This window comes from Natrix helvetica, assembly GCF_964273705.1.
Source record: "Natrix helvetica genome assembly, chromosome: 4".
NCBI classification, from domain to species: Eukaryota; Metazoa; Chordata; class Lepidosauria; order Squamata; family Natricidae; genus Natrix; species Natrix helvetica.
In genome coordinates, this window is record NC_138550.1 from 71,149,218 (window position 1) to 71,287,559 (window position 138,342).

General features: G+C 41.5%; 2 protein-coding genes across 4 annotated transcripts; one reads left to right on the top strand and one right to left on the bottom strand.

Annotated features, from left to right (window-relative positions):
• Positions 1–51,877: 51,877 nt before the first annotated feature.
• Positions 51,878–54,773, bottom strand: LOC309390958 (SLC35A4 upstream microprotein; the record flags this gene model as incomplete). 2 transcript variants are annotated; one of them, XM_081950908.1, is made up of 4 exons in its annotated part: positions 54,737–54,773; positions 53,869–53,943; positions 53,119–53,217; positions 51,878–52,075 (listed from the first exon to the last, which is right to left on the bottom strand). In XM_081950908.1, the coding sequence occupies exons 1-4, from the start codon at positions 54,749–54,751 to the stop codon at positions 51,878–51,880; spliced, it is 387 nt and encodes a 128-aa protein (XP_081807034.1). In that variant the 5' UTR covers positions 54,752–54,773. The 2 variants fall into 2 exon arrangements, with proteins under 2 accessions (XP_081807034.1, XP_081807035.1); XM_081950909.1 differs by lacking the exon at positions 53,869–53,943 and having other exon boundaries at positions 54,737–54,759.
• A 587-nt stretch (positions 54,774–55,360) lies between these two features.
• APBB3 (amyloid beta precursor protein binding family B member 3) lies at positions 55,361–121,300 on the top strand. 2 transcript variants are annotated; one of them, XM_081950067.1, is made up of 12 exons: positions 55,377–55,994; positions 85,091–85,269; positions 88,265–88,341; positions 91,655–91,715; positions 98,608–98,754; positions 102,053–102,180; positions 102,561–102,675; positions 109,932–110,019; positions 110,834–110,917; positions 115,860–115,975; positions 118,587–118,775; positions 119,713–121,300. In XM_081950067.1, the coding sequence occupies exons 1-12, from the start codon at positions 55,724–55,726 to the stop codon at positions 119,938–119,940; spliced, it is 1,683 nt and encodes a 560-aa protein (XP_081806193.1). In that variant the 5' UTR covers positions 55,377–55,723; the 3' UTR covers positions 119,941–121,300. The 2 variants fall into 2 exon arrangements, with proteins under 2 accessions (XP_081806194.1, XP_081806193.1); XM_081950068.1 differs by lacking the exon at positions 98,608–98,754 and having other exon boundaries at positions 55,361–55,994.
• The last annotated feature ends 17,042 nt before the right edge of the window (positions 121,301–138,342 follow it).

Consider the following 138,342-nt stretch of genomic DNA (forward strand, 5'->3'; position numbering starts at 1 on the left):
TTAACAAATTAGATTTAGATTCAGCTCCTCGGACAGTTCAGAGAGTAGAAGAACATAGCCTCTAGCCTTCACTCAGCATATTACTCTTGCCGCTGTAATGGAGGGGGGGTAGGCAGCCTCCCCACTTCCTTTTGGAGCCCTTAGTCTCTTGAGCTGTTTTGGAATAAAAAAAATATCTTCCACCAAGATCAGGAATCTGTTAGATCACTTGCAACTCCGGCAGCTTCTCTGTAATAAATCCTCGCTTGCTTTGAACTTTTGTCAGCCCTCTGGGATGGCCATTAATTGTCACCCTCTCCCACGCCCGGGGTTATGAAGGAGATTTCAAGCACAGACCATGAATTGCCGTCCTATGGTCGTGCCAAACCAACCTTCTCTCTTCAGTCTTCCCTCCAGGAAGGCTTGGTTTATCAAAATCTTTTCAGCAAACCCCTCCAGACATTAGATCTGGCTGCTGTTAACGGAGTTCTCCGTCCAAGCAGCCCTTCGTGCTGGCAGCAAGCCCCGCCTCCAATAACAACCTCTTCTTCACCGTCTGGAGGACAAAGATCAATACAGACAATGTTGCAACAGGGAAAAGACAAGGGAGTAACATTAGATATGTTCATGCAAGGAATACAGAAAATACAAGTAAGAACAGAGAATAGAGAAAAGAGAATAGAGAAAATAGAACAACGAACAGAGAATATGGAACAAAAAGCAGGGAAGACAGATGAAAAAATTGATAGCATTCAATAAATGATGATGAAATACGAGGATAGACTGCAAAAGATTGAAGAAAAAGATGATCAAAGAGATAAGAAAATTGGAGATATTGACAGCAGATTGTGTTTGGTGGAATAAGATAGCAGTGGAATACTGGGATGGGAGATTGAAAGAACAGAATTTTTTCTCAGATTCCAAAACATAAAAGAAGAAAGGGGAGAGAACTTGGCACAAATAATGATAGAAATGTTGGCAAATGTTCTGGAGATAACCAATGAGAAGATGATGGATGGTATAGACGAGGTGTTTTGAGTCTATACAAGATATGCAGCCAGAAACAGTCTCCCAAGAGAAGTTCACATAAAATTTACTAAGAAAGCAATTAAGGCACAAATATTACAGAAGGCAAGAGATAAAAAACTGGAATATAAAGGCAAGAAGATTGTAGTTTTGAAACAAGTACCAAGAAGAGTGAGAGAGATGAGAAGATAATACCAATTTTTGATTAAAATCCTACTTTAAAAAGGTGTTAATTATAGATAGCTGATACTAGAAGGTCTCATGTTTGTAGGGCAAGGACAAAGATACAAAATAGATACGACTGATAAAGCAGAATTATTCTTTGCAGAACATTTGAGAGGGAAAGCTGATGAGGCAGGAAAAGAAGAATCACTGATTTAACTCCTAGAGAAGTGTACAGTTGGGACTGGGAAAGAAGAAGATGCTGTAGGCGGCATTGACATCAGAGAATAACGAAAACAGAGATCCACTAGAGCAATAAATCCTACTTATAAAACATAAATATGGAAGAGAAAAAGTTGATTACAATTAATATATATTGACTTAACTCTGCAATTAAATGAAGGAAAATATTTCATAAATTAGAGAAACTAAAATTGGATATAATCTGCCTACAAGAAGTTCATATTCAAAAGCAACATGAGAAAATATTGGTGCAGCCAAAGTTGGGGAAAATATTTATTACATTGACAAGATGTAAGAAAAGAGGAGTGGTCTTCTATATTAAAGACACAATCCCAGCAGAACAAATTTATACAGATTATGATGGAAGAATTTTGATGGTGGAAATTATGGACAATAATAAGAAAACACTTTTAGTAGCAATTTATACTCCTAATGATAATTAAGATGAATTTTATAGAAAATTACACATGAAATGATGGGGGATTTCAGTGGGATTGTAGATCAAAATATGGATTACAAAACATCAAAGACAAAATTAAATAGAAAGGCTCTTCCAAAATCCTTTTTTAAAATGACTGATGAAATAGACTTAAAAGATATATGGAGAGAATGAAATCCCACAAGAAAACAATACACTTTTGACTCAAATAGACATTCATCATGCTCAAGAATAGATATGATTTGGGTTACAACGGAATTGATTTGTAACATACAGGAAGCTGAGATAGGAGCAAGTACCTGGGCAGATCACAACCCAATGACAATTAAATGGAAAGGACAAAGGAGAAGATCTAGATGGACATTAAACAATATGATATTAAAAGAGAAGGACATTGTACAGAAAATGGAGAAAGTACTGGCTTTCTTCTTCAAAGAAAACAGAAAAGAGGATACATCAATGCAGAATCTTTGGGACACAATGAAGGCCTATGTCAGAGGTTTGATAATAGACTATACAAGGAAAAAATACAAAGAAAAGACAAGCCTTCAAAGTACTAGACGATGACTACAAGAGACTTGAAAAAGAGTTACAGAAATCTCCTCAAAAAAAAGGACATTAAAACAAAAATGGACACGATCAAACACAAAATGGGATTAATGGAAAAGGAGGAATTCGCACAAAAAAATAGAGGTGCTAAACAGAACTACTTTGAAAATGCAAACAAACCAGGCAGATGGTTAGCGTATAAATTGAAAAAAGAAGAGAATCAAGAAAAATACTACAATTAATAGATGACCAAGGGCAAATGTATTATGGAAATTAAGAGAAGAAAAAATTATAAGAGATTACTATTGCAAACTATATGAACAAGAGATTATAGAAGAGGGAGGAGTTAAACAATACAGAAAGTCAATTTACCCCAAATACCTAAAGAAACTTAAATGATGCTAGAAGGCAATATAACGATGATGGAGCTAACTGAAGCATTTAAGAAACAAAATAATGGAAAGACTTCAGGCCCGGATAGTTTACCAGTAGAATTTTACAAGACATTGCAGGAATCGCTGTGCCTCCCATTGTTAGAAGTTATGAATGAGGTGATGTTAAAAAGGAGAATACCCAAATCATGGTTAGAAGTATATATTACATTTGTCCCAAAGGAGGAGGCTGACCTACTTCAAATTAAGAACTATAGACCTATTTCTCTATTAAACTCAGACTATAAGCTTTTTGCTTCAATATTGGTGGAAGCTTTGAAGATTCAAATCACGAATAAGGTCAAGTATTTGGGGATATACTTGACAGCAAGATGCAGCACACTTAAAGAGAATAACTACCATAAACTTAAACAGCAGATTGCAATTGACTTGGCAAAATGGGGAAATCTACATTTATCAATAATAGGGAGAATATCTACAATTAAGATGAATATATTACCGGGGGCGGGGCTGATGTTGCAGCGAGAAGATGTCTGTTCCAATCTCTCTGGAATAGCTGTCTAATTCGGATCATCTGGACGACTCAATCTGAGTCTAAGCCATCCCGAAGAGACGGTGAAAGGTAGGGGGAGATCCAGGGGTCCCAGAGTAATTCGCAAAGTCTCTGGTGATCCGGAAAAAGCCCCCTTTGCCAGCGATTGCAAATCAGCCACCAGGCTGCTGAAGCTGTTGACAGCCCCTACACATAAGTGCAGGAGAGAAGCATGTCGTGTTGGTGAGAGTTTTTAAACCCTTTTTTCTATGGGAAAGAGAACACCCTGAATTTGGAAACTTAACTTAAAATAAGGCTGACTAGAGAGAAAGCGGCGGATATCAGTTTACCAATTAAAGGTCCTTTTTTTCCCCTTTTTACTTTCGGAAGCCAGGCTGGACTCTCATCGTAACTCAATGTGGATTGGCTCATTGCGTTTTTTGAGGTTTTTAATTTTGGACCTTGTGGGGGGCTTTGAACATACTTAAATCTTAATTGCCATGAAGATTCTTTTTTTTTATTTGGCTACTCTTGTTATATTGACGTTATTTGGCTTATAAGAAAAGGATTTTTAAGACGGAAGAAGCAAGCATTGAGACTTGATACAATTAACACTGCCATCTAGTGGACTTGAAACATTGTTACTTGATAGAGTCGTTTCCCTTAAAAATTCAGAACTGTGAGAGGCAGAAATACATTTGTTTGAACAGCTGTTTTCTGTGGAATCTTTCAGTATCTGGAAACTTACTTTAGCCTAAACAGAAGCCTTAAGGGAAAGCTCAGAGTGACCTTGGAAAGACTCTTACCTTAAAAAAATAATAATAAAGAGACTGAATCTATTCTTTTTTTTAGCTTGGTGGCAGTTCTCATACTATTTTCATATTATCTTGTTGGGAAGGTGGTGATTTGGGGGGGGGGGCTCTTTGAAATATTGATTTTTGATTTTTTTTCTTCCTTATTGCTCTTTTTATTTTATTCTTACTTTTTGAAGATATTAGACATAAATGGATGGTTTGCCTTAAATATGAGTAAATTGGATTGAAGATTCTTTTTTTTACTATCCTCTTTCTTACTTTTTTATTATATCCTACTTTTTTTTACTCTCCTTTTCCCCCTTTCTCTTTCTCACTTTTCTTTTTAAGTAAAAGAGCTTAATTTTTTCTTCTCCCCCACCCTTTTTTTTCTCCCCCTCTACTTTACCTATAAACTTTTATCCCCATAAGTTGATGTTTAAATTTTAAATTTTTGTGATATTACTGAATTAGATTGTAGAAGAAAAAAAATTAGAAGATGAATAGAAAAACAACACCTGTTGGTTCCACAACAACAACCCCTGCCTCCTCACCAGCAGGAGGTCAAAGATCAATACAGTCGATGCTTCAACAAGAAAAGGAGAAGAGAATAACTTTAGATTCAATTATGCAAGCGATACAGAAATTACAAGCAGGAGCTGATAGTAAGGATGAAAAGTTAGATACCATTGTAAAGAAGACTGAGAACATAGAGCAGCAAACCCAAAAAATAGAACAAAAAGTTGCTAAAATGAAAGATATGCAAAACTGGATGATGAAATATGAAAATAGAGTTCAAAAAATTGAAGAAAACGTTCAACAAGAAGAGAAGAAAGTTGAGGAGTTAGATAGCAGAGTGAGCGATGTGGAAAGGGAGAGCAGTGGAATATTAGCATGGGAGATGGATAGGTCTGAATTTTTTTTAAGATTTCAAAACATAGAAGAAGAAAGAGGAGAGAACTTAGTACAGATTTGTTTTTGTTTGTTTGTTTTTTATTGGATTTATATACCGCCCTTCTCCCAAAGGACTCAGGGCGGCGTACAACATTAAAAAACACACATCCCGAGTTCCGGTTCCGGCGGCAGCGGCGACGGGCAGCTCTTTGCCCGCTCCGGCTCTCCGGTGGGCTTCCCCACTCCTTGGGGGGCACAGGACACCCCACAGAGGGGTCCTGCCGGAGGGGCGGCATCGCGGGGAGCTCCTGCAGCGGCGGCAGCCGGCGGGAGGTCTCTCGCGCGCCCAAGGCACCGGGGAGCTAGCTCGGAGGGCGCCTCGCGTTTCTGCGCCTCGCGCCTCGCTAAAGCCGTCTGGAGAATGAAGCAATTGAAGGAAGCAGCTGCGGTGCGGTGAGGTTGCTTCTCTCTTCATGCCCTATTTTGCACGAAGAATTAGTTATAAAATAACTTTAAAATAACTTTCGGAGTATTCTGGAGGCGCGGCTGGAGGGAGGGGGGTTTCCCCCCCCCTTGGACAAGCGGCTAGGAATAATTTTGCTCTCAGCCCCCGGGGAAGGAGGAGGGGGGAGAGCCAACGAATGAAGCCTCACCCAGGCTGAGATGATTTTCTTTTCAACTTAATTTTACTTTCTACTGTGATTTGTGGACTTTTGGAACTTTTTTAAAACTTTGTTATGCCTCTGTGCCCAAAACTGGCAGGGCAAGATGGCACACTTCCGTTGTCTTTATGAATTGTGAAACCTGACTCCACCTTTAAAATTCAGGCTTCCGGTCTTTGTCTCCGTGTCTCCCAGAGGAATCTCTTGTGGATTGGTATTTTTTGAACTTTCTAGGGGAAACCTTTCATCTATTGCCAGACTTATTAGAGAGATTCTCTTCTGCCTGGTTCTTCTGCTCCCGGACCTCACCTGGCTACCCTTCTTTTCTAACTGTTTATCTTATATATGGACTGAACTTCTAATGTTATAAAGGATGGCATCTAAAAGACCACCTCCTGGGAAACCTGGCTTTGCCACATCTGCTCCAACATCTGTAACATCCAGTCCAGCCACACAGTCAAAGATAACAGAACTGATGCAACCTAAGACTATAGAGATGGACTTTCAACAAATGCTTCAACAAATTTTACAGGGCCAGGAGGAAATCAAGAAACAGCTAAGGGAAATGAAAGATGAAATTAAAGAAAATCAAGCCCAAATTTATAAGAACTCACAGAGACTGGATCTTGTGGAAGGGGGGGTGGAGGAGGTGAGGGGGGGGTGGAAGCTGTGCAGAAAGGGAACAAAGATCTTGACATCCAACAGATGAAATTAGAATTTGAGAGAATGTCCTATTATCTTAGATTTCAAAATGTTATAGAAGAAGATGGGGAAAATATAAGGGACATCATGACAAACATTCTGGCTGACTACACACACAAAGAAAAACAACAGATGGGGTGGGATATAGACCTGGTTTATAGAGTGAACTCAGCTTATGCTAGAACACACAATGTACCCAGGGAGGTTCACATTAAATTCCTTAGAAAAAGCACAAGAGATGAAATTCTGGGTGTACAAAGGGGGCAAGCATTGACATATCATGATATGGAGATAACCATTCTGAAGCAGATCCCTAAGAAGATTAGAGAAAAAAGAAAAAATTATTCGCAATTAGCGAATAAATTATACCAGAAAGGGGTGTGGTTTAGATGGTTGATGCCTGAAGGTATGCTGATATTCTGGGAGGAGACAAGAATTAGAATTAATTCACCCATAGAGGCGCAGGCCTTTATGGAAAAAAATAAAACACTCCTAGAGAAACCACCAGACACTACAACGGACACGCAGGACACGGGAGGGGCCAGAGCTCTGCCAGTGGAGGGAGATGGGGCAATAGCAAGAAGACTCAGATCACAAAAATAAACAAGAAAATCATATTATTATAAATTGACCGAAAGTGAAAATGGAATTATATTTGGATTTTATACTGTAATGTTTAATTTGATTGAATTTAATAATAGAACTAATATGCTGATTGTAATCAATTATATACTAATGCATTATATATAAATGTATACTATGGGTATGGAGGGAGGGGGGCCTCACACATTTTGCAACTGCCAAAATTTGTATACCTGTCCATTTACCCTTTTCCCTATAAATCTTGAAAAACCAATAAAATTTTATTACGAAAAAAAAACAAAAACACACATCCCGAAAGTTAAAAAGAAATTAAATACATATAAAAAAAACCCAATTTATAGGACAATACATTTAAAAATGAGTTAAAATTAACAGGCCACACCGGCTTGCTGGAAAAGCCAACTTTTTAGGGTACGTCGGAAGGACTGGAGGTCAGGGATTATGCGAAGCTCCGGGGGCAGCTCATTCCAGAGGGAAGGCGCTCCCACAGAGAAGGCTCTCCCCCTGGGGGTCACCAGCCGACACTCTCTGGCCGACGGCACCCTGAGGAGGCCAACTCAGTGGGATCGTACTGGACGGTGGGAGGCTACTGGTGGCAGTAGGTGGTCTTGCAGGTACCCTGGGCCTAAGCCATGGAGCGCTTTAAAGATCATAATTAATACCTTGAATCACACCCAGAAAACAACCGGCAACCAGTGCAGGCTGCCTAAAAGGGGTGTAACATGGGAGCACCTAGGTACCCCCATGACAACCCGCGCGGCCGCATTCTGGACCAGCTGAAGCCTCCGGGTCTCTTCAAGGGCAGCCCCATGTAGTAGTCCAGGCGAGAAAGGATGAGGGCATGAGTGACTGTGCACAGAGCATCCCGATCCAGGAAGGGGCGCAACTGACATACCAGGCAAACCTGGTAAAAGCCCCCCCTGGTCACGGCCGTCAGGTGTTCTTCTAAACTAAGCCGCATATCCAGGAGGACTCCCAGATTGCGAGCCTTCTCTGTGGGGGCTAAAATTTCTCCCCCTATCATCAAAAATGGAACAAGATGTACAAATCGGGATGACAGAAACCACAGCCACTCAGTCTTGGAGGGATTGAGCTTGAGCCTGTTCCTCCCCATCCAGATCCGCACAGCCTCCAGGCATCGGGACATCACGTCGAGGGCATCGTTTGGATGATTTGGGGTAGAGATGAAAAGTTGGGTATCATCAGCATATTGATGATACCGTACCCCAAAACCACAGATGATCTCGCCCAGCGGTTTCATATATATGTTGAACAGGAGGGGTGAGAGAACCGACCCCTGGGGCACCCCACAAGTGACGTACCTGGGGGTCGATCTCTGCCCTCCAGTCAACATAAACTGCAACCGATCCGACAGGTAGGAGAAGAACCACTGTAAAACGGTGCCCCCCACTCCCAACCCCCCGAGTCGTCGCAGTAGGATACCATGGTTGATGGTATTGAAAGCCGCCGAGAGGTCTAATAGGACCAGGACAGAGGAGCAGCCCCTGTCCTGGGCCCGCCAGAGATCATCGACCAACGCGACAAATGCCGACTCCGTGCTGTACCCGGGCCTGAAACGGATCCAGGTAGACAGCTTCATCCAGGTACTGGGGAAGCTGATGTGCTACCACACTCTCGACAACCTTTGCTACAAAGCGAAGGTTGGAGACCAGACGATAGTTGGCTAAAGAAGCTGGGTCCAGGGAAGGCTTCTTAAGGAGGGGCCTCACCACCGCCTCCTTCAAGACGGTGGGAAAGAACCCCTCTCTCAATGAAGCATTGGTAATCGCCTGGAGCCAGCCTCGTGTCACCTCCTGGGAAGCTGAAACTAACCAAGAGGGACACGGGTCCAGCACACAAGTGGCAGCAGAGTCTCCTCATAATCCTGTCCATGCCTTCGGGGGTCACAGGGTCAAACCCATCCCAGATTGTCTCCTCAAGATTCATCCCTGTCAGCTCGTCCAAATCTACCCAGTCAGAGTCCAAGCCTGTCCGGATCTGAGCTATTTTATCCTGCAGATACTGAACAAATTCTTCAGCCCTACTCTGCAAGGGGTCTTCCCCAGTTCCTTGGTTAAGTAAGGAGCGGGTCACCCTAAACAGGGCAGCTAGGCAGTTATCTGCGGACGCAATAAGAGTGGAAAAATGTTGCCGTTTTGCCGCTTCTATTGCCACTAAGTAGGATTTAATAGGAATTCTTACTAGTGTTCGATCAGATTCAGACCAGCTGGCCGTCCAGCCACTCTCTAGGCATATTTTCTGGCATTTCATCTCCTGGAGCTCCTCGGTAAACCAGGGAGCCACCCGGGATCGACACCGTGTCAGAGGCCGTAAATGCACAACGCGATCCAAGGCCCCAGCGGCCGCCCTATCCCAGGCTTCCACGAGGGCTTCGGTCGAGTTGTGAGCAAGGGATTCAGGAAAAGTCCCAAGCTCCATCAGGAACCTTTCGGGGTCCATCAGGTGCCTGGGGCGGAACCATCTAGTCAGTTCCGCCTCCCTGAGACGACGGGTAACGGTATGGAAGTCAAGCCTGATGAGGAAATGATCAGACCATGACAAGGGTTGAATAGAAATATCCCCTAAATCTAGATCATTCATCCACTGCCCAGAGACAAAAACCAGGTCGAGCGTGTGTCCCCCATTATGGGTGGGGTCTTAAATTAACTGAGTTAGGTCCATAGCTGTCATGGAAGCCATGAACTCCCGAGCTGACTCGGATGTCTCGCCAATGGAAGGCAGATTGAAATCCCCCAAGACCATGAGCCTGGAGACATCAATCGACAATCCAGCTAACACATTGAGCAGCTCCAGCAGGGCTGATGAAACGTAGCAGGGAGACAGGTACGTAACAAAAAGGCCCACTTGAGCTCCAAGGCCCCACTTCACAAAGAGGGACTCACACCCGCCTATCTGAGGCACAGTGACCTCCTGAGGTCTGAGACTTTCCCTAATAACCACCGCCACCGCCCCCCGCCCCTGCCCTGGGCTCTCTGCTGGTGAAACGCCCAGAAGCCTGGTGGGCATAGTTCGCTAAGGGGCACACCTCCCTCATGGCCCAACCAGGTCTCCGTAATGCATGCCAGGTCCGCTCTACCCTCTTGTATGAAGTCGTAAATGAGGGGAGCCTTATGTACCACGGACCTGGCATTAAGCGACACCAGCTGGAGACCAGGGTCCTGTAATCCTGAGCACCCGGGGGTGCGAGAAGGGCGATGAGGGTCTGAACGCACGATCGCTCTTAAACAGCAAACCCGCATCCTCTGAACATCATTTGGCCCTTGGCCCCCACCATATCTGCCTCTCCCACAAACAGTAGAGATGGTGAACCCCCAATGGAATGGCTTAATGTCTCCCCCGGAATCCCAACCCTTCCTAACCCTTCCTAGCCCTCCCAACCCTCTGGCCTGTGCCCTGGCAGACTCCTTCCCAAGCCTGTCTGAGCCATCCAAATCAACCCACCCCTCCCCCCTTAAAATTTGGTTTAAAAGCCCCTGTAAAAAACCCTTAAGAAGTCTCTTCTTCGCATGCCACCTCTCGGGATCCCAAGATCCGTCATTAAGGAAGCGTCTTGATAGGTCAGAAGGCCATCCCCAGGAAAGGGGGAGTTCCCAGAGGGAATAAAGTTCTGTCACAGTATAACGTAGAGGAGAGTGTGGCATCAACCAAACGGGATGACATCATGGGGAGATGGAACGAGGAGATGACATGTCCACGGGAGGGGGGGGCAGCCAGCAGTGTTCAAGGGGGTAGCGGGAAGCTTATGTCCATCATAAAAATAGTCAGTGTTGGGGACAATATTTAAGGGTAATGGACAGCTGTCCAAAATCGCAGCAGATGCTAGCTTGCGAGGTGGTGAAGCGGCCAGTGATGGCGGCAACGAGGACAGCGGCGGCATCGGTGGCTGCTCCAACTCCGACTCCAACAGCTAAGCTCTGCCCACACTAGACACAATCACATCCATCGCCAGGTCCGCACTCCGTCGACCCAGTCCATAATATCACAGGAGGGGGGGCAAATGGCCAAATGGCACAGTACGGTGGCCCAGGCAACAGCGTTAATACTGGGGGGCACAACGAAGGACCCCCCCTACTCCAACCGCGCCCATGCCAACTCCCGAAGCCATCTTCCGCTGGTGTTAGTATCCATGCCAGCTGCCTTAGCCCCTCCCCGCTGATCTAATTTATCATGTTCATAAGCAAGGAGGACGGGGGAGCAACCGGGATAACACCACGGCGCGGGGAGCGGCAGCTGTAGAGACCCCAGACCGGGCATCCCGCCGCCACCACCGACCATACCCACGCCAGCTGCAGAGACCCCAGGCCGGGCGTCCCGCTCCAGCTGCTGACCACACCCACGCCAGCAGCCACCGACGCTCTCCATTCTCCTTTCACCGCTAACTGCCCCATTTCACTCATGATGTTCCGGCTATTAGGCAGGACATCGCAGCTCAAGGGTATCCCCAAGGGCCCAGGAAGTTCTCATAGCTGGACCTGGAACCAACGATGGAATAGGGTACCCCTGCAAGCCCCAAGTGTCAGGCCTGTAATTCTGTTCCTTTTAGGATCTTTGGCCTGCCACATATTTTAAATATATATCTATATCTATATCTATATCTATATCTATATATCTATATCTATATCTATATCTATATCTATATCTATATCTATATCTATCTATCTATCTATCTATATCTATATCTATATCTATATCTATATCTATATCTATATCTATATCTATCTATCGACCATGGTATCCTGTTGCACCGACTGGAGGGGTTGGGTGTCCGGGGCACCGTTTTGCGGTGGTTCGGCTCCTACCTCTCTGGCCGGACGCAACGTGTGTTGGCAGGGGAGCAGAGGTCGACCCTAAGCCCCCTTACTTGTGGGGTGCCACAGGGGTCGGTCCTCTCGCCACTCCTGTTCAACACATACATGAAGCCGCTGGGTGAGATCATCCGTGGTTTCGGGGTGGGATATCATCTGTACGCTGATGATACTCAGCTGTACATTTCCACCCCGAACCACCCCAACGAGGCCGTCGAAGTGATGTCCTGGTGTGTGGAAGCCGTACGGGTCTGGATGGATGACAACCGACTCAAGCTCAACCCTTCCAAGACGGAGTGGCTGTGGGTTCCGGCCCCCCGGTTCAACCAGTTAATCCCATCTCTGGCCATTGGGGGCATTCAACTCGCCCCTGTGGAGCGGGCGCGCAATTTGGGCGTCCTCCTGGATGCCAGGCTGTCCATGGATGACCATGTGACAGCCGTGGCCAGGGGGGCGTTCCACCAGGTTCGCCTGGTGCGCCAATTGCGCCCCCTATTGGACCGGGACGCCCTACGCACAGTCACCCATGCGCTGGTGACGTCTCGCCTGGACTACTGTAACGCTCTCTACATGGGGCTTCCCTTGAAATGCACTCGGAGACTGCAGTTGGTCCAGAATGCGGCCGCGCGGGTGATTATGGGGAGTACTAAGTACTCCCATGTGACACCTCTCCTGCGCGAGCTGCACTGGCTTCCTGTGGTCTATCGGGTGCGTTTCAAGGTCTTGATTACGATCTTTAAAGCGCTCCATGGCTCAGGACCTAGTTACCTGCGGGATCGTATTCTGCCCCATACATCCCTACGACCCATCCGCTCGCACAGAGAGGGACTTCTCCAGGTGCCGTCCACCAGACAGTGCCATGGGGCGGCGCCTAGGAGCAGAGCCTTCTCTGTGGCGGGCCCAGCCCTGTGGAATGACCTCCCCCCGGATATTAGGACCACTACTGACCTCCGCTCCTTCCGTGTAAAGCTCAAGACCCACCTATTCCAAATAGCCGGCCTGCCTCAATCATAACTTCATAACGCTCCTGATGGGTTTTTTAATTCAGTAATTTTATTTAATGGGATTTTAAATTGTGTTTTTAAATTGTCTTTCACTTATGAGTCTACCTCCTCCATGCACATGCATATGTCTTTGTTCTTTATGTATGTATGTGTGTCTTTATCTGTATTTTATCTGTTTTGATTGTACGCCGCCCCGAGTCCTTCGGGAGAGGGTTGCGGCTAATCAAATAAAAATTATTAATTATTATTATTATTATTATTATTATTATTATTATTATTATTATCTCTCTCTATATATATTCTTATGCTGTTTCATTGATATAGTAGTTGGGAGGGGGGAACAGAAAGGAGTAGGATTGTGGAATGTATTGTTATGGATTTTCTTAGAAGCTCAAGGTCGTCTTTTGTCTCTGCACCTTGACACCTGGCCGGAAGAAGAGGGGTGTACATGCCAGCGTGGAAGATGAAGATTGGACCATGTGATGAATTATGGGGTGTGGGGATAGATGATGAACTTTTAACTGGGTGAACCCACAGGATGTACGTTAGAGTTGAAATTTCACAGCATAATGCCAAAATGTCTGTCTTATTAAATTGGAGTTTTAAGGATAACTTTGCCTTGGACAATGATTTAATTCTGCATGATATTTGGAACGCTGACATTATTTCAACTCTCACATAAATTTTTTTTCTTTCATTGGGGTACTGAATCCCAGTTCTGACCCAATCCTGGGCAGGATGAAATTTCTGTGAAAATGGAGGAAGGAAAGAATGCAGCAGAGAAGGCTAAGGATGATGGATCGCTTATTTTTGTCGAAACTATCTATGCACCTTCTAAAGAAATAGTTCAACATGCAGAGGTGAGGGAAAGGGAACTTCAGCTGGGCGCCCGGCGAAAGGAACCGAAACCAAGATTTTCCTCACAGACAGAATTAGACCTGCGAGATGAAGCTTCGGGATTTATTGCTTCTCAGGAATGCCTGCTAGAAGGAGAGGCCCCCCCCCAAGGGAACTCCGACAGACGACTGGAGGATAGGGAGAAGAGCAAATGAATGGAGGTCTCAGTCGCTCTCACACAGCCAGTCTTTGATGGGCCTTCAGGACCAATTCCGACGCCTAAATGTGAGTGAACAAAAACGGAGTTCTGGAGAGAATTCCTAAAATCGATTGGGTCCACGCAGGGACTCAGCTCAGCATTTCATCCCAGCACAAATGGGGCAGCAGAGAGGGCCAATGCGATGGTGGAACAGTACATCCGGTGTTATGTGGACTATCAGCAAGACAATTGGTCGGACTTGCTACCCTACGCTGAAGTAGCATATAATAATGCGGTTCACAGCAGTACAGGATTAACTCCTTTCCAGATTACCAGTGGCATGGAATTCGTTCCCATGCCTGAACTACCTAAGGAACCTCCCTCCTCCATGTCCCTGAATGAATGGCTGGAGGCACTAAAGAAGGGATGGGAGAATACGAAAAAGGCGCTAACAGATGCGGCAGAAGCCTACAAGAAGCAAGCTGATAAACATTGTTCCCTACAATCCCCCTTTTGAGTGGGGGACAAAGTTTTTTTGTCTACTAAATACATAAGATTAAAGATGCCTAGTAAGAAATTAGGTCCAAAATTTCTAGGTCCTTTCCCAATAGAAAAGATAATTAACCCAGTTACAGTTCGACTCAGCCTACCCAGACTCTTAGGGAAAATTTACCCGGTATTCCATTGTAGGTTATTGAAGCCGGTAAGGGGGTCTAGCATGAGACCATCCACCCAAACTCCACCTCCTCCCGTAGTGGTAGAAGGGGAAACACATTATGAGGTGAAAAAAATATTAGATTCCAGGCTGTATATGGGTTGCTTACAATATTTAGTGCATTGGAAGGGATACCCTTTGTCCGAAGCTACGTGGGTGAAAAGTTGGGATCTGAAAGCAGATAAATTAGTGAAACAATTCCATGAGAAGTCCCTGATAAGCCCAAGGGTCCCCCTGGGGGAGGAAAAGGTGGTTAAATTTTAATGATTTAATTCTGACACCAAGAAGGACAATCATCTCCCCGAAGCTCTCCTCAAACGCAACAGGACACCATCTTGGACATGCGGATTCTTAACTGAGATATTGACAAATGTTTTAGAGATATCCCAAGAGAGGATGATGGATGGTATAGATGAAGCATTTCGAGTATATACAAGATATGCAATTAGAAATGCTCTTCCAAGGGAAGTCCATGTAAGATTTACCAAGAAAGCAATTAAACTACAAATATTACAGAAAATGAGAGATAGAAAACTAGAATACAAAGGGAAAGAGGTAGTAGTGATGAAACAAATTCCGAGAAGAGTGAGAGAGAAGAGAAGAGAATATCAATTCTTGACTAAGGTTCTGATCAAAAAAGGTGTTAATTATGGATGGCTCATACCGGAAGGTTTATTATTTACATGGCAAGGACAAAGATACAGAATAGATACAATTGACAAGGCAGAAGCTTTCTATGCAGAACATTTTAGAGAAATGGCTGAGAAAACTGGAAAAGAAGAATTATTAGTGCAATTACTGGAGACACCTATAATTGAGACTGAAAAAGTAGAAGGAGCCATAGGCGGAATTGATAAGGAAGAAGGCGCGGTGGGCGGTGTAATCCTCAGAGAACAACGAGAACCCAGATCAACTAGAGCTATAAATCCTGTATATAAAGTATAAACATGGACGAAAAAAAATGATTACAATTAATATAAATGGACTTAACTCAGCAATTAAAAGAAAGAAAATATTTCACAAACTAGAAAAATTAAAATGCGACTTAATTTGTCTACAAGAAGTGCATATTCAAAAGCGACATGAACCCTAATACAACCAAAGCTTGGGAAACATTTACTACACTGACGAACTGCAAAAAAGAGGAGTGATCTTCTATATTAAAAATAATATTCCAGCGAAATTAATTTATGCAGATGAAGAGGGAAGAATTTTGATGGTGGAAATTATGGATAATATTAAAAAAATACTTTTAATTGGAATTTATGCTCCTAATGAAAAGCAAGATGAATTTTTTAAAACTGCACAAATTTTTTTGGGACTTGGACTATGTTGATATTTGCATGATGGGAGACTTTAATGGCATTGTAAACCAGAACATGGACTATAAAACACACAAAACAACAAAGTTAAATAGAAAACTCCTTCCGAAATCCTTCTTTAGGATGATAGATGAGATAAACTTAAAAGACATATGGAGAGAAAGAAATACTACAAAAGAACAATATACTTTTTATTCAAATAGACATTCATCATTTTCCAGAATTGATATGATATGGGCCTCAACAGAATTGATTTGTAATGTACAAGAAATTGAGATTGAAGCAAGCACATGGGCGGATCATAATCCAATCACAATTAAATGGAAAGGCCAAAGGATAAGATCTAGATGGACATTAAATAATATCATACTGAAAGAAAAAGATTTTACACAGAAAATGGAAAAAGAATTGGCTTTCTTCTTTAAAGAAAATAGAAAAGAAGACACATCAATGCAGAACCTTTGGGATACAATGAAGGCTGTTATTAGAGGCCTGATAATAGACTATACAAGGAAGAGAAACCTAAAGAAAAGACAAACGCATAAAGCTCTAGACAATGACTATAAAAAACTTGAAAAAGAGTTACAGAGATCGCCACAAAAAAAAGATGTTAAAATAAAAATGGATACAATCAAACATAAAATAGTTCTACTGGAAAAGGAAGAACTGGCACAAAAAATTAGAGGCACTAAACAGAATTACTTTGAAAATGCAAATAAACCAGGCAGATGGTTGGCATATAAACTGAAAAAAGAGAGAGAGGCAAAGAAAATATTCCAATTAAGAGACGAGCAAGGACAAATTCATTATGGAAATGCTGAGAAAAAGAAAATTATACAAGACTACAATGCTAAGCTGTATCAACAAGACAAAATGGAAGAGGGGGGGGGGGTTAAAAATATTTACAGGATGCTAATCTTCCCCAGATACCAGATGAAACTAGAATAATGCTGGAAAGTAAAATAACAATGATGGAGCTAACAGACGCACTCCAAAAACAAAATAATGAAAAGCCCCATGTCCAGATGGATTTCCAGTGGAATTCTACAAAACATTTGAAGAAATCTTGTCTCTCCCTCTTTTGGAAGTCATGAATGAAGTGATATCAGAGAGCAGAATACCTAAATCATGGTCAGAAGCATATATTGTATTGCTACCCAAAAAGGAGACAGATCTAATGCAAACCAAGAATTATAGACCAATATCTTTATTAAATTCAGATTACAAGTTATTTGCATCTATATTAGCAGACAGACTCAAGAAGTATTTAAATGGCTTTATCCACTCTGATCAAAATGGTTTTTTATGAAAGAGACAAATTAAAGATAATATGAGAATGATTTTTGAACACTTTGGAATACTACGAGGCCCATCCTGAAAAACAAATGGCTTTGATGTTTCTTGACGCACAGAAGGCTTTTGACAATGTGAATTGGCAATTCATGTTTTCACAATTGGAACAGATGAATTTTGGTAAGAAATTTATCCAAACTATACAAACGGTATATCACAAACAAACTGCAAAGATAATGGTAAATGGAGAATTGACAGATTCTATTGAAATAAAGAAAGGCACGAGGCAAAGTTGCCCATTATCACCGTTACTTTTTGTCTTAACATTAGAAGTCTTAAATAGAATGATTAGAGAAGAAGAAGAAATAAAAGGAATGAAAATTTAAAAAAGAAGAATACAAGCTACAAGCATTTGCAGATGATTTGGTATTTATTCTTGAAGAATCATTTGAGACAGCACCCAAACTGTTGGAAAGAATAGAGGAGTATGGAAAAGTAGCAGGCTTGAAAATAAATAAAGACAAAACAAAGATTTTGACAAAGAACATACCATTAAGATGAAAGAAAGAGTTGGAAGAAGCTTTGCAGATTCAAACTACAAATAAAGTTAAATATTTGGGGATATACCTATCAACTAGATGTAGCACTCTTAAGGAGGATAATTGTATTAGATTAAAACAACAAATTGCGACTGATTTGATGAAATGGCAAAATCTGCAACTATCAATGTTAGGAAGAATCTCTACAATTAAAATGAACATTTTACCTAGAATTTTATATATGTTCCAGACAATTCCAATTAGATTAGGCAAGAACTTTTTTGAAGACCTAAATAAAATAGTCTTGAAGTTTATTTGGCAAGGGAAAAAAGCAAGAATAAAACTTAAACTGCTACAAGATGCTAGAATAAGAGGAGGACTGGGCCTACCTGACTGGGAGTTATATTATCAAGCAGCAAACCTGATGTGGATTAAGGAGTGAGTAACACTAAAAAACTCCAGATTATTGAATGTAGAGGGTCATGATTTATTGTTGGGATGGCATGCTTTTTTATGGTATAAGGGAACTAAAGCACATGGTTATTTTAGAAGACATTATATAAGGGAGGCCTTGTTATTAAACTGGGAAAAGGTTAAAAGATTACACTACTTAAAAACTCCAGCCTGGATATCAACATTGAAGCATTTTCATATCCAATAATATATAAAAAGAAACAAACAGTAAGATATGTTGAAATATTGAATACAGAGGGTGAACTCAAATCTATTCAAGAGTTGAAACAAGAAAGAATAGAAATGAATTGGTATTCATACTTACAGATACAATCTAGATATAATGAAGATAGAAAATTAATAGGTCTTTACAATGAAATGACTGAAAATTTTAATTGGTACTAATGAAAAAGTAATTAAAAACTATATGAATATTTATTAGAGACTAAATTACAAGAGGAACAAGTTAAAGAAACTATGATAGCTTGGGGAAAAAACTTTGGGTATGGGATAGATTTAGAAAAATGGCAGAAACTGTGGTCTCAAAATTATAAAATGACAATGTCAACTGCATATAGAGAAAATTTGTATAAGATGTTTTACAGACGGCATCTATCCCCAACAAGAATTGCAAGAATGTCCAAGAATAAATTGGAAAAGTGTTGGAAATGTCATCAGATACCAGGTTCATACTACCACATGTGGTGGACTTGTATTGAAGCTTTACTTTACTTTACTTTTATTTAATTTATAAACCGCACCCTCTCTCCAAAGAGACTCGGGGCGGTGTACAGTCATTTTATAAAAACACAATATAGATACATATAAATATAGATGGAGACGGCGGCATACAAACTGTACAATAACAATTAAGATTAAAAATTAGAAATACATTAAAAACTACCCCTAGAAAACTACCCCAGAATAAAATAATTGCCAGGAGGATAAAGATGGGACTATAAATGGGCTAGGCCAGCCAATTGGAACAGGTGGGTCTTGAGTTTCTTACGGAAGGAGCGGAGGTCAGTAGTGGTTCTGATATCGGGGGGAGGTCATTCCAGAGGGTTGGGCCCATCACAGAGAAGGCTCTACTCCTGGGTGCCGCCCGTTGGCATTGCTTGGTGGACGGTACCCGGAGGAGCTAAAAGATATTGAACTAAAATCCACATGTGGTTGGAGAAAATGATACATAAACACATAGACCTCAAACCAGAGATCTTTTTACTGGGAATCATACCAGAAATTTACAACAAAGACTTAAAATATCTGATTCTAAACATTTTAACAGCAGCTAGAATCATATTTGCAAAAAACTGGAAAAACGAAATGATACCAAAACAGGAAGAAGTTATTCGAAAGATAATGGAGTGCGCTGAAGTGAGCAAATTGACATTTGAAATTAGAGAACAAAAAGACTTTTGATCTTATTTTATAAGATATGGGATTTGTTTTATCAGTGGCTGGAAAAAAGAACCTGGACATGAAAAATGATTTACTTATGTTTTAATTGAAGGAGAAAAATGAGAATACAATAATGTTGTTAAATAGACTAATAACGATACAATGTTTTAATTGAAGGAGAAAAGCAAAAACATAATAATCTTGTTAGACTAACAATAATACAATGAAACACTGACATATATATATGAATAATTTAGAATTTTTTGTTATAAAATGAAGGATAAAGATAATAAATGAACCAATGTACATTTGATAGAAGATTGGTAATATAATATATAACTCTAAGTGCATACCATAAAGATAGCCTGTTGAAAGCAGTGAAAGATATACAAACATAAACACTAGGTAAATTCTTTTATGTTGGAAAAATATTTAAAATGAGACAATGATTGCATAAAGGTACGTTGTTGTTAAGCAGACAATCAATGTAAGAGAATTAAGCTTATTGAAAAGAAAGAAATATTAATCGTAATTGAACATATACTGTACAATGAAAGTGAGCTTTTTGGTTATATTGGATGGAAAAACTGTGATTGTATATGTAATCGAAAATACGGATGCAAAAACACTTGTAACCAAACGACATGCTGTATTTAATGGATGAAAAAAATTTAATGTTGTCTTTTATCTTTAAAAATAAAAAAATGAAAAAAAGATGAATATATTACCCAGGATTCTATATTTGTTCCAGACAATTCCAGTTAGACTAGGTAAAGCCTACTTTGACGACCTAAACAAAATAGTGTTGAAGTATATTGGGCAGGGAAAGAAAGTGAGAATAAAACTAAAATTGTTACAAGATGCTAGAATAAGAGGAGGATTTGGTCTACCTAACTGGGAGTTATACCATCAGGCAACAAGCTTGATGTGTGTTAAGGAGTGGATAACATTAAGAAATTCTAGATTATTGACTGTACAAGTAAAGTAGAATAAAATATGGATTAAAATATAAGAATGAAGATGTGGCATAAAAGGGACAGTTAGAAGCTTGCTTAAAGGGACAGGGAAATGTCATCAGCCTTCAACCACAACATGTTCCAGCAAATGTCCCTATGTCAAAAGTCCAAAACCACAAGGTTCAATTAAAGTTCATTAATGGCACGTAGTCCATACCTGTAACAAAAGGAGAAGTAAGACCCCCTTCTCCTTATAAGGTTTTTTCCTCAAGGTAACCAATAAGAAATGAGTTAAGTGTTTCCATGTTACACTGTCTTTGAGAATGTATAAGAATGCGTGCTTCGATAATGAAGGTTGTTCAGAAATTCACAAGGTTAGCCATGGGCTAACTTTTCTGAACCTGGCTGCCAAATAAACTTTTCCTGTATCCTGAGAAGTCTAAAGCCTGTCAATTTCTGCAACAATTCTGGTGACCGTGGGGCAGGACTTAGAGCGATATTTCGCTGAGGACAGAACGGACCGACCGGTGCCCCATCGAGGCCATCTCGCCCCTCTTCAGGCACCACGGAGATCTTTCTTTGGAAGGGGGCCGATGACCCCTCTTGGGCATCCGGAGGACACCACCGATCCAAGAATCTGACCAGGATCAGGACAAGTTAATAAAAATTACGCCGGCTGAGAAAGAAGACGCCTGCAGGCAAGTATCAAAAGAATTGTAGACCCACTTGGTTAGGAGTGGAAGAGGGGGCCTGATCATCCCCCTGAGCCTGGGATAGCGTCCCTTCCAAATGGAACCGGCATATCCTAATGAGGCTCTAGGTTTGTGTGGGTGGTTAAGTCATCGCAGTTCCTGAAGGCGACCGTGGTATTCCGGCACCCCAAGTCAGTGAGAGTGTCTTAGAAATAGATCATGGGAAGGTGGGGAGCGTTCCTCGAACACCTCTCCAATGCATATTGAGGAGAAAAAAGCTTTGAGAGAGTTTTAGTAAAGTCTCTGGCAGAGAAATTATCCTCACCCCTATTGTACAAGCCTCAAGGAGGAAAGAAAAAGAAAAAGAGAGTCTCAATGAAACATTTAGTTCCTGTCTGTTTTAACTTGCATGGTTGTCCTTGATTATGTGTTTTAAGTGTTTTTTTTGTCTTGTTAAAAAGAAAGAACAAATGGTCCCATTAAGTGGGGCCAGGAGAAAGAAAACCAAAAAAGGTTATTGAAGGGACAGATCAAGTGGACCACAAACCTGGTCCAAGGGAGCAGTTGAGATAAAAACTCAAATTGCCCCTAAGGGAATTTTATTGCCAGAAGCTGAGGGGGAGCTATGTAAGGTGTGGATATATGCTCCATTCTCAATGGCTGCTTTATATAATTGGAAAAATCAAATTCCTGCTTACAGAGAAAATCCAGATGAGATGCATGTCCTTTTTGCATCCATTTTTCTGAACTCACCAGTCTGCTTGGGCTGACATAAAAAGTCTGATGGAAATTTTATTAACCACAGAGAAAAGAAGGCTGGTGAAGGTAACCATGAATAAGCTTTTGCAGACCGATCATGTAAAAAAAAAAAATCCAGACTAGACATGGTTACTCAAGGACAGTGGTGGGTTCCTGCCGGATCGCACTGGATCGCGCGCTCCCTTTCGGCGCTGAACCCGGAAGTATGTTCTGGCCCCGCCCCTGGCGACGGGACGACACTTGCCTGCGCTCCACCAGCTCGGCTGGGACCGGAGACGTTTCCTCAGCGGAGCGGAGCGCCTGAAAGGGACGCAGGCTCAGCCTGCCAGGCTGCCACCGCTCCACTGAAGACATTGCTGAGCAGAGAAACGTCTCCGGTCCCAGCCGAGCTGGTGGAGCGCAGGCAACCGTCGTCCTATCGCCAGGGGCGGGGCCAGAACGTACTTCCGGGTTCAGCGCCAAAAGGGAGCGCGCGATCCGGTGCGATCCGGCAGGAACCCACCACTGCTGAAGGAACCAGATTAGGAACCTAGTACATTCAGCTGCAAAACTATTGGACCTTAGTTTTGTTAGGATTCAAACAAAAGTTAAGAATTTAGGGAAGGTCTATTAAATTCAACAGAAACAGGATGAAAATCCAGGGGAATTCCTAGAATCCATTTATCAAACCTTTAGGCAAAATACCACATTAGATCCTGAGGTTGAAGAAAATAAGAGAATGGTCAATATGATCGCCAGAAGATAGGCTAAAGATACAGAAGGATCTTGACAAACTTGAACATTGGGCACTATCTAATAAAATGAAATTCAGTGGTGAAAAGAATAAGGTTCTACATTTAGGCAACAAAAACGAAATGCACAGGTACAGTATAGGGGGTACCTTGCTCAACAGTAGTAACTGTGAAAGGAATCTTGGAGTTCTAGTGGACAACCATTTAAATATGAGCCCGCAGTGTGCAGCAGCTGCCAAACAAAGCCAACACAGTTCTAGGCTGCATAAACAGAGGGATAGAATCAAGATCACGTGAAGTGTTAATACCACTTTATAATGCCTTGGTAAGGCCACACTTGGAATACTGCATTCAGTTTTGGTCACCACGATGTAGAAAAGATGTGGAGATTCTAGAAAGAGTGCAGAGAAGAGCAACAAAGAAGAGGGAGTCAAACACTATTTTCCAAGGCACCTGAGGGTAGAACAAGAAGCAATGGGTGGAAACTAATCAAAGAGAGAAGCAACTTAGAACTGAGGAGAAACTTCCTGACAGTTAGAACAAATAATCAGTGGAACAGCTTGCCTCCAGAAGTTGTGAATGCCCCAACACTGGAAGTCCTTAAGAAGATGTTGGATAGCCATTTGTCTGAAACGGTATAGGGTTTCCTACCTAGGCAGGGGGTTGGACTAGAAGACCTCCAAGGTCCCTTCCAACTCTGCTATTGTATTTTATTGTATCTTCATAAGTCACTCTGCAGATGACATTAGGGAAAAAAGGGGGGTCAGGAAAGGCATCTTTGAACTTGTGGAATGAGCATACAAAGAGTAGATTAATTAAGGCTCAAAACCTCAGAGAAGAAGGAACTTCAAAAGGCAGGAGGAAACACATTTTTTTCTCACCAAGACTCTTAGATAGAGTGGGAGACAAGGGGACCTGCCAGAAGAATTGTCGAGGAGGTTGTTTGCAGGGATTGGTAGTTAGAGGCACACAAGCTGTTGTTAATCAGGTTGCTGCAGCCTGTCTCTGTTGTGACAAAACAACCCAAAGACAGGATGGAAACTTCCTTTGGAAGTCCTTCTACAGGGCTCCCAGGTGCTGTGTGACAAATAGATGTCCCCACAATTTTCCAGAAAGTGAGATTTAGAGATCTCTTGGTTTTATGTGTACTAAAAGACATTGTGCCAAGGTTTGGGGTGCCTTTGAATAGGGCCTCAGATTCTGGCCACCATCAGATGAATCAAGAGCCCCACCCAGATGCAAACGATGTCTTAATGAAAGTCTCCATACATCTGGATCTTTAAAAATATGCCAGCGCTGCTGGGAGATCCAACCTAGAACCCTGGCCGAATGCAAACAGTGTGTGGACAAACATCTCTATACATTGTCTCTATACATCTTGATCTTTAAAAATATGCCAGCGCGGGAGGTTAAGAAAGGTTTGGATCTTTAAAAATTAGAGATCCAAATTAGAAACGGAACACCCAGGGCAGAGACAGGTATTAACCATCTAGTGCTTAAGGAGATAGAACAACAGGCATAACTTCGAGCAAAAGAAAGAAATTTAGTAGGTAATTAAAAAAAATTGAAGACTTAAGGGGACAGACCCTCCCCCAGGTCTGAAAGTGTTGTTTCAGGGTATTTGTGCATGTAGGTCTGTGTGAATTGAATAAAATGGAAATTGCATGAAAGGTCTTTGTGAAAAGTAGAAGAAAGGAAGAGAGATGACAGGATGCAAAGTAAAGCTAAATTGCTGACAGTTGCATTGTCAAATAATTCCAAAGCCCAAAGCAGAGGTCAATGCAATTGGTGTAAGGAAAAAAAAGGCCACTGGCTACAAGAATGTCCCAAGACATGCTTGAATGCCCAGTCCCTCTTTTGGGTCATGATATCCTATGCAAAATGGGAGCTACACTGTCCTTTGAGGAAGATAAAATGGCTCTAATGATGAGGCACTCCCCCAGATGAGATATGGCAAGTAATGGTGGTTCAAGAATCCACCAGGCCATGCGTGTCATCATGCACCTATAATTATACAAGTAAAGCCTCTAGCCATGCCTGTTTGCCTATGCCTTCTTCACCATCTCAAATACATAGAGACAACTAAAAACTGTTTGCTTTGAGTAGGAAAGACCCAGTAACAGGTCAAAAGAGGCAGTTTGCTTGGACTAGGTTTCCCCAAGGATTTAAAAATTCACCTACCTTTTTGGTGAAGCCTTGGCCTCAGACCTAGAAAATTTCCAGCCTTGCAAAGACGGAGATGTGCTACTCCAATATGTAGATAATATCTCAGTAACAGAACAAAGAGATATGTTGGGGGAAAAAAACCAATCAATCAATTGCTTCATCTGTTAATGGACAAGGGAAATCATGCCCCAAGGCAAAAAAGTTCAGCTGGAAAAGTCCCAAGTTAAATACTTAAGGTACACCATAAGTCAGGGACAAAGAGTAATAGGACATGAGCAAAAAGAAGCTGTATGTCAAATTGCGGAACCTCCTTACACATATGACCAGGAAAGAGTTGCGAGAATTCTTAGGTGCAGCAGGATATTGAAGAATGAGGATTTCAAATTTTGCGCTTCTAGCCAAACCTCCTTACACATCTACAAAGGGGGGTAAAAAAGAACTTTTGTTTGGGGTTTAAAGCAGAAAAGTGTACAAAGCCCCTAAAGTCAGAATTATCTCAGGCTCTGATAAGAAAAAGGAAGCAACAACCTGTGGCTTATCTATCTAAACAACTGGACTGTGTTGCAAAAGGCTGGCCACATTGCCTAAAATTCTAGCCGCCACGGCTCTCCTAATGGAGGAAGCTAATAAATTAACTTTCAGACAGCCTACCAATATCTACACTAGCCATGCAATTCGAGGAATTTGAGAAAACAAAGGGACATTTTTGGTTAACAATCCCTAGAATTTACAAATATCAGGCACTCCTGACTCAAAATCCACAAGTGACCTTGAAGCAAACATATGCCCTAAACCCTGCCACCATTTTGCCAATACCAGGACCCGAAATTGAGCATAATTGTATGAAAACCATTGAGAGTCAGTTTTCATGCAGACCAGACTTAACGGACGTGCTGTTGAAATCTGCAGACTATAACTTGTTCACTGATGGATCAAGCTTCATTACTATGGGAGAACATTATGCAGGCTATGCAGTAGTCTCTCTTGCTCAAGTCTTTGAGAGTGGACCTCTCCCAAAAGGCACTAGTGCCCAAGTAGCAGAATTATGGGCTTTAATCCGTGCATTAGAGAGGACAAAAAATGAAAGGGTGAACATCTGAACTGACTCTGTATGCCTTCCTTATTTTGCATATCAATACTGCTGATTATAGGGAAAGAGGTCTTTTAACGGCCTCAGGAAAGAAATTAAGCAAATGTATGAATCGCACTGTTAAGGAAAAGATAAGGTGTGTTTTGAAACCCACCTTAAATGGGTAGATGCCTTACCCTTAGCTCTCTGGTCTGTGAGATGTACTCCATGTAAAGAACTTAAATTATCTCCTTTTGAAATGATGTTTGGACGGCCACCGGTTATAAGCCGTAATTTGAAAAATCACATAAGAGACCTAGGACAGCTGGGGTCCTCATGGGTGAATCAAATGGTGGGAGAATTGAATAAGTAAATACAAGAAATCCAACAGTATTATGTCCCCCCTACCCCCACCATTTTTAACAACTTCCAGTCATAATATTCAGATGGGGAACAGAGTGTGGTAAAACATTGGAAAGGGAAGAATTTGAAACCTAGATGGAAGGGCCCATATATTGTGGTCATGTGTTCTCCACTTGCAGTAAAAGTGTTGGAATCCAAGTTTTGGATTCACTGGACTCGAGTTAAGCCAGCTGCTGATGAGTATTGGGAGGCAGACCAGGAAGAAGCCCGTCCTCTAGTGATATGCTTAAAGAAACGCCTCCTAAAAACTGCCCTACCGGCAATGGGCAGAATTACAGGGCAGAAGAGGCCCTACTGAAGTCACCCCTGGAAGCTGACTTCTCTACGTATGGCTGAAGATTTGGAGGAGGAAGACAACGTTCCATTTATTAGATATAAGATGTATTAGAAAGTGTGAGTACCTGTCAGGAAATGGCAAGCCAAGTATTCATAGTCATAATTGGACTATCTCTTGCTTTAGTGAATGTACTTCTTTGTTGTATTGCATATTCATCCCTCAGGAACTGCCCCCTCCAGAGGAAGACAGGTGCTGAAGCTAAAATCATTGACTGTGACAAAGAGGACTGCGAATCTTCTGATGACACTTATGTTTGGAGAACCGTGGGAATGGGTTCTTTGCAGTATAATAGGAGTTTTTGGATTGTGGGTGATATGTTTAGCAAGTAAGATTTGGTTTTGTGGATTGCCCAAAGCTCATATTGCCCTTCCTCAAACTATATATAACCCCTGCCTTCTCCCTGACGTGGTGATTCAGTAGGCTAAAAGAATTGTGTTAGGAGAAGTTTTGCGTGAGAGATGATTATGAGCTTTTTGTGGCTCTGGCTGTTATTGGCAAAGGACTTGCTAAGTGATAACATCTTGAATAGTAGTTCCCAATTTTGCAAAAATGCCCAAGCAACCGCCCTTACTCTTGAAGAAAGATCCAAGGATGTTAAACATCCCGGAGAACAGGGTGGAATCAAGTTACAGGATGTGGAACAGGTCTGCTCCCGCCAACGGCACATCATTTATGCTTGGGGACAGAACCGTAAGCCAATTCCAACACCTAAAGTCAATTATCTGACAAACCCTGTAAGAAAAAGGGCAGAGCATAGGGAAAACGGGCCCCTGCAACAATTGAGAAAAGGGAACTATATGTTAAGAGTGCTGGAGTTAGGTCAAAGCCTAATTAATCAGTCTGACCCTGCCCTGGGCCAGAAATGCTGGTTATGTTTGTCTGCCGGACCCTCAGCTTATCATGCGGTGCCAGTCAAGTCATCCGCGGAACAACGCCCATCTGAAATGTACCTTGCCCCCAGGAAAACCCTTGTAGACGTGAAATTAACTTGCAGCATGTCTCCCTCTGTTCACAAGCTCTTCCAACAGAAAGTCATTTTCTCGCTCCCACCTCCACTCGTTTTTAACTGATGGGAGGGGAATCTGACTACTGGAAGGTGCCCAAGACCATTCCAACCACCCCGACTTCCCGTTTGGCTTTCAATACAATCCACTATGGGAGTCTGTGTTTACTTTCCCCCTGGAAATGCAAGTTCCCAATATCTCTTTGAAGGGCCAATGCTCAGGAATAAGCTAATGGACCCTAATCAAGAAGTTCCATTACAGCCCCTGTCAGGTATGTTCCTAGCAAGAACTTTACAAGTCTGGACTAATGAAAGGAACCTCCGAGTCTATGCCTTCTCCATGAACATTGGCGTATGTGTAGGAGAAAACTGAGTTTTCTTTCTCTGCGGGAGAAATGTCTATCTGTGCTTGCCTACCAATTGGACTGGCACATGCACCCTAGTACACCTCCTCCCGAAAATGGGGGTAGTAAGTGGGGGACAGGCCCTCCCTGTACCCCTCATGGGACATGTCCAGAAAAGAGTGCCACTCCTAATTCCACTATTAGCGATCCTGGGAATAGAGACAACAGTAAGATGTGTATTGCTTGTACTCTTGCTTTTTCTGCTATTCTGTATCCTGCATGCTTATATTGTTAACAGGCTAGACTCAATTGTGGGTATTAATAGAGTCTAGAAGGGGGGAAATAAAGTAGAATAAAATATGGATTAAAATATAAGAATGAAGACGTGGCATAAACGGGACAGTTAGAAGCTTGCTTAAAGGGACAGGGAAATGTCATCACCCTTCAACCACAACATGTTCCAGCAAATGTCCCTATGTCAAAAGTCCAAAACCACAAGGTTTAATTAAAGTTCGTTAATGTTTCCATGTCTTTGAGAATGTATAAGAATGCGTGCTTCGATAATGAAGGTTGTTCAGAAATTCACAAGGTTAGCCATGGGCTAACTTTTCTCAACCTGGCTGCCAAATAAACTTTTCCTGTATCCTGAAAAATCTAAAGCCTATCAATTTCTGCAACAGAAGGACATGATTTGTTGTTGGGATGGTATGCTTTCCTATTGTACAAGGGAACTAAAATGCAGAGGTATTTTAGAAGACATTACATACGTGAGGTGTTGATATTAAACTGGGAAAAGATTAAAAGACAACATTATTTGAACATTCCAGTCTGGTTATCAACTATTGAGGCATTTTCATATCCAATAACATACAAAAAGGAACAAACAGATATGGTGAAATATTGAATGCAAAGAGTGAACTTAAATCAATGCAAGAATTGGAACAGCAAGGTATAAAGATGAATTGGTTTTCATATGTGCAAATACATTCTAGATATAATAAAGATCTTAAAATGGAAGGTTTCCATGATAAAATGATTGAGTTAGATAAATTTTTGATGGGTACTGATGAAAAGGTGATTAAAAAACTATACGGATATTTATTACAGGTTAAATTAGAAGCAGAACAAATTAAAGAATCTATGATTGGGGGAAAAATTTTGGACATGCGATTGATTTAGAGAATTGGCAGAAATTGTGGTCTCAAAATTATAAAATGACAATGTCAACAGCGTATAAAGAAAATTTGTATAAGATGTTTTACAGGTGGCATCTATCCCCGATGAGAATAGCAAGAATGTTCAAGAATAAATCGGAAAAGTGTTGGAAATGTCATCTGATATCGGGTTCATATTACCATATGTGGTGGACTTGCATAGAAGCTAAAAGATATTGGACTAAAATCCACATGTGGTTGGAGAAAATGATACATAAACACATAGACCTCAAACCAGAGATCTTTTTACTGGGAATCATACCAGAAATTTACAACAAAGACTTAAAATATCTGATTCTAAACATTTTAACAGCAGCTAGAATCATATTTGCAAAAAACTGGAAGAATAAGAAAACACCAATGCAGGAGGAAGTTATTCATAAAACAATGGAATGTGCTGAAATTAGTAAATTGACATTTGAAATTAGAGAACAGGAAGCTAAATAATTTTATGGGATATGGGATCTATTTTATCAGTGGTTAGATAAGAAAACATGGAAATGAAAATTATTGAAGAATGTCACCAATATTAGAATAATAGAATGATTTAGAATAAGATATAAAAATACTTTATTATTGGATATATTGAAGATGATGTAATGAATTATTATAATATAAATGAACCCATACTCAGCATATCTCATTTAAGATGAAGAAATAATAGTGATAGTCAAACAAATGCAGTATTATAATAGTGATGTAGATAAATATATTTGACTGAAAATATGTGATTCTATATAAAATGTAAGTGACTATGACTATGGAAAGGATGCACAAAAACTCTGTGACCAATCGACACACTGTATGTAATGGAAGATACTTTTATGTTACATGCCTTGTCTATGTTTGTTGAAAAATAAAAATATTATATATAAATAAAAAAAGAAAGCTTTGGATAATGTAAATTGGCAATTTATGATAATGCAACTGCAAATGATGGATTTTGGTGAGGGATTCATAAACATGTTTAAAACTATCTATAAAGAACAACAGGCTAACAACATGATAAATGAAGATATGACAGAAAAAGTGCTGATTAGAAAATGGGCTAGGCAGGGGTGCCCGTTATCTCCACTATTATTCATATTGACACTTGACGTTTTGATCAGAAAGATAAGGCAAGATAAAGATATAAAAGGAATGAAAATTAAAAAAGAAGAATATAAATTGCAAACATTTGCAGATGACTTGGTATTTATTAGGGAAGATCCAATAGAAACAGGTCCAAAACTACTAGAGCAAATAGAAGAATATGGAGGAGTGGCAGGGTTAAAAATAAAGATAAACCAAAAATTCTAGTGAAAAACATAACAGAAAAATAGAAAAGAGAAATAATGGAGAAACTAGATATTCAAATAGTAAAAAAAGCGAAATATTTGGGGATACAGCTGATGTCGAGATGTGTAACCATTAAGGAAGATAATTATTATAAATTAAGAGATCAAATTGAAATGGATATAGAGAAATTGAAAAACTTACCACTATCATTAATGGGAAGAATAGCGGTAATTAAGATGAATATATTACCAAGAATATTATTTTTATTTCAAACAATACCAATAAAACTGGGGAAAAAATACTTCGAAAAACTAAGTAAAATAATAGGACAATATATCTGTCAAGGAAAGAAATTAATATAAGAATGTTAGAGGTGGATTTGATGTGCCAAATTGGGAATTATACTACCAAGCAGCAGTTTTAACATGGATTCAAGAATGGATATTATTAAGAAATGAAAGGTTATTATCCTTGGAGCAGGGGTGGTGAAATTTACTGTGCTTCTCCGTACCCGTTGGTTCGGTGGCATCGTACCGGAATGCTCCCTCCCCTAGCCTGGTCCCCCGCTCGCTCCCCCCACCCACCCGTCCAGTCGCTGTTCACTCGCTTGCTTGTCCCGCCTGTCTACACCATGCTTGCCCCGCCCGCTGCTCACTGATTGGCTGGCTCACCAATTGCCCCTCCTCTGAGAGCCCTATTTAAACTGCAGCACAGATGGCCCACTTACCTCTTTTCCTGTTTGGCTCTCGCATCATCACTTGTTAGCTGATCGGATCGGATCCTTGCCTTGCTTGCCTTCCCTGCTGCTATTGCTGCCTCCTCAGATAAATAAGCTGCAATTCAGCATGAGGGTGGGGGCAGGAAGCCAGCTGGAGCAGCCTGCTGCAGCTCTGTATTGTAGGTGAATCCGGGGATCTCTTGCGACCTTTGCGAGGTCCCTGGGCTTGCTTAGACCATGCAGCCACAAGTAAGCGTGGGGTGGGGGGCAGCCGTGGCGGGAGCCTAGGCCAAGTGGCCTGCATTCTAGGTAAATCCGGGGACCTCACGAAAGCCTTCGAGAGGACCCCAGATTCACTTAGACTGCATGGCCGCAAGTAAGCACGGGGTGGGGGCAGCCGCGGCAGGAGCTTAGGCCAAGCGGCCTGCATTCTAGGCAAGTCCGGGGACCTCACGAAGGGGTCACTTAGAGGGCAGGACCACATGGCTGCAACTAAGCATGGGAGCGGCAGGAAGCCAGCTGGAGCGGCCTGCTGTGAGTCTGCGCTCTGGGCGAGTCCAGGGATCACTTGTGGCCTTTGTTCCAGCAGATCCCCAAGCTTGTTTAGATCATAGGACCGCATGGCACTCGGCTGGGGCCTTTCTTGCCACCCCCCACCCACCCAGTCCCCAGTCTCGCCTGGCTGGCTAAGCCTGCCAGGCGGGCCTAGCTGACTGGGTTGTCCCTGTGTCCCTCCAGTCCACCTTACCTGCTGCCTGGTCACCTGCCTGCTGCCTGCATCCATTGCATCAGAGAGCTGCTGATTCTGTCTGCTGGTAAGTGATTCGGTTTTTTTCTTTATTCTAAAATTTCTTGTTTAGAAATTGTTTAGAAATTAAATAATTTCTAAAATTGTTTAATGTTTTTTTTTAAAGGATATTTTATTTATTTTTATAGAATGTTTTTTTAATGGTTTTAAGGAATTTTTTTAATTGTTTATAGAATATGTTTTACACGATATGTAACTTGGTTGGCACGCTTTCCTGTGGTATGGGAAAAATAGAATACATGGTTACTTTCAGAGACACTATGTAAGAAATGGTTTATATGCAGTATGGGAAAAAGTGAAAGAAAGGCAAGTATATGGAAATACAAATGTGGCTTTCAATGGTGGAAGCTCTGAAACACCCAAATATTAGCAGTATGAAAAAGGTTATTAGATACAAAGATATATGAACAGCACATGGAGAACTAAAACAGAAGAAAGAATTAGAAGAACAAGGGATTGATATAGAATGGTTTAAACAAATGCAAATACAAACAAGATATGAGAAGGATGTTAAAGAGTATGGCTTTAATATGGAAAATTCAGAACTAGATCATGTGAACGGATGAAGAAATGATTAAAAATTGTATAGTTATCTACTCAGAATAAATTTAGAAGAAGAGTTTAAAAAAACAATAAGATGGGCAAAAAACTTTGGCTATACAATAGAACTAGAAAAATGGCAACAATTATGGGAAAGGAACTATAAATTAACAATGACAACTGCATATGAAGAGAATTTGTATAAAATGTTTTATAGATGGCACATGCCACCAGAAAGATTAGCAAAAATGTTTAAGGATAAATCAGCTAAATGACAGAAATGTCATCAATTGCCAGGATCATATTATAATATGTAGTGGACGTGCAGGAATGCAAAAAGCTAATGGGTTAAAATACAAACATAGTTAGAGAAAATGATACATCAACCTGTAGAGTTTAAGCCAGAGGAACCAGAGAAATATAGTAAAGAAGATTCATATTTGATTGTACAGATAATAACAGTAGCTAGAATTGTATTTGCACAAAATTGGAAAGCAGATAAAACTAGTATTAGAAATAAAATGTAAACATTTATATTTATATTTATGTTGAGAAAGAGAGAGAGAGAGAGATTAATGATGAATAGACAAATGTTTTTTTTCAAAAGTTTTTAAATTTTTTTTAAACAAACAAAAACATAAATATATACAACCTTCTGCCATTTCATATAGCATCGTTTGGTTACAAAATTTTGTGCGTACTTTCCATGGCCACCACTTATAATTATATATCAAATCACAAATTTTTCAATAGATAAAGATAATACCTTATTTTATATATCAATTCTTCAACTATAATTATTATTCCTTAATTTTAAATAGAATATTCTAAATATTGAATTCACGCATACAACATCATTCCATTACATCATTCTAATCTGTTTAACAATACTAAACCCTTACGGTATTGCATATATCATTCTATTATTCTTAAAATATAAAAAAGTTCTTCAATATTTTCCTTTACCATGATTTTTTTTTATCTAATCATTGATAAAACAAATCCCAAACCTTATAAAATTGTTCATCTTCTTGTTCTCTAATTTTAAATGTCAATTTACTCATTTCCGCACATTCCATTATTTTTTGGATAATTTCCTCCTGCGTTGGTATTTTCTCATTTTTCCAATTTTTTGCAAATACAATTCTAGCTGTAAACATTTACAATCAAATATTTCAAATCTTTGTTGTATATTTCTGGTATAATTCCCAACAAAAAAGTCTCTGATTTAAAGTCTTTTTTTGTTATTTTCTCCAACCACATGTGGATCTTAGTCCAATATCTTTTAGCTTCTACACAAGTCCACCACATATAGTAATATGAACCCAGTATCTGATGACATTTCCAACACTTTTCTGATTTGTTCTTGAACATTCTTGCTATTCTCATCAGGGGTAAATGCCACCTGTAAAACATCTTTTACACATTTTCTTTATATGCTGTTGACATTGTCATTTTATAGTTTTGAGACCACAGTTTCTGCCACTTCTCTAGTTCAATCCCATGCCCAATTTTTTTGCCCAGGCTATCATAGATCCTTTAACCTGTTCTTCTTCTAACTTAACCTCTAGCAAGTGCCCATAGAGTTTTTGAATTATCTTTTCATCAGTACCCATCAAAATTTTATCTAACTCAGTCATTTTATCATGGAAACCTTCCATTTAAAGATCTTTATCATATCTAGCTTGTATTTGCATATATGAAAACCAATTCATCTTTATACCTTCCTTTTCCAATTCTTGCATAGATTTAAGTTCACCCTCTGCATTCAATATTTCACCATATCTAACTATTTGTTCCTTTTTGTATATTATTGTGTATAAAAAAGCTTCAATCGTTGATAGCCAGATTGGAATTTTTAAATAATATTGTCTTTTAACCTTCTCCCAATGTAATAACAAGGCCTCCCATAGGTAATATCTTCTAAAATACCCCTGTGTTTTAGTTCCCTTGTACCATAAAAAGGCATGCCATCCCAGCAATAGATCATGTCCTTCAAGAGTCAATAATCTGGTATTCCTTAGTGTTATCCATTCTTTAACCCACATCAAACTTGCAGCCTGATAGAATAGTTCCCAATTGGGCAGGCCCAATCCTCCTCTTGTTCTTGCATCTTGTAACAATTTTGATTCTTGCTTTCCCCCCCTGCCATATGTACTTCAATACTATTTTATTTAAGTCATCAAAAATTCCTTCCCTAGTCTAATTGAAATCATCTGGAAGAGATACAAGATTCTAGGTAGAATGTTCATTTTAATTGTAGATATTCTCCCTATCATTGATAATTGTAAATTTTCCCATTTCTTCAAGTCTATCACAATCTGTTGTTTAAGTTTATAGTAGTTGTTATCTTTGAGAGTACTGCATCTTGCTGTTAAATATATCCCCAAATATTTAACCTTATTCATAACTTGCATCTCCAAAGTTTCTGCCAACTCTTCCTTTTGTCTTGTTGGTATATTCTTTGTCAAGATCTTCGTTTTGTCTTTATTTATTTTCAATCCTGCTACTTTCCCATATGCTTCTATTCTTTCTATCAATTTAGGTGCTGTTTCTAATGGATCCTCTAGGACAGCGATGGCGAACCTTTTTTGGCTCGCGTGCCACAAGTGGGGGGAGCGCGGGGGGGGTCGTGTGCAGGCGTGCCGCACCCATAATGCAACGCGCGATCCCCAAGTGCGCATGCGTGCACAACGCGCCCATTTTTGCATGGTTTTTTCGCCCTCCCCAGGCTCCAGAGGCTTTATAGGAGCCTGGGGAGGGCGAAAAGAGTCCCCCCCGGCCCCCGGAGGCCCTCCGGAGGCTTCAGGGAATGTCTGGAGGCTTCCCTGAAGCCTTCGGAACGCTTAAAACCACCCTCCGAGCAACCCGGAAGGAGGACAAACGAAGACTCTAACCTTTGCCGGCATAAATGGCCTGCTTTTGCAGAGGCGGCAGCAGCTCCTCCTCCTGGCACCCTCACACTCCAGGCAGCGTCCGTCCAGCCAGCCATGCCAGCCAGCAGGACTGCTGCTGGTATGCCGCTCTTACAGAAATGCTCCGCTCTGCCCATGCAGCCCGCCTCTCTTGGGGACCGCAAGCTGGCTTGCCCTGCAGGGCCAGTGAAAAAAGCAGCATCCCAAGTATCGGCACGGTGGCTTGCAATCTCAGAGCAGCTTGAGCCGAGCTCGACCGTGTCCTCACCACACGCACAGTACCACACCATGCACCCGTTTGCAAATTAAGCCCTGAAAATCCCTTAAATTTGCCATGCTGGACGCTGCCCAGAGTGAGGCTGGCAGGAGGAGGAGGAGCCGACCGGTCGCGTCTGCCTCCCTTCCTGCCTCCCCGAGCAGCCGTTCCATCTGCAGCTATTGCTGCTGCTGCTGCTATTCTGGGGCCTCGCTTCTCTCTCCCCCCTCCACAAACCAATTCAGACTCAATCCAAATTAGGCAGAGGGAGAGGGGAGTAAAGAAGAGGTGGAGGCGATGCGCACAAGGATTCCTAATCCTTCCTCTTCTCTCTCCAGCATTCCTCCTGCACAGCTCTGCTGCCCCAGAAGGGAAGTTGCAGTGGCAGGGGGAATGTCAAGAGTGACTGGCTAGCTCGGGCGCTCAAGGGAGCAAGGCAGAATTTGCTGCTGGGCGGCCAGCTGCCCCTCCCACTGCTCCTTCCCCTAGCCATGTTGGACTTTGAAGAGTTCGAGTGGCAGCTAAGTGAAAACAAACAGCGTAACATAGTGTGGTTGGGGGCAAGCAAGTCCAACATGCCTAGCGGAAGGGGCAGCGGGATGGAAGCACTGAAGGAGCGATTGTTGTTGTCGTCCCCCCCCTTTCCAGAAAACACCCCCCCTCCTTCTTGCTCTTCCGTGGACCTGCACCGCCAGATGGCCGGCTCAACTTCAGGCAGCTTCCCATTCCATTGCAGGAGAGGTAGCCAGATGAACGGGCTCTCTCAGCCGCTGCCGGGTGAGGCTAACTCTCTAAAAAGCCGGCTTGCCTCTTCTTCCCACCCCCAAGGGGGAATCGCTGAGAAAGGGGCCAGGAAGGTGGCGGCGCTTGGCTGCAGGCACGTTTGCAAGCTGCCTGAAGTTGAGCCGGCTATCTGGCGATGCAGGTCCAGAGAAGAGCAAGAAGGGGGGGGCTTTTTCTGGAAAGTTGTGCACTCTGAGCGCTGTTACTGCCGAGCTCAAGTAACTGCATTCATGCGTGAGTCCACACACACGTACACATCCACGTCGCTCTTTAAGGCAGAGGAAATGAGCAAAAAAAGGTGATCGTGGCCTATCTTAATGACCAAAATCACTTGAAAGAAGCCGGTGGAGATCTCGCCTGCTTCCATTTTTCAAGCCAAAGGCACTTAGGAGGCACATACACACCCAGGAAAGGAAAAGGTCAGATGGAAAAAGGCGTGAAGGAGCTATGGCCGTTGTCCCCTGTCCCCTCTTTCTAGAAAACAGCCGACTCAACTTCAGGCAGCTTGCAAACGTGCGTGCAGCCAAGCGCCGCCACCTTCCTGGCCTCTTTCTTGGCGATTCCCCCTTGGGGGTGCGAAGAAGCAAGCCGGCTTTTTAGAGAGTTATGCTCACCCGGCAGCAGCTGAGAGAGCCCACCCGTCTGGCCACTTCTCCTGCAATGGAATGGGAGGGAGAACTCCTTTCGACGGGAACATGTGATTCATAGTGCTTGGAATAATTCAGCTGGGGGATGACTTTGGCGCTCTCTTTTTGGCGCCATCCCTTTGAGTGGGGCAAACGCGTTTGGGGAATGAAAATCCGGAGCGGCTCCCCACTTCAAGTCAAGGTTGAGTGCTGAACTTCTCCCGTTAGGAGAGAGCCCGTCTTCACAGGGAGGTCTGCTAGAACCAAAACAAGGGTCGCCCGTGCATGCCCGGGGCTGAGGTGGGGAAGCGCCAAAAATGGGGCATGGGAGAGCCGTGAATGAATGCGCGCTCTCCCCCCTCCCCACCCGCATGTACCTGCAACCTCCCTCTACTCGCCACACATTCACACACGTCTCCTGCCGACACCAGATACTCAAAAATCATCTGGCTGGCGGGAGGCACGGGCATGCGCAGTGGGTCTGAGCTGGGCAACTGCTTGCGTGCCGGCAAAAAGGGCTCCGCATGCCACCTGTGGCACGCGTGCCATAGGTTCGCCATCACGGCTCTAGGATGAAGACCAAGTCATCTGCGAATGCTTGTAGCTTGTATTCTTCCTTTTTAATTTTCATTCCTTTTATTTCTTTTCCTTCTCTGACATTTTTATTTAAAACTTCTAATGTTAAAACAAAAAGTAATGGTGATAATGGGCAGCCTTGTCTCATTCCTTTCTTTATTTCAATAGGCTCTGTCAAATCTCTATTTATCATTAACTTTGCTGTTTGTTTATAATATATAGTTTGTATGGCTTGAATAAATTTCTCGCCAAAACCCATCTGTTCCAGTTGTAACAACATAAAACGCCAATTTATGTTCTCAAATGCCTTCTGAGCATCCAAGAATATCAATGCCAATTGCTTTTCAGGATGTGCCTCATAATATTCCAAATTGTCTAAAATTATCCTCATATTATCTTTAATTTGTCTCTTTGGCAGAAACCCATTTTGATCAGAGTGAATAAAACTGCTTAAGTATTCTTTAAGTCATTCTGCCAATATTGAAGCAAACAACTTATAGTCTGAGTTTAACAGGGAAATTGGTCTGTAGTTCTTGATTTGTAGTAAATCGGCTTCCTCTTTCGGTAAAAGTGTAATATATGCTTCAGACTATGATTTAGGTATTCTCCTCTCTAACATCACCTCGTTCATTACTTCTAATAATGGAAGAGACAACAATTCCTGCAGGGTCTTATAAAATTCTGCTGGTAGCCCATCCGGGCCCAATGCCTTCCCGTTCTTTTGTTTTTTAAGTGCTTCAGTTAGCTCCATCATAGTTATTTTGCCTTCTAACATTATTGCACTTCTTTGGGTATCTGTGGTAAGTTGGCTTCCTGTAAATATTGTTTCACTCCTGCCTCTTCTTGTTTTGTTTGTTTTGTTTGTTTGTTTTTATTGGATTTATATGCCGCCCTTCTCCCAAAGGACTCAGGGCGGCGTACAACATTAAAAAACACACATCCCGAAAAGTTAAAAAGAAATTAAATATATATCAAAAAAAAAACACAAATCGAATTTATAGAACAATACATTTTTAAAAAAGTTAAAATTAACAGGCCAGGCCGGCTTGCTGGAAAAGCCAACTTTTTAGGGCGCGTTGGATATTCTCTTGGTCATATAGCTTAAAGTAGTAATCTTGTATATATTTTTTTCTTCTCTTCATTCCCATAACAGGTTTGCCCTTGTTCATCCATTAAGTGCAGTATCTTCTTTGTGTCTCTCTCTTTTCTCAATTTGCATGCCAACCATCTGCCTGGTTTATTAGCATTTTCAAAATAATTCTGCTTAGCACCCCTAATTTTTTGGGCTAATTCCTCCTTTTCCATTAACTCAATTTTGTGTTTAATCACATCCATTCTTACTAATATCCTTCTTTTGGGGGGAATTCTGGAGTTCTTTCTCAAGACCCTTATATTCATTGTCAAGTCCTTTAAGTGTTTGTCTTTTCCTTATATTTCTCTTCCTTGTATAGTCAATTATTAGGCCTCTAGTATAGGCCTTCATTGTATCCTAGAGGTTCTACATTGATGTCTCCTCTTTCCTATTTTCTTTAAAGAAGAAGGCCAATTCCTTTTGAATTTTCTGTACAAAGTCTTTCTCTTTTAATATGGTATTATTTAGTGTCCACCTAGATCTTCTTCTTTGTCCTCTCCATTTAATTGTCATTGGATTGTGATCTGTCCAAGTACTTGTTTCAATCTCAATTTCCTGTATGCTGTAGGCCACTTCAGTCACTACCCAAATCATATCGATTCTGGAATAAGATAAATGTCTGTTTGAGTAAAAAGTATATTGTTTTTTAGTAGGGTTTCTCTCTCTCCAAACATCTTTTAAACCCGTCTCATCGATCATTTTAAAAAAGGATTTAGGGAGTATCTTTCTATTTAACTTTTTTGTTATTTTTTGTGAGTTATAGTCCATGTTCTTATCTACAATTCCATTGAAGTCGCCCATCATTCAAATATTTGAGTAATCCAAATCTATTATTTTCCTGTGTAGTTTTCTGTAAAATTCATCTTGTTTATCATTAGGTGCATAGATTGCTATTAGTAGCATTTTCTTATTATTGTCCATAATTTCCACCATGAAGATTCTTCCATTGTCATCTGTATAGATTTGTTCCACTGGGATTGTATCTTTAAAGAATCACTCTTTTCCTGCAGTTTGCCAAAGAAGTAAATATTTTCCCCAGCTTTGGTTGCCTTAATAAATGTTTATGTTGCTTTTGAATATACACTTCTTGTAGACAAATTATATCCAATTTTAGTTTCCCTAATTTGTAAAATATTTTCTTTCTTTTATTTGCTGAATTGAGTCCATTTATATTAATTGAAATCATTTTCTTCTCTTCCATGTTTATGTTTTATACATAGGATTTATTGCTCTGGTGGCTCTAGGTTCCTGTGGTTCTCTAATGTCCACGCCACCAACAGCTCCTTCTTCTATCTCAATCCCGCTTACAGCTCCTTCTTTTTCAGTCGAAGCTGAAGACACTGCTCGTAGTTCTGTCACTGATTCCTTATGTCCAGTCTCCTCGGCCTTCCCTCTGAGATGTTCTCCGAAGAATGCTTCTGCTTTTTCAATTGAATCTATTCTGTATCTTTGTCCTTGCCATACAAACATTAAACTTTCTTGTAGCAACCATCTGTAATTAACACCTTTTTTATAGAGGAGTAAAGTTCAAACGCAATTAAGCGGAAGCAGTTTTGGCTCCGCAGGAGTACACAACAGAATGTTGATCCTAATAAATGAATGGATTTATCTGAGTTCAAAATTCTATTTAGACTTGATTTTAATGATTTATGCATGTTTTTTATAATTTCACATAGTTCTTCAAATTCCCACCTTTCCATAATATCCAGTTCTAAACTTACAGTTAGTTATACAGTTCTTATTTCAGAGTTCTGGCCCACCTTAAATTTAGCTAATTCAGCTAATGTGAAAAAGAAGAGAAGCGGGAGCCATCTTCAATTCAGGGCCCCACACATGAGGGAGGACACACACTGGATTTTATTTTTGTCTCTGGCCAATGGAGGAGTGATCTGGGAGTAGGGGATTTAGCTATCACTCCCCTGTCATGGTCTGATAACTCACTGCTCCGGCTCGACTTTCCAGCCGCTACTCCCCACCGCGGGGAGGCGGAACCAGATTGCCCAAGATGGTTCCGCCCCTGGCTCCTGATGGAACCTGACAGGTTCCAGATGGAGCTCGGGCCATTTCCTGTAGCCCTGACCCACACCCGATCGGAGGACCTAGTGGCTGCATGGAATAGTGCGGCCGCAGGGGCCTTGGACCGGGTGGCGCCTTTGCGGCCTCTCTTGCAGCAGCGATCCACCCAGGCCCCTTGGTTCACCGAGGGGCTGAGGGTGATGAAGTGCCACAAGAGACGCCTAGAGAGCAGATGGAGATCATCACGCTCTGAATCTGACCGAACTCAGGTGAGAGCCCATTTACGGACTTACCTTGTGGCGTTAAGAGTGGCCAAGCGTCAGTATTGTGCCACTCTTATTGCGTCCGCAGATAACCGCCCTGCTGCCCTGTTTGGGGTGACCCGCTCCCTCCTCCAACAGAGGCCGTGGGAAGCTCCTCTGCAGGGCAGAGCAAAGGAATTTGGGGAGTATCTGCAGGACAAAATTGCTCAGATTCGAAGCGAGTTGGTCCCTACTAGTGGTCTGGAAGGGACGTCGGAGGTGGGTCCTGAGGTCCCATTCTGGGAGGAGTTTGACTCTGTTACTTCCGAAGATATGGACAGGTTGCGTAGGCAACTGCGAGCCACCACATGTTTATTGGACCCGTGTCCCTCCTGGCTTGTACTGGCATCCTGGGAGGTCTCATGAGGCTGGCTCCAGGAGTTAGTCAACGCTTCCTTGAGTGAGGGGTTTCTGCCGGCCGCCCTGAAAGAGGCGATGGTGAGGCCCCTCCTCAAGAAGCCTTCCCTGGACCCAGCTCTGTTAGCCAACTACCGTCCCGTCTCCAACCTTTGCTTTCTGGCGAAGGTTGTAGAGAGTGTGGTGGCACAACAGTTTCCGCGCCACCTGGAGGAAAATGATTATCTGGACCTGCGCCAGTCCGGTTTCCGGCCCGGCCACAGCACGGAGACGGCATTGGTCGCGTTGGTGGATGATCTCTGGAGGGCCAGAGATGGGGGTTGTTCCTCCATCCTGGTCCTATTAGACCTCTCGGCGGCTTTCGATGCCATCGACCATGGTATCCTATTGCATCGATTGGAGGGGTTGGGGGTGAAGGGCACCGTTCTGTGGTGGTTCTCCTCCTATCTCTCTGGCCGAGTGCAATTTGTATTGGCAGGGGGGCAGAGGTCGACCTCGAGGCCGCTCTCTTGTGGGGTGCCACAAGGGTCGGTCCTCTCGCCTCTCCTGTTCAATACATATATGAAGCTGCTGGCCGAGATCATTCGTGGGTTTGGGGTAGATTACCATCTGTACGCGGATGATACCCAGCTGTACATCTCTACCCCAAACCACCCAAACGATGCTATCGAAGTGATGTCCCGGTGTCTGGAAGCCGTACGGATCTGGATGGGAAGTAACAGACTCAAGCTCAACCCATCCAAGACTGAGTGGCTGTGGCTACCGGCGCCCCGGTTCAACCAGCTTACTCCATCACTGGCCATTGGGGGCGAACGTCTGGCCCCCGTGGATCGGGTACGCAATTTGGGCGTCCTTCTGGATACCTGGCTGTCCATGGATGACCATGTGACAGCCGTGGCCAGGGGGGCGTTCCACCAGGTTCGCCTGGTGCGCCAATTGCATCCCCTATTGGACCGGAGCGCCCTTCGCACAGTCACTCATGCGCTTGTGACGTCCTGGCTAGACTACTGTAACACTCTCTACATGGGGCTCCCCTTGAGATGCACCCGAAGGCTGCAGCTGGTTCAGAATGCGGCCGCGCGGGCAGTCTCGGGAGTCTCTGGCTACTCCCACGTAACACCTCTCCTGCGTGGGCTACACTGGCTGCCTGTGGCTTTTCGGGTGCGTTTCAAGGTTTTGACCATCATTTTTAAGGCGCTCCATGGCACAGGACCTAGTTATTTGCAGGATCGTATCCTGCCCCATACATCCCTTCGGCCGATTCGCTCACACAGAGAGGGACTCCTCCGGGTGCTGTCCACTAGGCTGTGCCAGCGGGCGACGCCTAGAGGAAGGGCCTTCTCTGTGATGGGCCCGACCCTCTGGAATGACCTTCCCCCGACATTAGAATGACTATGGATCTCTGCTCCTTCCATCAGAAACTTAAAACCCACCTATTCCAGCTAGCCGGCTTGGCCTAATTCCATCTTCCCACCTCAGTTTTATTTCTAAATTTTTAGGATTGGTTTTAGGGTCTGTTTTTAATTTTTATAAATTCGTACAGGGGTTGTTTAATTTGATTTTTAGCTATGTATATGATTGTTTGTATGTTTTTAAATTTATTCCTGTACACCGCCCCGAGTCCCTCCAGGGAGAGGGGCGGTCTAGAAATTTAATAAATTATTATTATTATTATTATTATTATTATTATTATTATTATTATTATTATTATTATCTTGATATTTTGCAGAGAAAAAAAACTTTGTATTTTCCTGGTTCTTGATTTTATTTTATTTTTCCCTTGTTACCTTCTATCTCTCGGTTATAGTTGCTCAAAATATCTTAATTGGAACAAACTATGTTTGTCTTCGCCTCCTGCTTTTCCAAGTTCTGATTTATTGCAATTTGTTAATTAAATCTTCCTGCTCAGAGTTTTGCATTCCATTCTCCACACAGGTAAGATTAGGTTATCAGTGAGCAGTAGTGCTTTTTTCTTGACTTTTTTCCTTCATCACATTCCACCTCTCATTAATTGGAGTTGCTTAAGATATGTTAGCCAGAAGAAATTTGAATGAAGCATATCTCTTCAGTATGTTTTGGTTTCCATTTCAACCTCCTAGTCTCTTTTAAAAACAATCTTTTCAAATCCAAAACCAAATTTAGTTTGTAGAGTGGATTTGTCACTTCTCTACTTTCTCCTTTTCTATCCAAATTGCTTCAAGCAAATGGCTCTTTTTGGGCTAGTGTTTCAACCCTCCATTTCCCCCCTTTCTTTCTTTTTGCCAAAATCCAGATCTGTCCATTAATATTATTTATACTCTCAAGGTTCTTTGCCTTTTCCGATTTATACGGTAACTGTGGGCTAATTAGATCTTCTTACCAGGCTTTCATCTCGTCCTGCATGTTCCTGCTCAGTAACTTTGGCAGGAAGCCAGCTTCTTGTTCTCTCTCATTCAGAGAGCAAATCTCTGACTTACAAGGGACCTGTTGCACTCCCTCTGGGTCTGATGAGATGCTGCCTCTTTTTCACCCCCCTCAGGGGGGTTCTGATCCAAAAAGGATCTCAGAATTGGTTTGTCAGACAGAGTTCATGTGAGACTCTTCAGAGCTCACACACCCCTCGTCTGTCCAGATGGATAACTTCCAGTAGAATTGTCTGTAGCTGGCTTTGAGTGAGTATAAGTTTTCATATGTTTTGACATGCAATAAACTTGGCTCATTCAGCTCTTAAACCACAAATGGCATGTTGTCTCATTTTTAAACATTTCTGATGGCAGATATCAACAGTTTCTATCACCTTTCCCTTCTAATTTGATCTTACAGATCTGGAGAATGATAAACCACAGATGGTATCCCCCCCTCTTTTGTTACAGGAAGGATTGTATTGTGCACAAATATTTACTTTTCAAAAAATCTGAGGAGATACACACACACACACACACACACACACACACGTTGTATTTGTGCTGATAAATATTTGGGCATACCAGGGGTTGTAACACAAATACATATATATAATATTTGTTGTATTCGTGTTTTGTTATATTCGGGAAAAGACCACATATATATAGGTATGACTAGCTGATAGTTGTATATATATATATATATATATATATACAACTATCAGCTAGTCATACCCTTACTGGGATTTGAAAGAATATATAATATTCTTTCCTGTGGGAGCCAAGAACGCTCTACCAGGTGTTGGAAGGGTGTGGACCATAACCAGCCAGAGTTGGGACTGCAACCTGATTGGACCATGTGATGGACATGTGACCTTGGGAGCAAGAACTTGGGTTTTGATTTGGGTGGGGAAAACCCTGGATTCTTCAGTCAGGTTTTCACAAGCTGTGCCAATATGATATCCCAAATAAAATTAGGCTTTGAGGAAACGCCAGGCCTCAGAGTTTTGGGATTATTACTTGGAACCCTGACAGTTTTCATGAGTCAGAAAACCTTAGAACGTGTCTGATTTCTAGGTTACCATCTTCACCATTACACCAAACTGGCTCTTGTGTTTATAGTATATTTCCATCCTCTTCTCTTCCCTTTACATATGGGTTAATGATTAGGGCTTCACCTACTGCTCTCCCAACTGTAAAGAGAAAATAAAGTCCTTTTCTGTTCAGGCTGAGTCCTTTCTCATTTTTTCACATTCCAGGTTTGGGCTGTCTAGGGGCTACCTTGTTGGCATTTTCCAGGATTTGGGCCTGTTGAGGGAAAGTTTGCTATTGATCTGCTGGGCTCTGCTGCTTTTTTTAAGTTCAAATGTGTTTCTGAAGTCACTTTCATTGGGACTTCTTGCTACTGTACAAACTACTGCCATTCTTTTTCAACATGGCTCACTTGATAACTGAATGCCACAGGATATAATAGAAGAGTGTACAGACACTTTCTTTATAGGTAGGGAATTGGAGGCCCACTGCAAAAAGAGTTTGGAGTTTAACTTATGCCCCAGGTCTAGGCAGATGGATTTCTGCAAGATATCCAAACTGTACTCAAAATAGAATGCCAGCAGAACTGGAACTAATGCAGAGAATAATTGGCTACAAAAGTCAGCAAAACAACATAATTTTAAATTGCAGAATGAAAGTACTGCAAAGAACTTTCACAATTTATAGAATACTAAAACTCTAGGTTTCATGACCTTTAACTGGGCAAAATGGTGCAACATAGGTTGGTTTTTTTAAACCAAGGTACCTCAAACAGTTAAACTTAAAATGTTCACCCAAAATCTGGGATCCAGGACTCTTGCCTCCTGAATGAAAGTTGGAGAAGTTGTGAATATTTCAATATTACTGGCTGCTGCTACTGATCTTCATTTCCAAAGTTTTGTGATAGTTCCCAGCCAGCTTTGCAATTCCTTGCTCCCTCCTCCATCCAGCAGCAGCCACTTACCTGCTTGCTGGGAAGGGAAGAAGAAACAGGGAGGAACGAACCTCCAAACACCCTTCCAGGCCTATGTCATTCCCCATGCACTCTACCAACCTGTGCTACATGCCTTCACTGGCCCCACACCGCTCTTGAGCACCTACACACATCCTCCCTGATCTGCACTGCTTCTCTCCATCTGCCTTCCTATGTATCTTCCCTGACCCATGTTCAATTCTTGGGCACTCACACACTCTTCCTAACCCATGCCACCACCCATTCATTAATTTATATATCTACCCATCTCAGAACAGTGACTATGGGCAATATACAAATATTAGACAATGAAAAAAATAATCCATGCATCTGGAGAATAACATCTTCCTCATAAAAAGCATACCAACAAGGTTAGCCTAACCTACTGGCCTGAACCCCTGGGGCTACAGCCAGGTCTGCAGAGGTTTACAAAAGGCAAATAGCATGATCTGTTGGCTAACACGGAGCAATATTAATGGGTAGACTTACAGATGAAAAAGTTGGCTTGCAGTGAACACAAAATGCTTTCCCAGGGTGGAGCAATGGAAGCAGGTGTGGCCTCTTTTCTTTTATGCCATTGCTTGCCCTTTGCTCATTTCAGTCTGCCACTCTCCTTAAATGCCCCCCACTGTGTATTATGTCGGGGAAGGGGGGAAGCATTCCAAGCAACATAGTATTTATCTGGTAAAAGGGATAATTATAATATAGTGGGATAATTATGCTTCATCATTCCAAATTTTTAGATAACTTTTGAAGCTAAGCAAATAGTACTGGGTGATAAAAGAACCCCATTATTATTAACCATTCATTGATAAATTTCACATCATTATTATTTTACAAAATTCTAAATAATTTCCCTTATAACAAATAAACAAAAATACAATTCAAACAGTAAACATTTTCATATTCCAGTTTAGATATTGTTTGGTGACACTGAACTTTGACACTGAACCAACATGTTCAATCCTATCAAGTTTTTAAAAATTCCTAGAAGTGACAATTCACACATGTAAAAAAACATCATTTTTGGTAAGTTTATCAAAGATCAAGAATGCTCTAGATAAAACAAGTATTTACCAAAGAAAGAAACATAACTATTTTGGAAATCTACACAAGTCATCTGGAGAGTATAAATGGAAATACTGCATCGCCTTATTTCTAATTATTATTTGCAATTATTAATTTGGCTACTATATAGTAGAAATGCTAATGAAAATCAGAATTACATGATATACTCAAAATAATAAAAAATAAGGAAGTTCGAAACTACTTGGCCAAAAAAAGAATATAAAATAGGACTACATTCTACAAGGCAACAATAAGGAATTGAATTTAAATAAAAACATTTCTGAATATCATTTGGAAAAGCAAGCATTTAAACCTGTGATTTTAAACATGCTAACTATTTAGCAAATCCAGGAAAGAAAAATTAGGTAAACTTTATGGAACAGAAAAGAACTGTGTTTGATTGTTGCTTGTGTTTATCTAATCTTGGAAAGTATGAGAGCAATACATTCTTTATAAAAGCAAAAATATAGAATAACAGAACAGTTTGCAAAAGGAACTTAATCACCTTAATGTTATAAGACATTTGTGTTAGAGTGAATCTTTAGAAAAGAACCAAATTCAAATACTCCCGTCAGAGTGATTAACAGGCACTTGGGTGAGCCTACCGTCTTCCAACACAACTCCGTGTATGATTTAAAAAAAGATGCAGGGACAGTGATGGGCATCTTGGAGACAATATTCTAGTGCTACTTATAAAAAAAAAAACATAAATCCTTCCTTTATGAAGATTCAGAAATCTGGCCATTAGGTAGCCAGAAAATGCTTCCACTTTCTTACTATCTTACTATCATACCCTAGACGAATTCAAATCACCAGGACTGGATGGATTACACCCCAGGGTTCTGAAGGAACTAGCAGATGAGATCTCAGAACCACTGAACTATATCTTTCAGAGATCCTGGAACACCAGGGAACTACCAGAGGACTGGAAAAGAGCTGATGTGGTTCCTATCTTCAAAAAAGGGAAAAAATAGATCCAGGAAACTACAGACCTATCAGCCTGACCTCAATACCAGGAAAGATTCTGGAAAAAATAATCAAGCAACGAATTTGCGAACACCTAGAAGCAAACAAAGTAATAGCCAAAAGCCAACATGGATTTGACAAAAACAGATCATGCCAGACTAATCTTATTGCATTCTTTGATAATGTGACAAAATTAGTGGACCAGAGGAATGCCGTCGATATAGTTTATTTGGACTTCAGTAAGGCATTCGATAAGGTAGACCATAACCTACTACTAGATAAAGTAGAAGAATGTGGGTTGGACAGCATCACCACCAGATGGATTCGTAACTGGCTGACCAACCGCATTCAACATGTAGTCCTCAATGGAACTGCATCTACATGGAGGGAAGTATGCAGTGGAGTACCCCAAGGCTCTGTTTTAGGCCCAGTACTCTTCAACATCTTCATCAATGATTTGGATGAGGGAATAAATGGGGAACTCATCAAATTTGCAGATGACACCAAGCTGGCAGGAATAGCCAACACTCCAGAAGATAGGCTTAAGATACAGAAGGATCTTGACAAACTTGAACATTCAATGGTGAAAAGAGTAAGATTCTACATTTAGGCAACAAAAACGAAATGCACAGGTACAGTATAGGGGGTACCCTGCTCAGTAGTAGTAACTGTGAAAGGGATCTTGGAGTCCTAGTGGACAACCATTTAAATATGAGCCAGCAGTGTGCAGCAGCTGCCAAAAAAGCCAACACAGTTCTAGGCTGCATAAATAGAGGGATAGAATCAAGATCACGTGAAGTGTTAATACCACTTTATAATGCCTTGGTAAGGCCACACTTGGAATACTGCATTCAGTTCTGGTCGCCACGATGTAGAAAAGATGTGGAGACTCTGGAGAGAATGCAGACAAGAGCAACAAAGATGATTAGGGGACTGGAGACTAAAACATATGAAGAACAGTTGCAGGAACTGGGTATGTTTAGTTTAAGAGAAAGAAGGACTAGGGGAGACATGATAGCAGTATTCCAATATCTCAAGGGTTGCCACAAAGAAGAGGGAGTCAAACTATTCTCCGAGGCACCTGAGGGTAGAACAAGAAGCAATGGGTGGAAACTAATCCAGGAGAGAAGCAACTTAGAACTGAGGAGAAATTTCCTGACAGTTAGAACAATTAATCAGTGGAACATCCTGCCTCCAGAAGTTGTGAATGCCCCAACACTGGAAGTCTTTAAGATGTTGGATAGCCTTCTGTCTGAAACAGTATAGGGTTTCCTGCCTAGGCAGGGGGTTGGACTAGAAGACCTCCAAGGTACCTTCCAACTCTACTATTGTATTATTATTATTGTATTATAACAGATTCTTCAAAATCATGATCACACATTAAAACAAAACAATTTCTTAATGTCTTCTGGAATGAAGATCTGGCAGACAAAATTAAAGTTCCAGGCACTTTTACCACATATGGGGAAAAAAATAGGGTTCTATACAAGAATCTGCTTTTATCATCAGGGATTAAAGAGATTAGATTGAAACAGAACTTAATTGGTAGGCTAAGGTAAAACTGTTATCTTAGAGAGGGATTATACTTCATGATAAACCATTCCATTCAGTCATTTTTATACACTGAATATTAATAACAACTTTTATTTATGACCAAAAGTCATGCATACATACATACATACATACATACATACATACATACATATACATATACATATACATATACATATACATATACATATACATATATATATATATATATATATATATATATATGTTTTCGTAGATTTTCACGGGTGTAGGTATGCTGGTTTTGTTGTATTCGGGTCTTTTCCCGTGTAAGGTTGAGATTGTCTTTGCAACATTTCGGCAGGATCACACCTGCCATCTTCAAGCTGTGGGCTTAAAAAAAAAAAAGCCCACAGCTTGAAGATGGCAGGTGTGATCCTGCCGAAACGTTGCAAAAACAATCTCAACCTTACACGGGAAAAGACCCGAATACAACAAAACCAGCATATATATGTATGTGTGTGTATATATATATATACACACACACATACATACATACATATATAAATAAACTGAAGGTGTATGTGTATGAACACACACACAGATATATAATCATTTGGGCCACACTACATGATATGTCAATTTTCCTAGGATAGTATTGTTTACAAGAGAAAACTGTAATGTGTAATCCAGTGCTCTGTAAATGTGTGGATCAATATCAACAGACAAGTGTCAAAGTATATAGGAAAGAGAAGGCATATATTCCTATGCCACTTTGGACCACCATAGATCATGTACCCTGTATCTGGCAGAGGGTCTTTTATGAAATATAACTGAATTACATAAAATCTGATACTTTATTGTGGACTTTTCCTCCCACAATCTGCTTTGGACTATTTGAAAAGACTCGATTCAATGATATATTGCACAAAATTTGCTGCCATCCAGGATTCATCCATATTTTGCAACTTAGATATAGTGGCTCTATGTATCTACAGCTATATTTTAGAGTGAAGCCAGTGCAAGAAGTCACCAAATCTTTGTTGTTTGTCATCTATTGGCTATGTGTGTGTTGCAACCTAGTGATGACAGCCCTTTTATGTGCACACACACACAGTGTGCACATGCATTTAACGGACAGATTTAGTATACAATAAATACACTCAAGTGAGACAACTTCTAGGAATCCAGTTGCTTAGCTTCTTGACAGATGAATTACCACATTTAGCAAAACAAAAAAGAAAAAGTCTGTTTTAGTGTATAGTGTAATGGTGGAAATGCAGCTCATCAGAAGACTTTGGGGCAGTCACTCTCATGTAGCCCATAGAATTGTTATGGGGGGAAATGGGGGGGGGGCATTGTCTACTGCCTTAAGCTCTTAAGTAAATGGTAGTTTAACAAGTAAACAAATACATGAAGAAAGAAAGTGATTCTGGAGATTCATTAAGATTGTGTGTCTTCAGCGTCTTTCACTAGAGATAACTGAAATATCCGAAAGCATAGGACCTAGAATGATTAACTGAAGTAAAGAAAGGTTAAACTGAGTGATATGTAGCCATCTGTCAAAGGTGGGTCATACAGCTGGAAGCCCTCAGAAACACCGAGGGCTTCCAGCTGCATCTAAGGCTCCTAAGTACCAAAAGGGCAGGTTGCCTATGCTGAGTCAGCTTTTGGTGCAGGAAGAATAATTATTTCTTTAAAGCAATTAAAAGTAAAATAGAGGTGGCAGAGACTCTAGCCATTAAAATTAAAAAAGAAGTATAAAGCAACTAGAGGTAATAAGTCAGGATCAGCAATACTCACTTAATACAATACCAAAAATACAACAAGAAGACAACTAATATTCAGTGATAATTTTCAGGACGTATAGAGAAAAGGGAAGACACATCTTTTGTTTTTTAAAGAAGAAATCTACACTATCTTTGTGGCAAGTAGATGCTTGCACAAATAAGCACTCAAATCAGCAAAGAAATGAAATGCATATGTCAGTATAATATACACACACACACACACACACACACACACACACGATTAGGAGAAAGTTGATATATCACACTATGTTTCCTGGCATGGGCACATTAATAGCAGGCATGCTGAATCAGTTGCTTTTCGCTCCATTAGAGAGACTGCTTTGCTATCCAAACCCAGGCTCTCATCTGACCTAAACGCCAGGACAGTTGAAGCAAGCAGCATCAGTTTCATTCTAGAACTAGGAACCTTAAAAAGCAGACCTGTTGAAATGTTATTATTTGTCCATTATAAAACACTTTTCCAGTTAATAAATTGGAACTAAATGTTTTGACCTATGTAGAACTGAAAGTGATGAGAAGCTGAAAGATTATTTTCCCCCTGGAGTATACTGTTGCACGAATAGTGTTGCATTTCTAGGTTGATCTTTTCCTGGATGAATTGAAATAGTCTTTGACTGTCTTTTCAATATCAGGAATTGCATAGGTCTGAGCAGCAAACACTCCAGTACAACTCCCCACCAAAAAGCCTATGATTGCAGAAGATCTTAGTTTGGCTACAACAAATCCAGCAAGAAATCCTTTGACAAATGGAGAGGCCAGCCAAGAACCATCCTGTTGAAAAAAGAAAAAGATAAGGTCTCTGAGCAAAACTAAAATTCACATATTTTCTCTAGAATTCAAAGCTAATATATTGTTACTAATTAAACATGCAGTATAACAATTCCAGTTGCAGACAACCACCAATTGAGGTATTAAACAACTAATAAATAATGTTTAAATCGCATGCAGTGGACCTAACTATTGACTTTTAGGAGACAAATATAATTACAAGATTTCCATATATAAGAATTTAGAAGCTTGGATTCATTTTCTTATTATTGAAACAAGACAATTTATTTGCTGTATAATTGGCCTTCAGACATGCCTTTTGGATCACAAATATCTCCAGAATCTGGATTATTGATTATTAGTAGAAACTGGTATACTCCTCTTTCATTTGGTATTGTTCATGTGATATTGTGGAGAAATTGCAGAAACCTTTTTTTGTGGCTTCAATAAAAGAGTTAGAACTTTCTAGTCCCAACCTATTTGTCTTGAATTGAAAACAAATTGGACAATTGATCTTATCTCATGATGTCCTTTTATTTTTCTATATTTCAAAACCTTAATTAAATTTTAATAAGCAAAACTTAATTGGGCTATTTCTGATAGAGATCAAGAAGTTTCCTATTTATATTTGAATCAAACATTATCCACTGCATTAATAATGTATTAATGGATAAATCATAATATTCATTCTTTATATAGCCCTAAAACCATGAACACTAGCTGGGTGACCTTGGGACAAAACTCATCTCATAGGGTTGTTGTTGTGGGGGTAGTGCATTAACAGATAAACTATACTATACAGTAAACTCTCAATTTAAAGGAATTGAAGGGCTGTCCAGTACAGCTGAATCTCCATTTTTATTTTGGGAGTGAGTAAGTGGGTGGTGATAGTATGTTTATTATGGTTTACAAATTATGATGTTTGTTTTTGATGGACTATTAACAGGATGTTAATCAGCAAATCATACTTGGTTGACATTTATAATTAAGCTTCCTGTAGCAAATGAAAGGCATTTACTGGGAAAACAAAGAAACTCAATTCTTACCTGCCCCACTCCAGCCTGTACTTCATTTTCAACTTTTCGTTTCAAACTTTCCAACTGATCCTTCAAAAAAGCAAGATCTTTCAATTTTGGCAGAGAATCCTATATATTGGAAACAAAAAAGGACATTCCAAATTGCATGCACAGTATGTTTGTTCCAGAAAGCAAAGAACTGAGGTCCACAGTAGTCCAGCAATTCCAAGAATTTTGCTAAAGTCTAATCTGTGTGAATCTATCACTATTACTACATCAGGAAGGTACTGGGTCTTTTTTTAAATGTGTCTGACTTCTCCGAGAGCATAAGATCAAAAACAATACCATACATTCATGTAACACAATTTAATTGTATGCTTTTCAGAGCAGGAAATAGGAATTCATTAGTGGACTATTTTTTGAATATTAATTACCAGCAGCAGCAGGCAACTTTTGTTTACCAAGGTTTGCATCATGTATATAACCAGGTCTTAGGGTTAGATACCTATATTCAGACAGTTTAACACAGGCACTTCCATTAACTACGTTATGTCTCAACTTCCAACTAACATCCTACCTATTCATAGTTCAAAGACGGAGGTTCGAACTACTTAGGAGAAATAGGAATATGCTGCTTCCATCAAAGCATGCCTAGCTTGGGGGGGGGGGATCATCTTATTATTCTATTCTGCAGGATTTATCCCTTCATCAAAATGATGAAAACAAAGCACATTGTAAGCTATGTCTCTTTTGTACAGGAGTACATACATAGGTACATACGATAGAAATAAAGCTTGCATTGCCGTGATGCAATATTGCTTTTGAAATCGGTCCCCCATTGAATCCCATGCACACCTGCTGGGAGAAGGGGAGAGAATCTGTATTAGGTTACATAGACAGCTACATAGACTGAGACCATGATAGTGATGCAACGTAAATTAAATTAAAGATTGCATGTAGATGGATAATCTAGACTGAAAGCAGTACAGTATTTCCAAAACCACCATCAAATTATAAATATTATTACATCATTGATTCTGTACTTCATGGAACTATGACACAAAATATGGATTCTCTGGAGAAATTCTAATGAATTCCTTGAATTTTAATATGGGGGTTCCAAAAAATCCATTCTCAAATCCATATACAAAATCAAAACCAAAGGAATAACAGATTCCAAACATTTTAAAATATGATTTTTGTTTTTATTCTTCTGTATCTTGTTCCTATCTGTTTATTGTAGTCACTATATTGGGAGCCGTTTTCCGGCAGTGAATCACCACCAAATTTAAGGAATGAACAAAATTTTAGATGGTGCAAAAATAAATAATTTGGGCATAGTTTCTCACGAATCATGTGAATTAATGCAGAGAATGGCTCAGCTCTATCTGTGATATGGAGTTCGATAGCCGGTTTGGGAAGGTATCTAAACAACGCGAATCCCCAAAGTTGATTTCTTGGTATTTGATTTTTCACGGACTACCCGATTCGGGTCCAAAGCCAGATGTCTAACAAAATACGACAAATTGTAGATTGACCAATGCAGCTGCCCATCTATGCCGATGCCACCTTGGAGGACGAGGGAAGAAAGAACGAGTGCAAGTGAAAATCCGGAGCCAACAAGACGCTTCCACACGAGCGCGCCTACCTTATCGTCCGCCATTTTAACCGGAAATTGTTCAGCTTTCTTCTGCATATGCGCAGAAGAGAGTGCCACGCTTGTGGATTCGGCATGTGAAGGCTTAGTTTGGAATTTGGTTATGAAAATGAGTGGGGAAGTCCCGATTTTAATATAGTTGTCAATGTCCATACAAACGCAAAAGCCGACAGTCGATGCTGCGTTAAAGTCAGACTATCTTAATTGGTAGAGGATGTTTGAAATGTAGTGCAACAAAGCGGTTTAAAAACCAGATGAATCAAATACCCAAGGGGTTGGAATAGGCACTTTTGTAATTGAAATAAACATGTGTCCCAAGTCTTTTAGCATTATTCGTTTACCGACTTTTAATAATCCCAAAGTCATTCGGAAGAGACCAGAGTATCAGTTTTCAAGTTAATCAAGCCAATCGAGTTCATAGAAAACTTAAGGACTGACTGGCTAAGATACAAATCTTCTGCGGTTGTTCTTGCATTTAAATCCCCATCTTCTTCTCGAGAACTGGGGAGTGTAGAGGACTCCCACCCCCCATGACGACTCCTTTCATTCTGTCTTACTCTCTCCCCAAAGCATCATCAACATTCTTCTACTAATGTACTTTTTCAGTTCCGCTTTTTCATTCGGGTGCTCAAGGCGGCGGCACCTAGCGTTCCCTCTGTTATTTTTCCCCACCACAACCCCGTAATTGAGGTGGGGCCAAGACTTCCCCAAATATATCCAATGAGTGTCGGTGGACTGGAATTGCTCTGAGTTCAACACCTTCACTGCTCCACCAGACCGTTCTGTCCGATTTGGGTGTGATTTCAAGTGGCATTAGCGTAACCATCAAATGACAACAGGAAGATCAGCGTTTGGTTCAGCAGATCAGCCTTTTACTTTCTTTCCCCACCTCGGATTGTTGCAAGCCGAAGGGTTGGAAGAAATCAATGCGCCCTCTCGCCTCGCGCCTAAGTGGTGCTGCCAGCTTGGGCTTCCTTCATGGAAAAAGAAGTCCCACTGAACTCAGCCCGGCTCGAGCTACATTGCATGCTGGCATCATCACCCTCAACCCCCTCAGCCCCTCCTTCTCTCCTTGGCTCGACTCGGCTCGGCTCCGCCCACCGAGGCCAAACTCGACGTCACCCTCTGCCGCACCATCGCTGCTACCTCCCTTCCTGCCGGGTTGCACAACATCTTGCCTCCGGAGCGAGCGAGGCAGCTATGCTGGGCAAGGACTACATGCTGGCCATCATCCTGGTCAACTGCGATGGTGAGAGTAGCAGCCGCAGGACCGGCGCGGCGGGAGAGAAGGGAGGGGAGAGCCCCTATGTGGGAGGAGGGACGGGCGGCCTCATGTGGGACAGGGTGGGAGCAACCTCGGACTCGCTGGCCACACGGCCGGCCAAGACCTAAGAAAGCAGTGGCCTGGGAAGCATTGGGTGCGTTTCGATTGACTTCCCCACTAGAACATGAGTGTGCGCGTCTGGGTTTTGGAAAGTACGTCAGGACTGCCTTTCCTCATTGGAGAGTGGGCAGAGGGTCTGATGGGGCCATTCCTATCTGGCTACCCTCGTGCACTCATCCTGGACCGGGGCATCAGCCGCTGGGCTCATGTCGGCGTCCAGGTGGGAATGGCATGACATGAAAAAGACGGGGCTTCAATCTTTCCTCTTTTAGCAGATTATGACGTTGCCTCAATGCGCCATGTACCCTGCCTTTTTTTATTAAACGCAAGTGGCTACCTTTGCCGCCTGCTGGTCGGGGAGAAAGATGCTTAGGTCTTGTCCCATATCAATGTGAAGACACTCATAACTGGTTTCCATGGTGAAAGAAAGCGGGGATAACGGGAAGGCAGCTTTGAAAAATCCATTTCCTGTAATGTGCAGTTTTACCGGGTTCGTCTTTTTTTGGACCAACCTTTTCGGCGACCTATTTTTAGACAGCTTTCCGTGGTGCTGAAAAGAGAGGGTAGGAAAATAAGTTTATCCATTTCCCTGGTTCCTCAGCAGTGTTACCTTTTCCCTTAATGTTTTTCTCGTTTTTACTTTTTTTTTTTGCATATTCAGAATAGAAATAAATATGAAAATGCTGTATCTTCAATAAAGGTCTTAAAATCCTGATTATTTTTCCATAGTCCACTTTAATATCTCGCCCTCTGCAGTACGGGGGGGGAGGGGGAGGTACAATTATGTCCCTTTGACAAAATGAGTCTGCACCTGTGACCCAGAAGAACATGAGCCTCTAGTCCATATGTTTCCTCAGTGGGCTTTCTTCAGCAACTTGTACCTTAGAGTCATAATTCCACTTGCTAATAGATCAGAAAATAATTTTATTTGTTTTTTATAGTTGGACAAGGACCCTAAGAATTCAGGAAAGAAAAAGAATTTATTTAGCTTCCGTTGCTTTATGTACCAAATTAGTCCCCTAATTTTAGGATTTCATAAATATCAATATTTTAGAGCCTTCTATCTTGTTTTATGTATTTTTCTTGTTTTTTTCATCTTTTTTAAAAATATTTTATTTTTTTAATTAAACAAAAAACACACACAAAAACATTCTTCAATACATCTTCCAGAAAGCATGTCGATTGGTTGCATATAAATTTCATGCGTTACTACAATCATTCTTTATATTTCATTCATATTGAATTGTACATTTTAAATCAAAAATCTTTATACCATCAATATAGCATCATTCTCATTTAACTATATTTGTTTAAACATGCTTTTGTCTAGAATCATTTATATTTATATTATGATAAATCTAGACAAAAATTTATTACTAGAATTTATAAGTACCCAGGAGAGATTACATCTTTATAACAAAATCTAAACAAAAAAATATATTAGTAAAATTAGTAAATCTTTTCCCCAGGTCCCATATTATAGTTTATATCCAAATTGTTTTTACCAGTTAGAGTTATTATTTCATTATTATTGTCATGATGGGTTATCTGTTAACGAATAAACATTTTAAAAACAAAAACATTCTATAAGCATCTACAACGTTCTACTTATTAATCACCAAAAATTAACTAAGTTTTTATTTTTATTATTTTTTTCCCATTCAATTATATTTTATTTGGGTTTCACCATTCTTAACTTTCTTATTTTACCCATAACTATTATTTTTAAGTTTTGTTACATTCCTTCATTGATTCTTGTTTCTTTCCTCCATCCACCTATACCAGTGGTCGGCAAGCCGCAGCTCGCGAGCCACATGTGGCTCTTTACACATTTTAATGCGGCTCTTCTGTGTGCCGGGCGCCCGCTCCCCTCCCTCCTCTCGGGCACTTCAAAACAAGCGCCCCTTTCCCTTTTTTCTTTTCGACCCACAATGATTAGGGAGGATCCTGAAGTCGGACGGGGACGAGAAGTGAGGAGGCAGAAAAAGAAATGGAGGCTAAGGAGCTTCCCCCCGCCCCCTCCCAGCAAAAATCTAACCAGGGAGCCGGGCGGGCAGTAGCAAATTAGCAGATCACGCCGCGTGGGCAGTAGCAAATTAACCGATCACACCGCCTGATCGGCTAATTTGCTACTGCCCACCCGGCTCCCCGGTTAGATCTTTGCTGGGAGGGGGCGGGGGGGAAGCTCCTTAGCCTCCGTTTCTTTTTCTCCCTCCTCGCTTCTTGGGGCTCCACCAATGGGGGAGCAAGGCCCGCCCAGCGCCAGGCTTTGGGCTAACACAGAGGTCTGCAAAGTTGGCTGTTTTAAGACTGGTGGACTTCAATTCTCAGAATTCTGGGAGTTGAAGTCCACCAGTCTTAAGAGCCAATTTTGCAGATCCCTGGGCTAATATGATTGATGCCCTTGGTGGACTTCAATTCTCAGAATTCTGGGAGTTGAAGTCCACAAGTCTTCAAGCTGTCAGGTTTGAAGACCCCTTGGGGTTTTTTTCCTAAAGGGTTAGGGATGCAAGGATCTTGTAACTTGACAGCTTTAAGACTTGCATGCTTCAAATGCCAGAGTTTATTGAAACTAAAAACAGTGTACCATCCTATGTATTTTCGGTTTTAAAAATGTCGCTCTCAAAATAAATTTCAATCGTGGTTTTGGCGAGATTTGGCTCAGTTGAAAAAAAAGGTTGCCCACCACTGACCTATACCATTTATCTCATATCTGGTAGAATTCTGATTCTTTTCCCTGAATTTCTTTAGTTAGTTTGTCCATTTCGGCACAGTCCATAACCTTTCTTATTATTTCATCTTCACTTGGAGTTAGTTTGTTTTTCCATTTCTGGGCATAGGCAATCCTTGCCACCATTATTATATGTAGTCTTAAATACTGGATTTCTTTTTTGTATTTCGCAGACATTATTCCTAATAAGATTATTTCCAGTTTCCATTCTATTTTAACTCCCGTTATTGCCTCCAGCCAATTTTTGATCTTTTTCCAAAACTTTTTAGTCTCCTCACAGGTCCACCATAAATGGTAATACGTTCCGTGTATCGATTCGCATTTCCAACATTTTGGAGAGGTATTTGATGATATTTTAGCTAACCTTGTTGGTGCCAGGTGCCACCTATAAAACATTTTGTACTGGTTTTCCTTGTATGCAACTGAGAGTGTCATTTTTAAGTTTGTTCCCCAAAATTTTTCCCATTTGTCTAATTCAATATTATATCCAAAGTTCTGCGCCCATTTTATCATTTGTTCTTTCACAATTTCCTCTCCCATTTTATACTTCAGGAGAAATTTATATATTCTCCCTATCATTTTTCTATCTGGGCTTTGAATGATTTTATCCAATTCATGTGGTTCTGTTTCAATGTCATATAATTTGGTATCTTTATTGTATTTAGTTTTGATTTGAAGGTAAGTTAGCCAGTCAACTTTCATGTTCTGTTCTGCCAATTCTTCAATTGTTTTTAAGTTTCCCTGTCTATCAATTAAGTCTCTATATCTTAGCATTTTGTTCAAATCTATAAAATTTGGGTGAGTCGTCCTTTCTGTCGGTGATAGCCAATTTGGAATTTTCACATAGTGGGTTTTTTTAAATTTTGAGCCATTTTTGCAATAACGCTCTTCTAATTAAATGATTTTGAAAATATTTGTGCGTTTTATTTTTATCATCCCATAGGAATGTGTGCCAGCCTTCTTGCAAATCATGGCCTTCCAAAGTCAAAATACTTTTATTCTTTAGCTCTATCCAATCCTTCACCCATGTTATTGATACTGCCGATGCGTATAGATCCCAATTTGGTAATGCTAAACCTCCCCTCTCCTTGCTGTCTTGCATTGACTTTAGTTTAATCCTTGCTTTTCGTCCCTGCCAAATAAACCTAGCGGTTATTTTGTTTAATTCTTGAAAGAATTTTTTACCCGGATTAATAGGTGCGGCTTGCAACAGGAATAAGATTCTTGGTAGAATATTCATTTTAATTGTTGCTATATGTCCCATGAGTGATAGTTGAATATTTTTCCAATTTTCTAACTCTTTATTTGTATCACTAATTTATTATAGTTATCATCTTTAATTGTGGAACATTTTGCCGACACCCAGATCCCCAAGTATTTCACTTTCTTAGTTATTTGCATTCTGGTTGTTACTTCCAATTCCTCTTCTTGCTTTTTTGTCATGTTCTTGGTTATCATTTTTGTTTTGTTTTTATTGATCTTTAATCCTGCCACTTCGCCATATTCTTCTAATTTTGGGAATTAATTTCCGACTGGATTCTAATGGGTCCTCTAGTACAAATACTAGGTCATCGGCATAGGCTTGGGCCTTTATATTCTTCATTTTTGAGTCTTAAACCTTTTATTCCCTGGTCCTTCCGAATTTCATTTAATAAAATTTCCAAAGTCAATATAAACAGCAAAGGAGAGAGGGGGCATCCCTGTCTGACTCTTTTTTTTATTTCGATCTTCTCTGTTAATTCTCCATTCATCAGAACTTTGGCTGTCTGATTGTTATAAAATCCTTCTATCATTTTTATAAATTTTCCACCAAATTTCATCTCATCCAATATTGTTATTATAAATTTCCAGATTATGTTGTCAAATGCTTTTTGTGCATCAAGGAAAACCAGTACCATTTGTTTTCCTGGATGCGCCTCGTAGTACTCTATTATATCTAGGATGATTCTCGTATTATTTCTAATGTGTCTGTGAGGTAAAAATCCATTTTGGTCTGAGTGTATTCGTTCATTTAAAACCTGTTTGATTCTTCCTGCCATAATTGCTGCAAATATTTTATAATCGGAGTTTAGTAATGAAATTGGCCTGTAGTTTTGAATTTCTTGTAGGCTGGTTTCTTCTTCTGGGATTAGCGATATTATTGCTTCTGTCCATGATTCCGGTATCTTGTCTTTTCCTAAAACTTCATTAAACATTTCCACCCCTAACTCTTCCAATATTATTTTATTATATTTGTATAGCTCCACCGGTATTCCATCTGGTCCTGGTGTTTTATTATTTTTCTGGTTTTTCAAGACTAGTTCCACTTCAGCTAACGTTATTGGCCTGTTTATCGCCTCCCTTTGCTCTTTTGAGATTGGTGTTATCTTTGCTGTGTTTAAATAATGCTTTATTTTGTTTTCCTCCATACTATCTTGTGCGTATAGTTTTGTGAAGTATTTATGAATAATTTTCTTCTTTTCTTCTGCTTTGTATTGAATTCTTCTCTCATCATCCTTTTTTCTCTTTCATTCTTCAGTCTGTATGCCAGCCATCCTCCAGGTTTATTGGCTTGTTCAAAGTAATTTTGTCTGGCTGCTTTAATTTTCTGCGCTAAATCCTTTTGATTTATTAAATTGAGCTTATATTTGATTATCTCTCTTTTTTCTTTTTTAATTTTATTCTTTGGGTCTTTCTGGAGTTCATCTTCGGTTTCCATAAGTTCCTTTTGCATACATTCTTGTTGCTCTTTTTGTTTTCTGGTTTTCCTCGCCATATAGCCGATCGTAAGTCCTCTTGTGTATGCTTTCATAGTGTCCCAGAGATTTTGAATTGAGGTATCTTCTTTTTTATTTATTCTAAAAAATGGTTTTAGTTCTTTCTCCAGCATTTGAGTGTATTCTATTTCGTTTATAATATTTGAATTCATCATCCATCTTTTTCTTCTTCTTTGACCTTTCCATCTTAATTTTATTAGATTGTGATCTGCCCACTCATTTGCTTCTATTTCAATTTCATCTACTTGATTGCATAGACCAGATGAAATCCAAGCCATGTCAATTCTTGATAGTGACTGATGGGGGTTCGAATAAAAGGTATATTGCTTTCTTGTTTTGTGCCTTTCTCTCCAAATATCATGTAATTTATATTCCATTGCCATCTCAAAAAAGGCTTTGGGTAGCGTATTTTTTTTTTTGTTTTATTTTTCTTTTTGCTTTCATAGTCCATTTTTTAATCCACTATTGCATTATAATCCCCAATTAAGCAAATATTTTCATATTCTAATTTGTTTATTTTGTTGTGTAGTTTCCTATAGAATTCCTCTTGTTTCTGATTTGGTGCATATATGACTTAATAATATCGGTTTTTCTGTTGTCTCTAATTCAATCATTAGTATCCTGCCTTCTTCATCAGAGTAGACTTCTTTGGAATTTATTTTTTCCTTTATATAGGTTGCTATCCCTCTTTTTTTTTCTGCTAGTGCTGTGTATAATTTCCCTAGTTTTTTGTTTTCCAATAAATTCTTATGCTCCCTTTTAATATGCACTTCCTGTATGCAGATTATATCTACCTTCAGTTTCTTAAGTTTGTTAAACATCTGCGCTCTTTTTTTTGGGGGGGGGGGTGCATTCAGTCCATTCAAGTTTGTTGAGATAATTGTTATTTCCTGGTCCGTCTTTAGATGGGTTTTTTTTTGTTGTTGTTGCTTCTAGTTTGTATCTGACTTTTCCCTCTCGCACCCTCCTTTTCTGCTCTCTCTCTTTCTTGCCTCTGTTCTTCTTTCCTGTTTCTTTCTTTGTCTTCTGATGTTTCTTCCTCTTGGCCTCGACTTCCACTTTCTAGGTCCTCTTTACTTCCTTGTTCTTCTTCCCCTGTGCAGTATTTCTCATAGAATTCCTGCGCTTCTTCTATATTTTCTATCTTATACCTTTTTCCTTGCCAAGACACCAGTACCCCTTCTGGTATCAACCATCTGTACATTATTCTGTTTTTATTTAACTGGTTTGTTAAAAATTGGTGTTGTCTACGTTGTTCACGAATTCTCCGTGGGATCTGTTTAAGCGTGATCAACTCTTTTCCCTGATATGTAATCGTCCCTTCTCTGGTTTTTTTGTATACTTCATCTCTGGTTGGGTTTTTTTTTTGGCAAATCTTACATGCACTTCTCTCAGGAGCCTGTGTCTTCTGGCGTAATTAGTATGCACTTGGTAAGCTTCATCAATATCCCCTCTCAACTCTTGTTCTTTTCTCTGTAAAATTTCAGTGAAGATTTCATTCATTTTTCCTTTCAGGTCTTCCTCCTTCTCTTCCGGTATGTTTTGGAATCTTAAATAGAATGCAGTTCTTTCATTTTCAAGTCGAATTATTGATAACTCTAGTTCTTTATTCACTTGTCTATATTCTAGCTCCATTTTTTCCATCTTCTGATCTGTTTGTTCTATTTTTGTTTCGATGTTCTGGATTTTCTGTTCATTGATTGCTAAGCCCTTCTGTATCTTTTCAATTTTGTCATCCACAGTTTTAATATTTCCTTTCAGTTCTCGCATTTCATTTTTCATTTCTTCATGATTCCTCCTTGTCTCTTCATGATTTGTAGCTGTCACTTCTTGGTTTTTTATAAGTGTCTCTTGTATCATTTGAAGCATTAATTGCATACTTTGCATTGTTGGTGCTGGTCCTGTTGTTTCTGCCATCTTTCCGCCTTTCTCCAGTCCCAATGCGCTCTCAATTGATCTTTGATTTGAGGAGGGGGGTGTTGCCGAAGACATATTAGGTGTGGTTTTTTAAATTAACTTTCCTGAAGTTGCCATTCTTATCCCCCTATTTATCCTTGTCCACAATTGCATATAAGTTCTACTTTACTTCTACTATATCAGCAATATCAATGTTATCGATCTTATCAATAATTATATATCTCAGTATTTAGCAATAATTAACCTTCCTTAATATCACGTTTCAATATCTACACATTCTTATGTATTCTTCCATTCTATTTTGATCCTTAATTATCATATATCTTAGAATTATATATCACACAGTTATCTTATACAAATAGATGTCTCTCAATTGTATCAGTTATAAGGGTAATAAGTAATAAGTTTCTCTCTATACATATATATCAGCTTATGTCACCTTCAGACCACAGGGTTCAGATTTTGATCCACTAGGTGTCACCCTCTGTTCAGTATCACTGTTAGTGTCAATCAGTTAATGCAACAAGTCCAGCGACATAGGAAAATAGGGGTGGGTGGGTGGGTAATGAAGCCCTCTAATCGTTCCAAAAGAGCAAGAAGAAAAAAGTCAACAAGTCAACAACCAACCCGAATGTTGAACAAACCTTCTGTACTTTACACGTCTTCTCAACAGTTACTATGTCCTACTCCTGTTATCCATGCCGGGTTTTTGTTCTCCCTCTGGCCAATTTAGTTCAAGTTATTTACACCGTCAATTCAAGGTCAGTAATTCTGCTCTCACAGCTTTTCGGCAAAAGTCTGAAAAATCTCCTTCTCAGAGCCTCCTTCTTTCCAGCTCACCCTTTGTGCCAGTTATGCGTTGTTTCCCTCTTCTTTGGGTTGTCCATAATAGTAACAGATATCTCAATTTCAACTGCTTTCTCTCTTTGCTTCCTTCTTATGCGGTCGCCATTGCTCCGGTCCTGACAAAGTGGCAGGATGATTCCTCGTCCGTTTAGTGGGTTTCTCCTGCCACTGGGAGGATTTGCCTTATCACCCCAGCGTCTTCAGAGTTTCCCCCTTAATCTGTTGGTCCCTCCAGGATCCACAGCACTCAAAAATGAGCCCAAACGAAGAAGTTAGAGTTAGAGGTCAGGAGAGCTCCTGTTCCTCAACTCCAAGCATGCTGACGTCACCACAGGAAGTCTCTTGTTTTATGTTTTATACCTTCTGTTATTTATCATATATTTCATAGATCATGATATGGTTCACACACTTAGTAGCATGCTTAGTATACTTAGCATGTAAGTATTTTATTCATAAAATAATGTTATAATTTAGTTAACTAGCTTTAGTTATTTTACTGTTTGTATTTATAGTGTTTCATTCTCTGAACCACTTAATATAATTTAACTTCTAGAAAATGTTTTGTATTTTACTCTGAGCCTTGCAATTTCTTACATTTGTATGAAATTCTGGTCAGTAACTGTAATGATGCTACTATTATTTGGCTAATCTTGATAAATTATAGAAGGCTGGACCTGGTGGTGGTTGGATGGGAGACCATTAGGAAATTAATACAATACAATAATACAATAGTAGAGTTGGAAGGGACCTTGGAGGTCTTCTAGTCCAACCCCCTGCCTAGGCAGGAAACCCTATACCGTTTCAGACAAATAGCGATCCAACATCTTCTTAAAGACTTCCAGTGTTGGGACATTCACAACTTCTGGAGGCAAGCTGTTCCACTGATTAATTGTTCTAACTGTCAGGAAATTTCTCCTCAGTTCTAAGTTGCTTCTCTCCTTGATTAGTTTCCACCCATTGCTTCTTGTTCTACCCTCAGGTGCCTTGGAGAATAGTTTGACTCCTTCTTCTTTGTGGCAACCCCTGAGATATTGGAACAATGCTATCGTGTCTCCCCTAGTCCTTCTTTCTCTTAAGCTAAACATACCCAGTTCCTGCAACCGTTCTTCGTATGTTTTAGTCTCCAGTCCCCTAATCATCTTTGTTGCTCTTCTCTGCACTCTTTCTAGAGTCTCCACATCTTTTTTACATCGTGGCGACCAGAACTGAATGCAGAATTCAGAATTCAGAATTCTGCATTTGCATCAGAATGCAAAATTACAGAACACTGGGCTAAACTGGGAAGTTAAAAAAGACATCCTGAAAAAAGACACAGTTAAAAGCACTCCCTTATGAATGAAAACCACTTTGATATGTTCATGCAGGGAACTGAGCTTAGCTTGGAGAAGACTGTACTTCTAAGTTCCTGACAACATGAAAGTACTCGAAGACAGCTACTGGAATTATATCACCCCTAATCCTTCTCTTCGATAAGCTAGACATACCTAGTTCCCTTAACCGCTCATCATACAATTTAGCTTTAATCCTTATCATCTTTTTTGTTCTTCTCTGCACAATTTCTAAGGTCTCCACATTTTTTTTACATTGCGGTGGCCAGAACTGGATGCAATATTCCAGGTATGGTTTTACCAGTTCAGTAGAGAGCAGTACGATTACTTCTCCTTATCTGGGTGCTCTCCCTCTGTTAATATGTTCTAGGACTGCATTGGCTTTTCTGGCAGCTGCAGCACATTGCTGGCTCTTACTTAAGTGGTTGTCCACTAGTTACTACTATTGAGCCAGGTAGCGCCTATTCTATATCCATGTATTTGATTTTTATTGGCTAATGCAGGACCTTACTTTTCTCACTTTGTTGGATAGGGCCCAATGCTCAAATCTGTCAAGATCCTTCTGAATTGTGAGCCTGTCTTCTAAAGTACAGGTAATCCTTGACTTACAACAGTTCATTTAGTGACCGTTCAAAGTTACAGTGGCACTGATAAGAGATTTATGACCATTTTTCACGCTTACAACCATTGTACCATCCCTGTTCTGACCTCCCTCCACGCCTGTGAATAAACCAGAACACAAGCTTGACTGTTTGCCACTATTTAATTACTGAGATAATGAATCCTTTGGCTGAGGGCCCAAACAACTCACATTCAATAGATTAACTCTGCAGCAACCCAGATAAATCAAATGAAGCCACGCAGATAGTCCAAACGAACAGACACGGCTAGAATTCACAGATAGATTTTCTTAACTACTAATTCGAATGGTTGTTTCCTGCAAATGTCTTATAATCTCTCTTGGGAGGGGCCAATCCACAACCACCTGTGCTTAATCATCTTCTGTGCGTATGCCTACGGAATTGCTGCTTCCATTTCTCAGCCCTTCTCAATCTAGCATCAGGGACGAACACCTTTGATCCTCCCCACTGCTCCATTCATCAGGTGCCTCCTGGTAGCCAACCAGCCTCTCTGGTCCCTGTTCTGAGTCTGAACCCTGCTCAGGGTCTTCCACATCATCCAGGGCAGACTCATATGGTTCCTCGCTATCCGAGTCCATCAGCAGTTCAACCAGATCCTGCTGGGCCACAACACATCCCCATGGCCACATGATCAAAATTCAGACACTTGGCAACTGACTCATATTTATGAAGGTTGCAGTGCCTCTGGGGGTGGTGGTCACGTGATCCCCTTTTATGACCTTCTGACAAGCAAAGTCAATGGTGAAACCAGATTCATTTAACAACAGTTTGACTAATTTAACAATTGCAGCAATTTGCTTAACAACCGTGACAAGAAAGGTCATAAAATGAGGCACACTCACTTAACAAATGCTTCACTTAGCAACAGTAATTTTGGGCTCAGTTGTGGTCGTAAATCGAGCACTACCTGTATTTGCAATTCCCCAAACTTGGTGTTGTCTGAAAATCTGATGAGTTCTTATTCTGTGAAAAGAATGGTCCTAATAGAGTCTAGAGGTACTCCACAGAATGCCTCTCTCCATGTAGATATAGTTCCATTGATGACTACATGTTGAGTGCGATTGGCCAGTCAGTTATGAATGCATCTGGTGGTGATGCTGTCTATTCCATCTTGCTTTAGCTTATCAAGAAGTAGAGTATGGCCTGCTTTGTCAAATGCCTTATTGAAATCCAAGTAAACTGTGTCCACATCATTTCCCTGATCCACTAATTTAGTCATTTTGTTAAGGAATGCAATAAGTTTCATCTGGCATTATCTATTTTTAACAAACCTATGTTGTCTTCTAGTACGGGTAGTCCTCGACTTACCACTACAATTGAGCCCAATTTTTTTGTTGCTAAGACACAGTGGCGCAGTGGTTAGAGTGCAGTACTGCAGACTACTTCTGCTGACTGCTGGCTGCCTGCAATTTGGCATATCAAATCTCACCAGGCTCAAGGTGGACTCAGCCTTCCATCCTTCCAAGGTCAGTTAAATGAGGCCCTAGATTGTTGGGGACAATATGCTGACCGCTTAGAGAGGGCTGTAAAACACTGTGAAGCAGTATGTAAGTCTAAGTGCTATTGTTAAGTGAGGCATTTGTTAAGTGATTTTTGCCCCATTTTACAACTTTTCTTGCTACATCTGTTAAGTGAATCACTGCAGTTGTTAATTTAGTAACACAGTTGTTAAGTGAATCTGGCTTTCCTTTTGACTTTGGTTGTCAGAAGGTTGCAAAGAACACAGGAAACATCATTAATATGGGTCAATTGGCAAGCACCTGAATTTTAATCATGACTATGGATATGCTGCATCAGTCATAAGTGTGAAAAACTTTTTTCCTAAGTCACTTTTTTTCAGTGCTGTTGAACATTGAACAGTCACTACCCACATTATCATAAGTTGAGTACTACCCATAATTGCTTTTCTGGTGTCTAGTTACTTGCAAATCTACTGCCTGATTATCCTTTCCAGGACTTTCCCAGGTATTGATATCAGGCTGATTGGTCTGTAATTTCCTTAATCATTTTTCCCTTTTTTGAAGATGGGATTAACATTTGCTTTCCCCCACAGTTCTCTGGTAGTTTCCTAATGCTCCATGATGTTTGAAAAATATGGGCCAGGGGTTCTGATATCACATCTGCCAGCTCTTTCAGAACCATGGGATGTAATCCATCTGATCCTGATGATTTAAATTCATCTTTATTGGATAGGTGTGCTCTTACCATTTTCTTGCATATTTTGACTTACATTCATATTCTATTTACTACTTTACTTAAATGAATAATTTCATTTAAGTGCAAATAAATGTATTTAAAATTACAATCTATGCATGTTTATGCGGGTATATCTTAAGGTTTGTTGTGTGAAATAAACTTTGTATCGAGAAATAAGGCTGGGATGTAGTAATACATAGTTTTACATTAATTTTTTTCCTAGGCACTCAATGCCTTTATTCCTTTTCTTTTTCTGTATAAAAAATTCTATTTGCAGCTAAATAAGATGTAAAAGCCAGAGTGAGTTATTTTCCCTTTTTCCCATTTTAGGCACCTCCCCCCAAAAAAGAAACTCAAGCCAAATCCAATATTGGTAGGGAATTCCTGGAAGATATGGTTATTCTCTAATTGTCTATTGATGACATTTTTATTGAACATGTAGAAATAAACTATATTTCCACAGCATTCAAAAGAGAGAATTTAAAAAATTAAGGCAACGAAAAGACCAGAAACATTTTCTCTAGCAGCTTCAGAAAAACGATCAACCAGAAAACAGTATTCTAATCAAGAAATTATCAAGGAGAAAACCATACCCGCATCAAAATCTGGCAGGGCAAACTCCACCTACTGCAATAGAAGAGAATATAGTATACGTAGTGTTATGTATTATAGTTTTCCCTCGGGTCTATTCCGCTAGAGGGCGCTGTGTTCGTCGCTGATTGGTTACCTGTTTGACAGCCGGCATATATAAAGAGCTGCCAAACAGGGCTCAGTTGTTGCCAGTTAGTTGAGACGCGCGAATTGTGAAGTGCTGTGTTTGGCAACCTGTTATTATTAAAGCTGTTAGCTGCTTGAAGTCCTGGCTCGCCTCCTGTCTGTCCACCCGCGTTCTCCCAGCTAGAACACGTAGCATAGGGTTGAACTGTGAAGTCCATAATGCTCTCTAAGCTAGATTGTTTGCTTAGAGAAATTTCATTAGTCAACTAGGTAATATCATCAGTGTGCAAGTGTGTTGTTCCCTGTTTATATAAATTTCCTCTTCCTGCCAGTTTTGGTGGAGATGTAGCCTTCCACATTCACTTGTACTGATGATATTGTTTAGTTGTGTAATGAAACATCTGTAAGAAATAACCAAGCTCAAAGAGGATTCCACGAATAAGAAATAATGTATGAAGAATGTAATAATTTTTTATCCATTCCTCTAATTAACAAGGCTGAAACTTACACCCTGGTTTATCAATTTTGATGAAAGCAGGGGTTTTTAGTAGTAAGAAAACATGAGAGAAGTAGAGAGAATTACGGAGACATTTGCTATCATGAAAATGTAAGACATTCTTTTCATTTAGTGATAAAATCCCTTAAGAGAGCCAGTTTCATGAAGTGGTTAAGACACCAGGCTAGAAACTGGAAGACCATGAGTTCTAGTTCTGCCTTTGTCACAAAGCCAATTGGGTGACCTTAGGCCAGCCATTATCTCGGCCTTAGGAAGCAGGGGGGGAACCATTTCTGAAATGTTTTGTTTTTTTTAATTGAAAAAGTTCTATACAAAGACATTTCCCCCCTTTTTACCCCCCCGACATATAATGTAGATCACATATAAATACTGTACCCCCTCCCCTCCCCCCATCTTAAAATAGATTTCTCATTCAAATATTGTACCCCCTCACCTCCCAACAATCATAATATAAGTTTCTCTTAAAGTAACAATAGCCCATTAACCCCATCTTCTAGATTAATTAAACATATGTAAATAATAATATAGGTTTTTCTTAAAGCAACAATATCTCATTAATTAATTAATTATACATATATATTTCCCCACCTTCCACCCTAATCCTCCCCCACCTCCCAATCAAACCCACCCCCATGACTTCCGCTATACACCACTCTAACAATTCCAAGCATCCCATATATTATTTACTCAATCAGATGATCAATCTGTCAATCTAAACACTCTTACCTAAAGGCTACATAGTACTTCCTAGTCTGATATTTATTCTGTATGTAATCAATCCATTTTACCCATTCCTGTGTATAATTCTCCTGCTTCTGACCTTTTAAGAAAGCTGAAATTTTTGCCATTTTGGCAAACCCCGCCACTTTCTGAATCCATTGATCGATTGTCAGTAAAAAATCTTTTTTCCAGTGTTGAGCAATCAACAACCTAGCTGCTGTAACCATATACAAAACCAATTTTGTTTCCCCTTTAGTAAAATCCTTAGTTATACCCAGTAAAAACATTTGCGGAGTAAATTGTATCCTTTTCTTAAATACATTTTGCATGACCCACCATATTTTTATCCAAAAAGCTTTAACCTTATTGCAAGTCCACCATACATGAAAAAAGGTAGCATCTAGGCACCCGCATCTCCAGCATTTTGGTTGAACATTTGGGTACATACATGATAATTTTTTAGGATCTAAATACCATCTGTAAAACATTTTATAAAAGTTCTCCCTTAAATTCTGTGACTGTGTAAATTTAACATTCTGAACCCATATTTTTCCCCACGTTTCCAACATAACCGATTCATCAAAATTCTGAGCCCATTTAATCATACAATCCTTAACCAATTCACTTTCTGAGTCTCTTTCTAACAATACATTATATATTCTTTTAACCTGTTTCGGGCCAGTCTCTTTTATCTGCTTAATCAGTTCCACTTCTTTATCCATAAAGCCGACCCTGCGATCTTCTTTCCATCTCTTCTGTAACTGTATATAATGTAACCAATTTAAAGTAATTCCTTCTTCCAACAGTTGTTCCAAAGTTTTCAACTGCCATTCGTCCCCATCAGCAATAAGCACATCTTTATATAAACACCCCCCAAGTGACTTAGTATTCGTAATCCACATGGTGTCTGCAAGATCCAACCAAAGCGGTATTTTATAATCCCAATTAGGCCGGTGCTTCTTCCATATTCTCATCAAGGCACTTCGGAGAACATGATTGTTAAACACTTTATCCACCCTATCTTCATAAAAAAGATATGCATGCCATACCAGAGCAAGGTCATGACCTTCTATATTCAACAGTTCCGTTTTTGTTTTCCCACACCAATCTGCTACATGCGTCAATACCGCAGCTTCATAATACAATCGGAGGTTTGGGAGTCTGAGGCCACCTCTTTCACGAGTATCTTGCATAATCTTCATCTTTACTCTCGGTTTTTTCTCCTTCCAAACAAATTTATTTAATGTTGCTTGCCATTCTGACAAAATTTTATCTGATTTAAGCACCGGTATCATCTGAAATAAAAAAATGAATCTAGGTAGAATGTTCATTTTAATTGCTGAAATCCTTCCAAGCAAAGATAGTTGTAGCTTTTTCCATACTTGAAGGTCTTTCTGTATCTTTTGCCACAACACTTCATAATTATTTAAGAAAACTTTTGTATTTGATTCTGCAATTTGTATTCCTAAATATTTGACCTTGGAAACTATTTCAAAACCTGCCAAACTTACAAGTCTCTTTCTTTGAGTCTCTGTCATGTTTTTAACCATCATTTTCGTTTTATTTTGATTTAGTCTAAACCCAGACACCATGCCAAATTCTGCTATGATGTTTTTCATCTGGATTATTGAATTCAGAGGATGTGAAAGGGTAACAACCAGATCGTCGGCAAATGCTCTAGTTCTGTATTCCTTTTGCCTGATAGCTATGCCATTTAAGGAGTTTGAGTCCCGAATTGTATTCAACAAGACTTCCAAGATTAAAATAAATAACAATGGAGATAATGGGCAACCTTGTCTTGTACCTTTTTGTATCTCGAAGGTTGTGCATTAATAATGAGTTGTGCATTTTGTTGCTGATAAATTGCTCCAATCGCCTGCCGAAATCGTGGTCCCATATCCATATTTTCCAAAGTCTTGGTTAGAAAGTTCCAATTCACTCGATCGAAGGCCTTCTCCGCATCCAAGAAAACCAGCACTGCAGAGATCTGCTTATTCTTATCAAGATAGTCAATTAAGTCTATGAGTTGCCTTACATTCTCCTTCATGTGTCTGCCTTCAATAAATCCTGCTTGATCATGATGAATAACCTCTTGGATAACTGGCATCAATCTGTTGGCTAGTACTTTAGCAAATATTTTATAATCTGTGTTCAGAAGAGATATTGGTCTGTAATCCTCTGGTTTCTTAGGGCCATCTTTGTCTTTGGGTATCAATGATATAAAAGCCGCTTTCCATGAGAAAGGTATTTTACCTCCTTGCTGTATGTTGCATTGGTTTTCTTAGCTTTAGGATGTAAATCCGGTGTTAGCAAAAAAAAATCAATCCTTGAAAAGGATTTATGTCTATCTGAGTAGAAAGAAAAGTCCATCTCATTTGGATGTTGTATCCTCCAAACATCTTTTAGTTTCAAGTCGTCTTGTAAATCAAAAAAAAACCTTTGGTAATTTGGTAGTAAATTTAGTCATTGTTCTCTTATCTATCCTTGGAGAAATCACTCCGTTCCAATCTCCCATAATTAAAATACTCTTAAAATTCCAATCTATAATTTTTAAATGAAGCATCTTATAAAAGCTTTCTTGTTGTTGATTAGGTGCATATATTCCTACCACCAAAATAGGACCAAAATCTGTATCAAGTTCAATTGCTATATATCTACCACTGTCATCCGCCTCTATAACTTTAGTTGAAAATCTTTTATTTATATATATCACCACTCCATTTTTCTTTACCAAATTAGAGGCAGCATAAGATGTTCCCAATTTTGAATTCACTAAATACTTCTGGTCTTGCAACCTAATATGAGTCTCTTGAAGGCAAACAACATCATTATTAAATTTCTTCAGTATTTTTTCCTTTTTGGTGGAGAATTCAATCCATTCACATTCCAAGATAATAATTTAAACATCTTTTGGCCTGATCTGAAGCGTTGAGAGCATTTGCTGAAGATCTCTCTCCACAAGACTAATCTTTGGCCCTGCTCCTCCCATGGCTCCAATTTGCTTCTTACCTTCCTTCTTACCTGGGGCTTCCCCTGCTTCTGAGATTCTTCCATTTGCTGAAGATCTCTCTCCACAAGACTAATCTTTGGCCCTGCCCCTCCCATGGCTCCAATTTGCTTCTTACCTTCCTTCTTACCTGGGGCTTCCCCTGCTTCTGAGATTCTTCCATTTGTCTAGTCGTAGATCTAGTAACACGTTGTTCCACTGGCTTAAGTAATGGCATTTCAATGAGGGTCTTGGACGGTTCCTCCAAGAAAGAACTTAAAAGAAATCCAGAAGGGTCCACTTGTGATCCACCTACAGCACCCTGAGCTTCCTTCACTTTTTGCATCTGCTTTATTTGTTCTTCTGTCTCTTTCTCAAACAGCCTCTGCTCTAAGACATCCAAATCTGCTGGTGTTGGTGTAGATGTACGTGGGGGCGTTGCACTTGCCTTCAGTATTCCATAATAAAAGTCTCTTGCTTTGTCTATAGTATTCAAACGGTACCTCACCCCTTCATATCTGAATATAACACCCATTGGAGCATCCCACCTATACTGTATCTCTCTTTTCTTCAGCTCCGCTACCAAAAATCCAAAATCCCTTCTAAACTTTAACATCGCTGGTGGTAGCCGCTTGAAAACACCAATCATGGTCCCGTCTATTTGAAGAGAAGAATAAAAAGACTTCTGCAAGATGTCATTTCTAAAATTTCTCTCAGTAAAGTATATCACAACATCTCTTGGTAATTGCCTTTCTAATGCTATACGTGAATTTACTCTGTAAATTTTATCAATCTTAGCAGAAATCTCACGGGGATCATCCACTTTTAATAACGTGGCCAAAGCATCGCCACAAACTTTTCTTAAGTCCTCTCTAGGGTTTTCTCTTAAACCCCTCAGTCTGATAGCGTACTCCATAGATCTAAATTGTATCATAATAATCTCATTATCCATCCTTTGCATATTCCCCTCCATTTCCACAAATTTCAGATCCGTTTCTTTTGTTTTGGTTTCCAAATCCAAAACCAGTTGTTCCACCTTACTATCCACCTTAAGAACAACTTCTGACAGCCCCGTGGCTATAGCTTGCATGTTTTTATCAAGCTGGTCATACCTTTTTATGGTGTCCTGGACCATTTGTTTAACCTCTTTAATTTCTTTACCTATAAAGTCCTTCAAGTCCTGGAGGTTTATTATAGCCCCTTGTTCCGTTGCCATTCTTAACAAAAAAAAAAAAAAACACTTCTTCCCAACTTTCTCACAAAATGCTCTTCCGAGTAGATCAGGTTATATGAACTAGTTTAGAGTTGTTAATAGTTATTTCAGCCGTTCCACCTTTACTCCTTTTCCGCCCCCAGCTGTCAACAATCAGTTAACTTTCGTTTTCTTTAGGTTTTCAGCTATAAATTAACACCATTTTGAATCCTTTGTTCTGAATCCTTTGTTCTAAGCCCGCGCCTTTCAAGTTCAGCAATACTGTTCTTTAACAAAAATTTTCAAACTTAAAACTTAAGATACTTGCAAATGTTTCCTTCTTGGGTTGCTCGGAGTTAAAGGCTGTTCACGGCGTCTTGCTCCGCTAAATCATTAGCGGAGGATCTCAGTAGACCGGAGCTTAAAACAGCTGCAAAGGGGGGCTCTCCTTGCCCACACCCCAGAGGCTATAAATCCTTCTGGGGGGCTACACAAGTGGCTCTACCTGACAGCTGTAGCTCTCTCCTAAATTCCTGAGGATTTCGGAGTGTCCAAGGCGTTTACGATCTTTAAAAAAACGCCTCTACAGGCTATTGAGTCGACAAGCTTAAAAAAAGCCTGCCCGCGACGTCCGTAGCACAACCCGGAAGCCCCCATTTCTGAAATGTTGGCAAGAAAACTTCAGGCAATCCAGGCAGTCCCCAGGAAACAACAATTACTTGAAAATAAAGAAAAGTCTTTGGGATACATTTTATATATAGATTTCTTAGTTTGAGATAGATTTCCCTGCTCCTCAGTTCACAAGATCACAAAGTATCAACTAGTTGTAGACCAATCACAGTGGAAAGGATTTAGACTTGAGCATATGCAGCCCAGAATGTTCTTTGTTTTTACACTGCACATATAAAATTGTGAGGGATCATTATTGAGAGAAGTACTCTAAGATATCAAACTTTTTAATGAGATCTGGCAATGAGAGCTTGATTAGGCAAACTCTGTAATTTCAACCTAATTACCTCAATAAGATTAATGTCAGGGTTTCAAGTAACATCTCCAAGAAAGAAGTGGCAGGCCTGAAGGCCCAATATAAAAGATGGCTTCCAGGTCTGACAATTAACCCATCAACCAAAATGCAAAGCAGTCTGCCATATGATCACAAATTCAACAAACATTTAAAAACATTAAATGTTTCTTGAATTTCTTTTGACAGCACAGATGTAAAAACCCCATATTAAGTGAATTTGGGTAAATTATTGTTTATTTGTTCCAAAAACAATGAATCAATTTATCTCTCAAATAACATAGTGAGTAGTGAAGAATCTGAGCAAAACTATTACAATTAAATATACTGTTGTTTCTGATTCTCCAGGCATGTATTTAACAATTTTATGCCAATTTGGAAACCACTTATGTGGATCTCTGGAGATTTTACCTAAGGCTTTATGGTTTCATATTCTATACTTCTGATCTAAACAGTGGGATTGTATAATCCAGTATAAAATAAAGTGCTGATTATGTGCTTAAGAGCTATATTAAAAGATTTTATCTATTAAGAGATTTTTGCAGTGGATAATTTGAAATATTTTCATCAGCTTCCCCTTGCTCCACAAACCCAGTTATACATAACGTTTTTACTTCAGTCTTCATTAACAGATACCTTGCTCACAATGTCACCATACTTACACTTCTTCATTAAACGTATTTTTCAGAGTATAAGACACACCCTTTCCCACCCAAAAAGTGGGTGAAAGTCTGGGTGCGTCTTATACACAGAACACAGCATTTTTGGCCTCCTAAAACCTGCCCCCTTCACAAAAAATGGACATGCATAGGCTTTGGGAGGCCTCTCCTGGGGCTGGGGAGGGCAAAAACGAGCAAAAACCACATTGGTTTTTGCCAGTTTTTGCCCCCCAGCCCCCAGGAGCACTCTACAAACTTAACAAAGCTTATGCTTGAGCTATGTTTCACAAAACAACAAGGCATGCAGAGAGTTTGGGAGGTCTGCAGAGTACAAAAACTTTTTTAAAAATTTACCTTTTCAAAATCTTGGTGCGTCTTATACACCGGTGCATCTTATAGTCTGAAAAATATGATAGATTTTTCATCTGTACTGCCAACGAAAGGACAACATCCAGTTAGAGAACAAAGAATTCTAGAAGTGAACCACTGGCTAAAGGGTTGGTGTCGCCAAAAGAACTTTGGATTCCTGGACCATAGTCTATACTACCTCCAAGATGGACTTTTGGCAAGGGATGGTTTGCATCTCACAAAGACTGGGAAGAATGTTTTCAGAAAATGACTGGCTCAATTTATCAGGAGGGCTTTAAACTAAAATTGAGGGGGGAGGGTTACCAATCTTTAGAATCTCCAATTGGATCTCTCATTCAAAGCAAAACCTCCTAGAAAGCAAGGCAAATAACAAAGTAAGGAAGGATGGGAAGGAAGACAAACTCAAACACCAAATAGGAGACATAGGAAGCATAAAGAACTTGGGAAAGATTCCTTGGATGAAAATCCTAAAAGGGAAAACAACTCAAGAATCCTGGGAAACTCTGAAAAATATGATCATAAAAGCCCAGACCACCACATTACCAACGAGAAAGAAAAACAAGAAATCCAAGAAGAAATCAGCATGGCTGCACAAAGGTCTCTCTGACAAATTGAAAGAGAAAAAGGACAAGTACAAAAAATGGAAAGAGGGACACATAACTAAGGCAGGATATCAGCAAATAGCCAGAATCTGCAAAGACAAAGTCAGGAAAGCAAAGTCAGTCTGATCGCTTCTGGCTTCCAAAGGCTACGGACATTGGTCCGCTGTTCGCTTCTCCGGTGGGCTCCTCTTAGGAGCACAGGCGGTCTTGGAGGGACCACCTGCTGTAAGGCAGCTTGCTGGAACCCCCCGGATAAGCAGCAGCCATGGGGGGGGGGTTTCCAGTTTCGCCTCAGGAGCCGGGGAGCGTAGGGGGTGCATAGCAGCACCTTCACTGAATGGATTCCGGAAGGAAATAACCAATTACATGCAGCGGCTGAAGTGCTGGAGGTGAGAAATTTACTCCAATCTCCTTAATCGCTTTTAATTGATGAGCAGCAGCTTTTTGTAAATTGTGGATTCAATCTGTTTGAAGTTGGAAGATTGGAGGGGGGGTTCTTTTTTTTTTACCCCTCCCAGGCAAAGCGCCATTTGGATTATCTCTCAATCTCGGAATGGAGAGAGAGAGCAAAAAGTTGAATTAGTCACTTGAACTAACTATGTGAAAAGATTTATATCACAATTGCAAGAGGTGATTGCTGAATTGTTTTGAAAACTTTATGGAAATTTTTGATGTTCTGCTCCTGGTTCCCTGTGAAAGGGGGAGCTAAGATGGCCTTATAAATGAAGTCTGCCTTTTGAAACTACCTTTGAAGAAAGTCTGGTTTTATATTACCCCCCCTGAAGGACTCCTGGGGCTTCTCCTGTTATGTGGTCTTTCTGGATTTGGATTATTTGATGTTTTTTTCTTGTGTGACTTCTTGGCTTGGAAATGTGACTGAAGATTAACTTTCACTTTTGGATTTGCCTGTCTTCTCGGAATCGCTCGGCTGCGTGCTTCACAGACACCATTTCTTTTGCAAAAGATTTATACTCATCTCTGAACTCAGACAATGGGACCCAGAAAACCACCTTCAGGCAAAGCAGCCTCAGCACCTACTTCTTCTACATCCAGCCCAACGACTCAACAGACAAAAATTTCATCATTTTCACAACAAGAAAGGACTGGAGAGAGTTCAAAAGATTTATCTGTTACTCAAATGTTCCAGGCTCTTATGCAGGGACAAAATGAGTTGAAAAAGGAGGTGGCAGATTTTAGAGAAGAGCTCAAACGTGTACAGCAACAAATAACAGAAAATAAACAGAGAATTGGTGTGCTGGAAGAGGGTGTGGTTGGGCTGGGGGAGGAGGTTAAGGCAGTCCAGAAGGGGATTATAGAATTGGAAAATTTTATGGCAAAGATAGAACTTGAAAGAATGTCCTTCTTTCTCAGATTCCAGAACCTACTGGAGACAGAAGATGAAGATCTTAAGGATATCATGAGTACAATTTTAGCAGAATATATTAAAAGAGATAAAGAACAGTTGTGGTGGGATATGGATTTGGTTTACAGGATTAATTCAGCATATGGCAGAACACATAATGTTCCAAGGGAAGTACATGTTAAATTTCTTAGGAAGACCACAAGGGATGAGATTCTAGGGGCTCAAAGGGGGGACCACTAAAATATAAAGATAAAGAAATTCCCATTCTTAAACAAATTCCGAAAAGAATAAGAGATAAGAGGAGGAAGTATTCATCCTTATCAAAGAAATTATATAATAAAGGAATTTGGTTTAGATGGTTATTGCCAGAAGGAATGTTGATCTTCTGGGAGGGAAACAGAATTAGAATTAACACAGTTGTGGAGGCAGAGGCCTTCATTAAAAAACATATTGCCCTCCTAGAGGACGAAAATATAAGGGTAGTGAAAGGTAGTGAAAAAGGCGACAATATACAAGACATGAAGGAGGGAGGGGCTGCGGCTCCGCCTGGGGACAGGGGGAGGGAACAATATTGGAAAGACTCAGGTCACAAAAATAAATATATCTGGAATATCATTGTAATTGTTGATATATTAGAAAGTGGCAAAAGAGATGATTGAACACATGGTTGATACAATGTACAATAAGATGCTGTTTCTGCTTATCTTTTATCTATTGTTTTTTCCTTTCTGTAAAAGTTGTGAGAATTGGAGAGATTTCTACCTCTAGCACGATGGAGTTGCCAAAAAGTTTTTGTATATCCACCTACCCTTTTCCTATAAATTTTAAAAATCCATAAAATTCTTTAAAACAAGAAAAAAAACAGTAAGAGAACACCTGTCTGATCTTGATGAATATAAATCACCAGGGCCTGATGGATTACATCCCAGACTTCTAAAGAGCTGGCAGATGTCATTTCAGAACCACTGCACCACATCTTTCAAAAGAGCTGATGTGGCTCCCATCTTCAAAAAAGGGGAAAAAACAGACCCAGGAAACTACAGACCAATCAGCCTAACATCAATACCCTGGAAGATATTGGAAAAGATAATAATAATAATAATAATAATAATAATAATAATAATAATAATAATAATAATAATAATAATAATAATAAAAAACAAACAGATCTGCCAACACCTAGAAATGAGAAAAGTAATAACTAATAGCCAGCATGGGTTTTTTAAAAACAGATCATGCCAAATTAAACTTATTTCATTCTTCAACATAGTGACTAAATTAGTAGACCAGCAAAATACTGTGGACATAATATATTTAGATTTTAGCAAGGCATTTGACAAAGTAGACCACAATCTACTTCTTCGTAAGCTAGAAAAAAGTGGGATAGATAGCCTCACCACCAGATGGATTCGCAACTGGCTGACAAACCATACTCAACAAGTAATCCTTAATGGATCTAAGTCTACATGGAGAGAAGTAAGCAGTAGGGTACCACAAGTTTCCGTCTTAGGCCCAGTACTCTTCAAAATCTTCATAAACGACTTAGATGAGGGAATAGAAGGGGAACTTACCAAATTTGCAGATGATACTAAGCTGGCACGAATAGCTAACACCCTAGAACAGTGGTGGGCAACCCGCGGCTCGGGAGCCACATGCGGCTCTTTACACCCTTTAATGCGGCTCGTCTGTGTGCCGGGTGCCCGCTCCCCTCCCTCCTCTCGGGCTTCGGAGGGAAGCTTCTGCAAAAGCCCGGGCGAGTGACAACTAATTTTGGTCCTATGACTGCAGAATGCTGCAAAATACCATAAATGCAGGCCAGTTGTTGAGTGTTTCAAATGTGATTGGAACACTCAACAAGGTGACCACAGTGTGTGTGTGTGTGTGTGTGAGTGAGAAAGACAGACAGAGAGAGGAACAGAGAGAGGGAGTGAGGGAGGGAATCAGAGAGAGACTGACAGACAGACACACACACAGACAGAGAGAGACAGAGAGGGGGAGGGAGGGAGAGAAAGATAGACAGACAGAGAGACACACACAGAGTGAGTGATTAAGTGAATGAGTGAGAGACAGACACACCCACATACACAGAGTGACAGAGAGAGAGGAAGGGAGGGGAGAGAGACAGAGGGAGAGACAGAGGCACACACACACACACACACAGAGTGAGTGAGAGGCAGACAGACACACACACACACACAGAGTGACAGAGATGGGGGAGGGAGGGAGAGAGAGACAAAGAGCCAGAGAGAGAGAGAGAAAGAAAAAGAAAAAAAGAAAGAAAGTGGGAGAGAGAGATGAAATTAAAAACAACAACATACAAACCTGACTTACTCAAACTATCCAAGGAAATGCAAGGCCAATGTTCACATTAGTGGTTGTGACTTTGTCAGTCAATGTCAGGATGTAATTTTCTCTACATTGTAAGGCAAATTTTACGGAATTTAATGTTATCGATAAATAATATCGTTCTAAAGTTTTTGTTTTATTAGTTGTGTTATTTGTATCCTCCCGACCTATGTGGATACTTGCATGCAGAATATTCTCAATAAAAACTTATTGAAACTAAAAACAGTGTACCATCCTATGTATTTTCGGTTTTAAAAATGTGGCTCTCAAAGTAAATTTCAATCGTGGTTTTGGCGAGATTTGGCTCAGTTGAAAAAAAAGGTTGCCCACCACTGCCCTAGAAGATAGGCTCAAGATCCAGATGGATGTTGACAAACTTGAACACTGGGCCCTATCTAACAAAATGAAATTCAATGTAGAGAAAAGTAAAGTCCTACACTTAGGTAAGAAAAACCAAAAGTATACATATAAATTGAGTGAAACTAGGCTAATAGCAGTGACTGTGAGAGGGATCTTGGAGTCTTAGTGGACAACCAGCTAAATATGAGCCAGCAGTATACAGCGGCATTAACAGAGGGCTACAATCAAGATTAAATGAGGTACTAATACCAATCTATAAAGCCTTAGTAAGACCACACCTAGAGAACTGCATCCAGTTTTGTTTACCACACTGAAAAAAAGATGTTGAGAATTAGAAAAAGTCCAGAGAAGAGCAACCAGGATGATTAGGGGACTGGATACTAAAACATGAAGAATGGTTACATGAACTGGGCATGGCTAGTCTAGTGAAGAGAAGGACCAGGGGAGACATGATAGCAGTGTTCCAATATTTGAGGATCTGCCACAGAGGAGGGGTCAAGCTATTTTCCAAAGCACCCAAAGGCCGGACATGGAGTAATGGATGGAAATCTCTCCAGGAGAGATTCAATCTAGAAATAAGGAGGAACTTTCTGACAGTGAGAACAATCAACCAATGGAAAGGTTTGCCTTCAGAAGTTGTGGGAGCTTCATCACTTGAGACTTTCAAGAAGAGATTGGACTGCCATTTGTCAGAAATGGTGTAGTATCTCCTGCCAGAGCTGGGGGTTGGACTAGATGACCTATAAAGTCCCTTGCAACTCTGTTCATCTTTTAATCTGTTGCTTGTTTAGCTAAAGGGAAGTGATGGGATCTAGAAGCCAGAAATGCAGTGATGTCTTGTGAGACTGGGAGGCAATGACTAATCCACATGTCTGATAATATACTATATATTTATACAAAGGTACTATGTAAATATTGTACTTAGTGTCTTTTAAAAAATAGGAGCAATGGCTGTTAAGTGGTGGCGCAGCAATTTCCACGACACCTAGACGAATCCGATTATCTAGACCCACGCCAGTCCGGCTTCCGACCCGGGCACAGCACTGAGACAGCCTTGGTCGCGTTGGTGGATGATCTCTGGAGGGCCAGAGATAGGGGTTGTTCCTCTATCCTGGTCCTATTAGACCTCTCGGCGGCTTTTGATACCATCGACCATGGTATCCTATTGCGCCGGTTGGAGGGGATGGGAGTCGGAGGCACCGTTTTGCGGTGGTTCGGCTCCTACCTCTCCGACCGGAAGCAATGTGTGTTGACAGGGGGGCAGAGGTCGTCCCTGAGGCCACTCACTTGTGGGGTGCCACAGGGGTCGGTCCTCTCGCCTCTTCTGTTCAACGCATATGTGAAGCCGCTGGGTGAGATCATCCGTGGTTTTGGGGTTGAGTACCATCTTTACGCTGATGATACTCAGCTGTATATTTCAACCCCAAACCACCCCAACGAGGCTGTCGAAGTGATGTCCCGGTGTTTGGAAGCCGTCGGGGTCTGGATGGGGGACAACAGACTCAAACTCAACCCCTCCAAGACCGAGTGGCTGTGGTTACCGGCACCTCGGTTCAGCCAGCTGACTCCATCGCTGGCCATAGGGGGCGAACAACTGTCCCCTGTGGAGCGGGCGCGCAATTTGGGCGTCCTCCTTGATGCCCGGCTGTCAATGGAGGACCATGTGGCAGCCGTGGCAAGGGGGGCGTTCCACCAGGTTTGCCTGGTGCGCCAATTGCGCCCCCTACTGGACCGGAGTGCCCTGCGCACGGTCACTCATGCGCTGGTGACGTCTCGCCTGGACTACTGCAATGCCCTCTACATGGGGCTTCCCTTGGGACGCATCCGGAGACTGCAGCTAGTTCAGAACGCAGCCGCGCGGGTTATTATGGGACGTACACGTTACTCCCACGTAACACCTCTCCTGCGCGAGCTGCACTGGCTACCTGTGGCCTTTCGGGTGCGTTTCAAGGTATTGATCACCATCTTTAAAGCGCTCCATGGCAGAGGACCTAGTTATCTGCAGGATCGCATCCTACCACATACGTCCCTGCGACCTATCCGCTCACACAGGGAGGGGCTCCTCCTGGTGCCGTCTGCTAGGCAATGCCAGCGGGCGACACCTAGGAGTAGATCCTTCTCTGTGATGGGCCCAACCCTCTGGAATGACCTCCCCCCAGACATTCGAACTACCACCGACCTCCGTTCCTTCCGGCAAAAGTTAAAGACTCACCTATTTCAATCAGCTGGCCTGGCACTTTCTTAGTTTTACCTCCCAGGGATTTATTTTATTTTAGGGTTTGGGGTTTTAATTGTGATGTTTTTAGGTATTTATTTCTTAGTACAGCCTATCTCCCCCTCCAAATGTATTTTAAATGTAGCTTAAATGTATTTAATTATTATGACTGGTTTTATTGTATTGACTGTACACCGCCCCGAGTCCCTTTTTGGGAGAGGGGCGGTCTAAAAATCTAAGAAATAAATAAATAAATAAATAATAATAAAGTGAATCACATAGCCATTAAACTAATATGGCTTCCTGCACTGATTTTGCTTGTCAGAAGCTCCCTGGGAAGATTGCAAACAACACCATATAACCCTGGGACAACCCTATGGCAACTCTCATAAATGCATGCCCCTATCAAGTGTCCCAATTTTGATCATATAGCTGCAAGGATGCTGCTATGATCATAAGTGGGAGGACAAGACTCAATTTTTTCAGCATTGTCATAACTTCAGACGATTATAAATCATTTCTGTTTGTATCAGATGTTTTCATTGATTGTGAAATGCCTGAATTGCCATTTACATGTAATTCCTCTGGTTCACATTGAAGGTTCTAGAACAGGGGTGTCAAACAGGTGGCTGGCGGGCTGGATGCATCACATGCAGGCCACACTGACCCTGGCTCCGCAAAGGCAAAAAACAGTGCGATACATCGTGATATGTCACATGACACAATCAAATTTGACACCCGTGATCTAGACATAGTTTTGGAATGGGGTTGTGCTCAGCCCCTAATTTTGTGTGGCATGTGTGCCCTATTCTATCTTTTCCAGAACAGCATATTGCACATACAGGTCCATTTATATGGAATCTATTCTGGGGCTGATGCAGATAAAACAGTTGCTATTTGGAGGGTGCTTTATTTTATTCTAAGAGCAATCATCTCCGCAGGTCAAGGTGTATCCCCAAAATTGACCCTCAACGTTCCATGCTGGAGTCCTGCAAGTGAGTGGAGTTGTCCACATGTAGTTATATCAATAACTACTTATACAATAATTTCAAATGCAATCACAAATGGAAAATCTGATTGCCACCTCCTGTGCTTCCTTGGCAGTGTGAACTGTACTTGCAGGCATGTCTGAGCATTTTAAAAGATTAACCATGGATGTCTTGATATAAAAACAGCTGTATATTTTGGATGATCTTTGGGTAGGACTGGGATGATTGGAGATAAGTATAAACAACATGGCTGGTTTGTGTATTCTATCATTTAAAATGGGTTCCAACTAATTTTCAGTTTCTGTGGTACAATCATGAGTAGTAATTTTTAGCTTTAGCTTCTTAGGGAAGAAACTATAGAATGAATTTCCATAGCTCTAAAATGAAAACAAAACAAAACAACATTTTGATTTACCTTTCTTTTTAATATTATCTCAATGGTTCAAAATTAAACTTCCATTTTTAGAATCAGCATATCTTTTCTTTTTAGATAACCTGTGGAATGACCAAAATATGGAAGGAGAGCTCGACCTTCCTTCGGGGTGGAGGAAAATCCATGATTCTTCTGGTACTTATTACTGGCATGTGCCCACAGGAACCACTCAATGGCAACACCCTTCTTGCACTTCTGGTGTAGGTCATGCTGGGGAAGCTGCATTTCCAGAAACGGTACCCTTTGAGATACTATCAATCCTATTACCATTTACTATTAACTAGTCCTATTATTATCAGTCCTATTACTATAAACTGGTTGTGGCATATGAAACACATGTCACAAATAACATGACATGTCATTTTTGATGACATGCCTAGGGCATGTCGGTATACTGTTGTGCAGCCTCTGAAGCCTCCAAAAAGTATGCAAGAATGAGGAGTGCTTTCCCACTCTTTTTGGAGGTGGCAGGACAATTGCCATCACTATTATATATTATCATTACACTCTGGGTTATGCAGCATGTGATTTACTTGAGTTGGGACTTGTTGTATGTAAATTACAAGTTATTACTTAATGTTATATGTGAATCCAACCATTTTGACCTATCCAATAAACTGGTAAAACAAACCATAGCTTAGGGCTACTTGTATGTCCATTCTTGCTGTTCACCAACTGGGGACTCATTTCACTATAATGTTGACCTCTTGTTCATGTGTGTCAAAAATGCAAACAGAAATCTTTTACACTGGATAGAAATATGAAATATTAAGAAAAATAGCATGTTAATTCAGTTCTTCCAACTCTACCAATGGGTCTGCATGATCTCCTTTTTTTCCTATTGAGAAAGAAGGAGATTTCTGGTTTTCAAAGCCAAAATAATCTATTATCTCAAGGGGATAACCTGGGTGGAACAACTCAATCACAGTTCAAAACAATGTTCAAAAGAAATAGCATTAGTATTTAAATTTCATTTGATTATATTTGTTTGATCCATTACATTTTGTGGAGTGGAGTGGAAGAGAAGAGGAGAACAGACTAGACTAGACTAGACTAGGACATGAAATAGTACTTTATTTGGCCAAGTATGATTAGACACACAAGGAATTTGTCCAGAAGCTCTCATCATCATCATAATACCAATAAGAGGGTAATGCAGTTCCCATTACAGATAGTCCTTGACTTAATGACTGGTTGCTTTGTAACTGTTCAAACTGGTGAGAAAAATAAAGTCCTGCATTTAGGCAGGAAAAAGTAAAAACACAGGTATGGAATAGCTGGCTTAATAGTACTGTGTTTCCTCGAAAATAAGATCCAGTCTTATTTTCTTTTTGACCCTAAAATAAGCACCAGGTCTTATTTTCAGGGCATGTCTAACCCGCTTACCTCAGGACCACAACAGCCAGCCATGTTGTGCCACTGCCCAACTTCTTCTGTAGCAGCTCACAGCCACTCACGGCCAGACGCTGTATGACTCGTCACGCTAGTTCCCACCATGTGGCTCAATTGCGCCTATGTCGCCATTCATGGCAGGAGGCTGTGTGGCACATTGTGCCGTTGCATGCACAAGCAGCAGCACTGGTGCAACGAGCCTTGTGGTGTTCTGCTGTGAGCGGCGGCACCAGCGCAATGCGGCATATGACGTTGAGCTGTAAGCGGCTGCAAGCAGCTGCAGAAGAAGTCAGGCAGCAGAGCAACAGGTATCGAGGTATGGGAGACCTGGCTGCGGCAGTCCTAAGATAAGTGGGTGTGGGGCGTGTGGGGTAGCTCTACCCCTAACCCAGAGGGAACTTTGTTGTTTTACATGTTCACAGTAGTGATAATGCTTTAGGTGCAAAAATGGAAATATATATTAATTCCCACAATGGAAGATTGGTTGGAGAAACTGATGGAATTAGTGGAGATAACCAAATTACTGTAATAACTGTTTTAATCAAAGAAAATAATACATCTATCTTTGTTTCTACCTGGAAACTGCTTCTGGAATTTGTACTTGAAATAGAAAAAAAATGAAACATTGACTTTGCAATTTACTGATTAGACAGGGGTTTTTTGTTATAGAAATGACATTTACTAAGTATGCAAAGTAAAAGTTGAGGCTGTAACGTTATTATGTTTATTCTACTCCACTGAAGTATGTTGGAAGTTAATGCTTTCTTCCTCCCCCCTCCCTTTCATCCTACACTTCTCTCCCCTTCTCCCTTTTCCCACCATTTTCATTGCCATTTGTATTTTACACTGATAAATTTAATAAAATTATATATAAAACATAAATATTATATATAAAATACACCTGAAGCAATAAAAGAGGAAGTAAAGAAGAAAAAGAAAAATATATAAAATATGAAGAAAAATCATTGTTGCTTCCTTTGGTCTTTAATTTTCTGGAGAGGATAGAATAAGTCAGTGATGGCCAACCTTTTTGCCATCGTGTGCCAAAAGCGGGGGGAGAGCAGGGTGGTCATGCACGGGCATGCCCATACCCATAATTCTATGCCCCCCCCCCCGTATATGCACATGCAACCTCCCTTGCACATGCACATGTGACCCCTGCCCTCCCCCCGCTTTGGCACACGATGGATCCGTTTTTCACCCTTCCCAGGCTCCAAAGGCTTTCTAGGAGCCCGGGGAGGATGAAAACGGCCTCCCCACCTCCCCGGAGGCCCTCCGGGGGCTTCAGGAGGCTTCCAGCGCCTTCCACTCGCACTTGCAACAGCAGCGCCTGCCGCTCCCCGACGCCTTCAGAGGCAACCGCTCCTCTTGGTGGGGCAGCCGCTTCAGGGAAGCCTCCAAAGGGCAAAAAATGGCCGAAAATGAAGGCCAAAGTTAGCTGGCCAGTGCGCACATGCACGCTGGAGCTGACAGGGCAATGCCTCACGTGCACTAACAAATGGCTCCATGTGCTACCTGTGGCACACGTGCCATAGGTTCGCCATCACGGGACTAGGTCATGACTTAGAATAATTCCCACATAACATTCTGCTCAGAAGAACCCTGAAATGGTATCCTCATATTTTTCCTGATGAACAAATTATCAGAAGAACCAGTATAATATAGTAATCCCGATGTTGGACTGGGCAACTGTAGGGATGTCATTCTCTCTCAGTCCAACCTACTTCACAAGATAATTGAGGGGAAAATTGGAGGAGAACCGTCTTGAGTTGTGAATAAAAAGTGGGACCTTAGTCTCACAAATAAACAAGCTTGAGTTTATTTTCTGTTCTTATGCAGGACATTCAACCTGCTGTGGTTAGATGTGTGCCAACAGAGATACTTATCCCAAGCCCAGTGACTTCTTTCTCCAAAAGGTAGGCTTGTTAATGCAAGTCCCTTAATGTGAGGTGCGAGGTACAGATAGCCCTTGACTTACAACCACAATTGAGCCCCAAATTTCCATTGCTAAGTAAGACAGCCATTAAGTGAGTTTTGCCCCATTTTACGACCTTTCTTGCTACAGTTGTTAAGTAAATCACTGCAGTTATCAAGTTAATAATATGGTTGTTAAATGAATCTGGCCTCCCCACTGACTTTGCTTGTCAGAAGGTTGCAAGAATGATCACATGATCCCGGGACACTGCAACTGTCATAAATACATTCAGTTACTGAAGCAACTGAATTTTGATCACGTGACTGTGGGGATGCTGAAATAGTCATAAGTGTGAAAAACAGTCATAAGTCACTTTTTTCAGTTCCTCTTTAACTTCAGACAATTCAAACTAAAAGAATGGTTGTAAGTCAGTGACAGAGATGGAGTGCCTGCACACAATTACTTTCTTCTATGGTGTTCCCAAGTAACATTTGTATCATTTGCTCATATGCCCAGGGAAGTAGTTATAGTTCCTTTTCTTTGTTCAGTTTTTACCCTGAATAAAAATGATGTTCTTCTGCTCCTAAAGCAGAGGTGAGATTCAGCAGGTTCTGACCAGTTCTGGAGAACCAGGAGAGGAAATTTTGAGAAGTTCGTAGAACTGGTAAATACCACCTCTGACTGGCCCCGCCCCCATCTATTCTTTGCCTCCCAAATCCCAGCTGATCTGGAAGAAATGGAGATTTTGCAGTAACCTTCTCCTGCCACGTCCACCAAGCCACGCCCACAGAACCGGTAGTAAAAATTTGGAATCCCATCCTACAGGTAGTCCTCGACTCACCAATAATTGGTTAGCAGCTGTTCAAAGTTATGATGGACCTCCCAAAACCTGATTTTGAAGTTACAGCTGCTGCTTGATAATCCACCTGCCCTTATGACAAACTTCAGGAACACTGCAGAAATCCTCCCACCTATGTTCTCCTCCTCTCCCAATTTGGGACTGGCTGCAATGAATTGTGGCCACTCCAAAATGTCATCCACTTCTGGAATGACGCCATGCAGCCTAGGGAGGCTGAGGGGCAGAGCAGCCTGCTGTCATTTACCTATTCAAACCCACAATGTAGGAAGGCCACATGGTGCAGCAGTCGCTTCCAGGAGGAGATCTACAGTAAAAGGTAAGTGACTAATCGTGTCTGGAAGTGGGAAGGAGGGTGTGGGGCTCAGTGGGATGGGAAAGCAGCCCCAAGGTCTATGGAGATCCAGTAGGGTGGAAAAGCAGGCCCAAGGCTTGTAGGGACTTTGAGGGTGGGAGGCGGTACGGCGAGAGAGGTAGGACTTGTGAGGACCAGGGCAGCTGAGGAAGTGCTGTAGTGAGGGCCCAGGTTTGTGCTAGGCCTCCCAGGATCTCCTCCATCTTTGAGGCACACATACTATGCTTAATGACCCACAAAGTCACTTAACAGGGAGTAGGAATGAGGGTCATTACGTGAGGCAATCACATGGGTGCCTCACTTAATGACATCACTTTGTGACTGTAATGGGCAGGCTCCATTTTGGTGGTAAGTAGATTACCTGTGTTCATATAGAACAGGGGTGGCGAACACGCGGCTCTCGAGCCGCATGCGGCTCCCGGCCAAAATGAATGAGGCTCTTTGCCTCTTATCATTATTTTGTATACTGTGGCTCGGATCGCGCGCTCCCTTTCGGAAGCTGGGGAGGTCCTTTGCAGGCAGCTAGAACGGGTCGCCTGCTAAGGACTTCCCCAGACTTGCTTTGAGGAGCACGGGGCGACTGAGGCTAGTTGTGAAGCCCCAAAGCCCCCACCGCCACCGGAAGAACTGCTGCCACTTCCTCCTCCTCCTCCTCCTCTAACAGGCAGCACCGCCGGATTTGCCGCCCGGCGCTGCGGCTGAGATGAAGCTGCCAAAGCTCCAGCCGGCATCTCCGCGCGTGGCAGCGGCGCCTCCCCTCCGCTCGGAGCAGCTGAGCTCAGTCAGCGCTGGGTTACCCCTGCCCCCTCCTTCTCCTCCACCGTGCTTTTGAGGAGCCATGAGGCTGCAGGAGCCAGTAGGAAGGCGGGGGGGGGGGGAGCAGGGGAAAAAAAGCCTCATGGCTCCTCAAAAGCACGGAGGAGGGGGAGGGGGCAGAGGTAACCCAGTGCTGAGCTCAGGAGCAAATCTGGTGATTCTGTTGGAGGAGGAGGAGGAGGAGGTAGCAGCAGTTATTCTGGTGGCAACTCGTACTCGTCGGCATCTTCAGCAGAAGCCCTGCCCACAATGAAGAAAGCAAAGATGGAGCAGATCCACGCAGATGACGTCGCTGCAACATGACTGGAGGAGGAATTCTGGGAGTTGAAGTCCACAAGTGTTAAAGCTGTCAGGTTTGAAGACCTCTGCATTTTTTTTCTAGGGGTGGAAGGGTCTTGTAACTTGACAGCTTTAAGACTTCCATGCTTCAAATGCCAGAGTTCCTGAACCAACAGGACTGGAGGAGAAATTCTGGGAGTTGAAGTCCACAAATCTTAAAGCTGTCAAGTTTGAAGACCCCTGGGGGTTTTTTTCCCTAAAGGGTTAGGGGTGCAAGGGTCTTGTAACTTGACAGCTTTAAGAGTTGCGTGCTTCAAATGCCAGAGTTTCTGAGCCAACATTTTGGTTGCTAAGCAGGAGCGTTGTTAAGTGATACTGATATTATATAACACTTTGAATTAAGCGGGTACCTTGAAGAAACATAACTTTGAGTTTCAAATAATACTGATTTCGTTGTTGTCTTAGGTGACATCTGTGAAAAAAATTCGGGTGCTCAGGCATGAAAATGTGCCGCTCAAACACTATACTTTTCTGCTCACATTGAAAAAAAATTAGAGGGAACATTGCTTCCGGGTCTGTTTTGGCAGGTCACTGCGTGGTGTGGCTCTCTGACTCTCACAGTTTTAAATTTTGGCTCTTTTTGTTGAACTTGTTCGCCATCCCTGATATAGAAGTTTTTTGCTGTTCTAGATCAAAGAGAAAACATTTCAGTTACAAGATCTGTCTGTTCCCTGCAATAAATATTTAGCCACATATTCAGTACCATTTGGAATCAAATAGAATGGTATGCTAAGTACAGGTAGACCTCTTTTCACACATGACTGTTGCAGCATCCCACGGCCACATGATCAAAATTCATGATCAAAATTCAGATGCTTGGCAACTGATTCATATTTATGACAATTGCAGTGTATGATCACCTTTTGAGACATTCTGACAAGCAAAGTCAACAGTGATTTGCCTCTCATTAGTTCTGTATTGCCACTTTGGTTATTTCCCCTATTGCAGAACATCACTGGCCTGGCATAAGGAGGATCTTCATCAGGGCAATCCAGAACCTGGCTCCAAGGTAAGGTCTGGGGTAGTGGAGCACATGAAGTCATTCAGCTCAGCTGCTTAACTGAGGGAAAACCTTTCTTTAGGATACCCTGTTTACCTGAAAATAAGACCTCCCCAGATAATAAGTCCAATTGGGCTTTTGCTAAAATAAGCCCTCCCCAAAAAATAAGCCCTCCCCTAAAATATTTAAACGCATGTGCAGCCGGTCCCCACCATTTCCTGGGGGAAGGGGGGAACATGCCCAATGCACCTCACATACAACTGCCATCCATGCAGAGGTCGCTCCCGCAAACCCTAGCTACCATGCCCCTTCTCTTAGTGGCGGCTGCAAAAAGAGCAGCAGGCCCAGGGATGCTAGGGCTGGCAAGAGGGTGCCAGAAACAGAGACAGAACTTCCGGCCCTCTCTGGGTCAGCTGATCTTCAGGCCGAGGTTAAGGGGCCTCCTGCATTTCAAAAATAATAAGATCTCCCCAAAAATAAGGCCAAGTGCTTATTTCGGGGGTCAAAAGAAAATAGGACCCTGTCTTATTTTTGGGGAAACACAATAAGTAGAATGAATTTAGTATTGTCCTTTTAAAATGTCATGGATTTGACATTCTATGAACTTGTCAAGGACAATCTAATCTTTATAAATGCCTATAGAGATTCTTAGTCATCCAGGTCATGGTTATCCCAAACATGCTTTTTTCAAGAGACAACTGGACTTTCTGGTTTCTCTTTGAAGACATTTTGCTTCTCATCCAAGCTTCTTCAACTCTGACTGGATGGTGGAGAATAGAAGGATTTATACCAGTGATGGTGAACCTTTTTTGGCCCATGTGCCAAAAGTGGGTGGAGCATAGGGAGGTCGTGCACCGGCATGCCACATATGCATATGCTTCCCTCCTCTGTGCGCATGCGTGCATGATCAGCACTTCCCCCCACTTTTGGTGCTCTTTTTTCACCCTCCCCAGGCTCCAGAGGCTTTCTAGGAGCCTGGGGAGGGCGAAAACAGCCTCCCACCTCCCAGAGGCCCTCCGGAGACTTCAGGAGCTTCCCTGAAGGCTCTGGAGAGCAAAAAACAGCCCTACGGCCAAACCAGAAGTCACTTCCTGTTTGCTTGTAGGGCTGTTCTTCGCCCTCCGGAGCCTTCAGGGAAGCCTCCTGAAGGCTTCTGAAGGCTCTGAAAGGCAGAAAATGGCACTACGGCCAAACCAGAAGTGTCTTCCGGTTTGGCCGAAGGACTGTTTTTTGCCCTCTGGAGCCTTCAGGGAAGCCTCCTGAAGGCTCTGGAGGGCAAAAAACAGCCCTACGAGAAAATCGGAAGTCTATTCCTGAAGTTCCTATTTACCTATAGGGCTGGTTTTTCGCAGAGAAGCCTCCCGAGGATGAAAAATGGCCTCAAAAGAAGGCCAAAGTCTGTCGTTTGGTCGCAAATATTTGTGCATCACCTCTTTCAATTGTGCATAAAATCAGCAATTATCAACCCAATATACATGAGTACATTGTTATCATTGTAAATCAATTATTCAGTTTACTCTTATAATTTATACACAATTGAAAGCAGTGATGCACAAATATTTGTGACCAAACGACATGCTAAACACATATGTAATTGATGATATTTTTATGTTATATGTATGTTTGTTTTTGTTTGCTTAAAAACTAAAAAACTTTTATAAAAAAAAAGAAGGCCAAAGTCAACTGGCCAATGTGCACATGCACGCTGGAGCTGATAGTGCAACACCTTGCATGCCCTGACAAATGGCTCTACATGTCACCTGTGGCACGTGTGCCATAGATTTTCCATCACAGATTTATACTCTTTGCAGGCAACTGGACATTTGCATTCATTTAGCAGGTCGTTAAGGTCACCTGGACCTTAACGACTTGTGATCTGTGTCATCAGGATAACCTGAGTGGTTCAAATTGGTGGGGAGCCAACTGTTGAAAGGACTGTGTTGTAGATTGGAGATAGATGATGTTGTATCCATCCCCCTCTGTTGATTGCCTGTTTTTTTTAAAAAAAGATAAGTTTTATTGCAAAAAAAATTTCCCCCATCATACATACTTTATGGACATAGTGTGGTTGTGGTCACATCTTATGCATCATATTTATAATCATAGTTTCAATATATTCTAATCTTCCCACTTTTATCAATATTCATCTCTTTTGTATAATCCTTTATCTTTTTTCATTAATTCATTTAAGCTTACATATCATTACTAAATGTTCCCTCTAATTTTTTTTCAGTGTGAGCAGAAAAGTATAGTGTTTGAGCGGCACATTTTCATGCCTGAGCAGCACCTGAATTTTTTTCACAGGTGTCACCTAAGACAACAACGAAATCAGTATTATTTGAAACTCAAAGTTATCTTTATTCAAGGTACCCGCTTAATTAAAAGTGTTATATAGTATCACTTAACAACGCTCCTGCTTAGCAACCAAAATGTTGGGTCAGAAACTCTGGCATTTGAAGCACACAAGTCTTAAAGCTGTCAAGTTACAAGATCTTTGCATCCCTAACCCTTTAGGAAAAAAAACCCCAAGGGGTCTTCAAACCTGACAGCTTGAAGACTTGTGGACTTCAACTCCCAGAATTCCTCCTCCAGTCGTGTTGGCTCAGGAACTCTGGCATTGAAGCATGCAAGTCTTAAAGCTGTCAAGTTGCAAGATCCTGGCACCACTAACCCTTTAGAAAAAAAAACACAGGGGTCTTCAAACCTGACAGCTTGAAGACTTGTGGACTTCAATTCCCAGAATTCCTCCTCCAGTCATATTGCGGCGACGTCATCTGCGTGGATCTGCTCCATCTTCGGTTTTTTTCACAGGGGGCAGGGCTGCCGCTGAAGATGCTGACGAGCCCCTGCCACCACCAGAATAACAGCTGCCGCCTCCTCCTCCTCCTCCTCTAACAGCACTGCCAGATTTGCTGCCCGGCACTATGGCTGAGGTGTAGCCGCCAAAGCTCCCGCTGGCGCCCCCGCCCATGGCAGCATCGGCGGCATGTCCCCCTTCACTCGGAGCACCTGAGCTGGGCACCGCGTTACCCCTGCCGCCTCCTCCTCCTCCTCCGCCGTGCTTTTGAGAAGCCATGAGGCCTTTTCCCCCTGCTCCCGCCCCTCCGCCGCCTTCCTACTGGCTCCCGCGGCCTCATGGCTCCTCAAAAGCACAGCAGAGGAGGAGGGGGCAGGGGTAACGTGGGGCCCAGCTCAGGTGCTCCGAACGGAGGGGGAGGCGCCGCTGCCAGGGGCGGGGGCGCCAGCGGGAGCTTTGGTGGCTTCACCTCGGCCGCAGCGTCGGGCAGCAAATGTGGTGGTGCTGTTAGAGGAGGAGGAGGCGGCAGCAGATATTCCGGTAGCGGCAGGGGCTTTGGGGGTTTACTTTAGCCGCAGCGCCGGGCGCAAGCAGCTAGGATTGGCCGCCCACAAAGGACCTCCCCGGGCTTGCTTTGCTGAACTACTGTCAGTCACCCCGTGCTGATCAAAACAAGTCCGGGGAGGTCCTTTGCGGGCGGCCAGTTCTAGCCATCTGCAAAGGACCTCCCCAGCCTCCGGCGCCTCTGACAGTTTGAAATCACTGCGCGGCAGTTGGAAACTGCTGCGCGGTGTTTTCTTGCCACGTGCGCGGCCACGCAGCCGCGCACCTTAGAGGGAACAGTGCTAAACACCCTTTACTTTTTGTCTTCAGCTAATTATCATTAATTCATCTTTACAAATTAACCCTTTTAACCATAGCTTTGCTATTCCAACTTCCACAGTATTATTCTCTTTACTTAATTCTTTATCATTTCTTATTCAATTTTTAAACATAGTTAACATCACTGTATGCCCTGTATTTCACCTTTTTTCCAGTTTTTCCAGTTATTTACCCTATTTTTTCTTCCCAGAAAATATCTCATGAATTCCCCTTCCACAATCATTAACATTTTAAATTCCCAACATTGTTTAAATTATATTCAAAATTAATAGTATTTATTTAATTATCTACTTTCACATTCCCATCTACTGATCTAACTCATTATTTATGTGTACTAATATTTGCTCTATAATTATACTTCTCTTCTATTAACCTTTTCCTCCTTATCCATCATCTCTTGTTGTTTTAGGGATCCCATTTTTTTCAATCAAAAATACTTTATGGACAGAGTGTGGATGAGGTCACATCTTATACATCATATTTATAATCATAGTTTTATTATATTCTATCATATATATTCCACTTTTATCACTATTCATTTCTTTTATATACAATACAATAGTAGAGTTGGAAGGTATATATAATCCTTTATCTTTTTTCATTAATTTATTTAAGCTTACATATCATTACTAAACACCCTTTTCTTTTTGTGTTTGACTTATTATTAATTCATCTTTACAAATTAATCATTTTTAATGGGTGGGTTGCTGCCAGCATTACTGCAGGTTTGGCGGGCATTTTTTCCCCAAAATATGGACTTTGTTGTCTTCAAAATACCTTTGTCTTTTAAATGCAGATGGACTGCTGAATCATGTCCTGATGGGTTTGTTCTCCTATGTTGTGCCATGCATTTATGAAGTGGTTGTTTCGTTTCCCCAGTGTAAAGATCTGCTCATAGCTCACTGCATAGAACTGCATATACCACGTTGCTCAGTTTCTGTCTGGGTATTTTATCCTTGGGGTGGACAAGCTTCTGCCTTAGTGTATTTTTGGGTTTGAATGGTGCACGTATGTTATATTGGCTGAAGATCCGCCTGAGCTTTTCTGACATGCCTGCAATGTATGGAATGACAATGTTGCTTTGTTTATTGTTCTCTTCATTGTCTGTTACAGAAGCGCTCCTGTAGGGTCTTTTTTGAGATTTGAAGAAGGCCCACTTGGGATACCACATGTTCTGAGGGCTTCCTTGATATGTTTATGTTCTTTTTCTTTCCCATCTTTGCTGATAGGCAGGTCTTCAGCTCAATGATTTAAGGTTCTGATGACTCCTAATTTGTGCCGCAGTAAGTGGTGGGACTCAAAATGTAAATATTGATCTGTGTGAGTGGGTTTTCTGTAAACTTCAGTGTTAAGGCTTCTGTCTTCCTTGATGTGTCATCGCTAAAAGAATGCAAATGTCCAGCTGTCTGCAAAGAGACTTTCATTTCCCACCATCCAGTCAGAGCTGAAGAAGCTTCTTGGATGAGAAGCCAAACGTCTTCAAAGAAAAACTACCACTTGAAAAAAGCATCTTTATAAGCACAAAGAACTCTCATTTTAGAGGAGCAAGAATATATCACCCTTTTGTATTGCTCTGCTAATGGAATCTCAATTCTACAATTCTACACTTTATAGTGCATCCTTAATATTCTTAATATCCTTTACAGCATATTCAGGTCAGTACCGTGCATGACCAATATAATGTAGGTCAGTGGGTTATGTTGCTAGATAAGCTTGGAACTGCAATCTTCTTAACAAGTTTTGACAACTTTTTCTTCATATAAAAGACCATGTAAAAGAGAAAGAGTATAAAATACTGTAATACAAGCTAATAAATTATCAAAAGATGAAAATATGCTCAAAAGATTTGGCAGAAATCAACAGACTTTACTTTAATGTAAAGAATGGGTGTCGAACTCGCCACGTCACATTGCCATCATGTGACATTTTGTGACGTTTTTCCCATTCACTGAGTTAGGGTGGGCATGGCCTGTGCATGATACATCCAGCCCATGGGCCGCCAGTTTGACACTCCTGATATAAAGTCTATATACAAAAAGGTAAAGTACATAAACAAGTTGGAACAGATATTCATTTTGTTTCACATATTAAAGAAATGCCTTTTCTAAAATGAAGATTGTTACAATACAGGTTGTCCTCCTTTAGTGACTGTTTAATGTAGCAATCTTTTGCATTTATGATAGTGATGAAATAGTAACTGTGACCAAACTTCACATTTATGACCTTTGCAGACCTGTAAAGCAAAACAAAGCCAAAGTAAGATCATAAGCACAGTTGCGGTGTCACTTAGTGACTGCTTCACTAACATTAACAGACTGCTGAAATGCTCTATCTAGCTATCTAACTATCTATCATCTCTATCATATTTCTCTCTCCCCCCCCATCATATTTCTGAACTGCCTATCTTCCTCAAAGAGGAACTCTGGGCAGTGTACAGTAGAATAGAAAAACAATATATAGCAATAGCAGACATATACCACTTCACAGTGCTTTTCAGCCCTCTCTAAGCGATTTACAGAGTCAGCATATTGCCCCCAACAATCTGGGTCCTTATTTTATTGACCTTGGAAGAATGGAAGGCTGAGTCAAACTTGAGCTGGTCAGGATTGAACTCCTGACTGAGAGAATAGGTAGCCTGCAATATTGCATTCTAAGATTGTACCTTCATGGTTCCTGAAATTTTTTTGTATAAAATATAAATGTTAGAATTAAAATTTCAAAATTAAATTTTAGAGGGAGGCAAGAATAATTAAACCTTGTTAAAAAATCAATTAAAAAAGCAATGGGAGGGCTCACAGCGTACCACCCAGCCCCTCTGCTTCATGATCCTTTGGGCTCCTGACATAATATGATATTGAACGAATAACAGAAAACGTTAAGGCTTTTCCATTATTTCATTATTAGTGAAATAGGAAGAAAAAGTGTTTGCTATTATAAAGACTGGAGATTGGATGGAGTTAGCAATGGATACATTGGGAGTCTCAAATTTTTCACACATAAGGCTGGAAATTGGATTGGGGAAGCATTTTTTTCTCTATATATAGCTCAGGAGTCCAGTAACACATAAGATTTGTTAAACAGCCGAAAGAGGGTTGGAGAATCATTAGCTATGTTTGATGCCTATTGATGTTCTCTCTCTCCCTCCCTCCCTCCCTCCCTCCCTCCCCACCTCTCTCTCTCTCTCTCTCTCTCTCTCTCTCTCTCCCCCCTCTCTTTTCCCAGTGTTTTGTTGTGCGCTCCTTAGGCTGGGTTGAGATTCCTGAGGAGGACTTGGCACCAGGCAAAAGCAGTATTGCAGTAAATAATTGCATCCAGCAACTTTCCCAAAGCAATTGTGACAATTTTGGCCCTGCTGATAGATGGGGTGAGGTGAGTGCCTAAGGTATATAGCCCCAGGGAAAAATATCTGCTCCTAAGATATACCTGTTTTCTCTTGCCAAATTCTATTGTCTCCCATTTGGAATGTAGACATTAATTTCTTGGACCCAACTATTCTGAGGTTTTCTTTTGTCTCTTGGCCTGGGTGAAGGTTGACATCAGAGAGTCTTTCCACTCTTGTTTTCAAACATGTTATTCTCTTCCATTGTAGGCTGATATCATTACATTTGACTCTAGGGTTTGTTGACTTTCCAAACTGAGCTTTATTTTCAGTTTCTATCAATACAAAAAGTGCAGCCTTGAGAACATAAAATCAAACTAGTAAGTTAAACAAAATGGCTTATACCAAGAAGAATCACAGTGGGGTATAGCCAGGAAATAAAAAACCTATTTGATGTTTTATTATTTAATCAGCTGAGCAATAAAGTGTGGGCTGGTACAGCCCGTTTTTCAAAAGCATATATAGCAGCAGAGGACAATTTTATGAACGGCTGGGCAGTGGGGGAATTTGACATGGCCAAATCTGTGTCCCCTGAGGCTGTCAATGCAGCTTGCTTCTTAATAGAAAGTTCACCCCAGCAGAAAGCCTAGAGTATATGTGCATAGCAGTCAGACAAACAGTTGCAAGTTTGTAGAGTTGGAGATAAGGAAAGTTGGAGATGAAGAAAATATTGGAAGCCATTGCAATGGCTCAGTTGAAAGAAAAAACAAGCAGGAGTTTCCCACTGATCAAAGCCAATTAAAGTGTCTGCAGTAGAAGCAAGCAACCACAGCTATCTGAAGCAGACTTAGAAAGGACATCAAGGGATGAAAATAAAGCCCAGGTCCCAAATGAATCTCAAGGAGACAAGTAAACAAATGGTCAGGTCATGTATTGCTCCAAACCCTTGAAAATCCTGAACTAAACCCCAAAGTCCTGGTAAACAGACTACCTGCAGGGAAGTGTGAAAGAAGACCAAAAAGCGGGCCAAACTCAGAAGACCACTAGTTCCCAAGTTGCCTTAACCCAACTTTCCATAGACTGAACTAAAACAGACTGGGGAGGAACAGGAATATAGGGAGGAAAGCACCACAATAGAAGTCCCTGCTCAGAAATTAGCTCTTTCTGCTTTTATGTGTCTATCTGAAAAAGCTATGCAGAAAGGAATTTGAAGCACATGTACAGCTTTACAATGAGTTCCAGTTTCATATATGTGCTGTTAAATCCTTCTGTTTCATTCCAAACTTCTCCCTCTCACCCCCAGACCTTCTCAACCAGTTTAAGCCAATCCCAATAGAGAAGTGACTGGTCCCACCTTCTGTACTGACCTGAGGAGGAAAATTCAAAAGATTTTGAAGGCAAAGCAATACTGCAATGACAACTGCTGGAATAGGACAAAATACTTGCAACAGCTTGGATCAAAAATGAATGCATTTGTTCCCTCCCCCCCCCTTCCATTCAGCATGTCCAATTTTCAGAAACTGCCTGGACAAGTCAGGCAGCGTTTCAGAAGTGGTTTGCCATTGGTTGCTTCCTAGGACTGACCCAAGTGACTAACCAAGGGTGACGCAGCCAACTTTGTGCCCAAGGCACTAAGGCAGGACTTGCAGTCACCCTGTTTCTAGTTACTTTAACCACTACACCAAATTGTCTCTCATTTGTGCCTTTTTCAAAACAAAACAAAATAATGAAAACACGGGGGCTCTATTTTGTTCAAGAATAAATTACAGTGTTGGATTTATATTAGAACTGTTTGGTGATATAATTCACAAATCTAAAGACTCTGTTAATGAATTTAGATAAATTTATGCTGAGAGCTCAGGCATATAAACAGTGTGTTGTCTGGGTATAGTTAGTTTGAGCAATAATCATCATAATAACAATAGCATTCATAACATTAGTAATAATCATATAGTAACAATGATATCTCATCATAACATTGATAATAAACATATAATGACAATAGTGCTTTCTTATTCATTTGATTTAAACCATTTTTACAAAATTAGTCATTCTCTTATATTTTTTGAAATCTATCTCTGTTTCTGCTCGTTAACCATTGATAGAACAAATCCCATATTAAGAAATATTTAGTGTCTTCCTTGTTTTTAATTTTAAGTGTTCATCTATCCATTTCTGCACATTCTGGGTTTTTTTTATTACATTCTCTTCTGTAGGGATCTCAATGCTCTTCCAGTGTTGTGCAAACACAATTCTAGCCACTGTTAACACGTGTAGTACTAAGTACATATTACCTTTATTATATTTTTCTGGTATGATACGCAATATAAATATTTCCGGTTTTAAGTCTATGTGTTCCTTTATCATTTTTCCTATCCAAGTGTGTATTTTTGTCCAGTATTTTTTTTTGCCTTTGGACATGTCCACCACATGTGGTAATACGAGCCCAGTGTCTGATTACATTTCCAGCACTTAGCAGAGATATCCTTGAACATCTTTTTAGCCCACACTATCATTGTTTCCTTTACTTATTCTCTTCCATTCTAATGCTCAGTAAATAGTTGTAATTTTTTAAATCAACTTTTCATCTGTTCCTGTTAGGTTCTGATCTAATTCTGTTAGTTCTTTATAAAAAACCATATGTTTTGACATCTTTCTCATATCTTGATTACATTTGTACATAAGGCCACCATGTTAAATCAATCCCTTGACTATTCAATTCCTGCTTACTTTTAAGTTCCCCTTTCTCATTCAGAATATCTTTATATCTTATGATTTTTCCCATGTTAACTGGATATATCAGTGCCTCCATCATGGAAAGCCAGACTGGTATTTTCAAATAGTGCTTTTCTCTAATTTTTACCCATACTAACAATAATGCATTTCTGATATAGTGTCCTTGGAGGTATCAGTGTATTTTATTTTTCCCATACCTTTGGAAGGCATGACACCCAGTTTCAACTCATGTCCCTCCAAAATTAATAGTTGCCACGTAAGTGCAGATGCCTGATAATATCACTCCCAATCTGGCAACCCAAAACCTCCTCTGTTATTAGAATCTTGTAGCAATTTCAAACTTATTCTTGCTTTTTTCCCCTTGCCAAATGAATTTTGACATTAATCTATTCCGTTCTTCAAAATATTTTTCCCAACTTTATTGGAATTGTTTGGAACAAGTAAGGAAGATGATAGGAAGATGTTATGTTAGGAAACTTTCCCTTTTAATCTATCATAAGATAGTGTTCCCAGTCACAGTCTGTCCCCATTATTACAGCTTTTGCTAAACATGCCTTAGACAGAGGGATTTTCATTCCTGTACCATTCACACTTTTCGGCCTTCCTTAACAGGGTCAAAACATGATGATGATTCTCAAGGAAGATACAATGAACTTGGTGGATCTTTTGGACCACAGCATCATCCACTGCCAGCCCATCATCAATATTCGTGTTTGGGGGGTGGGCTGCAACAAAGGCAGGTGAGTAATAATGGGTAGGTTGGAGAAAGGAGACCTTCTTACCGAAACCAAACTCCAAGGGCAACTTTTCAGTCTACGTGTTGTAACTAATGAGTTATTAAGCTATATGCTGTTGGGTGCAAAAATTGAGGATTACCCACCACCACCCTGATTTTCCCATGGGATCTTCTGCTACTTCTTTCTACCCTTATCATGTGGGATCACCACTTATTCCCATGCTATTGACAGGGTAGCTGCTTCAGATACTCTTCATTAATCGTTCTTTTTCCCCCCTACATGCTATGCTTGATCAAGGGACAGGTAAGTTCCCCTCTTCCTCCTGAAGCAAAGCTAGAGCTTGGAGCCCTGCTCTTGCTCATTGGGCTCTCCTCTCCTTGCAGGGATTTTGCTTTCGTGGCCAGTGACAAGGACACGTGTGTGCTGAAGTGCCATGTCTTCCACTGCAATGTGCCTGGCAAGGCTATTGCCAAAGCTCTGCATGAAATGTGCTCCAAGGTATCCCTCCTGACTTGTAGCACAGTTCTTTACATTAATATGTAAACACATGCGCGCGCACACACACACACACACACACACACCATCTGCATGTGCACCCAGACACACATATGCTACATATGGAAAGGTGGTGGTTCTGAGATGTACTTTTAGTGCAGCGTCAAGAGTTTTCAGTACTGTAACTAAGTAACAGACGTCACTGATGTTTCATTCTGCAGGAGTGGGAGACAAAATGAGTATTAAAATAATCTTAGTCTCTTTATATATTTTCCAAATCAAGGGAAAATTATTTAAAGGGAGCAAAGACTTTGCCAGCCTATCTCTGCATGATAATTTTTTGAAAATTGAAATAAGAAGTTGGGAGGGCAGAAATAAAAAATACTGGAAAGATTCCCTAAAGATCCCTCTGATGTGTTATGGCTTGGATCACCTCCTCTGATTATACGACTTGGATTATAGCATATACAGTCCACTCATGCTTCCTAGTGCACACCCACAGAAACAATAAGGGAGGGAGGAAGCAGAAACATACACATACTAGTATGATACATTACTTCATTACACAGAACAAGCTAAAGACCCCCCCCCCCCTGTGACCATGGCTGTAAAAGGAGCCAGAACAGTGGTGAAATGCAATTTTTTTTACTACTGGTTCTGTGGGCATGGCTTGGTGGGCGTGGTGTTGCTTGGTGGGCGTGGTGTTGCTTGGTGGGCGTGGCAGGGGATGGATACTGCAAAATCTCCATTCCCACCCCACTCTGGGGCCAGCCAGAGATGGCATTTGCCGGTGTGCTGAAACTTTTGCTACTGGTTCTCCAGAACCTGTTAGAACCTGCTGGATTTCATCCTGGGCCAGAAACAATGCGAGAATACTTGCTTGGCATCTTTTCCCTTCCTTCCTACTTTGCACCAATCTTACCTTCTACTATATCTATTACAAGCTTCTTGTTGCTATACCTGGCAGCAGTGAGAGACTTTATTCTCTTGCAACTGTACTTTTACTGCTTATTGTACAAATGTTTACAGCCTGCAACATTTTATTGTAGTTCTGAATGGTTGCAAACTGTTTGTGTTGTGGGCTTCTTGGTGCTTTATGAGTTTAGTTTGCTACAAACTTCTCATTACCCAACTGCCATGTTTCTCCGAAAATAAGACCCAGTCTTATTTTCTTTTGGCTCCAAAATAAGCACTAGGGCTTATTTTTGGATGATGTTTCTCTCCCCCCCCCCCAAGGTATATGGGAGTACTCACTTCTTCTGCTTGCTCACGGTGGGGTAAGAGGCTGTGTGGTGTCCTATTGCCGCTGCTACAAGGCAGGGTGGGTGGAGCTGCCGCACGTGCTGTGCACTGGCTTAACTTAGGGCTCCTGCAGCCAGGCCACCCACATCCCAACACCTGCCTTGCTTTGCAGTGGCAGCTCCAGCAGCCCTGTCCAGCAGGACCTTGCGTTGCCGCTGGTCCACTTCTTATGCTTGCTCAGATGGCTGCAACAGAGCAGAAGGCCGAGTGATGTGTTGGTGCAGCAACCGCAAAGTGAGGCAAGGAGGGTGGAGCTGCCCCATGTGCTCCGCACTGACTTACCTCAGGGTCCATGCAGCCAGGCCAGCTATACCCTGACACCTGCCTCACCTTGTGGCCACGGCACCAACACATCACTTGCAGTGGTGGGATTCAGATTTTTTTACTACCAGTTCTGTGGGCGTGGCTTGGTGGGCATGGTGTGGCTTGGTGGGTGTGGCTTGATGGGCATGGTAGGGGAAGGAGACTGTAAAATCTCCATTCCCTCCACACTCTGGGGGAAGATTACTAGAAAGAGTCTAGAGCCTGGGGAAGGCAAAAAACAGGTTCACTGTGCCATTACCTGCCAAAAGCAGGGGAGGGGGGGTTGCGTGTGCATGCATGGGGGAGGGCGCATAAAATTATACTGAGCACGGACACAGATTACCCTCCTGCACCCCCAAACTTTTGGCACCCGATGGCAAAAAGGTTAGCCATCACTGCCCTAAGCTATATAAAGCTAGAAGGTCCCTTGTTAAGAAGTTTCATCAGAAGGTTTCACCAAGCTGCTTACCAAATCAAGACTTTGGGTCACCAGAAAAAACAATGAAAACATATATAGGAGATACTTGTATTTAAAACAAAAATACATATATATTTTTCCAAATGAATGCATGTACTGATAAAATATTTATCATGTGTCTGGCTTCATCTCTCTCACAGATTATAATATAGTACTCATTATTCTGGAAATAATACTAAAATGAAATCTTAAATATAATTTTAAGATGGTCTTGTTTTATTCGGGTCTTTTCCCGTGTAAGATTGAAATTGTCTTGGCAACGTTTCGGCGAGGTTTCACTCACCATCTTCAGGCTGGTGTCTTTGGCTCAAAGCGTGGTCAGAGCTGCCGTCTTTCTATAAATTTTGGTGGAGGGGTGTGTGGATGCTGGTTTTGTTTCAGTAAGTGGATTGATTAGCTGTGTGGTTGTATCATGATTGGTAGATTGGTGCTGATTGGTGCTGGCTGTGTGTCCATTGTTGTTTTGTGTTGTAACAGCCTAGGTGGTGGGTGGGGCTCGTTTGTTGACTAGGACTGGTTTCCAGATGTCTGGTAGGCGGGAGGTATCATCACATTTATTCATGCTGTGGGGGTATTTCTATATTTTGATAGCCCTCCATAATTATTCTCTTGTCGAAGTGTTCAGTTTTGAGGATTAATTTGGTTCCTTCAAAATTAATTTCATGTCCTGTAGCTTTAAGGTGCTGGAAAAGGGAGGAAGTTTTTTCTTTTTTTCTTACTGCATTCTTGTGTTCTGCGATGCGTGCATTTATTCTCCTGTTCGTTTGTCCTATGTATGTTGCAGGGCAGATTTTGCATGGTCTTTCGTAGACTCCTTGGTTTTCTAGCTGGATTTTGTCTTTGGGGTTTCTTAAGATGTTGGCTATTTTTGGGTCAGTGTTGAAGGCTGTCTTGATATTGTGTTTGTGGAGAATTTTGCTGATTTTATCTGTGGTGCCATTGATGTAAGGGAGGAGGGCGATGCCGTTGTCCTGTTCTGTGTCTCAGTTCTTGGGGGAGTTTCCCTTTGGATTAGGTTGGTAATTGTTTTTCTTTGGAATCTGTTGGAGATTAATACGTTTGTAAGAGTGCGTAATTGAATCCCATCAGCACCCTGCACAGATCAACTCTGTAGCCAAGACCCTCATCTCCAGAACCAAACACCTAGCCGTCAAAGACCACCTGAAAACTGAATTACACACTCTCACAAATGTATTAATCTCCAACGGAGATTAATTTGGCTTCATCTACTAGGTAGGGGGCTGGACTTGATGGTCTAAGGCCCCCCCCTATATCTTTATTATTCTTTCATTTTGCACCAAGCAGTATCAATTTGTAGTCGTCCACAATTTCTGTCTCACATGGTACCATAGTGTGCAAGAACCAATGGTTTAAAAATGAACAACAAAAACCAGACTTTTAACATGTTAATTGATTTCTTAAAGTCCAAATACAATTTTAATGTTCTTAAAGAGGTGTGCAAAATGAAAGGAGTTATTGATAAGACTCTTCAAATACCTTATCATCAGATATCAGAAACAGCAATCACAACTTCTAACTACACCCTAAGAACATCCTTGATGATAGCAGGGTAGATAAGAGGGAGCAAATGTGATTAATCTCATTCTTTCACATTTATTCTTAAAGTGAAAACACAAAAAGTCAATATATGTAAAATCAAATGAATGGAGTAGCTTCAGTAAAGAAGTCTGTAGATCATATTTATTTGAAAGGAAACCATGAATCTAAAATTATCTCTCTCAAGAAAATGAAAATCATACAGAAAATATCTCATTTGTTGGCATAGATTCAGCAAATGTAAGATCACACATTGGAAAACAAATTATTGGGAGTAAGTCCAATTAATGAACAGTTGCTCCTTTTACCCACATAAAGTTATTTTCTTCCCTTGGACTAATTTATTCTAAACTAAAAAATAATTATAATATAATTTATAATATATAAGCATATTTGCATATACATACTATATATATATAGTATTACACATACATGTGTATGTTAATGTACACACACACACACACACACATACACACACATTACAATTACAACTACAATATATTCAGCACATTACCAGAGTCTTGGGATTTCAAGCGCAGCATCTTAGCTGTTTCTAGCACTGCACTCTTTTGGACAGCTCTTGTGTCATTCCTGGAATCTGTTGGAGCCAGCCTCCTAACTTAAAAGTCACAGTCCCAAGAGCTAATACTACCATTAGGGCCACTTTTACCTTTACTTTCTTCTCCAGTTCCTCCTTCATTCTCTGGTAGTTCTCCAACTTCTCCTATTTCTTCTTTCTGGGGTTGCTGCCATCTGGCACTGTTATATCTATCACCACTGCTGTCTTCCAGTCTTTGTTTACTGCCATGATGTCTGGTTGATTAGCCAGTACTGGCCTGTCTGCCTAGATCTGGAAATCCCAAGGTTCTTAGCCCTTTTATTTTCCACAACCTTCTCTGGGGTTGCCCATCTAGACTTTGAAGAATCTAGCCCATATTCTGTGCAATAAATTTTATTTTACATGTATTGGGAGATATATGTGGTTGTTTAAATATTTTTGATAGTTGAAAAAACCCAAACTGAATAAAAAGTGTATTACCACAATTCAAACATCTATTTGATAACAGGAATAATGTTTCTCTTACAATAGGGGTAGGCACCTGTACCATTTACAAATATTACTATAATTCCCAACTTCAGTCACTTTGGCCAATGGTATAACACTAGAAATTATATTATAGCAAATTTAGCATGCCACATATTTCTATTTTAGCATATTATTATGAGAGTTTATATGTACATATAATACACACATGCATATATTTTTAATTCTAATTGAATTAGGGCTGATTGAGTTCTTATAGGTTTCACAATTATGTATCAGGTTTCTTGTGAAATAAAATGATCACATCATTATTCAATTTTTGATGAAAACCAATCTGAAAAAAATCTGAATTATTGCTCACCATCTCTTCATTCTAGAAGAGATTAAGGAAGAACCAGGTTACATTGATAGCAGAGTTATCTATAATTCACCATTTGTTCCCTTGAAGTCCTGGAAGCTGTATTTCTAACACTGCATTTGCCCTTTTTTGCAGTCACTTTACATTGCTAAACTGGTGGTTTTAGGACTAAGTGATGTGAATCAGGACAGGCTGCTTTAAATTATTGGTTATGATAGTGCTGCAGTTTAAAACTATTAGGAAGGAGTGTTTTGGCTTTAGGAATACAGCACTTATCTATTATTCTTTAACACAGCAGCTTCTTTCCTCTGTCTTGGTGATTGAAGTCATCTTTTTTTTGCTGATGATTCTTATTTCTAGTATTTTCTATTCTCTGTATAAACTGTCCTATCTTATTTTCTTTGAGCAGGAGATCCTGCCCACCATACACCTATGACTGCCTCATTTCTTTATGTTTGTGGCAATCACTGTGTGATTTAACAGAACTAAATGCCTTATTTCCTAAACTTGTAATTACCGGTAGATGTGCATTTTAAACTGAAAATAATACTTGTATGTTTTCTTTGTTTCTGACTTTTTAAATTATAGCTTGTGTGCTTGGCCACTTCTCCCAAAAGGGGGAAGGGCTAGTAACATCTCAAACCTAGAGGACCATCAGCTGGTATTAGAGAGTTACTTTTTATTATTGTAATATTTTATTTTTTATTGGAAGGAAAGTGTTCAAGTTGTGAGATTCCTATCTATATCACAAACTGATGTAAAGGGGAAGAATGTTTGATAATGACATCCCCCAAGGGAGGAGGTAGCAACAACAGAAAATAAAGGCAAGAAGGCATAGCAGTGAATGTCAAACACAGAGGACTACTGGGAAAGACAGGTTGGCTTCCCACTTTTCACCTTAGTTTCAGCCCTAAGTTAGGTTATCATGACATAACATTAATGGATGAATCTACTGGGTAGATGTACCCAAGCTGTAGAACGAAGAAAAAGAATTCGCATGGAGCCCTTACACATAGTACCTACTAAGGACTCAAGCTATCCCAGGTGGAAAGCAAAATTGATTCTTTTACCCTCTGGAACAATCTCAGCTATCTAGAGCTCCCTAGAAGTCAAACAATATGTTGAGAAGATATCTCCATAGCAAGTTGACAAAAGTTGGAAGCAGCATGCAAGAAGGTATCCTGCTTCCATTTATGACATTGAGGGGAAGCATTGATGATACACCTTAATGCATTGCCACTATTTTGCTGCTATTCTCCTAAAGGATGAATGCCAATTTTAAATAATGGAATTTTTGCTGTATGTGAATATTCCTGTTATTTGATGGCCAAAATCACTAAAATCTTCTTGGACTTGGACTCTGATTAGACTAGTTTAGTTGAGGTGCCTGGGGCATGCTCTCATGCTAGTTTAATGATGAGCTTGAGTCTGTGACTCCTGATGTGGCAGCTAGGGAGTTCAAACTGAGTTCAACCACCTATTAGACCCAGTTTCCTCCTGCATTGTTCAGATAGACCAAGAGATAGGCCATGGGTCCATGGTATCAGCTTCTTTGAGGGAATGGGGTGATTTCTTTGGCCTTGAAGGAAGTGGTGGTGTGCTTCCTGATCAAGAAGCCATCCTTGTACCCAACAATTTTGGGCCACTATTGATCTGTTGACAGCCTTCTTCTGGGGGAGCATTAGAGTGTTGAGAACATGGTTGAACAGCAAAGGATTCTAAAGGAATCTATTATCGACATCTCTTTTAGTTGGGCTTCAGGCAAGGAGTCATTATGGAGATGGATTCTGTCATATAATAGAAGCTTTTTTAAAATGAACATATTATTTACTACACTTGGTGAACATCCCTGGTAGTCATCAAAATGTATGAATTGTGTAGCTTGGTCTCATTTTATGAACATTAGTCAATAGAAGTCCCACTTGGTTGATGATTTGAAAAACAAATCTTTTGAACCATGCTCTTCACAGGCTTCATCAGAATCAGACTTCTAGTGGTTGATAGTCAATCAGCAAAATGCCAATTAAGCTTGTGCACCTGTTAGTAAGATCAACTAATAAGAGGATCAGATTGCATTTATTGAAGGAGGGGGACTTGTTATTTGAATTCTTATTTCTGCCGATACAATTGGAGCCCGTGCACCTAGCTCCTCAGTTTTACTATAATAACATACTAAGATAAGCTTTAAGTTATAATGGCCTTTTTCTATCTTATAGATCATGGCTGAGCAAGCAGTGGCAAGTAGCAGCCTCTCTCGATCCATCACCCTTGAATCTTTTTCTCCAAATGATACATCTCTGCAAGGTAACAAGATTCTAGACCAAGTTTCTTTAATTACATGCATTTTATTTTTCCTCACAATTATAGAAATGTAGTGATTATTCCTTAGGCTTTTATATTAGGAACCACTACGCTTTACCACCTTACCCCAGAAAGAAGCTCTGCTTTGGGATGAAAGATTGAATAACAAAGCAGCATTTTTGCTATATAAGGATGATTCGTTGAATTTCACCTTGGCATTTGTTGCTTGGTGTCTTTATCTTTGAATGGATTTTGTCTGATCTTCACAGACGGTGAAGGTTATGTGTGGTAAATCATTTCACTGAATAGGATCCATACCTTTCCTGATACATCATGAAGTACAGTACACAGTAAACAGCAAATTACCATATTGTCCAGTTTGAAAATGCACAACTGACCTGCTATAATTGTAGAAGAATTCAGGAAATGGGTGGGAAATCAGAGAGATGGTCAGTGAAGAACACATCTGCTGGTCACCTTTACCATCAAAACACAGCTGAAAGAATTATGCCAGACTGAAGTTTCTGGCAATCTGAAGAGGAGTTTCATTGGTATGAATGAAGGAACAGATGAGCTCTTGACTGTTCCCTTAGTATAAACTGTAATGCAGCATTTGATACCTCCTATAAAAACTTGCATTTCTTGATGGCACTCTTAAGGACCAATGAATGAACTCAGTGGGACTTACTGTAGAATCAAGATGAAACATTTTATTACTCATTAAGTGACATGTTTCAGTATCTCCTTATTTCAATGCCTTGAGATTTATTTTCTGAACAACAGATTGGAACAAATATGTTCTCTTTTGTTCCTGCAGCTGATATGTTGGATGTTGTGAGAGAGTCTGTTCAGAAATTCAAAGCTTTTTATATCGGCAGCTTACCAGTATCTAAATCTATGGGTAGGTATTTCTTAATGATTTCTTGCAATTTATGTTTATAACTGCTTCATAAATATTGTAAGATATAATCTTGTCTATTTTATCAGCCTTTTTATAGCTATGAAATTATAAATTGCAATTGGTGGTTTATGTCAATGGTCTGACTAATGACCCCAACAAACATAAACACTTTCAGAAACTTTGAAATCCCAAAAGCAAAACTTTACTGAGTACATCATTTTGGCACCGAAGAAAGCAAAACCAGCTCTAACTTTCCCCATGCAATCCTGCATAAAGAATAGATTTCTCCACTCCTCCCACTGGAAAGGTCACAATGTCCAATTATGAATTGTCCTTTTGTTTTGAGAAGAGTTTATGTCTTGGCCGACACCTGCAGAAGTTTCCTTGGTGGGTGCTTGGCTCTCCAGTCTGAAGCCTATGCATTCCATCTTCCCCTTCTCTTCCCCAGTTCTTTGGCAAGTTGAGAAGCAATAATATTCACAGGAAGCATAATCATTCAATTTTGACATGCTAGCCCCCTGGAAAGAAGGGATACCTACAAAATATCAAACACATATTACCATCGTGGGTTCATACCATTCCTCTTTACATCTCCCCCTGGTTTCTGAAGATATTTCAAATGGAACCTGTTCATTAGCCAGTCTGCCTTAACATTGTTGGCTTTAACCCATTCTGCTTCTGTCCTTGGATATCCTTTCCATTGCACTAGATACTGCAATTTCCCTTTGTAATAAGTAGAATTTAGGATCCTTTTATCTCATTGTGTTCTTCTCCCCCCATTATGATCGGGCCCGGGGTTTCTTTCCCCACCAGTCTTAGCTTAGACCTGTGATGGTGAACCTATGGCATGTGTGCCAGAAATGGCACACGGAGTCATGTCGTCTGGCACACGTGGCATCAACCATTCCTCTTCCGGGTTTCTGGCACACATGCGTGCACAATGATCAGTTGGCCTTCATGCGAGCGGCAGTGCAGCAACCTGGAAGAGCTGGTCTTTGGGCTGATTTGACAAGCTACAATGGAATACCAGATGCACTTTTCCTAATATCTTGAGTAACCATAGTTCTACTATGATGGGAATGATTATTTTCACAATAGGAAATGGACCAATATACTTGGGGCCCAACATCCTACAAGGTTGCCTTAACTTTAGGTATTTTGTGGATAAGTACACTCTTTCCCCCACCTTGAATTTGTTTTGGGGAGCTCTCCTTTTGTCTGCTTGTTTTTGCCCTTTTCTTGCGTTCACTAAGGCTTTCTTTACATCTTTGCATGCTCTATTTAGGGAGTAACTCCTTGAGAGTTACTGAGGAGGGAGGCTCCTTGGGATACTTTGGCATAGGCATGAACTCCATCCCCATGGTTACCTTAAATGGTGTAAAGCCTGTGCTGCTATGCATTGAATCATTGTATGCTACCTCTGCAAATGGCAACAGTTAGACTGTTGATAATTAATATAACAACATAGGCATTGCTCTACCACTGCAGCTTATTCTGAGGCTCCATTCGTACTTGGATGGAACACAGAGCTAAATCCTGGGAAGAACCTATCACAGTGATGGCAAACCTTTTCGGCACTGAGTGCCCAATCTGGAATGCACGTTCATGTGCACATGCTGGACTACTGAAAACCTGAAGACCAGCTGGCCGGCATGCACATGCCTGCTTTTTGGCTGTTTTGGGCCATTTTGGGGGGCATTTTCAGGCCATTTTTGTCCTGAAAAACAGCCCAAAATGCCCCCAAAATGCCTTCTTTTTGGCCATTTTTCGGGCAGTTTCAGGCCATTTTTGGGGGCTGTTTTCAAGCAGTTTTTCAAGCAGTTTTCCAGAACTCCAGTGTTCGCGAAGACCCACTGGCCGGCACACCGGAATCCAGAAGAGCAGCTGGCGATGGTGCACGTGCCCACAGAGAGGGCTCTGCGTGCCACCTCTGGCATGCATGCCATAGATTCGCCATCATGGCCCTATCAGATTTACGAATTCACACCAGAACTCCACTGTGAACTGTACTTGGTCCGAGCTGATGTGTTTGGACATTCTGTGCAGTTGGTAGATGTGTTGTATAAACATCTTGGGCGGAGCTTGGGGCATGCCACAAAGTGGGCCTGCTTGGAGAACAGATCCATGATGGTTCAAATCATAATGTCTCCCTCACTTTCTGGTAGCTCCACTATAAAATCCATAGTGATTTCCTCCCAAGATCTGGCTTTTTAGAAACCTGAAGTGGTTGGCTTGCTTGGCATTGTGACTTCGCTGCAAGACTTGCATTTGTAGGCTGTCAGGAATGTACAATTTGTCCCCTTTCCATGCCAAGTCTCCTCTCATCGTCATCTGGCTCCAATGGGTCCCAAACCATGCATCTTTCTGCAGCACTTCTTTTAACTGTTGTATTAGGGTGTCACTGGAGTTTAGTGGGGTTCCCCATGTCTACTGCTTAATGGAAGCCTGGGCCGCAAGCTACTTGGAAGGTATAATGGGATTTATCACTCCTTCCTGGGTGCTCTTGTATTAGGGCATCTAGGAGAGTACATCTGCCAGGAAATTCTCCCCCCTCCGAATGTACTTCACATTTCACAAGTCAAAATGGTCAAAATATTGGGCCCACTATACTCACCTCAGGGAGTATAGGAGGGTTCCCCAGGGTCTCCAGGTTTTTGAGATTGGTTCACACTTCAGAGGGGACCTTACTGTCCTCTAAGAACTGCCTCCATTGTTAGCAGGGCCCATCAAACCACAAAAGCTTCTTTTTCTCGTACTGTCCAATGTCTCTCAGTCTCATTTAGTTTGCGAGATGTGTAGGCACAGAGTTGCAACTTTCCCTCCACATTGTTTTGGAAGAGAAATGCCCCCACTGTCACATCGCTAGCATCCTCTTGTATCACAAATGACATCCTTTAGGACCGGCATTGGTGCAAAGAGACATGTGAGCTTCTCAAACACCACCTGGCACTCCATTGCCCAATTTAGTGACTGGCTAGGCTTAGGCTTCACTCTGCTCTCCATCTCCACACACCCCATTTTGAGTAACTCCATGATTGGCAAAGTGATCTTGGCAAACGAGGGAATGAATTGGCTATAAAAGTTAGCTATGCCTAAGAAACTCTGCAGCTGTTTTTGAGTTTGGAGGGCCTGCCACTCCAGAATAGCTTTCACCTTCCCCGGGTGCATCTCTATTCCTTCAAATGACACTCAATGTAGTCCAAACTTGTTTTGTGAAATTAGCACTTCAACAGTTTGGCATTCAGCTTAACATCCAGGAGTTTCCTAAGCACTTGGTGCTCCAGTCTCACATGCTCTTCTATTGTCTCAGAGTAGGTGAGGATGTCGTTCAGGTACATCAGAACCCCTTTGTACAAATTTTCATGCAACATCTCATTTATTAGTTACATGAACACAACAGGTGCTCCTGTAGACCAAAAAGCATTACTTTGAATTGGTAGCATTCCAAGGTGCAGTTAAATGTAGTCTTCCACTCATCCCCCTTTTTAATCCTCACTTGATAGTATGTCTCCCTTAGGTCCAGCTTGGTGAACACCTTCCCTTTGGACAAATACCCCAGCATGTCCTCCATGTTCTCCACATAGACCCCATTGATCCTGCAGGGTAGAAGGATCCAGGTGCTGCACCCTCATCCTGCATCGCCAGCTGCTCTGCCTTCTCTGCTCACACTTTAGACCAAGTCATGACTGCTTGGGAGCCGAAGTCTGCCTGCGCTGTTGCTGGGGCTCCCTTTGTCACACCCACCCTGGTCTTTGTCGCCGTCTCTACATTTCACTCCACACCAGACATCATTCCCAGACTCCCCACAGTGCTCTTGGAGGTGGCTGAGTAGGCTGTGTGGAACCAGAGTTAGGCAAGTTGGTTTAATATCAACTGTCCGAATAATGTTACCAACAAACACAGACACTTTCAGGAACTTTGAATCCCAAAAGCAAACTTTATTGAGTACATCATTTCGATACCGAAGAAAGCAAAACCAGCTCTAACTTTTCCCGTGCAATCCTGCATAGTTAAAGAATATATTTCTCCATTCCTCCCACTGGACAGGTCATATTGTCCAATTATGAATTGACTTTTTATTTTGAGAGCAGTTTATGTCTTTGCCGATACCTGCAGAAGTATCCTTGGTGAGTGCTTGGCTTTCCTGTCTGAAGTCTGTAGCCTCTGCACTCCATCTTCCCCTTCCCTCCTCCCAATTCTCTGGCAAGTTGAGAAGTGTTTATATTCACAGGAAGCAGAAGCAAATTCAATCTTGACAATTTATTTTTATGCTTTACAGGAATCATGTCAGGTATATGGAAAAATGAATAATTATGTTGATGAGATTCCTGTGCAATAATGCTTTCTTCTCCATGCTGGGTACACTGATCATATCAATAACACTATCAGCTCTGACTTGCAAATATCTACAGCTATTTACAGATCCAGTAAATGGCAGCAAAGTGAAACTAACTAATTTTTGCAACTGAGATCTTGGAACTTTAAATGAAAATCTAAATGCTGCTTTTCTTTAATGTTCTACTTCACCTTAAAAATTAAATATAAAAATCTATAATAAATCCCTTTAATAGCTGTTTGTCAAGAAAACAACAAATTCATCATGTTGTCTTGCTATTGTGCCTATTATGTTTCTATGATTAAAGGTTAAAGCTGTAGGGTTAGGTCAAAGGAAATGGTAGAAATCTCAATGTGGAAAGTTACTACATTTCTTTTGGATACATGGATATTTCTCTCAAACTAGCTGTTCTCTTGAAATATCTCAAAACAGATGGTTTCTTTAGTTACCTTTCCTCATTTTTGGCCTTGGAAGGAATCTTAAGCAGCCACGGTGCCTTGACTGGAGTTCTGGAATTCAGACCCTGGATCCTGCAATTACCTATTCTGCAGCTAATGGTGAAAAATGGCTTGGCTTATTCATTTCTTTCCTGCCTTGGCACTTTAGGGATTGATGTGCTAAATAATGCCATTGAAACTCTGATGGGCAGCCGTAACCGTGAGCAGTGGATTCAAGCTGTGGTTAGTGTTTCAGGCTCAGTGATGCAAGCAAATCAGACTGAAGTAAGACCCTTTGTGATATTGTTCATAGTGGAATCTTTCTCTTCTCACCAAATGTCTGATTATGACCTTGCTATCTGTCTCCTATATGTGTTATGGCCTGCTTTGTTGCATATCCCAGAAACTGAGTAATTAGCCAAGAAGATACTTGACTGAAAAACTGATAATTGGAATTCTTCTCAGCACCATTGATTGAATGTTTTTACTTAGAGTAGGGATTGGCAGCCTTTTTCTGCAGAGGAGCCAGAGCCATGCTGCTGCTACCACAATTTTTGGATGAGGTGGTGAGCATTCTTTCTCCCTCTGTTGTGGTTTGGGTAAGTATATTTCTTTTTGGGACCAAGAGCTGAATGATTTTGGCTGGTGGGCATATCTGGCCCATTGGCCATAGATTGCTGACCCTGATCAGATCTTGGTTGCAAAATCAGGTAGTCCTCTACTCACAACTGGTCACTTATTGACCATTCAAAGTTATGATATTGTCCCCCCTCCCCAGTCACATTTTGGTCACTTGGCTACAGGGCCCAGCTGTTTGCAGTGTCCTACAGTCATGTAACCATGATTTTTGAGCCATGGTGACTCAGTGGTTAGAATATAGCATTATAGGCTGACTGCTCATTACCAGGTGTTTGATCCTGATGGGCTCAAGGTTGACTCAACCTCCCATCCCTCATGAGTACCCAGATTGTTGGGGGCAGCTTACATTTGGAAACTACTTAGAGAGTCATGTAAAGCATTATGGAGCAGAATATAAATCTAAGTGCTATTGTTATTTTTGGCATTTTTTGCTGAAAACTGGCACTTTTATACTGTATATTAGCAGCTTTATAGTAAAGGTATAGTTACGTTTATTGAAATCTTACTAAATTTAATGGAATTATTCTCAGGTCAGAAAGTTTAAGATTCCACAGTAGTTCTTTAATCTCTGCTAGCCATTTGCTGTCAGAATTAAATGATGCTGCCAAAGATGAATATTTCAATGATCCATTAATTCCAGTGGGAGTCAATTATAGTCAATTATCCCATAGAGGTCAATTGGATTTTAATATGTTTAGCTTTGTATGTTACAAATTCAACTGATTTTCATTAGAATATTAAGCCCTTCCATTAATCTCTCTCACTGAGAACTTTAGTATACTTAACTTTTGTTGGGGTTTGTCTATAGTTCAACCTAATTTATTAAATATAAATTGAAAAACCAATCATAAATATTAAACGGTCATTCTTGACCTTTATTAACCTGCTCAAGAATATTAGTTTTCATTGATAAATCCAGATACAGTTACATCCTATTTGTTCCACTGGTTTCAATGAGCACTAAGTATTGCTTTCTGCAGAATGGAATTTATAGTACATTTACAAAACACAGTCCTATTATGTTATTCTTCCAATAATGTTTACTTTTAATATATTACATTCAAGTATAAACTGGAGCACGACTATTAAACTCGATTTCATTGATGACCACATCAGGATTGTGTTTGACCTTGGGAGAGGGGGGGGGGGCAACTCAATGTCACTCATGGGGGCACCTGTGGTGACTAAGTGCTAAGGCAAGACTTCCCTTCCTTCCTTCCTTCTTTCTTTCTTTCTTTCTTTCTTTCTTTCTTTCTTCCTTCCTTCCTTCCTTCCTTCCTTCCTTCCTTCCTTCCTTCCTTCCTTCCTTTTCCTTCCCTCTTCATTCTCCTTTATTCTTACTTCCCCTCTTTCCTTATTTTTCCTTCCTTGTTCTCTTCCCATCTTTTCTTCTTTCTCTCTTTCCCTTTTTCCTTTCCTGTCCCTTCTTGCATACTCAAATGCAAAAGGGGAAACATTTCTCATTTTATTTTGTTTTTATTTTGTTTTGCTAGCCCTCTGCCAGTGAAAATGGAGCCCCTGTGGGCTGCAGGAGGCAATTGCAGCCAAAAATGGGGCCTGAGGGCTGCACACGGCCCTTCCAACCTCCGTTTTTGCTGGCAGAGGCACCATAGTCTGGTTCTTTGCTATTTCCAGGTGGCCCCATGGGCCAGATCTAAGCACCCCATGGGCTGGATCTGGCCCACAGACCTTGAGTTTTGACATTCGTGAACTAGAAGGTTCAAGCCAGTGGTGGTATTCAAAAAAATTTACTACCAGTTCTGATGGGCATGGCATGGGAAGGATACTGTAAAATCTCCATTCCCACCCCACTCCAGGGGAAGGTTACTGCAAAATCCCCATTCCCTCTCGATTACCTGGGACTCAGGAGGCAGAGAAGAGATGGGGGCGGGGCCAGTCAGAGGTGGTATTTACTGGTTCTTCAAGCTACTCAAAATTTCCACTCCCAGTTCTCCAGAACTGGTCATAACCTGCTAAATACCACCTCTGATTCAAGTCCTGCCTGCTGGATGTATACACCATAATGGAATTTGTTTGAATTTGGCAGGGCATCACATTCACTGCATCACATTTATGAGGCTGATCAAGTAATTCATTTTTATGTTAGGAATAGGGATTAAAAAAAGAAATAAAGTATAAATTTGATTCCTGTGTGAAAAACACCTAAAGCTTGCAACTAGTACCTGGAGGACAATTGGGATAAAATGCAATGAGTACTCTTAGTGTAATCTGATTGGATTGTTCTGTATTCTTTAAGGCTGAAGAGGAGGAAGATCCCTGCATTTGGGAATGTCAAGTACGCTACGTGACTTTTATTGGGATTGGGAGAGATGCCCACACATTTGGACTTATTGCTGACATGGGGAAACAACATTTCCAATGCACAGCCTTTTGGTGTGAACCAGATGCTGGGACCATCTCAGAAGCAGTACAGGCTGCATGTATGGTAAATGCTGTGAAAATAAAACAAACCAGAGCAGATTTCAGGAAAAGTATTAGTCTTCTAAAGAAGCTTCCTCTTAAGCTTGCATACATTTTATCTTTCTACCATTCTTAGTTCCACTGCCCATCACACCCAATACATTGTATTCTTGCTCAGTATTAATCGCTCTTAAATTACTTGAAGATATAAAGATCAAGTGTCTTGTCCAAAAGAATAAATTATTATTGCATATTGCTGTTTAGAATAAAACACCTGAAATATTTTATTCTATTTAAGTGAGGACTTCTAAACCATTCTGCCAGAACCATTTCCTACAGCCTAGCTCTAGGAAAAAGAAAAAAGTCAGACCTTAATTAAACATAATGGAGCATCCTAAGAATCAGTGAAATCAATCTTTTTGTGGAGATCATTTGGTATAATATTGCTATGCATTATATCTGATAATTAGGATCTAGCCAGAAAATCAGAATATCACCAAATAATTGAACTTAGTTTTAATCACTATATAGGAGAATTATAAAATATCTGGCCAATTGCAGCTGCAGAATTTTGAATGAGTATTTTCAGATTAAACCATAATATTTTACATATTCAGGTTTCTCCAAATAACTTACTGGATTGTATGTTCTTACAGCATCTTGACTGAACTTGACAAAGCTAAGCAAGATTGAACCTAGTCACACTGGAATGGGAGACAACAAGGAATCTTAGGTTTGTAGTCTAGTTTGAGAAGTAAGGAAGAAAGACATTACAGATTAAAGCAATGGTAAAATATTGCCATTTTATCTTTTAGTCAACAGGAAATTGAATGAGTCTTTGCCATTAATATGATAGCAAGGAGATTTTTAGGACAAAAAACACATGCTAATTTAGGTTTTTGTAAATCTTGACTGGTTATGTAGTCTCTAAATTCACTGCAATTTATGTGTTTCTTTGATAGGTCCAGTATCAAAAATGCTTAGTGGCATCACGAATGAGAACAAAAAGGAGTTCACACTCCATTATGAAGCTGAAAAGGACAATGTCGCTTGATTCACCCGCTTGTTCATTTCCCATCACAGGACCCTCCTTGCAGAAAACCAGCAGTGGGGCTACAACGTGCAAGAGGGGATTGTTCTCTTTCTTTGAAACCTTCCGCCAAAAACATTCCATACTACACACTTCCTAAGATGAAAACAAAGTCTGGTGGGCCCCAGATGAACCTTAAGAGCACTGTCCTCTGATGTCCAGGCTATGAATGTAACTAGCATAATTTTGTTTGTGAAACTCTTTCACTGAAGCGAAAAACCAATACAGCCAAACAAGACTGGATCCTAAAGAAGGATCCTGACAGATTCTGGACATGCTATGCATATTTATTGCAGTTCTTTGCTACATAAAAACTCTGTGGGAGAGGCAAGCTTGTGGGGGAGGGGGGGCAAGGGAGAAGCAATGCTGCACAAAAACATTTGAAGGTGCTGCTTGCTACTAAGAGCAAGCAACATCATAATCACTGCATAAAGTTAAAGTCTTGCTCCAATTGCCCAGGGATTGATAAGTAGGAGCAAAGCAGCCAATTCATCTTCATTCAGTAACAACACATTATTTTTTATAGTTGAAGCTACGGACATGAACATGGTTTTTTTTCTAGTTGTAGTTTGAACTCTTGGAATGTGACACTGGAAAATAGGCTCAAGAGAAGAAAAAACTGCTGAATCTCTAGGTACATGCTTGGATTAATATAAATTCTTGATCTGAAGTTATTTCTGGAAAAGTAATAAATAATTGACATCAATATTCTCCAAGCTAATGCCACTCAAATGTGTTTGGACCACGAATCTCAATATTTTCATTCAATAATTAATATACGAATTAGTATACTTTATCGATCCAAGCATAGTTCTCACTGTACTAGTTTGTATAATTCCCCTTCTGAATATTTTTTAAAAATTTGATTAAATCTGCATTCCTTTTAACATTTGAACATCATCAATAAGTAGTGTTGCCAGTCATGCAGATACTAGGAAACAACTCTTCTGAAACAAGTACCTGACCATAATAAGCAGATCAAATGATGCACGTAATCCCAGTGCTTTCTAACAAAATGTTTGTAGGAAACTATGCATGCATAGTTCTTGCATACTTGACAGTTATTTATAACATGGCCCTTCTACCAGTCTTGGAAGCATCATCGAGACTCAGATCATCATTTGATGAGCCAACATTGATGATTCTTACAAGAGAAAAATAATAAGAAGGAAGATTTCTTTTTCAAAAGATGTAATATTGAATGCCTGTTGCACTAGCATTGTGAAAATGACTACTAGATTACTTACTTATGGGATCTATATAATGGATAGAGGACACTGGTAGGAAGAAGGATGGATCTCCAAATGCATTACATTTTACGTTTCCATTTCATTCTTGATATAACTCCTTTTCTTTCTTTTAATAAGTAATTCTGGATGAAGATAGACTCAAGTCTACCTCAGTGATACTTTTTATCTATCTACATTGGTCAAATAAAGTACTAATATATATTAAAGCTATATTTGCTTTATGTTTGGTTTCTGTCTCCTGACAATTCTACTGGTGCTCAAATGAGTGGTTGAATATATATAACAGTGATGGCGAACCTTTTAGGCACAGAGTGCCCAAACCAGAATGCGCGCACATGCACATGCCAGGTGCAGAAACCTGATGACCAGCTGGTTGAGCTGGGGCAACGGTGCGCATGCCCACAGAGAGGGCTCTGCATGTTGCCTCTGGCATGCATGCCATAGGTTCGCCATCACAGATATGTAGTGTAAATGAGCCAGTTTTTGCTGACTTTTATCCAACAGTTATTAGAATAGAATAGAGCTGGAAGGGACCTTGGAGGTCTTCTAGTTCAGCTCACTGCTCTAGCAGGAGACCTTATACCATTTCAGATAAATGGGAGATCCTATACCATTTCAGACAAGTGGCTGTCCAGCAGTGGTGGGTTTCAAATTGTTTTAGAACCTCTTCTAGCAGTATGGCCTGCTTTGTGGGAGTGGCTTGCTGGCCAGGTGGGAATGGCTTGCCGGCCATGTGACTGAGTGGGAGTGGCTTGCCAGCCATGTGACTGGGTGGGCATGGCCAACTTGTTAAATGTGGTGAAACTTAACAACGCTCTTGCTTAGCAACCAAAATGTTGGCTCAGGAACTCTGGCATTTGAAGCACGCAAGTCTTAAAGCTGTCAAGTTACAAGACCCTTTAGAAAAAAAACCCGGGGGTGTTCAAACTTGACAGCTTTAAGACTTGTGGACTTCAACACCCAGAATTCCTTCTCTCGCTCTTCATCTTGATGTGCGGATGGACGGGGGAGGGAGCTGGAACCGGTTCTAAACGGCACTGTAGATTTGTGGAACCTCTTATATAGAAGAGGTTAGAACTGGCAGGAACCCACCCCTGCTGTCCAGTCTCTTCTTAAAACTCTCCAGTGATGAAGCGCCCATGACTTCTGAAGGCAAGCTGTTCCACTAGTTAATTGTCTTCACTGTTAGGAAGTTTCTCCTTAATTCCAGGCTGCTTCTCTGATAAGTCTCCAGGCCTTTGATCATCTTAGTTGCTCTTCTCTGGACTTTTTCCAATGTCTCAACATCTTTTTTGTAGTGTGGTGAGCAAAATTGGTTGCAGTATTCCAGGTGTGGTATTACTAAGGCTTTATAAAGCAATATTAATACTTCATGTAATTTTGATTCTAGGCCTCAACTATACATAATGATACAAGATTGTGCTTAATAGTAGTCTTTAATAATAATTTCACGATTTTATTCAGGACAAATATTATGCCAACAGACTTATAATTACCATAGTTCCCTCCTCAGAGGCATTTCTCACAATTGACATATAACCCAAAGAAGCATCATTTTTAAAAAGCAATAATTTTATTTCTGATGTGTAACAATCAAATAACCTAGCTGTCAACTCTACCTGTCATCCAAAAGGTTGAGGAGGAAAGTAGAGGGAGAGCTATACTGGATCAAATTCTTACTAAAAGAGGAGAAATGATAAAGGGGGTTGAAGTTGCAGAAACTTTGTGGGAGAGTGACTGTGTCATATCACTCAGTATAATGCAGCCATAAGTAATAGAATACAATCAAATCAGTATCTTAAACTTTAAAAGAACTGATTTTAACAAACTTAGAGCTTGAAAGAATTCCATGGAAGAAAATCTTAAAGGAGGAAACAACTCAAGAATCTTGAGAAGCTGAACTTCCAGTTGATGTTGTGATGAGAATGGCTGGAAAATAGTGGTGCTCCACTGGGCTCTGTGAAATGCAGCGGGCAACTGCTTGCTGGGAGGCTCTAAGCCTCCCTGGAGAGTGGTAGAGAAAGGAGAGGTGCTTTCAAACCATAATTTCCTCACTTATCCGAAGAAAGCTCTCCTGAATAGCAGCAGGGATGATGGCCATTTATGGTCAGTCAGAAGCTGGGACAATCTAGAACACTAAGATGCTACCATAGCTGTGGAGGAAGGGATGATGTGCAGGAAAATCCCACCCCACCCACCCCCGCACATCCATGCAGATCATTCTTTGAAAGAGTAACCTTGCACAGATGCAAACCCAAAAATGCTTCCTCCATGGCTTTGGAGCCTCCAGTCTTGCAATCCAGTGCAGGGAAGGCAGAGGTTTGCTCTGAAGCTGTGGCAAAGCATTGCACAAGGAGACTTCCGCAGCTACAGTAACATTTCTGAAATGTTAACTTTTAACACCATACTAGGCCAAGTGAGTCAGGATGAAATAACAGTAAAAAAATTGTGGATAGCTGCTGCTACAGTACCCTTCGGAAAGGCCAGTGCAAGACGCGAGGTGTTTGCATGGGGTGTTTCTCTTGGCCTCCTGCTGCTTTTACAGCTGCAATCAGCAGCAAAAGTGGCCATGGTTGCTGGAGGCAGTGGCTGGAGCAGCACCCACAAAGCAGTTGTTCCATAGATGGAATTGCCTACTGTGACCATCACTGTTAGGTAAGGAGGGTGTGAGGCACGGGGGCATTGGTGGATGATCTCTGGAGGGCAAAGGATGGGGGTTGTTCCTCCATCCTTGTCCTATTTGACCTCTCGGCGGCTTTCGATACCATCGACCATGGTATCCTATTGCGCCGTCTGGAGGGGTTGGGGATCGGGGGCACCGTATTGCGGTGGTTCCGCTCCTACCTCTCTGGCCAGACGCAATGTGTGTTGACAGGGGAGCAGAGGTCGACCCCGAGGCCCCTTACTTGTGGGGTCCCACAGGGGTCGATCCTCTCGCCTCTCCTGTTCAACACATATATGAAACCGCTGGGCGAGATCATCCGTGGTTTTGGGGTGAGATATCATCTGTACGCTGATGACACTCAGCTGTATATTTCCACCCCAAACCACCCCAACGAGGCTGTTGAAGTGATGTCCCATTGTCTGGAAGCCGTGCGGGTCTGGATGGGTGACAACAGGCTTAGGCTCAACCCCTCCAAGACAGAGTGGCTGTGGATTCCGGCACCCCGGTACAACCAGCACATTCCATCACTGGCCATCGGGGATGAACAATTAGCCCCGGTGGAACGGGCACGCAATTTGGGTGTCCTCCTTGATGCCCGGCTGGCTATGGAAGATCATGTGGCAGCCGTGGCGAGGGGGACGTTCCACCAGGTTCGCCTGGTGCGCCAATTGCGACCCCTTTTGGACCGGGAGGCCTTGCACACAGTCACTCACGCGCTGGTGACGTCTCGCCTGGACTACTGTAATGATCTCTACATGGGGCTCCCCTTGAGGTGCACCCGGAGGCTGCAGTTGGTCCAGAATGCAGCCGCGCGGGTAATTATGGGGAGATCGAGGTTCTCCCATATAACACCGCTCCTGCGCGAGCTGCACTGGCTTCCTGTGGCCTACCGGGTGCGCTTCAAGGTGTTAGTTACCATCTTCAAAGCGCTCCATGGCATAGGGCCTAGTTACCTGCGGGATCGTGTCCTGCCCCATACATCCCTGCGGCCCATTCGCTCACACAGAGAGGGTCTCCTCCGGGTGCCGTCCTCTAGAGATTGTCAGAGGGCGGTGCCCAGGAGTAGGTCCTTCTCTGTGGCGGGCCCTACCCTTTGGAACGACCTCCCCCCAGACATTAGAACAACAACCCATCTCCGCTCCTTCCGCAGTAAACTGAAGACCCACCTGTTTCGGCTAGCCGGCCTGGCATAACTCGACAACTTATCCACCCCTAGGTCATTTTTAATTGTTAATTTTAGTTTTTAAACTATTAATGTTATTGAGGTTTTAACCTTTTTCAGTATTGTAATTATTTATTTATTTTTTACCTCCTCTGTATGACACTGTGTTGACTGTTGCTTGTGTATGTCGCCCCGAGTCCCTGTGGGGAGAGGGGGCGACTAATAAGTTTAATTAAATAAATAATAAATAAATAAATAAATAATGTCACTTGGCCTCCTGCTACTTTTGTGGCTGCAATTGGTTGCAAAAGCGACCACGTTTGCTGAAGGAGGAGACCTGAGCAACACCTGCGAATCAGCTGTTTCGTGGGATGGCCTGCTGTGACCGTAGGGAAGCTGGCATGAAAGGATGCTTGCCCTGCCCCCTTGCCTCATTCCAGTACATGGGGAGGGGAGAGGGGAAATAAGGCCTACCCAAAAATAAGGCCTAGCACTTATTTTGGAGGTCAAAAGAAAATAAGACCCAAGTCTTATTTTGGAGGAAACATGGTACTTCCTCACGGCATGGCATTCCCACTTTGTATGGCTCCTCCCTCTGGGTCAGTTCATTATTAGGAAATTGGAGGGTCCCCTCCATCCAATCCACCCTCGGGTTCCGTTTCTTTAGCCAGGTTAGTTCCAAAACTAGAGGCCACTCCATCCCTGGCGTCACGCTGAAAGTAATGGTTTTGGAGTGGTTTGCTGTTGTCAGCTCCATCTGTTCAGTGGCACACAAGGTCAGGGTGCCTCCCGCAATGGACCCATTGACTTTTCAGAAAGGTACTGGAGTTTTTAATGGCCTTAGTTGGATCCCCAGTCTTAGTTGGATCCCTAAGTACGGCTTATTAAATTGTTTGTGCATCCAGAGTCCAACAATGGTTTAAGCCTTACTTTTCTCCTCGTTAGTGGGATTAATAATTCTATGGGGATTATAAGTGGTTCAACAGTCCCACTTACCAGCAGGTCTTTATAGTCACTCCCTGAATGGTCAGGTTCTTCTGCCGGAGGGGTCGGAGTTCCCGGCACTGGAGGCGACTCTGACGGTCTCTATAGACCTTAGAAGAGTCTCGGGTAGTCTAGGGTAGCATTGTAAGGAAGATCCCTTAAAAATCAATTATAGTTAAAATCACAGTCTTTGCAAAGAGACCAAACGTTCATAAATGAAATAAATAGGGGCACAAAATCAAACAAATTCCATGCTATATATACCATATTTTTCAGAGTATAAAACACACTCCCCCCTAAAAGAGGCTGAAAATTTGGGTGCATCTTATACTCTGAATGTAGCCCCACACACCCTCTAGCTCCCACCCATTTGTCTCGGTGTGTTCTCTTCCTGGATGCAGATTGCCACAGACAATGGCTTGCATTTTTGGACTCTGTGCCTCGCATTTTCAGCCTCTAAATGCTCCATTTGACACCCATTCAAGGCTGCTGAAATTGCCAGAACACATCGCTGCCGATTGCCGGATCTCGTGTTGCATTTTTGGGTGGCGATTGGAGTGTTTGGAGGCTGAAAATGCGAGGCGCAGAGCCCAAAATGATGATGGAAGAAATTTCCTGGTCACTTCCCAGCTGAGAATCGCCACCGATGCTAGAAGAAAATTTCATGAAGCCAGCTGCCTGGAAGTGAAGATTTTTATTAGGAAAGAAAAAACAGGAAGAGACGCAGCTCAGACATTCCTGGGTCTGCAGACAAATTGTACAGGCACTGGTTTCCCTTTTATATAGTTGTCCCCCTTTTGAGGCTTTTGTGTAAGTTTATGGTTTACAAAGATTTCTTTATTTCTGGTGATTGCTTCGATTTTGGTTCTCTTGTTTCTTGATCCAATCTTGCCTGGTATCTTGTCCCAAGAGTAATCTTGTCAAAAGGAGGGAAAGGAGTTTCCTGTATGGGTGCTTGTGAATAAGCGTCTGATTTTGTGTAACTTATGTAAATGGTCATGGGGAATGTTTGCCTTGCCTTATAGATTGGATTCTATGCCTTTGTTATTCCTAATGGTGGCTCCTGGTAGTTTCCCTTCTGTTTTGTTATTCTTAATCCTTTGTACTATGTTTTCTCTTGTGATTAAATGTAACATGTCTGGTTTTCCTCTATGGCTCCCAACCTGTGTTTCTATTTTAGCTTTGAATCTGTAATATTCTGGTTATGCCTCCTCATAACTTACTACAATTCCCCATTTTGGGTTGGAGCAAATAATTGGTGTTAATTATTTCACCCCCAACACAATCAAGTTTCTCATCTGGGTATATTTGATAGTCATGGTCAGTCTGCACCATCATTAAAGCCAATTGCTTTCTGTTAGTGATTTGTTTCTAAGTAGTAGGGCGACAATTCTTTAGACAAGCAAGACTTGGTGGAAGAGAATGACAGAGATAGCACAGGAGAAGTCCAATGAGTGTGACTGTGACAATGCTCCCAATTAGGACCTTAAGCCAATGTAAGTCCGGTAGCCAGGAAAAGAGCCAGGACAAATCTGGGGAAGGTTGATTATGGCTCATGTTTTGTGCTAGCTCTTTAAGGTGTCTGATATCTTTTTCTATGAGCCCTGAGTTTTCCTGTAGATTGAAGCAACATGTAACCTCGAACTCTCCACAGCCATGGTTGTGTCTCAGTAGTAGGTAATCTATAGCTGCTCGGTTCTCCAGGGCTGCTTGCCTTACCTGTCTTAATTCTTTATTCAGGGCATCTAAGGCATAGGATGTTGAATTCAAACTTTTTGCTAGGATACATGCCAGGCTGTTCAGGTTTCTAGCATTTCGTACTGCCAGTCCTGGCACTCCCACCAGCAAAACTGCCAATGATACATTTTTGGCTGTCGTGAGCAAGGAGACTTTGTAGTCGCAAACTGGTGCCAAGGTGTGAAAAGCCCTTCTGTGCCATCTCTGTAATGAAGGCATTATTATGGTCAGTCGGCCCAAGGTACAGAGTCCTCCCATGGAGTTAGCGGGGAGGTAAAAGTAAGCCTGTATCCCACATAGTATAAACCAACCTGAAGGTAGTTTCTACCTAGTGACTCTATGAAAATGGAAAGTTTTCTGTGTGGTTGCATGTAAAGTCTGTGGCTCAAATTGGTGCATGTCGGGACATTGTGGAATGTGCATCCACTGAGAGTAAAACATAAGGCTGCATTTGTGGCTGAAGCAACCTTAAGTATGTACATAGTGCTATCCTTTATGTTAGAAGAGGCTCCACAATTAAAAATGCTTGAATAGGAGTTGTCTAGGTGGAAATCTCTGAGTATGGTGTAATTGAGAATAGCTTGTGCTGCTGAAGCAACCCCCATTAAGCTTGTCATGAGGATGTCTTTTACAGATTTCCCTCTGGCTAGTCAAAAGTTTGTGGTGTTGAGGACTTCTGTGGCTAGGTACTCCCAGATGTTCCCTTTGTCCGGAACCAGGCTAGTTTCCAGAAGAGGTATAACCTTGGTTACAAGCATGCAAATAACAAAAACTTTACAAAACATAATCCCCATTTTTATCCCCCTCCCTATCTTGCGGAATATTAAAAAAATGTTTCTAGAGTCCACTGTTCAGTATCCGGATCTTTTCTCAGTGTCACAGGTAGTACTTTGGGTGGTAGAGTTGGGGGTGAGCTGTGATCCACTACAGCCAGCTAGCATGAATCCAGTGGATCCAGAAGTCTTTCTGCAACCTTGACAGCTGTCTGTGTGGTTAGCAAGACTTGATAAGGTCCTTTCCACCTGGGTTGCAGTGGTGAGGTCCTGGTGAAGAATTTGATCCACACCCAGTCTCCTGGCTCCTCCAGGGGCAGCGTCTGGGTTAAGGCACTCTGCGTCCATAGGATTTGCAGTCTCTTGTGCAGGGTTATAAGATAAGGTGAGAGAACCATATTCCCCAAGGGGCCAAATGGCTGTGTTAAAACCTCCAAGGCCACACCTAACTTTTCATGAATAAATAATATGAAGGGCTTTCTGTAATCCGGAAGTCCAAGTGCTGTGGCTGAGATTAATGTTTGCTTTATTGTTTGAAGGATTTTATCTAGGGAGTTTGACCAGTCAATGGGATCAGGCATGTTTTTCCCTGTTAGTTGTATCAGTGGTCTGGCTATTCTCCAAATGATGGGATCCATGGGCAGCAGAAGCCTAGAATGCCCAGTAGGGCTCTGACTTGACGTTTCGTTTGCGGTTGCTTCATGCCTAGAATGGTCTGTACCCGGCTGGGAGCTAGTTTCCTTATTCCTGGTACTATAATGTAGCCTAGATATGTCACCTCCTGTTTCAAATATTGTAATTTGGTGAGAGGTGCCTTGTGTCCTCTATCTGCTAGAGCAAGCTTCGTTTTGGACTCCAGTAATAAATCATCTACATATTGTCTTAGGGTTGATTGGTACAGCAATGAGATATAAGAGAGATCTGCTTTTAAGATTTGGGAAAATAAAGTGGGGGACTCTGTATAGCCCTGTGGCAGGTGAGTCCATGAGTCTATACTGTTGATCTTCCCAGGTGAAAGCAAAAAGGTATTGGGAAGCCTGGTCTACTGGAATACTGAAAAATGCTGAGCATAGGTCTATGACAGAAAAATATATTGCCGAAGCAGGGACTTCGGGGATAATAGTTGCAGGGTTTGGCACCACCGGAGCACATGGTATCACATGGTTATTAATGAGTCTCAGGTCGTGCACAAATCTGAACACAGGCTTTCTCTCCCAGTCTACCTTTTGTTTCTTTACAGGAAAGATGGGGGTGTTACATGGCGAGGTGCATTTATGGAGAACGCCTTGTTCCAAATAGGCTTTCATTAATTTCCAAATAGGTTCGATGGCTTCAGCCTGTAACTTATACTGGGGGGGCATATGGAGGGGCTTCTTGTTTTACCATGATTCTCACCCGGAAGGCTCCTTTTAACAGTCCCACCTCCGTGGCATCCTCATAGAGAAAGGAGTAAGCCTTTTAAATCCTCATGCAGTGAGGTGGCCTCTCTAACGAGCATATGGATGTTCTTTGTCGGGATATCCAACAGCAAACTCTTCTCCCCATATTTAATAATTTACACAGGAGGTCTCTGCCCAGTAGGGAGAGAGGAGATTGGGGGCAGATTGTGAAGGCATGTTTTATAGAAAATGGTCCCAATTCAACTGTTATTTTCTTGGTGAATTCCACTGGGATAATTTTCCCTCCCACTCATATTATTTCGTCCCAGACCCCTGGAGCGATTGAATTATTTGAAGGGGGTTTCGTGATTAGCGAGGAAGTAGCTCTGGTGTCTACTAGGCACTCTGTTCTGTCCCGTGATTCCAATGAATATGCAGACACAGGCTTGGCTGTCTTCCACGACTAATTACATAGATAACTCCACCCCTTGGCTAGAAGCTAGAAAGCTATCTTCAAGAACCCAAGATTAAACTTACGAAATGCTTTCTCAATGACTAGTGAAATGGACTGTTATTTCCTGCAAAGATTCCCCTCCCGTCGCTCCACCTATAAACTCTTTGGGAGGGGCCACACCCTTAGCCAGCTGTCCTTACTTCCTTCTATAACATCATCTCCACAGCTGTTCCTTTCTCTTCTCAGCTCTACGTACATGCACATCAGGGACAACCTCCCTCTGTTCCTCCTCACTGCTCCCTGACTCAGATGGCACCTGGTGGCCAACAGGCCTCTCTAGTTCCTGCTCTGACTCCAAACAACCTCCAGAGTCTTTCTCATCCTCCAGAGCAGCCCCATAATGGTCTGAGCTGTCAGAGTCCACCAACAGCTCAGCCGGCCACTGCTGGGCCACAACACTATCCCTCACCGCAGGGCCCTTCCCCTGGGTCTGACGCTCAGGGTGTGGTTTAGCTGGGAATTGTTCATGGAAGGCCTGCACCAAAGCAGGTGTGTGCATGGAGGTCGCATCCTCCCAGGTAACATCCTCTGGCTCTCGGCCTTTCCATTCCACCAGGTATTGGAACTGTCCTTTCAGCCATCGGGAATCCCGAATCCTGGCAACTTCATACTCAGCCAGTGCCTCATCGGCATGGGGTTCTGGTTGGGGATGATCGGGTTGGCGAAGAGTACAAGCCAGCTGTTCAAGAACAAGAAGAGATCGATGAAAGACCGGATGGACTCACATTGACATGGCAAAGTCAGGAGATAGGTAACCGGATTGATGACTGCTTCAACAGGAAACGGGCCAAGGTAACGGTGGTCTAACGTCTTGACCAGCCAATTTGATGGAAGGTGTCTAGTGGACAGCCACACTCAATCGCCCACAGTCAATGCCGGTGTTGCGCGCCGAGACCTGTCCATGACTCTCCTATAGTCCTCCTTGGCTTTATCCAGATATCGTCGCACTACTTGATGGACTGCCTGTAGTTCTGACAGGAAGTCCTCAGCTGCGGGGACTGGTGAGTCGATGGGTGTGAGGGGAAAGAACCGAGGATGATACCTCACATTGGCCAAGAAGGGTGTCATCTGTGAGGATGTGTGCTGTGAGTTATTGAACGCAAACTCCGCTATTGCCAGGTAGTCCGCCCAATCATTTTGCTGCTGATTCACAAAACAGCACAGGTACTGTTCTAAGATTCCTATCACTTTCTCTGTCCCTCCGTCGGTTTCAGGATGATGTGCTGAGGACAAGCAGATCTTGACATCCAAGGCCGTCATCAGACCTTTCCAAAACTGGGCTGTGAATTGTGTTCCTCTGTTCGACACAACCCTGTCACTTAGGCTATGCAGCCTGAAAACATGTTGGATAAACATGCGGGTGGTGACGTGGGCTGTTGGTAATCTCCAACACGGGATAAAATGGGCCATCTTCGTCAGCATGTCTACCACCACGAACACCGTAGTAAATCCAGAAGACGGAGGCAAGTCTGTCAGGAAGTCCATAGAAATGGCCCCCCAGGGTCTCTCCCGGGTCAGCAACGGCTGAAGCAGCCCTGGAGGGGCTCCCATCGCTGACTTGGCCTGCCAACACCATACACAAGACGTGATGTAAGATTGTACATCATGTCACAATCGAGGCCACTAGAAGGTATTGGAGACCAGGTTCAAGGTCTTGAAGAGGCCAAAGTGCCCCGCCGCAGGATTATCATGGCACTGGGATAGAATAAGTCCCTGAAGGGGCCCCACTGGCACATAGAATCTGACCCGGTACCGCAAAAGTTCATCGGTGAATGTCCATTGGGAGGCAGGCCCTACCTCTGCCTTCTGTTGCTCCACCTAATCATCATGTTGCTGTGCTTCCCGTATCTGGGGCTGTAAGTCCACAGGCTTGTGAACCGCGGAGAAGGACTCTACAGGCAAAACTGTCCAGGGTGGAATCGGGTCTTTGGTACACAAATACTAGGGTTTCCTTGATAGGGCATCTGCCCTTTGGTTGTGCACACTGGGGATGTGCGTCATCTGGAAATTGAACCGTGCAAAGAAAAGAGACCACCGGACCACCGGAGACCACCGGAGACCACACTAATGTAGTCCTGCAAGGAACCCTGCTTCAGAGTCTTCAGATGTCGGGTAGCCATCTCTGTCTTAATGGAGTCCTCATACATTAACCAGAGGTGGTCACAGAATCCCCTGACGTCATCCAGCAAAGGGCTAGCCTGGACCAGCAGTGGCATCGCCCAATGAGTTGCGGAGCTGGAGAGTAAACTAATCATAAACCCCACCTTATCTTGGTCAGTGGGAAAATCCTCTGCTCTCAAGCTGATAAATAGCTGGCATTTTCCCAAGAAAGCTGGAAACATGGCTTGTTTGACATCGAATTTATCAGGCACTGCAACCGCGCATTTCCTCCAAGATGGGGGTGGAGCAGGGTGAGCTTGGAGCTGTGCCACCTGGGCAACCAACATAGCCACCTGTTGCGAAAGTTGCACGTTCTCAGCACGCAGCTGCTCCATGGTAATGATTTTACAGCTTTTGTTTTAAGGCAGGAAACAAACTGTCCTGTCCCGTGATTCCAATGAATATGCAGACACAGGCTTGGCTGTCTGCCACGATTAATTACATAGATAATGCCACCCCTTGGCTAGGAGCCTAGAAAGCTATCATCAAGAACCCAAGATTAAACTTACGGAATGCTTTCTCAACGACTAGTAAAATGGACTGTTATTTCCTGCAAAGATTCCCCTCCCGTCGCTCCACCTATAAACTCTTTGGGAGGGGCCACACCCTTAGCCAGCTGTCCTTACTTTCTTCTATGACGTCGTCTCCACAACTGTTCTTTTCTCTTCTCAGCTCTACATACATGCACATCAGGGACAACCTCCCTCTGTTCCTCTTCACTGCTCCCTGACTCAGATGACACCTGGTGGCCAACAGGCCTCTCTAGTTCCTGCTCTGACTCCAAACACCCTCCAGAATCTTCCTCATCCTCCAGAGCAGTCCCATAATGGTCTGAGCTATCAGAGTCCACCAACAGCTCAGCCGGCCGCTGCTGGGCCACAGCAGCACTCATAAGTTTTTCCCCCTATTGAGAGGTAAATCATGGGCTCTCCTTCAGGGCCATTCCTTAGGGGAATTGCTAACCTGCAGAAGGTGGCTGAGAATTCCCTACTTTCATCCTCTAGTCAGAAAGCTGATGAAGCGCTTTCCCTCCCCATTTCCCATGAGGACATGTTATTCTGCCTTCACTCACTTTGGCTAAATGAGCTGTCCCTCGGGAGAGTGGTTCTGGGTGGACCCTGATATCGCTAGCAGGTAAAATTCTGTTTACAGGATCATGTGTCCTTTTTCCCCACACTGAAGATGCATGGCGTCGTTCCTGAGGTCGTCCCTCCCAGTCACATTGCCAGCACCTACGCCAGTGATCCGGGATTTGGGACTTGGTGAGTCTTGAATGATGATTTATGGTGGCAAAAATCTGCAGTTCCTCCTGCCTCTCTGCTCTCCTTCTCTTATCCCTTTCCCTTTCCTTATTCTCTTCTTTCCTCTCCCTTTCTTCCTCTTTTAACATCTCCCTCCGGTCAAATATGAAGTTTGTGATCCTACGCAACTCCGAGATTTCTAATGCAGACCAGTTGGAAACAATACAATTGAAATCCTGACTAATATCACTAGCTGATTGGTTGATGAACGCAGAGGCTAAGATCTTTTGGTCTTTCTGGCAGCTGAGATCTAAGTGGGCATGTCAGCTGCCTCTGACAGGTACACCCAAAAGGCATAGGGATTTTCTATTTCTCTCTGGGTTGTCTTTTGAAATTCTGCCCAGTTTAAAGGTTTATTTCCTATTTCCTCCAGGGCTTCTAGCAGGTTATTCATTACCCCGTTGTACTCGTCCCAGTGATTGGCATCGTTGTAATCCCAATATGGATGGTATAAAGGCCAAGCAACTCATGTTCGGGGTATCTGCCCGGGGGCTGTTGTGACGGGTCATTTGGCAATTTGCTCAGTTGTTTCAAACAGTTTAAGGAGCTCATCTTTTGTTAGCAAGACATGCAACAACTGAGTCATATCTCCGCATGAGGGGTTGTGGCTGTCTACTACAGACTTCAAAGCCCAGATCACCATTTGGGGATCAGCCCTGAAGGTGGCAGTGTCCCTCTTCCAAATGACCAGATCTGAGACAGAGAAAGGCGTATGTGTTAGCACATATTCAAGTTGCCCTCTGTTCTCACCGGTACGGGCTTGCTTAGCAAGGGGACTATAAAATGTGCCCCGATTTTCTCCTCTGCAGACTGGTCCCCTACTTTCTCAGCTGGTTTTCCCATTGAGGGGTCTTTAATTCTGGCTAATTCAGCCCAGCAGTACCAATATGGTATGTGGCTGGGCTTAACCCTAGACCTAAGTGCTTTCAGAATTTTAAAATCAAACGAACCGCTTCTCAGCCAAATTGTTCTCCCAGTTTCATCCTTAAATAAAGCCCATTTTCTACATATCTTTTTCGCTTTCTTCTTTTCATAATGGCTAGGACGTGCATTTGCTTTTCATTCCACGCTCCTAATAGTCCCCCAAGGGTTTCCATGGCTACCCTTGAGCTGCTGCTCCCCATGATCCTCCTCGGATGTGGGGCTCACTTTGGCTCAGCCGGGCCTGCCGCTACCAGTTTTCAGACAACAAAAAAAGGTCTGCGAGGACTCTGTTCCCTTTCAGAGTATCTGTTCCTCATTTGCAGGGAATCTCGGCTGTCAGTTTTTGAGTCAAAAAAGAGAGTGACTCAGGGGGACTTGCTGCCTTCGCACAGTTCCGGTGTGTGTGTGTTTCTGTTGGCAGTGAGTATGAGCACCTCCTTATCGGCCGTCAGTTTTCAGACCCCTAGGGTCTGGGAGGACCTGCTGCCTTTGCACAGTTTCCAGGAGGGTGTTCTGTTGGCAGTAAGTATGAGCACCTCCTATCGCTGGGGCTTCCGGTTCCGGCGGCTGACAGCAACGGGCAAGCTTTGCTCGCCCCGCGCTTTCCCGGTGGGCTCCCCACTCCTTGGGGAGCTCCGGCGTCTTCGCTGCGAGGCTGACGGAAGAAAAATATGATCTGAAGGACGCGGTTGCAGTGCGGTGAGGTGACAACTCCCTCTCATCCCCCTCATCAACTTAGAAAAATTACCAGCAGTTTAAACTTTACTTTCGGCTTGGCTGGAGAAGCGCGACTAGAGGGAGGTGGATTTCCCCCCCCCTCGGACAGGCGGCTAGAAACAATTTTGCTCTCAGCCCCAAGGGAAGGAGGAGGGGGGAGAGCCAACTAAGGATGGCACGCTCCTATTAATGGCAAATTTTTGAATTTAAAACTACAATGAGGATGATCTGGAAGGTTCTTTGGGAACTTTGAAAACTTTGTTATGCCTCCAAACCCGAAGCTGGCAGGGCAAGATGGCACACTTCCGCTGTCTTTATGAGCTCTGAAACCTGACTCCACCTTTAAAACTTCAGGCTTCCGGTCTTTGTCTCCGTGCTACTCAGACAAATCTCTTGTTGATTGCTACCTTTTGAACTCCCTGGAGTGAAAAATTTTACTCTACTGCCAGGGTGATTAGAAAAACCCTCTTCTGCTGGGACCTTCTGTCTCCTGGACTCTCCTGGCTGTTTCACCTTTCTGACTGATCACTCTCTGTACTGACTGATCTTCTCATTCCACAAACAATGTCTCCTAAAAAACCACCTCCTGGAAAACCTGGCTTTGCTGCCTCTGCCCCGACATCTGCAACATCCAGTCCTAGTACACAATCAACGATAACAGCTTTGATGCAACCTAGAACTACAGAGACTGAGTTTCAACAAATGTTTCAACAACTTCTACAGGGACAAGAGGAAATTAAAAAACAACTAAAAGAGATGAAAGAAGAAATCAAAGAGAACCAGGTTCAAATTAATAAAAACTCACAGAGACTGGATCTTTTGGAGGGTGGGACGGCTGAGATGAGGGAGGAGATGGAAGGGATGCAGAAGGGGAACAAAGAACATGATACCCAACAGATGAAAATAGAATTTGAGAGAATGTCCTTTTATCTTAGATTTCAAAATGTGGTGGAAGCAGATGATGAAGATATAAGGGACATTATGACAAGTATTTTGGCTGAATATATTCACAGAGAGAAACAACAGATGGGGTGGGAAATAGACTTGGTTTATAGAGTGAACTCAGCGTATGCTAGAACACATAATGTACCCAGGGAGGTACACATTAAATTTCTCAGAAAAAGTACAAGAGATGAGATTCTGAGTGCACAAAGGGGGCAAGAATTGAAATACCAGGACAGGCATATAACCATTCTGAAACAGATCTCCAAGAAAGTGAGGGAAAAAAGAAAAAGTTACTCGCAGTTAGCGAAGAAACTATACCAGAAGGGGGTGTGGTTCAGATGGCTGATGCCTGAAGGTATTCTGGGAGGACACAAGAGTTAGAATTAATACATCCATAGAGGCACAGGCCTTTATGAACAAAAACAAAGCACTCTTAGAAAAACCAGATGACCCTACACCAGATACACAGGACACGGGAGGGGCCGGAGCTCTGCCAGCGGGGGGAGATGGGGCGACACCGAGAAAAACCAGATCACAAAAATGAACAAGAAAACTTGCTTGACATAAGTTGACCGAACTTATTAATTGATCTTATATGCTGACTATATGTAACTATTTAGTAATGAAATTTTTTGCAAATGTATACTTTGAGTATGGAGGGAGGGGACACCTACCACACATTGCAACCGTCAAAATTTGTACTTATCCACTACCTTTTTCCTTGTAAAATTTTTAAAAAACCAATAAAACGTTGTTTAAAAAAAAAAAGAAATATTTGATGAACGCAAGACTGGGATTGCATTTTGTAGCATCTGCTCCGGAGAAGAAAAACGGTATAGTTATATATTTAAGAAAAGACTTAAAGGCTGAATTAATTGAAGCAGATCTTCAAGGTAGATATATTGCAATTGAACTATTAATAGAAGGAAAGAAAATACTCTTAACAGGAATATATGCTCCCAATCAACAACGAGAAAATTTTTATAAGTTGCTTCACACCAAACTAACACAATGGGGTTACAGATCCTGCATTTTACTGGGCGATTGGAATGGAGTACTGGATCCTGTTCAAGACAAGAAGAGGTTTTTGCAAAATACCCAAACACGAACAAGATTACCTAAATCTTTTTTTGATATGATGGATGACTTTGAATTGAGGGATATCTGGAGAGAACGGAATGTTAAAGAACGGGATTTTACTTTTTTTTCTGATAGGCACCAATCCCTTTCCAGAATTGATTTTATACTAATTACAAATGATTTGAAATTGAAAAAGGAATAAGACAGGGGTGTCCCTTGTCTCCATTATTGTTTATCTTAACCCTGGAATTGTTATTGAACAGAATACGTGGGTCTGACGAACTACAAGGAATTAAGATTAGGCACTACGAATATAGAATGAGAGCATTTGCAGATGACTTCGTTGTAATTTTAACTCAGCCGGGGGAATCAGTTATAGGTCTAATGAATATAATTAACCAATATGGTCAAGTATCTGGGTTCAAAGTAAATCTAGGGAAGACAAAGATGAGAGCTAAAAATATGACTACGAATAAAAAAAAAGAATTAGAAAGAGTAACAGGATGTGAGATAGTAAAAAAGGCTAAATATTTAGGAATTTATATAACAACTTCAAATTGGAAATTATATAAGTACAATTATGAACCATTATGACATAAAATACAGAGAGAAATGAATAATTGGAAAAAACTACAATTGTCTTTGCTGGGAAGGATAGCAGCAGTTAAAATGAATGTTTTGCCCAAGTTTCTATTCTTCTTTCAAATGATACCAATACTTTAAAAAGACACAAATTTGGAAGAATGGCAGAAAGGTATTAACAACTTTGGGCAGGAAAGAAACCGAGAATAAAACTTAAAATAATGCAAGATATACGTGAAAGAGGAGGCTTAAAAATGCCTAACTTAAAATTATACTATGAAGCAGCAGTTTTAGCAACAATTAAAGAATATTGAATATTGAGGGTTATG

What these genes read in the sequence shown, in the direction of transcription:
- APBB3 (XM_081950067.1), top strand. Translation starts at nt 55,724, where the DNA reads ATGGAAAAAGAAGTCCCACTGAACTCAGCCCGGCTCGAGCTACATTGC. An exon ending in AAGCTGCATTTCCAGAAACG is followed by an intron (nt 85,270 to 88,264) that starts GTACCCTTTGAG and finishes GTTCTTATGCAG; the next exon opens with GACATTCAACCTGCTGTGGT. An exon ending in TGCAAGCAAATCAGACTGAA is followed by an intron (nt 115,976 to 118,586) that starts GTAAGACCCTTT and finishes GTATTCTTTAAG; the next exon opens with GCTGAAGAGGAGGAAGATCC.